Below are 129,597 nucleotides of genomic sequence, written 5' to 3' on the forward strand. Positions count from 1 at the left end.
GTTTTCCTTAACATGCTCGACGAAAACATATTTTTGGAAAGTTTTTTGCCAGTTATCTATTCTTTTTGCACCTAAAAGATTAGCCTCTTCAATTAAGTTAGCAATTGATAATATTTTGTTACCTACACATTTTGTTTAAGAACGCTCAGATGTTTTCTAGTGAGAAACCGCAATGACAGATCATTAGATTATGTTAACACGACACAGGAACAAGATCCATCATTGTATGAAGGAGTCGAACATGTTTAGATGTACACAACTATGAGCAATTCGCTAGGAGGGACCATTTGTACAATAATGCAATCTTAAACAATGATTAAACAAAATATGCTATGTCGTTTGTTTTATCAAATAGCAAATAATAATTAATTGGTTATGCTTATGAGAAATGTATTAAACTTCTCATAATGCATAATGGACATGAATCGTTCGGGAATTACTAAAAGTGCATGTTTTTCGTACCCATGTATGTATGTGTGTGTTCTAAGATGTTTTTAATTCATTATAAATAAATGGCTTTAGTCTACGTGTATAAGTTATTATCATACAATTGCACCAAAAACATCAATTTCGATTACCTGTTAGCATATGTATACAATAGAACTGAAATGCTATTCTTCTGTACATATCATCATTGTATAATTTCATTTTATACAAAATTAGAGTTTTGCTTGAATGAACAAGACAAGCTGTACAGTAGATAACATGTCAACATAGGACATATGTTGGACTTCCTTATAAAGACAATATACTTGTGTTTATCAGGAAGTCATGTAGATAAAAGGGAGTGATAAACATTAACAAAACAAAATGTGAATAGTTTTAAAAATTATTTCGTATACACTTAAAATTATATATAATAGTTGGTTCGAATAGCATGAAATAATCAGTATTGCAAGTTGTTTTGTCTCCAAAATTAATAGTTGTTTTCTTGATTTGTCTCAACTCATAAATGCACTTTAATATAAACAAAATTTGTCAATTTCTAGAGGGACGCAATTATCAATCCATTAGTCAGCACTTCTGTGTTGACATGAATTAACATTGATATGGCAATAATGATAGATTAACTGTTTGCTAATCTGTCTATTTTTCGAAATGCTAAGGATTTACTGCCCCAGGAATATAAAACGTAGCTGTATTTTACAAAATTTTAAAGCATTTTGGGTCCTCAATGTTCTACAACTTCGTACTTTATTTGGCTTTTGAAATTTTTTTTATCCTAGCATCACTGATGAGTATGTTGTAGGTGAAACATTCGTCTGGCGTACAAAAATTTATAATTAGTTTATTATCAAGGGGAACAACAAGGGAAAATGTTTGTTTTTATTTACTTATTTTTAATGGAGTAAATATGTATGTGTTCTGTAATATATAATTATGATATGGTAGTTGAATTCACTCAAATTGTTGGTACAAAGAACATGCTATGCAAATTGTTATTGAATTCGTTGTATTGTGTCTCTTGTTCAGCATGATTTGAATAAATTTCTCAAGGGTGCAAACTTTAAAGCAAAATACTAATAGAACACACATCAAATTTGATTACCCATTGCCTTCGTAGCAAAATAATTTGTTATCCTTGAACTAGTGTATCTCTATTGGTCTTGTGGTGAGGGTCTTGAAGGGGTTTACAGAATATAGAAAAATCGACAAAATGTGCAGAAATGAGGTTGAAAAAAAACAAATAACAGAGATAAATCGGTGAAAAAATACACTAGAGAAAATAGTCAAAATCAATAAAGGATAGAGAATAATAGGTAAAATAGATAAACAATAGTAAATAATGGCATGTAAGATAAGATATATTTTATTTCCAATAGTGGACCCTTTACAGGCATAATCAGTACATTGATTTTTTATCACACAATTGCAATAGACAATAATTAGAAATATTTAATAATAGAAAAACGTTTGACAAAAAACATGAAATATGAATTGAGTTAACAATACATGTAGTCACATATCAAAACCTGTATGTTTAGTGATTATTCACCATGCGCCAGAAGCAGCATCACATCCATTATAGAAAAAAAACTTAGAGTTAAGTCCTTCCTTGTGGTTGATGCATATGAGGAAATAGTAATGTTGTTTATATGCAGGAGTCACCATTGGCAGGTGCTTAAAGGACACTCAAGCCTGTTCACAGAAATCTGAAAAATTTAAACATGTTACAACACAGTCCTCCTTGTGGCTGAAGCACATAAATAAGATTAATATGTAGTTATCCAAATGCAGGTGTTTAAAGGACATAGTAATATATTGTGTAAAATTTCTTTGTAAAAATATTTGGATTTGGATGCAGCCTCTAGTGCAACCTGTCTCAATGCGCTAAGAGAAAAAAAGAGAAAACACAAAAAAACACAAAAAATGGTATGAATTATGAGTATTTTTCATTTTGTTTTATAAATGCACACATTTCATACAAGATATCCTTGTTCTCATTACTCATTAATCAAATAAACTTGTCTTTAATTGTCAACATATCAAAATTAGCACAATATTTTCTAGCACAAAGTATTAATTTACTTCTCTCATTATTTAATGAGGTACAATTAAGAAGAAAATGAATTTCATCTTCAACTTCAGAACTTGATCATCTGGGAAAAGTTCTATCGTGTCGAGGAATACCCTGATAACTTTCTTTTTCAATCTTTAGGGAGTTTGCTGAAACACGCAGCCTTGTCTAATTTTTCTAATATCAACATTGTGGATTACAGATAAATATTTTTCACAGACAAAATTATTTTTATAAAATACATAAGGGCATAGTTTACTATCAGCATGTACTTGTAATGTCTGCTCCCATTCTTGTAAAAAACAATTCTTTATAAACTTACTATTTACATTTAGTAAGTTTTGGTTGTTCATTTGGTTAGCAGACTAATAATTAATATCACATGATTCATGAAAAGCACTATCTAGCAGTGGAAATATAAACTGATTTGTTATTAACCTGTTATAGTATTTAATCATAGCTTTTACAATATTGAAATATAAAGGAAGTCTACCCAGTTCAGATAAAACAGCTACATTTGTTGCCTTTGAGTGGACACCAAGAATATATTTACAGAATTTGTAATGCAGTTTTTCTGCTTGACATTTATCATAAACTTGATGAAAGGTTGACAAGCCATTCCTAAATTTAGATGTGAATGGATAAACATTCCCCACTTCTCACAACCATATAATAGAATTGGTTTAATATACTAGTTTTAACAGAAGGATTCAGTGACAATAAATCTTTTGATAATTTGAAGCATGATTTTAAGGCTTTTTATACAGTTCTTCTTGCGCAAAGGAAAATGATCCTGATGCACAACAGTGAATACCAAGATATTTGTATCTATTTACACATTCAGGCAACACATTTTTAATCTTAAATATATGATGGATATGTTTGCCTGCCTTGTTGAATATTAATTCTTATATAGCTAACAAACTCTGAATTAATAATGAAAGTTCTGATTTTAACCTTCTAATCATGATTTGTAACATATGTTTTCAAAAAGCATCTATTAATGCGTTTGTTTCATTGTAAACCTGTTCGTATCTTGAAATTCATGGTTTGTCATCAGTCTGTTGTAAACAGTCTCTCTCTATCTATGGTTAATGTAAAGCCTCGGTCACACCTTACCGAATAGCTCAAACGGACGCCTAACGGATAACTTTTTTTCAATCCCTTCATGTCCGTCAGACGTCCGTTCTTATCCGTCAGACGTCCGTCCATATCCGTTGCATGTCCGTTAAGCGTACTTTTATCCGTCGACGTCCGTTCTGTCCGGTGGAAAATTTTGAGCATGCTCAAAACTTTGAACGGACGTCCCAACGGATAAAATGTCCGTTAAACGTCCGTTGGGCGTCCGTTTTGTACGGTTCTCGTTCGTTTCGTTTCCGTTTTCTTAACCTTACGTGTCCGTTATACATCCGTTGGAGGTCTGGAAGATAAATTCACCAACGGGCTTCTACCGGACGTTTAACGGATAAAACGGATGTTGAACGGATGAGAAACGGACTTCTACCGAACGTTTAACGGATAAAGCGGATGATGAACGGATCTGAAACGGATAAATGCCAATTGAACATTTCGCGTGAGAAATGCCAATTATTGGTATGTCAGATTTCTTAAGGTTCATGAATTCATAATCGATCTTAGAGTATAGGCACGTCTTCACAATCAAGCAGTTCTCATTCAGGCCAGACACTGCCCTTTGTCGGAATTTTTGAAGAACAAACCAAAACCAGTTACACAGAAACATTTTGAATATTTATATGATTTACATGTATTATTATTGTCGCCTTTGATTTTTCCGTAAATCTTGTTCATCCGTTTTATCCGGTACGCTTCCGTTAGGTGTCCGTTTTATGTGGTACTCGTCCGTTGGATGTACGTTCGACATCCGTTCTGTCCGGTACGTTTCCGTTTCTTGTACGTTGCATATCCGGTGTGTGGCCGTTATGCATCCGTTACATGTTCGTTTTATTCGTTCAGTACATCAACGGAATCCCAACGGATAATAATTTTGTCAACGGACAACTTTTATTTTCATCCGTTAGGCGTCCGTTCGTGCTATCCGGTAAGGTGTGACCGAGGCTTAACATATTTGTTTTGCTTTAGAGTAATTAATATAATAACACAATGTTGACTACAGATGTTTTCGAAACATAACTGCTTTAAATGGGTGAATTAAATTGATTGAATTACAATAACTCCTTTGAGAAATCGACTGGCGACTGATTGGCAGATCGTATCCTGTTGATAATTGTTTTGTTACGTTATAATTTCTCATGTTTATATATTATAGTCGAGTTGTGTAATAGTAATTTTTAGTCGTGCCTAATTGATAAAGGACTTTCCGGATAAAGAAGTCAGATCCATATCCCTTTTGCTAAAACACATCTTGTAGGCTATCAATGTTTATTTCGGGAATTACAAATGCACATGCTTTGAATAGATGCATAAATGAGCTTTGAGCTTTGCATAATCTGCAACATTGTTGGCACCTTTTTGGAATTTGGAAGTTTTGTATGTTACGACCTTTTTGTGTAATTAATAGAGCATGCGTATTCTGCACTATACTGTACAGTAGATTATTGTATGTATCTCCAAATATTAATGCAAATTGATTAGTTAGACTTCTTATTCGTAGATGTGGTGATTGTTTGTTTGGTCTGCATGGTGTTTTGTTCAAATCCCTCATCTTCTTACCCTCAAAAAATCAAGTGAAACTATTTATTTGAATTTTACGTTTGGTATAGTCCATTTCTTTTTCTTTATCAGAAAATAATTTATTTTCAGATTAAATTTGACATTAAAGAGATGACCAACATTCCCAACCTTAACAGACAAAGTTGCCTTTACCTGTTTTGTTGTTTTGGTTGTTTAAATGCATCCTTTAAGTACACTTAAATCGGCTTACATTAATATTTGCAATGTAAGTTAATATGAATCATAACAACTTCGTACTTACTTCTTAGGAGTTTAGGAAGAAAAAGACCTTTTTTTAATAAACGAAGCTCCATCTATAACTTTTAAAACAAGCGTTAGTAATAAAACATCGGTTATAAAACAGTCAAACAATGGACACACCAGTAGGTAACACAAATACGTATTAATTTTAAGAACAACAGACAATATATCGTTTGTTATGCACTTGTTCCGAAATTGCGGACATATAAAACATTCAAATCAAAATATAAATGTGAAACATATGTTGGACTAAACCTCACTCGTGCTGAACGTTCTATACTGGCACAATTAAGATGCGGCATACTTCCTTTGAGGATCGAAACAGGACGGTTCGTCGGAGAAGCAGAAGCTGACCGCATTTGCAAAATGTGTGTTGGACTAAACCTCACTCGTGCTGAACGTTCTATAATGGCACAATTTAGATGCGGCAAACTTCCTTTGAGGATCGAAACCGGACGGTTCGTCGGAGAAGCAGAAGCTGACTGCATTTGCAAAATGTGTGACTCATGTTATGTTGAAAATGAACGCCACTTCGTGATGGAAGATCTGAGAAATCAACTTATATTGAATATAGATCACTCTTTTGAAGACATGAAGAAAAGGTGCGCATAATAACATAGGAAATATATGTAAGGTTCGTCCGGTAGCTTCGCTGATTAATTTATAAGGTTTTTTGGTGTGTTCAATTGTCTCAATGTGTTCATTCTCCAACAAACATTTGAAATTTTAAAGATCTAACTTTACATCCATCATAATCTTTTTCGTAATCATTTAAACCTAATTTAATTATTTATTCATTTTTGTATTTCCTGTTATTTGTATTTAGATTATCAACCATGGAACCAAATTTCTGCATGTTTCTAGCAATGTGCAGTTTACTACCCATATCCTTATTCAGTAAAATAGACTTATTGTCTTCTCTATGGTCGGGTTGTTGCCTATTTGACACATTCCCCATTTCCATTCTCAATTTTATGTTAAAATCTGAACAAGTTTTAGTCAACCTCAGTTTGTGTCTGCAGCCAATCTAATACGTTTTTATTATGTGGTATAAGGAAGTTTTGGGTTTAAGCGAATTTGATGAATTTAAATCAGAAAAAACACGAAATCTATAAAATGTTCATTTAAATTTCTAGCACGGGGAAGATACGGTGGTTGGTGGACTGACGTGATTTATAGCATATACTTATCTAAAATTCTTGTTCCTTAATTAAGAAACTATCCACATCCCTTCGGCAAAATTGACCTTTGATGGATTTTATTATTTTTTGTAGTTCCTTTTAAGTCATAAAGCTCCAAGCGTTTCATCGTATACACGCAGTCATGGCTTTTTTATGTTTGGGTCTGAGCGTTACTTATTAAGGTAGATTAAATACAGAAAAAGTAAAATAACAAAAATTCCAAACTCCAACGAATATTGTTACATGTCTAGATGTTAGACGACATGTTAATTAATGTATATAATAACAATGATAATTGTAATGATTTTATGATTCTGATCCTGCCTGGAATTAAATGTATATATGATTTTATAGAATGAAGATAATAACATCTATCTGAACTTTTTTAATGTTTCATTAATGGTTTTCTGTTACAAATCATGATGTATTGTTTTATGTGTACATGTCATGCTGCCCATCAAGGGCCCTTGATTGGAATAATAAATATTCTTCTTCTTATTCTATTCTTATTCTTATTCAAAACTGAAAGCCCCTTATCAAATGTCAAAAAGTTATCAAAGGTACCAGGATTATAATTTAGTACGCCAGACGCGCGTTTCGTCTGCATAAGACTCGTCAGTGACGCTCATGTCAAAATAGTTATAAAGCCAAGCAAGTACAAAGTTGAAGAGCATTGAGGATCCGAAATTCCAAAATCAAAAGTGCAAACACTGCCATATTCCTGACTTGATACAGGCATTTCCGTGTGTAGGAAATGGTGGATTAACATTGTTTTATTGCTAACTAAACCTCTCACCACTTGTATGACAGTCGCAAAAAATCAAAGAAAAGCGTTTCGTGCGCAATAAATATATAATGTGTTTATTTCAATTTCAAAATTCATCATTGACATTGAAAAATTAGATAGATTACTATCATCAGTGAGTTTACCTAAGATTATGTTTATGTATTGTTTGTATTCAAGCTACAATAGTGATTGGTACACTGTGAAGATCAGTAATATTGGTTCTTTGTGTGATATCATTTGGAATTATACATAAAAAGTACAAGTAAGTATTGACTAAAAAAAATCTTGGATTTAAACGAAATGAATATAAAGATAAAAAGATAATTTGATACATGATGTAGTTTGCAATGATGTTCAAGTGTGGGAGCTATGTCTTTGGGCAAGGCCAAGTTGGCTTATACAGATATTTTTTTCAAAAGTATGTTAAATGGCCACTTTTCTCAAATAAGTAAATTTTGACTTGGTTATGACAGCAAAGCGGCATCACATGTGACATATATGCACAAACGTCTCTATTCTGTATAGACCTATGCATTTATCGATAAAATAAAGTTTTGAAAGGCTCGAATAATGTTACTAGTTTGAAAATTTAACCGCCCGATAATGTCTCTTGTCATTAATCTTCCTTTTAGTATATGATTTATTTAAACATATTGCATAAATTTTATAAATCATATTGAATACAACATGCATATGTATAAGTAGAACTTGATTTCCTCAAAATGGTTAAAGAAAAAATGTTTTTGGATAGAGTATAGTTCATTGTTATCCATTCGCTTTATAAAGGCTGCTGAAATGATTAGCTACTTCAATTGAATTAATCAATAGTATTTCATTAACCTTCAGATTTCTGTTTTAGTATATTTAGATGTCTTCTAAGGAGAAACCGCAATGACAGATCAGTAGATTATGTAAATACGATACATCAACAGGATCCATCGTCGTATGAAGGAGTCGGTCAGGCTTTAGATGAACATAACTATGAACAACTATCTTGGAGGGAACATGTGTACAATAATACCTTTAGTAATAATTAATGATGAAAATGTGTGATTGTTGCAAGGCACATTCAATAAAGATGTAATGTTGAAAAATGTAAAACATGTTTTTCACTCATACTTTTTTCGACAAATAATCATTATTTTGATAATCTCTGATAAACTTGCATTTTTTTTGTATTTAGTATTATCCTTTATAAACTATAAGACATTTAAAAAAAACCATCATTTTATGCCTGGAAATGGCGGTATAGAAATTTGAAAAACAAGTACAATTTTCGGTTAGTTGTTGTCTGTCTCTTTCAGGCAAGTTCAACTTACAAGTTGTTAAAACAACAAATATCGAACCCTGCACCTGCCAATTTTGAACTTTTCGGTCTTATCTGAAAATGCAAGATATCCGTCATATAGATCACAGTTTAACATAAACACATAGAAATAGCTCTAAAAAAATCTGGTCCGGGCTCAATCATCATAGACTCAGTGGAGGTACTGGCAAATATACTAACACATCATATAACTATTACTATCCACATTGATCTGTGTCCACACTTGTACATATAATCAAATATTTTTAAGTATTCGCAATCAACCGCGGTTGAAGAATGAATGAATGAGACCTATCATGATTGTCATGACTATGTATGTGTTACTACACATGTGCATATCAGTGTTCTTATTCGTGTTCGTGTGTACTTGTGGCTCCTGTGCATATGTTTGTTTTCATCAGACGTTCTAAATAACCAGTTGATTGAAATTTATTTGTAGAATATTTTTGTTATGAATTTTCACAGGAAACATGTATTGATTTACTGTTATCTATGATATGACCTGATTTGATTTGTTCAGAACTATAACTGTCAGTGGTTATAAAGAATTATTTAAACACGTTATCTCAATAGTTCATCAATTGTAGTATGAGGACTTTTTGCAAATTTACTATTCCAAGCACAATTTTTATCCACAAAATAGCAGTTGAAATGCATATTAAGCAATTCACATTTAATATTCTGTAATCATTGTGTGGTTTTATTTTTTAGCTCACCTGTCCCGAAGGGACAAGTGAGCTTATGCCATCACTTGGCGTCCGTCGTCGTCCGTCGTCTGTCGTCGTCTGTCGTCTGTCGTCGTAAACTATTTCAAGAATCTTCTCCTCTGAAACTACTGGGCCAAATACTTTCAAACTTTAACTGAATGTTTCTTAGGGTATCTAATTTATAAATTGTATCCGAAGTTTTGATCTATCAACAAACATGGTCGCCATTGCTAAAAATAGAACATAGGGGTCAAATGCAGTTTTTGGCTTATAACTCAAAAACCAAAGCATTTAGAGCAAATCTGACATGGGGTAATATTGTTTATCAGGTCAAGATATATCTGCCCTGAAATTTTCAGATGAATCAGACAACCCGTTGTTGGGTTGCTGCCCCTGAATTGGTAATTTTAAGGAAATTTTGCTGTTTTTGGTTATTATCTTGAATATTATTATAGATAGAGATAAACTGTAAACAGGAATAATGTTCAGCAAAGTAAGATTTACAAATAAGTCAACATGACGGAAATGGTCAGTTGACCCCTTTAGGAGTTATTGCCCTTTATAGTCAATTTTTAACCATTTTTCGTAAATCTTAGTAATCTTTTACAAAAATCTTCTCTGAAACAACTGGGCCAAATACTTCCAAACTTTAACTGAATGTTCCTTAGGGTATCTAGTTTGTAAATTGTATCCGAAGTTATGATCTATCAACAAACATGGTCGCCATTGCTAAAAATAGAACATAGGGGTCAAATGCAGTTTTTGGCTTATAACTCAAAAACCAAAGCATTTAGAGCAAATCTGACGTTGGGTAATATTGTTTATCAGGTCAAGATCTATCTGCCCTGAAATTTTCAGATGAATCAGACAACCTGTTGTTGGGTTGCTGCCCCTGAATTGAGAATTTTAAGGAAATTTTGCTGTTTTTGTTTATTATCTTGAATATAATTATAGATAGAAATAAACTTTAAACAGCAATAATGTTCAGCAAAGTAAGATCTTCAATTAAGTCAATTTGACCAAAATTGTCAATTGACCCCTTAAGGAGTTATTGCCTTTTAAAGACTTTTTTCACAATTAGTTCATCATGTTGACTTACTTTAAAAAATCTTCTTCTTTGAAACTGCTGTATCAATTTCAGCCAAACTTAGGCTAAATGAGTTTCAGAGTATCTAGTATAAATTTTATATTTTATTTCCTTGTATGTCAAGAAACATAGCTCCTATGGCTAAAATAGAACATAGGAAAAAATTATTATTTTTTTTGGCTTTTGAAGAAAATAGGACGATCCAAAAAACATTTAAATAAATTGAAAAGCCAAAATAATCATTGATGAGAGATTTAACCAAAAGAATTAAGGTGAGCGATTCAGGCTCTTGAGAGCCTCTTGTTAAAGAGTTGGAAGTATTATTTTGTTCACATTTGTCCGATGATAATTTTAAATAGTGTAGATTGAAAAGCCCCAACATCCCAAGATACAAATACATTGTTCTTCCTTACAAAGATAATGTACTGTTGTCGCAAAGTATATATAAAGATTTTTTTATCAGGAAGACAATCTGATTAAAGATTGGGATACACATTCCAAAATATGTCTTATTTTAAAAAAATCTTTTATTCATTTAGTAGTTGGTTAAGGTTGTATGTAAATAAATGATGCTTGTTTTTGTCCCAAAATTGATTTGTTTACCTTCCTGCTTCCTCTTAATATATATAAGAAACTTATTCAACGGGGACAACAAATACTTATATTAAATACAATACACATGTTTGTGATGGAAGTAGAATCAGGTTGATAAAACTACAAATATGTAATAGTAGTTGAAATTTACTTCAATTGTTTGTTCGAAAAAATTAATGCAAATCGTTACTGCTTCCATGTGTAAAGCAAGACTCTAATATTAAGTTAGAATGTGATGAATTTTTTAATGATGCAATTTTTAAAGCTAATATAGATCACATTTGATAATCAAATGCATACTGAACAAAAGAACACGATACACCTTTAACTAAAGCATCTCATTTGGTCCCTTAATGAGGGTCTGTATGGGGTTCACAGAATACAGTAAAATGAGCACAAAGTGCAGAATAAGGAAGGGGGGATAAAAGAAAATAGTAAAAACAAGTAAAACTGCGAACTACTGCGAACTAATGATACCCCCGCCGAAATATTTCGGTAAACAGGAAGTTAACGTTGTTGAGTGGTGAATCTGAAAATGCATCACATGGTATAGCTGACTTATATAAACCCTGAAACCAAATTTCAAAAATCCTTGTATTGTAGTTCCTGAGAAAAATGTGACGAAAATGTTCAACGTGGCTATCATGTGTAAAATGATGCAAGTGTTCGGTAAACGGAAGTTGTTGAGTGATGAATCTGAAAACGCATCAAACGGTTTAACTGACTTATATAAACTCTAGTTCCTGAGAAAAATGCGACGAAAATGTTCATGGAACTGTAGAACTGACGGATGGATGGATAGAAAGACGGGCGTTAAACAGTATACACCCACTTTTTAAAAGCGGGGTATCAAAATAAAGAATACAGAAAAATAGGCAAATAGGCAAAGAAATACAGAATACAGAATATAGTGGTGCTTAAATATATAGAATTAAGAATAATGGACAAAATAAATAAGAGAAAATGGTATAAAAAAAAATAAGAATTGAGGGACTCCCCTATCTAGACCCTCTTCAATTGCAAGTCCGTGTGGAATAAACCATCGAGAATTCCGTGTTTTATCAATGTTGAAAAATATATATACATTTATTTGGAGAATAAACCATGTCCTCATTTAACGAAAATTAAAAATACAAATTGTACCCTAGACCATTGGAATGTAATAGAATGTATATAGGGATACAACTGTTATCTAAAGTTTATTCTTTCAATTCCAAAGTTCACTAAACTGGATCAAAATGGACTGCTTGAACTTTATAGTGATCAAGTGCCTTGGCTACTTAAATTGACAATTTGTCTTGTTTAAGGGCTAGAGTATTTACAATATTTTATTTATTCATTAAATCTGTGATATTTGTTAGACGATAAGATCATGTCAATGCGTTTGACTAGAAGAACTGTTTATCTTTATAAAAATGATACTTGTCGATTCACTCTAGGCTTTTCATGATGTGGTCTGTCATGTTTATGCAAAGTTTTTGTGTATATTTTGTCGTTTTGTTCATTTCCTGGTGACACATTATGACGGCGCAGTCTCCCAGTTCTTCTTCGGATGAGGATTTGGTTCATAACACAGGTCTATTCTCAAATAGTTCAGCAAACGTTTGTTTGGGTAGATGAATATGTGTTCACTGGTCTTCTCTCGTACTGAATCTAATGTCTAGTTTGAGATGGGCGTCTGTTTGGCAATGCAGGTGCCTAAATATGCAGCCTAGTCCGGTCCGATTGAGAACGTTAAATCAAATATCCCATGTAGAAAGGGTATCGCGGTCACGGTACATTACAGATCGCATCATCTGTTTTTTAGAATCCCGTGTAAGTCGCCTTTTATAACTACTAGTACATAAAAAGGGTTGTCGCTGTCTAACATATCATACCCTTAATTTAAGGTGAAAGTCCTGATTTCATACATGTCCTTTATGATTATTTTTTTTTTTATATATTTCGACTTTTTAAAATTATTTAGATATGAAAGTTAGTATGCGGTCTATTTTTTCCATCACTGAATAAATTTATTTATTATTAAGTCTTTACATTTCTCAGTTATACACAAGGACATTATAGATATGAAAGCTGACTAGAAGGTTTAAATATTCAAATTATAATTTATAGTTATTGCTTTTGTGGAAACGACATTTAAAATATTATCAATAAATAACTTGTTCGAATAATGTACTTTAATTATAGAATGATATAGAAAGAGCTAAGTGTTGTTAACTTATATAATTTTTTAAAACATTTCTATAGGATGTCTATATAGGTCGCATACATAATTGAAATTTGTAGTGTGAGAGAATTTAAACATGTGCATTTCTTCCTGTTTACTCTGAATGGTGTTATGAATATCATTATATATTATAGTTTATCAACAGGTCAATGCGTACAAGGAAGCACTAAAAATTGAGAGTAAAAAGGAAATTATTATTTGTTTTTTATTTGTTTTTTTTAAATGCACGAAAAATACAATGGTCTGCAAAGTCCTATAAGTACAAAATAGTATTTTAATTTACTAATTTACTAATCTTTTATCATAGTTATCAAAAGTACCAGGATTATAATTTAGTACGCTAGACGCGCGTTTCGTCTACATAAGACTCATCAGTGACACTCAAATCGAAATATTTATAAAGCCAAACAAGTACAAGGTTGAAGAGCATTGAGGATCAAAAATTCCAAAAAGTTGTGCCAAATACGGCTAAGGTAATCTATGCCTGGAATAAGAAAATCCTTAGTTTTTCGAAAAATTCAAAGTTTTGTAAACAGGAAATTTATAAAAATGACCACATGATTGATATTCATGTCAACACCGAAATGTTGACTACTGGGCTGGTGATACCCTCGGGGACGAAACGTCCACCAGCAGTGGCATCGACCCAGTGGTTTATGTAAAAATATCGGAAATTGATGAGACTGTCATTACAAAAGTGAGAGGGTTAGCGCTATAGAACCAGGTTTAATCCACCATTTTCTACATTTGAAAATGCCTGTACCAAGTCAGGAATATGACAGTTCTTGTCCATTCGTTTTTGATGCGTTTTGTTATTTGATTTTGCCATGTGATTATGGACTTTCCCAATTGATCTTCCTCTAAGTTCAGTATTTTTGTGATTTTACTTTTTAAATAGTTATCAAAAGTACCAGGATTATCATTTAGTACGCCAGACGCGCGTTTCGTCTACATAAGACTCATCAGTGACGCTCAATTCGAAATATTTATAAAGCCAAACAAGTACTATCATAACTAATCATGACAAAAATGCAGATTTCTCTTTCTTAGATATACAGTATTGACCAATGAACTGTAAAACTTAGATAAAGTCAGAAAGGACCTTGCCAGACAGACATTTCAATCATTCCTTTCATGTTGTTTAATAACATTTTTATACGAACCTCACTAACCCATACCGTATATAAGTGAAAATAGATCATAATTTTCTTGATTCCAAACACAGGCACTCGTCTCAGAATGTTTCCCTCTATATACCTTTATATAACAAGTATATAGTAAGGTATATACGAAAAAAATTCTGAGAAAAGTGCCTGTGATTCCAAAACGTTTTCTTTGTTAACCATCATCATGATCAAACCAAAATATGTGAATTCCATGAAAGTATAATAAAAAAAACACAAACTTTATGAGCTATAGGATTCAAAAGGATCAAATCAATGGGGACACAGTAGCTTATTGCATATTGTAATGAAAGGAGAAAGTAGAAAAGTGTGTTGTCTATAATGCTAAACTACAGGGTTCTACTTATGGCCGCGATCCCATTAAACTGCTGAATTTTCGGCCTAGACAATTAGACCTTCTATCTTAATATTTGGTCGATTGCAAACACTCGGATTCTTGGTTTTTTAATGTAAGCATATTCTGGACGAAAAACTTAATTCATAAAGTCGTCCTGGGTTAAAGATGGAATATTTGAAAAGTCACAGTGAAATCAATTGTATAATGTTTTCTCGCCATTACGTCAATAGTTTATCAGAACTTACGCCTTAGAGAATGTAGATAACGGAACACTTGATTTTAATACGTGCAAAGATTAAGAAATTCTCAAGGGAAATGCATCTTAGTTAGAAAAAAAATATATGAATATATATGAATGAATCTTTATTGTATTAGCAGCAACATTGCTTTAGCATAAAACAAGGTATATACATATATGACAAATTGTTAAATACAAGAATTGTCAATCTAATTAAAATATAGATCTGTGATTTCGTTACACTACATAATTATACGTCATATGCATCATAACGTAATCAGAGATCTATATTTTAATTAGATTGAAGAATCGTAATAGATGCAACTCATGCAGCTTGAAAATTGATCAAATTCGTGGCTTTGAATGTGCATCAGTACGGGTACCTGGTGATGATAGTAAGTCATTGTGTCACTTAGAGCTTGAAACCACTGATAAGTTAATTATCAGAAAACGCATTTTATTTAAGGCGTAAAGTTTTCTTACGGTCTAAAATATTTTTGACTTGCTGATACTTTCACATTCATATTACAGGGAACAGTTTGTAAAGGTTAAAGCGACAAAAGACTTAATATCATAAAAAATATTAGCATGAATATGTTTCATAAAGAACAGGGTAATAAATTGCATAATAAATTGAACGACTTAGTGTTTATTTTCCCCATTGCATGATAAAAGTTAAGTTGATTCACTATCAAGGTGTGTTTTCGACATGCACTTATCTCTTACGTTTATATTTAACTTTATACCTTTGTGAATGTTTCCGATAGTCTGCCGGGGTATATATTATCGCTGTGAGATGAGGACTTGATTTTTATACCATTCGATTTATTGACTCTATAAAATTGCATGTTGACACGTTTTGTATGTGACTACACCTGCCATTTAATCGTTGACAATTATTTCGATTAATAATGCATCTCATAATGCCATCTATATGTTAAGAAATTAAGAATATAGACTGGTTCTACCTTTAAATTATTCAGAATAACTCTTTAATGGAAGAGAAAGCATACGATGCATTATACATGTAATAGATACCATATAATTGATTTGTGTACTTGTTAAACCAAAAGGCATCTGGTAGAGAAGATGCCGAAACCCCTTTTTATTGGAAAATATATAATTTTTCAACATAAAAATGTCAATTAAATATTTCGTCTCGCTACGCTCGGTAGTTTTTTTTTCTTCATTTTAATGGTATTCTGATCCTTTAAAAAATCATGGATCCGCCCTGGTTTTCTTTATCTCAAAGTCACAATAAAGTGTTCAACATCATGAAGCAAAGACTTACACTTCATTGAAAGTTCAATACAGTATCCAGCATAGGTTCGAGAGGGTAATTCTGGATGTTGTTAACCATGTTAACGGGGCTCCTTCGTGATTATACGAATCTCTGTACCACACCGCGGTTAATTGTTCTAATAGAGAAAACAACACAAGCGACATAAGTATCTACTTTATACATTAAATGTAACTTAACAATGGTATTTGTACGTATGAAGCGTCAACTTCATGTTATTTATACCTTTCAAGCGTCATTGTAACATACATTGTACGTATGAAAGTGAAAATTAATAATTTGGATTGTCTTTCCTTTCCCAAAATCATTTTTAGACCGTTAAAAAGGTGAAAACTTATGTATTACGAACTTAATCACTGACTGCATACGTAAGATGGCAAGTCGGTGATAGTTTTTACAGATATATATATTATTTTTTTGACAGTAAGCTAAAAAAAATACGATTTTTATAGATAAAATGAAATTTATCAGTATCTTTTAATTTAAGTTGACATATGTTATATATACATTTTTTTCCAAATTGATTATTTAAGTTTTCGGTGAAGACGACATTTGTATTTTTACAGTTGTTACGTTAATGTGCAATGTTATTTGTCAACTGATGAACATTTATTTAGATTACTAAAGGATCTTTGTAGAGTCCCCTGTCATCAATTCCAATCTTTTTAAATGCGTTGCAGCACATACTACATGAAATTGAACAAGCTTAGAAGTTTTTGCAAGGAAATAAATCAAGATTTTATAATTATAAGGAGTCAAAACAGATAAAAGAAAATGTAGCTGATGGTTGCAAAATTATTATTTTTTTTGGCTTTCTGAAAGTTTATTCTCTTTCATGCAGAAAGAGCAAGAGCCATTACAACATATGCAAAGTAAATTTGCAGAAATTTCAGTCAAACACTGGTACACGATTTCATATTACATTCATTTTTTTATAGTCTAAGAGTAAAGCCATTTTCAATTAATATTTTATAGTGCGTCTTTTAAATTGTAATGTTATACTGCTGTATCAGTTTTAGGGTGAAGGTTGACGCATGTTAAAACGTTCAAACCCGCAGCATATATTATATGCACCTGTCCTAAGTCAGGAACAGTGCTTGTCGTTTGTTGGTATGTTTGATAAATGTTTCTCGTTTAAAATAATAATAATAATAAAAACGATGAGGTGTGATTGCCAATGAGACAACTCTTCACAGGAGACCAAATGACACAGAAATTAATAAAAATGGTCACAGTAAAGCCTTCATCAATAAGCAAAGCCCATGCCGTATAGTCAGCTATATAAGGCCCCGAAATGACAAATGTAAAACGTTTTACAATTCAAACGAAAAACACTAACGTCCTAATTAATGTTCACAAAAAAGTTAACGAGAAACAAATATGTAACACGGCACCAAACGACAACCACTGAATTACAGGCTCTATACTTGGGACAGGCACATATGTACGTAATGTGGTGGAGTCCAAACCCTCCCCTAACCTGGAACAGTGGTTTTATAGTATAACAAAAGAACGAACTGTTAAAATCATTTAAAAAAGGCTTATCTGTAGATATTCGGTCTCAACAGTATTTCATGTACATTGTAGAAACCCGCAAATATATTTGCTCTTCTCTTTATTTCATAGCAACGTAATGTTACATATTTATATATGACTTTTAAAGCCAAGACGCAAAGATATGCTGATTTAGTTTAAGTTTGGTTAAGTTTAATCGGTAATTAAACTAAATTGATTTGTGTGGGACTAGTGCCTAATTAGCTATAAAACATTTTGTTGATTGATATAGATCGTTAATCATCTAGTGTTAACTAGATATATAAGTCCCTGACCTGTGAAGTGGAGCTGTAGGAGACTTTATTATATTTGTTTGTCTGTCTGTCTTGTAGTCTTTTTTGTCTGTCTGTCTGGTGGTCTTGTTTGTCTTGTGTGTCTGGTGGTCTTCTCTGTATATCTGTCTGGTGGTCTTGTGTGTCTGTCTGTTTGGTGGTCTAATCTAGTTGTCTTTTTATGTCTGTCTGTCTGTTTATCTGGTGTACTTGTCTGTCTGTCTGTCTGTTTATCTGGTATGTCTGTCTGTCTGGTAGTCTTGTCTGTCTGTCTGTCTGTATGGTGGTCTTTTCTGTCTATCTGGTGGTCTGGTCTGGCTGTCTGTCTGTCTGGTTGTCTTGTCTGGCTTGCTGTCTGTCTGATTGTCTTGTCTGTCTGTGCCTGTTTGGTAGCCTTGTTTGTGTGTCTGTCTGGTGGTCGTTTTTGCGTGTCTGTCTTGTGGTCTTGTTTGTGTAACTGTAGGGGGGTCATGCCTGTCGGTCCGTCTGTCTGATGGTCTTGTCGGTGTGGTGGTCCTATTTTTCTGTATATCTGTCTTTCTGGTGGTCTGATCTGTCTGTTTATCTGTCTTTCTGGTGGTCTATCTGGTGGTATCGTCTGGCTGGCAAATGTCCATGATAAAATCAAGATGAAGTTCGAATTTGTTTGGGTCTTATGAGTTTGACCGAGTAATTCTCTTATATGCTGGATACTGTCCACGCTAGTCTGTGTCCACACTTGTTTCATTCGATATTTCGTATAAAGAAATTCTTCCCAAGATATATTTTCGTTATTTATATGTTCAACCTTACTGTGGATACTTGTTTAAAGAGATGTTTGGTAGAATATGGCAAGGAGATAGCAACTCAGATGTTCCATTATTTTTCTTTCTAATGTTAACATCATAGAAGGAACGAACCATCTTTTTATGTGTTTAAATATTTGGTGCGGAGGGGCATTTTATTTCGTACAGACAATTTGATGAAGTATATATATGAAGCCAAAAAAAAAAATAAACTTAAAAAAAAATCCTTTGTTCAACCACAAAAGATGAATCGTCGATATCTAACAGTATTAAGAATCAGATGGCTAACTATCAGGGGAAATAATGTTAATTTTAAGCAACTATTGGTTACCGTATGGCCTTCATTTTTAGCTTTAGTCCAGACCAAGGGCTAAATTTCAGATTGCCTTAATTATGTACTGACGACAATAAACAAACAAGAACTATCTTGATACAAGATATACGACACATTTATATGTTGGCGTGAAGTTTTGTATGTGAACCATAAACATTTATCTTTTGATTTTTTTATAATTTCACACATATGTTGATTCTGACTGGACTATAAGGTATATCTGAAGGTTTTTTCCGGAGAAAAAAAACCCTTCAAAATACTAGTTATGATAACTTTACGTCAAACACAACTTTAAATTAGAGATACAACCTATTTTGGTTTGAAAATCGTGAATTGACGGTCAACAAAGTGAGATGATATTTGTATTTTGAGATTTTTTATTTCAATTATAATAGCTTAATGATAATATGCTTTGACTTAATAATTAACCCTTGGCATTTTAAACAAAGTACAACAGATGTATAGCAGTGTCTTCAGTTTTTGAATTCTAAACTGGATATCAGCTCTTTATACATTCCTTTGCTTCCATTAATTACGATTATTTTTCTTAAGATTTAATGGTCAATAATTTTAAGTTACCAGAATCACTATAAATACTAAAAAATCGAAACTGCTTTTTCAAGTTGAAGACGTGCATATACGCTTAAAGATCGATTAATTATGCACTGACAAAATCGCTATTTTGGAAAGGGAAAAGCAAGGGAATTAAAACGAGAAAGCAAACATGTGCGAACCAAACACAAATATTATAAACAGCAACAAAGTCAAGCACTGAGTAGCATATGACCGAGCATAAATTATGGCGGTGGACAAAGAAGTTTACCGACTCAAAATGCTCTCCTAAGTTTAGAAAGTGATGCAACAGCAGTCGGTAAAAATCAATTTAAAAAGACAGTTGCAACAATTCACACTAAATAACTCGTAAGAAATAGTCTAAGCTAGGACATAGATTAACGATCTGAGATATTTAAGCCCGGGATGACGAAGTATGAAAAACAAATGAAAGACGAAAACATTCCAAAAAGACCACACCAGACCATAAAGCATAAAAAAGTCCATTAATGGCATTAGGCTGTATCTGGTTTTTGATCGGTTTGTTTCTTATAAACAAAAAGACTTACACGTACAGTATTAAGATTGTTTTAATTGTCCAATGTATTCATGATTCCCTAACTGAAATTAAACGTTTTCCCTATGTACAACAATGTTGTCTTAATTCAAATATCCTAATTAGATTAAGAAAAATATGAAGATAATGGCGAAATTATAGCTGAATGCATTTTTTTTTTGGAAAAAGGGAGACAATTCAATCTCAAATACAGTCTTAATTGTGATTTCTTACGTATACTTTATGTATGACGTTAGTAAAGTTAGATATCGAGAATTCTCTAATAAACCTTCTTATATTAGTGTGATAGCATAAATAAGACTAGCTACACAACTGATTATTTTCCTTTGTGACTTGTGGGTATTAAATCCGAAAGTTTCTAACGTATACTTTTGCTTTTCGACAAAATAAAATCTGCATCTCCTGATTTATATAGTATTTTTTGTAAGAGTCTGACTATTGATCGTGATAAAAAGGGGGGATTTGTGGTTTTAAGGTAATAAAATGTATCTTAATGTCAAACCCAGTTGTTGAGAACACATTGTGGATTATCAACATGATGAATGACGACGAGAGCAGCAATTCTAATCTCACTGACCAAAAAAACAATTCGAAGTACAATGTCTGAATGAAACTCTCTACCAGACAACTGTAAAACAGTAAAAGGATCGATATAAAGAGGCACTAAAAATCGCTCGACTTACAAAAGAGGTTTATCAACAGATGATCAGAGGGCCTGAATATGAGTTAAGTATTCATCAGACATCTCTCCGCCTGTTACAAAAGGACTTAATGTATGAGTAGACTTGGGGGCCAAATTGAAAGTGACAAGCCACAAAATGTTTATGCAGATTTATCTTGGATGTCCCCTTTAAGACAGAATTTTAAGTCATCATAGGGTTGCTGTCTCATTTAAGTATACATCACAATTTTATTTTACTCACTATTATTTTCTTTTCAAAATATCTCGTCAACATGTTCAATATGACAGCTAATCCGTATTAAAAAAATCATGTAATATTAACTTTACAAAGGTCTGATCTATATAATATGTATATATAAATAGCAAGTAAATGCAATGATTATAAACAATTCTTTTAGACTGGATGCGGTGATCTATATATATATATATATATACGTCTGAGTCAGTGACAACCCTACAACAGATGTATCCATCGGATCGCCATCAATGATGGTGATACATGGCTGTGTACATAATGTATATACAACTCGTCTAAACATCAACCCAACAATGTTAGATCTGTAAATTTGCTTTCGCAAATTTTTGGTTCTTCCCTCGCCGGGATTCGAACCCATGCTACTGTGATATCGTGACACCAAATCGCCTGCACTGCAGCCGTCCCGCTAGACCACACGACCACCTGGGCTCTCAAAAAAAATGCTTTCGGTGGGCATGTGTTACCTTTCCACGTCAGTTTTAATCTAGCGGCGTACTACAGTACATGATATATAAGGCATGAAGATGTTATTGTTACAGATCAGCTAAATTATCTATAGTAAAGGATCCTACAAATCAATGTAAGATACAGTCACAGAAAATAATTATATTCATAAGTACGTCTGAGTCAGTGACAACCCTACAACAGATGTATCCATCGGATCGCCATCAATGATGGTGATACATGGCTGTGTACATAATGTATATACAACTCGTCTAAACATCAACCCAACAATGTTAGATCTGTAAATTTGCTTTCGCAAATTTTTGGTTCTTCCCTCGCCGGGATTCGAACCCATGCTACTGTGATATCGTGACACCAAATCGCCTGCACTGCAGCCGTCCCGCTAGACCACACGACCACCTGGGCTCTCAAAAAAAGAGCTTTCGGTGGGCATGTGTTACCTTTCCACGTCAGTTTTAATCTAGCGGCGTACTACAGTACATGATATATAAGGCATGAAGATGTTAATGTTACAGATCAGCTAAATTATCTATAGTAAAGGATCCTACAAATTAATGTAAGATACAGTCACAGAAAATAATTATATTCATAAGTACGTCTGAGTCAGTGACAACCCTACAACAGATGTATCCATCGGATCGCCATCAATGATGGTGATACATGGCTGTGTACATAATGTATATACAACTCGTCTAAACATCAACCCAACAATGTTAGATCTGTAAATTTGCTTTCGCAAATTTTTGGTTCTTCCCTCGCCGGGATTCGAACCCATGCTACTGTGATATCGTGACACCAAATCGCCTGCACTGCAGCCGTCCCGCTAGACCACACGACCACCTGGGCTCTCAAAAAAAGAGCTTTCGTTGGGCATGTGTTACCTTTCCACGTCAGTTTTAATCTAGCGGCGTACTACAGTACATGATATATAAGGCATGAAGATGTTATTGTTAAGATTTTTGAGAGCCCAGGTGGTCGTGTGGTCTAGCGGGACGGCTGCAGTGCAGGCGATTTGGTGTCACGATATCACAGTAGCATGGGTTCGAATCCCGGCGAGGGAAGAACCAAAAATTTGCGAAAGCAAATTTACAGATCTAACATTGTTGGGTTGATGTTTAGACGAGTTGTATATACATTATGTACACAGCCATGTATCACCATCATTGATGGCGATCCGATGGATACATCTGTTGAAGGGTTGTCACTGACTCAGACGTACTTATGAATATAATTATTTTCTGTGACTGTATCTTACATTAATTTGTAGGATCCTTTACTATAGATAATTTAGCTGATCTGTAACAATAACATCTTTATGCCTTTTATATCATGTACTGTAGTACGCCGCTAGATTAAAACTGACGTGGAAAGGTAACACATGCCCACCGAAAGCTCTTTTTTTGAGAGCCCAGGTGGTCGTGTGGTCTAGCGGGACGGCTGCAGTGCAGGCGATTTGGTGTCACGATATCACAGTAGCATGGGTTCGAATCCCGGCGAGGGAAGAACCAAAAATTTGCGAAAGCAAATTTACAGATCTAACATTGTTGGGTTGATGTTTAGACGAGTTGTATATATATATATATATATATACTAGTGTTGACAAATCGTACACTTTTGCCTAACCGGTTACACGGATAATCGTTCGACCGATTAACCGGTTAACCGGTAGTTTGAGTTGGTGCTTGTAGTACCCTACACTTAGATATAAGATGTGGTATGATAGTCAATTTTACAACCTTTCATCCAAGTCATACATTTACGCTTTTAGAATTGAAGTTTGTCCTCTGGCAATATAAGGCTTGTCTGTGAGGATTTCTGGCGAAGTTTGACTTTTAATAACCAACCACACCGTATCAACAAAAGCGTTTGTACCAACTTTAGATTGAAAAATAAAAAAAAAAGACTTCTTGATCTCTTAGAATTGAATATGTCTGAAACTGATTATTCTTTCCTTTTCACTTGTTGTCTCCGAAAATGATGTGGAGTGTTTCAGTTTGAATGATTAATTATAAAAAAAAAGATGTGGTATGATTGCCAATGAGACAATTCTCCACAAGAGATTAAAATGACACAGAAATTAACAACTATAGGTCACCGCACGGCCTGTTTCTTTACTTTGTTTGCATGTTACTCGTACTATCATGGATACATTGAGCACATTCACATTGGTTTGCATTTCACAATTTTTGAGTTAGCATTTCGTTTAAATTAAGACTAAGCCTTGCACGACGGAGGTTGCACATTAGATGTAGGTTTACACAATATAAGATCAGAAACGAAATAATGAAGTAAATCGTAAAATTTAATCGCATTACTGATTTAGAGTTACTGTTAAAAAAACATGTATACTAATTATGTTTCTTTAAGATCCTGCCCCGAGCTAAGAAACAAGTTCTAATTAATTTTATGTTTATATGATTAACAATAGCAATCAATTTACAGAACAATTGATCTGTCAAATTAATTACCACGACGACAATTTTTAAATAAAACCTAACTATTTAATGATTTCAATACAAATTTATATCAAATTTGTCAAAATTGAAAAAAGTCCGGTTAACCGGTTAGCGTTTTTGGTATTCGGTCGTTCGACCGGTTAACCGGTTAACGGTTAACCGTTGACAACACTAATATATACCGCATAAAGAAAACGTAACAAGCAACTGATCTAAGGAAGCACAAAGAGAGCCAAAAATGATACAAAAGACATTGCGTAACTCAAACTGAAACTACGTAAATAACATTATAGAAGTGGGAGATAAGCACCAGGACCAACCCAGCAAATAGAAACGTTTTTGGGGTTACATGAAATCATTAAAATATGAAAACACAGGGATCGCCCCTCTTAAAGACAATGGACGTTTTTAAACACCACAATAGGCAAAGCCAATATATTGAACAGACAGTACCAATCAGTCCGTTACTAAGGAAAATAACAGCGACATACCAAAGCCATCAGGTAAACAATATCCACCGAAGCCAGAGTTATATTACAGTCACAACAGAAGGCGTTAAAAAGCTTTTGATCAAATGCAATCCGAGTAAAGCATGCGGCCATGATAAAATACCAGCCAGAATTTTAAGGGAATGTGCTGACGACCTAGCACCATTTTTATGCATTGAATTTAATGGCAGTCTTCGATCTGGTTTTAGATAAACATAACTATGAACAAATATCTAGGGTGGAACATTTGTACAATAATACCAACTTTAGTAGTAAGTAATAAGTACTAATAACTAATGAAGAGACAATTTGATTGTCGCATGGTACATATAATAAAGATTTAAAGTTGAAAAATACACAATAAATCATTCACTTATTCTCCTTGCAACAAATAAATTAGTATTTTCAGACAAGTAATACATGATGGTCACTTGCAAGTTGTTTCAGAAAAAAATGAATGTTGAACCGTGCACAAAGCCAATCTCGAGATTGTGTTTCTTATATGAAAATGCAAGATGTCCGTCACCGTGGAACGCAGTTTAACATATAAAAAAAACATATGTAAAAACATAAAAATAGCTCAAAAAACATCTGGTGATGGTCAATCAAAACATAAACTCAGTGGAGATAACACTGTCGAATATACTTACACATATTTAACATTTACTATCCACACTGATCTGTGTCCACACTACATATAATAAAATGAGTATTAATGGCTTGGAAGAATTACACTGGGTCGATGCTACTGCTGGTGGAAGTTTCGTTCCCGAGGGTATCACCAGCCCAGTAGTCACATTTCGGTGTTGACATGAATATCATGTGGTCTTTTTTTTATAAATTTCCTGTTTACAAAATTTTGAATTTTTTGAAAACTAAGGATTTTTTTATTCCAGGCATAGATGACCTTAGGCGTATTTGGCACAACTTTTTGGAATTTTGGATCCTCAATGCTCTTCAACTTTGTACTTGTTTGGCTTTATAAATATTTTTATTTGAGCGTCACTGATGAGTCTTATGTAGACGAAACGCGCGTCTAGCGTACTTAATTATACTCCTGGTACTTTTGATAACTATTTAATGATAATACGGTTTCCTATAGTTAGGAGTACGACCCGATCGTACGTGTTTCTTGATAAGTACATTTAAGTGTTCTTGTTGGGATTATGTACGCGTGACTCCTGTTCATGTGTGTGTGTGTTCTTAGATGTTACTTAAGTTGGTTGAAATTTAAGTGTGGAATATTTTGTAATGCATTTTCACAGGAAAGATGTATTGATTAACTGTAATCTATGAAATGACCTAAAAATTGATTTTTTGAAGACTATAACTGTTAGTGGTAATAAAGAAAAATTTTACACGTTATCTTTTAAGTTCATAAATTGTAGTATGAGGACTTTTTGTTTACTATTCACATTTAATATTCTGCGACCTATACATCTGTCATCATTGTATCATTTTATTTTTCTAAATAATTTGAAGTATAATTCAATGATAATTTCAAATAGTGTAAATTGGATGAACAAGAAAAGCCCCAACATCCCATGATACGACAAACATTGTACTTCTTTATAATTCTATAGTCGCAAAGTATATATATAAAGATCTTTTTTATCAGGAAGACAGATAAAAGATTATGATAAACATCTTCTTGTCATGTTTTTAAAATCTTTTCTTTACATTTCCTTACAATAGTTGGTCAAGGTTGTATGTAAATAAATAATGTTTGTTTTGTCCCAAAGTTGATATGTTTACCTTCCTGCTTCCCCTGAATATATATATAATAAACTTATTATTATAAAAGAAACTTTTGTCATTATATACATAGATACATTATGCAACGGGGACAACAAATACCTATATTAAATAGAATACACACGTGTCTGTTGAAATATAATCTGTTTGATAATATGCATAACATAAATTAGGCCGTTAGTTTTCAATGGCTTAACATTTTTCATTTCGGGGTCTTTTATAGCTTGCAATTTTAAAAAGAGTGTCTAGATAGGGGAGTCCCTCAATTCTGAATTCTATATTTTTTTTATATCATTTTCTCTTATTTTGCCCATTATTCTATATACATTCAAGCACCCCTATATTTTGTATTTTTCTATTTTTTTGCTTATTTTTCTCTATTCTTTTTTTTTACCTATTTTTCTGTATTCTTTATTTTTTGGGCTATTTTTCTGAATTCTTTATATTTTTGCATATTTTCATTTTTTCTTTATTTTTCTCTTATTTGTCACATTTTGCACATTTTCACTTAAATTACAAGTCCGTGTGGAGTAACCCATCCAGACTTCCGTGTTTTATCAGTTTTGAAATAATATGTAAACATTTATTTGGAGAATAAACAAGTATGGACACAGACGCAAATTGTCAGTGGGGTTAAAGGTCGTTACATATGTATTGAAAGCTAGACTGGAAATGTGTATTAACAAATTGAGTTGATGTGTACATGTCTTCATTCAAATGCATTGACTGATAAAAAAAAGGAGGCTTCAACTTCCACCCCTCTCTATGAATTAGTTGTTTGAGTGTTTGAATATGGAGTTTGTTAATAAATAGCTGCTCTGTAAGCGCATGATATGTCTTGATTCCTTTTAAGCTTGCTTAAAGGTTGAACTATTTTGTTTTGTACAATTATTAGTCTATTTGTTTTCTCATTTCATTTGTTTTATATTTGTCATTTTAAGGTCTTTTATAGCTGACTGTGCTGTATGAGCTTTTGTCATTGTTGAAGGCTATTTGGGGACCTGTAGTTGTTAATCTTGTTTTAAATTTTGGGATGCAGCTGAAGTCAACAAACAGACATAGACAATTCACCCAAGTTTTATAAAATGATGTGGAAGTGTTTATGTGAATAATTGAGATGGGAAATGAGGAAAGTGTCAAAGTGACAACAACCCAACCATAGAGTAGACAACAGCTGAAGGCCTCCAATGGGTTTTCAATGTAGCCAGAAACTCCTGCAATTATAGGTGTCCAAAAACTATAAAATCCCTTCTTTTTTTTAGCATATATAAAAATTCATAACACAGAAATGTATAATCTGAAATTTATTACAATCAAAAGGGACCTTAGGTCAATAGTGTAAACAATTCACCAAAGTTTAATTAAAGGTGATGGATGCATTTTTGTGTTATTGTTCAAAATTGGAAAATTCTCTCTTTTTTAAGGATAAAATCTCTCTTCATAACATGGAAATGAAAATTCTAAAATTTATAAAATCGATGTGGAGCTAATGTCAATAGATATAAACATTTCAACAAAGTTTCTTGAAAGTAGGGGGAAGTGTTTTCTAGTTATTGTCTGAAGTGTGGATGATGGACTGATAGACAACAGTATACTATAATATGTTGTGTGTGAGACATTGGTATACTAAAATGGTTTTGAATGAATAATGATTAGAAACTGTTTAATGCAGTTATTGAGGGAACGACAGTGAAGAAATTGCTGAGATCAATGCGTTTGAATCCTAAGAATTCAATTTTTGTTTGGAGAATAAACTATGTCCTCATTTCACGATAATTAAAAATGTAAATTGTACCCTAGCCCATTGGAATGTAGAGATACAACTGTTATCTTTATTCTTTCAATTACAAAGTTCACTAAACTGGATCAAAATGGACTGCTTGAACTTTAGATTGATCAAGTGCCTTGGCTACTTAAATTGACAATTTGTCGTGTTTAAGGGCTAGAGTATTTACAATCTTTTATTTATTCATTAAATCTGTGATATTTGTTAGACGATAAGATAATGTCAATGCGTTTGGCTAGAGGAGTATGAACTGATTATTTAATATACTGATGGATTCACTCTGGGCTTTCCATGATGTGGTTTGTCATCATGTTTGTGCACAGTTTTTGTGTATAGAATAATTTTGTCGTTTCATTAATTTCCTGTTATCCTATTATGACGATGCAGTCTCACAGTTCTTCTGCGAATGAGGATTTGGTTCATAAGTTAACACATGTCTATTCTTGATTGTTTGGGTACATATTAAATATGTTTTCACTGGTCTTCTCCTGTACTGCATTTAAACCCTAGTTTAAGATGGGCGTCAGTTTGGCAATGCAGGACACCTAAATTTATAGCCTAGTTCGGTCCGAGAAAGTTAAAACAAATGTCCCGTGTAGTGAAGGTGTCGCAGTCTCGGCAATTAAAGAAAGATTGCAGCATCTGTTTTTAGAATCCCGTGTAAGTCGCCTTTTACTACGTAAAATTGTTGTCTCAGTTTGACATATCCTTAATTTAAGGTGACGTCCTTCGTGATATATTTTGTTTTACATATTTTGACTTTTTAAAGTAATTTAGATATAAAATTTATTGTGTGGCCTATTTTTTCACCACTAAATAATTTTCTTTAATATCAAGTCTGTACACTTCTGAGTTATATACAAGGACATTATATATATGAATACTTACTATAGGTTTAAATATTCAAATTATGATTTATAGTTATTGCTTTTGTGAAAACGACATTCAAGCTATTATCAATAAATAACTTGTTCGAATAATGTACTTTAATTATAGAATGATATAGAAAGATATAGAAAGAGCTAAGTGTTGTTACCTATATAATATAATTTCTTTAAATATTTCTATAGAATGTCTGGGTCGCATAATTCAATTTTGTATTGAGGCAGAATTCAAACATGTGCATTTTCTTCCTGTTTACTCTGAATGATGTTCTGAATATTATAATATATCATAGTTTATCAACAGGCCAACGCGAACAAGGAAGCACTAAAAAATTGAAAGGAAAAAGGAAATAGTTATTTGTTTTTTTCGAGTTTTTTTTTTTTTAAATGCACGGAACATATACAATGGTCTACAAATTCAAATGATCAGCAACCTACGAATACAAAATGATATTTTATTTTACTTATCTTTCATCATAACTAATCATTTATCCTTCTTATATATGTATTATTGACCAATGAACTATAAAAATGAGATCTTGCTAGAGTGAACCTTGCCAAATAGACATTTCAATCATCGCATACACCATATACTATGACATGTTGTTTATAGTGTTTATTATACGGACCTCACTAACCCGTACCGAATATAAGCGAAAATAGGTCACAATTTTCTTGATTCCAAAGCGTTTTCTTTGTTAACCACCATCATGCTCAAACCAAAATATGTGAATTCCATGGAAGTATAAGAAAAACCAAACACTTTATGAGCTTTATGATTCAAAAGGAAAACAATCAATGGAGACACAGTAGCTTATTGCATATTGTAATGACAGGAGATAGTAGAAAACTTTGTTGTCTATAGTGCTAAACTACAGGGTTCTACTTATGGCCGCGATCACATTAGACTGCTAAATTTTCGGCCTAAACAATTAGACCTTCTATCTTGATATCAAGTTGGTCTGTTGCAAACACACGAATTCTTTGTTTTTTAATGTAAGCATATCGGTATTCTGTACGAAAAACTAGATTCATAAGGTCGTCCTGGGTTAAAGATAAAATATTTGAAAAGTCACAGCGAAATCAATCGTTATAATGTTTGTCTCGCCATTACGTCAATAGTTTATCTGTGATTTCGTTACAATACATATACGTCATATGTAGTATAACGAAATGAGAGATCTATATTTTAATTAGATTGAAGAATCGTAATAGATACAACTCATGCAGCATCAAAAGCTCCCCTCCCCCTATCCTGAATAATGTCAGTCGTTATATTCCGCCGATTTCCGTCTAATCTCCGATTGCTACATTGCCTCATAGGCTATAGGCAGCTAGAGGGCGCAGAATTATTCGAGTTACCCTTCCCCCAATTGATCATTGAGTGATCAGATTCGTGGCTTTGAATGAGCATCAGAACGGATATCTGGTGATGATAGTAAGTCAATGTGTCACTTAGAGCTTTAAAGTTAATCTTTTTATTTAAGGCGTAAAGTTTTCTTACGGTCTAAAAGATTTTTACTCGCTGATACTAAAGGGAAAAGATGTGTAAATGCTAAAGCGACAAAAGACTATATATCATAAAAAAAAATATGGTTATAAATATGTTTATAAAGAACAGGGTTATAAATTGCATAATACATGTTTATTTTTCCCATGGCATGATAAAAATTAAGTTGATTCACTATCAAGTTAGTTTTCGATATGCACTTATTAGTATCTCGTTTGTTTATATTTACCTTTATACCTTTGCGTATTTTTCACACAGTCTTGGGTTAACATTATCTTTGTGAGATGAGGATTTGATTTATACAATTCGGTTTATCGACCATAATATTGCATGTTGGCACGTTTTGTATGTGGCTACACTATAGAGATCTAACCGTTGACGATGAAAATATACTTTGAGCAATTATTTCGATTAATGCTACATCTCATAGTTCCATCTATGTGTTCGTCTTTGCCAAAAAAGAAATAACGGATAGGGATAGATTGACTGTTACTTGCTCAGCGTTCAGTTGCAAATATTTCAGGATAGAACGGATAAGAAATGAAGAATGTAGACTGGTTCTACCTTTAAATTATTCAGAATAACTCTATAATGGAAGAGAAAGCATACGATGCATTATACATGTAACATAACACATAATCGCGCTTTAGGTACTTGTCAAAACCAAGAGGCAGTAGGGGGTAGAGGCCGAACCCCGTTTTTTATTGGAAAATATATAATTTTTCAACATAAAAACGTCAATAAAAAATATATCGTCTCGCTATGATCGGCAGTTTTCTTCGGTTTGTGAAAGTATGCCTCCCTTAAAAAAATCATGGGTCCGCCCTGGTGTTCTTCATCTCAAAGTCACAATAAAGATTTCAACATCATGAAGCAAATGCTAGCGGCTCATTGCAAGTTCAAGACATCAGCTAGCATATGTTCGAGCAGGTAATTCTGGATGCTGTTAACCATGTTAAAGTAATATTTGTGCATTTAAGAAAACAAATGAGGTGTTATATTGATCAAGTACGACATCAGAATTATATTAATTTTCGTTAAATCTGGTATAGTTAAGTTGTGTACTAGTTTCCGAATTAGATCACCATCTGACATGTAACAAAGATTTAGATATTTTTAAAGAAACACTTGAGAATTCCTGTGCTGGAAGGGCCCTATACAGTTTCAGCTTCCGATTCGTTGCGGAAGTAAACAAACTTGAAATTAAAATTTTGACACTGACGCCCACCAACAGCGACTAAAAACTGGACTGGGTCAGATGTTATTGTATTTGAGCTGTAACTATAAGGTTACGCCTCTTTCGGACAAACCTGATTTAAACTCTCAAGTTTTCTTTTTGTGTTATGTTTAAGTTGGCGCTTCCCATATCTTCTGTTCTTATAAAGATGGTAGTGGTTCATACTTCTCTTGCCCTTTTTGGTTTTGGTGTTCATTTTAACATTGTACATGTTTCCCTGTGTGTGTGTGTGTGTGTCCAGTGAAGATTATAAACACAGAAGAGTGTCTTATATTTTTAATTCGAGCGAGCGGATACACACTTCTCGTTATCATGTAGTTTATATCACAGTACATGGTGACAAAAAAATAAAACTCGAGTTACTTCTGGCGTATTCGGCTAAAAGGACGACAGTTTTATTTTCGTTCGGAGAGGGTAGAAATGAATATGCTGGCTTAGTATAGGAACTACAATAAATAATCTTATCCAAGAATATAAATATTCTGTCACACAAAATGCAGGCTAAAATGGTGTACAAAGTTTATGGATAAGCCATTCTAACAACAGTAAATTACAGGTGGACCCGAATTTGCATTCTAAAATAAACTTCTAATGTCCCTTCCTTGAAATCAAATGATCGTCCCCTATAACTAGCAAGACATGTCATTATTGTGAAACTTCTATTAGCTGCAATATAGAGAATAATACATGGCAAAATCGGTATCATATGTCGTATCATCCCGAGACATCAATATCAGCCCAAGGGCCTTTAGGCCCGAGGGATGATATTGGTCGAGGGTGATACGGTATGTGATAAGGATTTTGCCATGTATTATACACTTTATCATATATTTCAACAGAAGAGTATTATATTATATGAACTGTTCTGATCCATAGCACTGGGTTACCTTCAGTTCTACTTTTGTCTTGTTTCAAAGGCCTTAAAAGAACTGCTCAATTATTTATCCGAAGCACCTGGGTTACCTTAGGGAGCTACCATTTGATTTTTATGGGGGGGGGGGGGGGGGGGGGGTAGGATGAAAAATTTTGTCCTGCATTTTTTTTTAGCTGTAATCTCTGTCCTGCATTTTTATTTTTTACTCTGTTCGGTCCTGCCTCTTTTTTTTAGTTTATCCTTTCTAGTTTATTCTTTCAAATTTCATCCTAGCCCCCCCCCCCCCCCCCTTAAAAATCAAATAGTAGCTCCCTTACAATTTGCGTGCTGTTGTTTTATTATTGTATTAATTTGTGTGTTTTGTATTTTTCATAGTTGCATTTAGTGTGCCAAAAAATATGAAAACTTGACGTTCGTGACGTCACATACAATATGAAAACTCGACGTTCGTGACGTCACATACCAAACAATGACGTCATTCAAAAAATTTACCTATTTTGAGCAAAATTTTTCTTAAGGATGTACTTAGGTGAGGTTAGTTGAAAATTAATAAATTAAGAAGTTAAAATTGAAACTATAAGCTGGTAGAACATCAATTAAGGATAGAAATAAGGTAAAAATATTGATAGGTCATGGACCTCCTTTTCGAGATTATTGAGTTTTAAAATATGGCGGGAAAAGGCTGACTCGGACTTTTACCTTATATTTGCATTGGTATTATTGGGTCTCAAAACAAAAGAAAGAAAATTAAGAATCTTCTAAGATTTTGGTAAATGACCTTTCATGAGCTATTGAGTCTTATATGAAAAAATAAATGGGTGTCATGAGGCAAAATATTTTACATTGTATTGTATGGGAAAACACCAAGGAGTCCGAACATTTGACACCAACTCAAAAACCTCACCTAAGTACATCCTTAAGCAAAAAAAAAAACCAAAACTGACTTTACTGATGTAAAAAAAAAAAAAAAAAAAAAAAAAAAAAGTAGGGGTGTAATAAAGGGTATGCGATAAAGGGTAGGGGTGTGATAAAGGGTATGCGATAAAGGGTGCGCATCAAAGTTGCGCGATATGGATTAAACAGAAGGCTATTTATCACATATGCAAAACTACTGTATTTACTACTAAACATATGATAAATGGAAATAATGTAGGATAAAACATGTGGTTCTTTTGATATACATGACAGTATACATGTTATATAACTTAAAGAAATAACAAACTTTTAAAAGTATATATAAATGTGAGTTTAAATTGTGTTAATCGTTTCGAATATCGTCTTGTCGCTTTGTGCTGGCTTTAGATAAACACAAATGTATGTACTTCTGAACTTATTGTGGTCTTTTATACTATATGATAAAGCAAAATGCATTACATCAAGGTTTTCTTTATCCAAATATAGTCTTATTCTATAATCATCTTTCTGAAGAACTGAAAAATAAAACAGTAATATCAAAACAAGGATTTGTATAACTGACATATAGGTTATTCGTACAAAAAAAAAGTAATTGTTATTTAGCAAGAAAACTATTAAGTTTAAATAGATCCGGAATTCATTTCAAATTATGTCTTTGAACCAATTGAAATGGTTTTTTAAAAAGGTGTTTTCCCATCACCTCCTTCACTGGCTTATATGTTTAAATATCTTATAATATCAATCATGCAAATTAGTGAAAATTATATTATGATAATGAAAGGCGTCTCTTACACTTTATAAGAAGGTTAATTTAAGTTTTGTTATTCATTCACATGTGGCTCATGCGAGATTACATACGAATCTCTGTACCACACCGCGGTTAATTGGTATAATAACCTTCTTATATGTCGTGTGATAGCATAAATAAAACTGGCTACACAACTGATTATTTTCCTTCGTGACTTGTGGGTATTAAATCCGAAAGTTTCTAACGTATACTTTTGCTGTTCGACAAAATAAAATCTTCTTCTCCTGATTTATATTGTAATTTTTGTAAGTAAGAGTCTGACCATTGATCGTGATTAAAAAGGGGAGGATTTGTGGTTTCAATGTAATAAAAGGGTATCTTAATTTCAACCCCAGTTGAGAACACATTGTCATGATTGTGGACTATAAACATGAGGAATGACGATGAGAGCAGCAATTTTAATAGTATCTTTTTTTTTATAGTATCTTTATTGCAAAATTACACCCATAAGGGTCAAGCAATACAAACAAACATTTATACATTTTAAACACAATGCAATACAATGAAACACAATACAATATAATATAATAGAACATATTTTTAAAAGAGTTCAAATTATAAATTGATGTATAAAATCACACTAACCAAAACACAATTCGAAGTACAATCTCTGAATGAAACTCTCTACAAGAAAACATAGTTATAGGAACTGTTAGTAAAACAGTAGAAGGATCGAAATAAAGAGGCACGAAAAATCGCTTGACTTACAAAAAAGTTTTACCAACAGATGCTCAAAGGGGCTGAATATGAGTTAAGTAGATATGGTACGATTATCAATCAGACACCTCTGCGCCTGTGGCAAAAGCAGTAACGTATTAGTAGACTGGAAAGTTTGGGGCCAAATTGAAAGTGACAAGCCACAAAAACTTCTATTTAAATTTATCTTGGATGTCCCCTTTAAGACATCATTTAAGTCATCGTAGGGTTGCTGTCTCATTTAAGTATACCTCACAATCTCATTTTACTCACTATTATTTCCAAAATCTCTCGTCAACATGTTCAATATTACAGCTAATCCGTATAAAAAAAAAACTCATTTAGTATTAACTTTACAAAGGTCTGATCTAGCAAGTAAATGTAATGATTACTAGTATATACTGGATGCGGTGATCTATATATATACCGCATGAAGAAACTGGAACTATATAAATAACATCATCGAAGTAGGAGATGAACACCAGGACCAACCCAGCAAACAAACACGCTTTTGGAGTTACATCAAATTATTAAAAAAATGAAAACACAGGGGTCGCCCTTCTTAAAGACAATGGACGATTGTTAACACCGCAATAGACATGTACAAAGCCAATATATTTAACAAACAATACCAATCAGTCCGTTACTTAGGAAAATAACAGCGACATACCAAAGCCATCAGGTAAATAATATCCACCGACGCCAGAGCTAGATTACAGTCACATTAGAAGGCGTTAGAAAGCTTTTAAACAAATGCAATCCTAGTAAAGCATGCGGCTCTGATAAAATACCAGCCAGAATTTAAGGGAATGTGCTGACGACCTAACACCCTTTTTATGCATTGAATTTAATGCCAGTCTTCGATCTGGTACAGTGTCAGAAGACATGAAACAAGCAAACATAACTGCAATATTTAAGAAAGGTAGCAGATATGATGCTAATAACTATAGACCCTTTTCGATCACCTGTCTTTGCTGTAATTTCCTGGAACACGTCATTCTCAGTAACACCTTAAAACATCTAGACGATCACAAAACACTTACCAACTGTCAGTATGGTTTCAGAGCAAGACGGAGCTGATCCATGAGCTGTGAAACGCAACTCATCACGCTTTGTCATGAGCTTGCATCAGCTCAAGACAGGGAAGAGCAGATTGGTATTGTTATTCTTGAATTTTCTAAGGCCTCTAAGTTACAGGACAAACACACAAATGGATTCAATCGTTCCTAGCTAAACGTACCCAACAAGTCATCGTTGAGGGAGAATCTTCAGAGAAAGTTCCTGTGGTTAGTGGAGTCCCCAAAGGGACTGTAATTGGACCGTTACCATTCCTTTTATTTATCAATGACTTACCTGACAACATAACATCCAACACACGACTATTTGCAGACGATTGTATAGCATACAGAACAATAGCATCTCCTCGCTTCTGATACTAATATACTTCAAAAAGATCTCTACAAACTTGCCGAATGGGAAAAAAAGTGGGGCATGGAATTTCACCCACAGAAGTGCAGTGTACAAATATATACACTGGACGAAAATATAAACATCGCAATGTTCAAGGATTTTTATATATACAGTTCTTGATCGCAAGAGTAAAAAAAAAATTTTCAGCTGGAGCATGACAGACATTGAAAATTTCTTTAACTTCAAAAAAAGTATAGTATATAATGGAATTGTACAGTATGAAATGCAGACGTGCAGAATGCTGCATCACTCGTTTGTAAATGGGCTGCTTGGTTTCACCGAGATTCGTCGGATTACATCATGCTCCAAATAACAACATATTGGATTTGTAGAAACTGTAATATTGCAAATAAAAATTTTAAAAATTGTTTGCAATTAATAAAAGTTTTCAAGTTTTATTTTGATACATATTACTAGTCCCAGCGGACATTGAAGTAGATTAATGTAACAATAACCCAATGTAACCGTAGACTCAATAATTATTGTTACATTCTTAATTAATCGGTTCCTTACCCAACCTTGCATTCCGGCAATTAGTCTCCTATGTAACAATAATATTTGTATTATTGTTACATTTCCATGTTACCGTAGCCAGTGCCTAAAAGTGTAGACAAGGATTTGTCTTTATTATAATTGTTATTGAAAGGTAGCCCTTTTTTTAAAACTTTTCTCAATTAATTTTTGCCTCTACTAAAAGGTGGAGTGGAGTGGAGTGGAGTGGAGTTCAGTGGTGGAGTGATGAAGTGGAGTCATGGGGTGAAATACTTAACATATCCAACAATCAATATCAATCTAAAATCATTTATTATAATTGGTTTTTATGATTTATTTAAATTGCAGCACACAATGATTTAATGTTATTTCATTTGTCATATAAGTTGGAGAATGTTTTGGTAGCAATTTATGACAGCTTAGTTGGGGGTGGGATTATATTTTCTATCGTGTAGTTTTCTATACTGTCCTGAATTGAGGTGTATGTTTAATAGAATGGGGGAACCAATGGCCCAGTAACCTATGCAGTTAAAATTATTTTGAACGAGCTCACAAAACTTCTATTAAAGTACACATAGTGCTTATGTTAATTTCCAAATTGTGGTAGGTTTAGTCCCTAGTTAAAAAAAATATGTCTTATTCCCGACAAAATATGTTAGAACCAAACAGAGGCTAAAAAATCATCTTGTGATAAAATTATTAATATTTTTGTTAACAATGGCTTATGATATCATTATAAAATTAAATTGTCAATCAACATTTTCACTTAGATTTTATCTTGCATGTTAATTTAATGGCTGTACTATTTAAAATAGTTTGTTTCTTCCAATTAAAAATAGATAAGGAAAATGTATCTAGCCACCATCGCCTGCCCATAGAACCGATAAAACTGTCATTACTATAACCTCAGATACTAAATAACTTAAATCACATTTTAAAGATTTATTGTGACACATTTAACCTCTGCCTTGTTTCAAAATATTTTTAATTGTTTTCTAGCATTGCTTGTGATAAATAATTTACTGATAAAATACAATGTCATGACCTTTTCTATCTATATTCAATGTCTGTCAACAAATTGTCAGTACAGTTCTAATTTTTGGAGGTGACCTAAAAGTTTAAAAGATTTTCCCATGAAGCTGATGTGAAGACCAAAATTTCATTGGACAGGTTAAATATTGAAATCCAGAAAAAGTCATTAATTGATCATTGAATAAAACTATATATTTATGTCAAACAGACAAATTTTTTATTCTTGATTTAATTAAAGACCAGAGTTCCAATGTCACCTGTGTTGCATATATTTTATATTTCCAAAGAGCATAAATCTTTTAAAAAGTAGATCGTCCACATTACAGAACTTGCCCAAGATGTTACAGATATATTAACCTATAGTATATTTAAGTTTAATAGTAATCTGACAAGAATTACACCCGTGAGAGCGCTAACAAGACTGGACTGACACACAGATGAACAGACACTTGGATCATCGGTATTTACATGCCCCTCGCAATGTGTTATGCGGGGGTGGGGGGCAAATAACTTAAATGAATGATACATGTATATTGACATGCCATAGATACATAGATCTTTTACCAAATAAGCAAATTCATATCTTTTTCAGTTGAAACATACAGAAGCCAAGTGTCGTTTTTCTTGCAAAAGACTGTTCTGTTGATGCTGGGTTTTTTTTTTTTTAATACTAGTAGTTTATAATTTTAACTTTGCTTTGCAAGTAAAATTAATTACACCAGAATGTTGTTAACTAAAGTAAAATTGCTGAAAGACCCCCTCCTAAATTATAGAAATCTATTATTTAACATTAATCATGGGGTTTTTTAATATTGTTTGGCCGAAATATAACCTTAAAAAATGCCCATGACTCATCCAAGGTGAATTATATTGGTATAATTTTGAACACACAACTCCACTACACTCTATTTCCTAACTCCATGTTTTCACTCCGTATCTCCACTCCACTCCACCTTTTAGTTCATGTCGTTAATTTTTGTACGTTATTGTCTCTTTTCAGTTGGTGTCTATTTTGGTTCTTGGACGTCGCTATCACAGAAACGTTTGCATTACTTTGATTACGCCATTTTGTTACACGACATTGTTTTGTTTGCCGGACCAAAAATGTTTCAGTCAACCAAAAGATCGTATGATTACGGAAATAGTGAGCATATTTCAAAGCTAAACATTCCATATTTTTATCAGTTTAAAAGTTTCATAGCCTATATGTCCAATTTATCTAACCTTGACTCGAACTACTCGTTTCCAAATTTTCACATTTTCCCAGAAAACAGACCTTAAGTACATGAGTGAACATTACATATGTGAAGAAACTACAAAAGAGGAAACGTACACAAGTGTTTACAGTGTCATTTGGGACACTTACTAAAGACTAAAGACTTGCCTTTGGAAATTTTAAATTAGAAAGTTACAAGATCTATGCCCCAATAAAACAAATTTTAAATCAGCTTCTATAGTCGCCGTCAGCTGAAATTCGTAGCGGTTATCGGTAAAAATAATCTAAACTATCAATCGCGTTCACTCGAGATATAGTTTTTCACATTCCATTCATAAATCGCATAAAGAAAAACCACTACTGACCTACCTTTTAAGTGATCACACTGTAATAATCCTGACCTTCACTTTTTCATAGACGATTTTGAATGGTGGAATCAGCCATTGTTTTTACCGGAAGTGTTTCCGTGGAGTTCAATTTCATAAAATTTGCATAAAGCGCGGGAAACCTTATCACATCAATGAAAGGAACATTTCAGGAATCTGCGTACAGTGACGAATGTCATATGTAAACAAATGATCCTCATAGAAACGAAGATGGCGGAATTACAATGGAAAATATTCTGGAAAATGTGAAGGTCAGGATTATTACAGTGTGATCACTTAAAAGGTAGGTCAGTAGTGGTTTTTCTTTATGCGATTTATGAATGGAATATGAAAAACTATATCTTGAGTGAACGCGATTGATAGTTTAGATTATTTTTACCGATAACCGCTACGAATTTCAGCTGACGGCGACTATAATTAAACATGGCCTTTCAAGGTGTCATAATTATTTTGACTAGCTGTGCACATGAAATGGGCTGGGGTATTAATTGCTAAATCACACATTCCCTGTAAAAATTTACTACATGTACATGTGAAGTTATGGCATATAGAGTGGAGTTCCTAGCAGCCAGTCTTCATGCTAAACCACAAGTCCTACGTCATTGGCTTGTAAAATTGCTCTTGTGCTTGTAAAATTCTTCTTTACAAACCAACAGAATCAGTGTTCTCCCCAGGCCGTTTGTACAACTCTCCAAAAATTACTTTTTTTCTCTTCCGGTAATACAAGAGCGAGAATTTTGGTTTAGAGCTAAAATAAGTTTAATACTTCTTTAACAAGTTATCATAATTGGCTTAAGTTAATGTTTAATCCATTCAATGCATTAAAAGCGTCTTATTCATTCACAATCTCTTGTCAAACAATGTTTATTCTCGGACTCATTTTCGTAAATTTTTCTACGGCCGCCATTGCACATTTTTGTGTAAACTACGGATAGGAACCGGACCAGATATGACAAAAATCAGCATTTTGACGATAATGACAACAGATGGACAGTAGACAGAAAAAATATACCAAGAGAGAAAACTACGCATTAACAGACTATTTGTTAGATAACTTTGTTAAAAATACATATCATTTTGATGTAAAGATAATAAACAACTGGGACTAATTCATTGAGTGCCATGAAACAATGAATTTCATAAACATGATAAAAAAGTTTTTAAATTGATTTTTTTTGCTACTTTTGCTACTTTATCTTTACTTAAAATAATAAAAAAAATAGTTAATTTTGTGTACTAGATATTGAGTTTTGTATATATACAGGTTGCACTATAATGAACCATTCATTCATTTGACTTATTGTTGAGTAACTGAAACCACATATTTATTTTTGTTTGGCACAAAAGGAAAAAAATAATTCTGTAACTATAAATGAATAAAGAAAACATAAATTGAAACAACTGTTTTAGTGGTTATAGTTTAAACGATTTGGTCAATTTTTTTAAATTTGACTTCTGTTGGGTTTGAGGGTAGTTTTGGGGGTGTAAAACTGACCAAAACAGTCTTTAGAGGTTGAAAATCGGGAAAAAAAATAATTTTAGTTTAACTCATTCACCCCTAAGAGATTTCTGGAAAATCAGGCATTTCCGAAAATTTGCAATCATATGCAAATTAGCAGACTCTTGATGCTGTAACTGCTGCTCATCTATTAAACTATGTATTGCAATTTGGGGGCGGATGGCATGGGTCGGTGGTGGGGTGGGAGGTGGAAGATTTTCTCGTGGGTTTGAACCCACCCCCACTGAAAAATGGTCATTTTCCGTCTATTTTCCGATTTTAAAACGAGCTTGAGAGGTGAACATTAACCAGACTGTGTCACTTTGTCAATCAAGTATTACCCTATAGTTACAGCAGTCCATGCATGCTAACTGGGAGAACATGGGACTTAAGTGTCTTGCTGGCGAATTATTATCGTCAAGTCAGGTCTGCCTAAATGTCCGTTTTTACGGATTTTTGACAAAACGGTGACCTAGATTTTACAGACTAGATTCCTATTGGCCATATTATACCTCTTTGTGTTCCTATACCACCTATGCATGCATTTACGATAATAGTTTATACCTACAATGACTACCAGTTAAGTAGTGGCCATCAAAAGATGCCCACCCCCACCTGATTTTGTCTACTTTTCACGTTTTCCCGATTTTGAACTCTTAAACGGCTTTCAACGTGCCATATTTTCATAAACAGACGTCTGAGAAGAGTTTATGGACCATGAACTGCTTGGTTGAAGTCCCTGCTATCATGACAGTTCAGCAGTCAGGGGACTTACTGAAATAGGTGATTTTTAAATCACTTATTTGAGTAGCAAAATCTGGGTTTTGTCACAAATTGGAATTTTGTATTTTTTTCCAAATTTTAAACACATAGGTTTAAATAATATCTTTTAATTAGTAAAATTTAAAAAAACAAAACTTTTTGCTTCTTTTAAGTAGAAAGGTTTCTGCCTTTGATGCTATCATTTAGCTGAAAATTCTATTTTAGTTGAAAAAATGCTATAATAATGGCTTTACATAATGAACTGATACTTTCTTAAAAGATTTTTCCCAGCAGTGGGAGTATTTTTCCTGTGAAGTTCAAGGTTTCATCTTTCAGATTATGTAATAAAATTCTACTGTTCGCGATAAAAATCTCACTGTTCGGGGGTGTTGAAATTAGTAGGGATTATTAAAAGAATGATACTTAAAGAAGTGATTTTTGGGAAGGAAATTGAGGTCTGATACTTAAACAAGTGATTTTTATGTAATTATCCTAGATTCAGTACAAGGTCATCACCTGAAATGACCTGGTCATCCTAGACAACACAGATGTTGGTTCTGATAAGTTTAGAAACATAATTAGTCCCTGGATCATTATTATTCTATATTTAAAGCTACAATAAAATTAAATCACTTCTTCTAGTGATTAATTTGTACTACTTAAATAGGTGATTATTAAAGAAAGACAACTCTAACTTCCAACCTTTATTGAAATAATGTTACTTAAATCAGTGATTTAGAAAATCACTTATTTAAGTAAGTCCCCTGACTGTTCAGGTGGGGCAGTTCAAAAAAGGTATGGAGGGTCATATGGGCCATCAAAGAATGGCATATAGGCGTCATTGGGGGTTAATGGGTTTATTGTATTCTCAGTTATGAATTGAACAATATAAGCTAAAACATATAAAGGAAATAGAGCATCAACGCGACGCAACAAATGACATTAAAATAAATAGAGTTATTTATTTTTACGCAAAATGTGATGCAATCCAAAATTTCTGGGGAGAACACTGAGAATCCAACTAAAATTTTTCAAAAAAAATTAAGTCTGGCTTATGGACTATTAAAAAAGTTAAGCGTGAGTCTCTTGCATTACCTCATTTCGTCATATCCGCAATGTAATACAAAAGAATCTTTCTTGAAATTGTTTCAGTCTTCTGAAGGGATAGAAAAGATTAAAATAAATAAGTTCTAGAGTAAATATATATTACTGAAATTAAACTGCAATGCAGTGGTTAACCATATCTAGCCAATTTCCATTAAAAAAGTTATATCATCAGATAAAATTTGTTCTATTGAAGTCAAATTTATATCAGATTTAAATAGATTCTACAATCCATCCATGGCCATGATAGCAGTCTGTTGAGTGCGAATCCAGCTATATTTTGTGGTACAAAATCTTATCTTGATGTAAAACGAGCTATTTTTATAAGATATGCACTAAATCACCGGACATTTGAAGAACTCTCAAAACAAGAGTTTCCCTAAGTTTGGACACATATTACACAAAATCTTAAGGGTGAAACATACATGCAGTTGTTTTTTAATGAAATTAAAGTATGTTATGAATTTGTTCACACAATATCATGTGATATTTGGTTTTATAAGTTAAATAAAGAAAAATCATAATTTTAGGTGTACGAATACAGTGGACTACACCATACCTTAATATTGATCAAGGTACCAAACGTGCATTGACTTCTAGAAATTAACCTTAGTTCTCAATTATGTTATGTTTTGATTCCATGGTTTTCTATAAAGTTGAAACTTGTTATATATCACTGTATATATTACATAGTTAGAATTAGCAGTATAAATATTTGTCAAAAAATGTTTTCTTGATCCAAAGTCATGAAAGTAACTTTTACATTAATTTGATTGCAGATTTTACATCAGCTGGACAACAGTCATGGGGGTCAGGGTCCTCTGGTTCACCTGGTCCAGGACAAACAGAAGGAAGTGATAAAAAGAAGAAAAGAAAGAGTCGTTGGGCACAAGATTCAGAGATGGAGAAGACAGTTATACCAGGGTTACCGACAGTCATTCCAACAGGGCTTTCAGCAGATCAAGAAAATCAGTACTTGAGTAAGTGTACAATCTTTCCCCCCAAAAAAATTCCTATTCTATAAACATGATAAATACAATGTTTATTATATATGTCTTTACATGCTTAATTCTTAAATTTTCAGCTTATTCTTTTGCAGAATTATAAGAACCAAAAAGAAGAATTTTGATACTTTTCCTTTTGAAATTTATATAGATACAGGAGATTTGTATGTACATGTTTATTTTCAGCCTGCTATCCAGACATTTACAGTGCTAGCTTTGAAGATAACTTTTTAATAGAAGTTTGTTTCAGGTACTACTGATGTGAGTTGGTAATTAAATACAGTAAAAAAATTACTATAGTTAAATGTTTTTTGGTTCCAATAATCCTAGTTTGTGATTTATTTGCTTTGATATTATTAATTAACCAATGTTAGACTAGTTTGATATCACATCAAGATATCACAACTAATACATATCTATACATGTATGTATGTTTATTATGAATGTGAGATGTACACAATGATGAAGTGTTGATAACAATTATTCATCAGTCCTTGTGTGGATATATCATGATCAGGGAGTTTTAAAGATTTATATTTTGTTGATGTAATAATGTATTATTTTTTTCTTTTAAATTTTAGAGAAAATGGATCACATCTGGCTGACAAGGAAAGCACTAATGCTGAGACTGTACTCTTTCTTTCTTTTTGTCCTTCATTTTTTAAATTTTGACAATTTTAGGTTGTGCATTTTTCTGGATTTATTAAAAATAGTAATCATGGTTATACATGGTAAACAGTATTTATTTGAAAATCTTGTAAAAATGTCTCAGAAATTTAGATGGAAGATATATAGAGATACATCGTTATTTCAAGTACATGAAAAGTTTTAACATAATAGAATTGTATGAAAATAAACCAAGGGAACAACTGCGAAACCTGAAAACTTTAGATAAATTTGTTTAAGTATGACAGACAAACTCTTGAGAAAAAGAATGTTCTTGCTACTCTCTGTCCTGACTTGTTACATGCACAAACCTCTCTTTACCTACATGTATCAAGACCATGTAATTTTGTAAAACTAAGAAACACAATTAAAAAACTGACGACTAGGAACATGGAAACATAAGACTGCATTTCTTTGAAAACTTTGTAAAGAAGCTTAAATGTGCTTTCTTCTGCAGGAAGGTTTCAAAGGTGGACAAAGCTCTTGGTTGAATACTTGCAATCAAACAACACTTTAATAAACAAGTTTCATGATATCTATCAATAACTTAATTGAAATTTCCAGTACAAAAAAAAATGCTTGTAAAAGTTCATAGAATGAACTTGAATGACAAACATCCAATGAGATAAAAAAAAAACGGTTATTGTTTATTTGTCTAATGATGTAAATTTGTTTTTGTGATTTAGTCTAATTATCCTGATCAGGACAGACGACTTATGTCGAGGAAACTTCAACCATCAAAGCACTGAACCATCTGCCAGCATTTAGCAAAAAGAACTTCAATCATGCCTTTCATTTAAAATTTGATATAGCAACCTTTAAAAATGGTACTTTGAAGAAATATTTTCTGAGAAAAGTTAAAGCTTCAAAAACATTTTTCTTGGACGCTATAAAATGATTTTGCTTTCAAACTCACTTTCTGTTTGAGTAGGCATATGGTGGCTAAAACTGCTACTTAGTAACTCAGTCCAAAATGCCCCACCTCCTACGGAATTTACATGCTGTTTCTTTTGTTGTTATTTTATATCAATAAAATATCAGCATTTGTCGGTATGGGAAATCACTAACAATCAGATAAGTATCTAATGGAAAAGAACAGTGTTTGATTAACTGAACTTTTTCATTTTAAAACAATTTCTGCTTTTTGTTGGATGAATCATTCTTATTTACAAAAGTGCAAATTTCTTAGTGCCTTTATTGTTAAAAAGATCATTAAAACTGAATTTCTGTACTTCTGTTGCTAGAATGATTTATCTTCTCAAAGTTTGGGTATTTTATTTATAATGACCTGAATGTTAATATTACTGTATAATAATGACTACTGTTACTTTACAGTGCAACTACAAATTGAGGAGATTAGTCGTAGACTGAGAACGGGAGATCTTGGCATACCACCCAACCCAGAATCCAGGTTTGATTTCTGTAATATTGATGATTTTGACACAGGATTTTCCCACTGGTAGCCTCAAGCTTGGTGCTGTTATGCCTTTATAAAGAACTGCCAGTAGTAGAAAGCTAATTTGCATGTGGGGTCACCTTGTCAATTTTACAATTACAGTAGCAAAGAATCTCTTAAGGATGTACTCAGGTGAAGTTTTGGAATAAGTGTCAAATGTTTGTACTCCTTGGTGTTTTTCCATGTTTTCCATACGATACAAGGTAAAATATTTTGCCCCATAACACCTGTAAAAAATTTATCTTTTAACATAAGAACTCATAAAAGGCCATTTGACAAAATTTAAGCAGATTCTTGATTTTCTTTCTTTTGATTTGAGACCCAAATAATACCAATGCAAATATAAGGTTAAAGTCTGATTCAGCCTTTTCCTGCCATATTTTATAGATAAAATATCTCGAAAAAGGAGCTCCATGACCTATCAAAATTTTTAGCTTAGTTTGATCCTGAACTAATACTCTTCAAATTTAAAGTAACATTTTTTTAAATTCTTAATTTGTTTAATTTTACCTTAGATCACCTAAGTACATCCTTAAGTTTTTATTCATTCTCTTCAAAATTTAATTGTCAAAAAGTACTGTGTTGTTTGTTTTGTTAAATGTTTTGTCTACAGATAAAAAATCTTTTGATATACATGTATAACAAATTATAAACAAATTTTGAGATATTGGCTGTTCTATTAAAAAAGTACAGAAAGGCACTTTGAAAATTTATAGAAGCAATTTTATAGACCTACTTACATTTTAAACATGTTCAACATATTAATTCACACCAACACATAATTATAAATTCAAGTTTCCTTCTCTTGGTCCCATCAATGTTTTTTTATAGAACTGCCCATAGCAATTTGTTACAGGTAAAAAAGGGGTCTCCTATGTGTTCCCATGTACTATGTAGCTCTAAAATGACTATTGTATAAATTTTCACAGAAAAATAGTTTAAGTGTTAGCTTTATTGGCAATTAAAATAAGAATTTGGGGAACAAATTATTTGAAATATGTTGAGTTTCTGTGACATTATTAAACATTCAGCTACTTTTTATCATTTTTGTTCAGTATTTCACTGTTTGTTTGAAGATATGAAAATTCTTTTGTAAAAAATTGCAAAAAAATTAAAATTTAAAGTCATTTTGGAGCTTCAATATGAAAACTGGCAGTTCTTTAAAACTTGAAGTATACAGGTAATGTACAAGCTATTTTTGCTCATATATGATAATTTATTTTATTTGGTTTTTTCTAATCAAAGTTTCTTTGTTAATCATTTTTTATTGACAAATAATAAATTTCGCCCTTTCAGTTGAGCTGCTGAGAAGCACATCTTGTCCCCATTGGTTTAAAGAGACCCTTAATTTCAGACCTCAGTAATATACAAATTTATAATAAGAAACATTAATTTCAGAAGTATTGTTGTGTATTTATGTCAACTAATTCATTTATAATACAATTATATTAAAAGTTATTTGTAGTGCTAATCCATTCCTCAAAATTTCAGCATTAATACTCTTATCTTTTTCCATAATATATTGAAATTCGTTTCAGAAGTTGGTATAATCCATTTTAATTCTCTATTTACCAGTATTTTAAATTTTGTGATCTTTTTGTCTAATGAGTTCATAATGAATTTGATTAGGTTGACTCCAGTAATGTGAGTTCTCTTTCAGAAAAGATTCAGTAATAATTGTGATGTGTATTAGACAACATGTTTATTTTAAAGTATTGGTTGAAATATACAGAATGATGGTTGTTTTAAAGTCAAGGGCAGAAAGTATCGTTTTGAGTCTGACAGGACTAGCTGAGATACTTAATTTCTGTCAACTTCAAAACTGCTGTTATTCTGTTATTTTTTGTTTACACCATAATTAATCTTGGGTCAGGTTACTCTTGGTACTATCTAAGAAATTACTTATAACTATGTATATCCAAGTAATAAGGGGATACAGGCAGAAAAAAACACAAGACAATTGTCAAGATACTGAACTAGTGTTGTATCTTTTGGTGTTTATTTTAAACCAACACAATATGTTAGGTAGTAAATTAGTTTACTTTCTGGTTACAAAAAATTGAGTCTGTTTGTTAATTCAGAATATAATGGGAAATATTCATCTAGTTACAAAATTATAGGAAACTATAGAACAGTTTGCAAATTGTCATAGAAAAAGTCTTATTTACTTCTATCTTACATAGGGCAGTTGGCCCAGCTGTACATAACCTTAAAAGGGCTGAAGTCTTATCAAGTCCTGGTCAACATGGTCAAGTGGTTTATATTCTTTAGAGGGTTGAGTCATTTGAGATATACTGTGGAAAAGGTGGAAGTTTCTTAAGACATATATATATAACAAATGCTGATAACAATTTACATAATTTAATCAATTTTGATATGAAACCAAGTTATCACACCAACCATTTAGTGACACACATATTTTTGTCTTTTTAAGCCTACATGATACATGAAGCAAAAGATATGAAAATAATAGTGTATCATGAACTGCCACTGGCCACTTAAATGTATGCAAGTTTAAACATACTATCTTTCTTAGACGTCCTGGGTGTGTTTTAGGTCATTATATGTAGGGAAAATATTCATCTAGTTTTATTATTTAATTTAAATGTTAATGTACATGTAAGATATTAACATCAGATAACAAAAATACATTTGAAACATCTGGCTTGCAGCCTTTTCAATGTATAGTATGAATGTCAAACTTGTGTTTTTTATTTACAAATACACGAAGAAATATTTCTCTTAAACATTCACATTTAAAATTCCATATTAAGGTAAATTCTTTCAATTGATAAATTCTATAATCCTATTCTTTAGTAACTGGCTTTTTGTTGAAATTCAGGATATTTGACAATGTTTGATGACATTTATAAATAAATGAAACTTTTTTTTAAACCTTCCATGCCAGGTCTACGAACAGTTAAATTGAATAAAAAATATATTTAAGTTTAATATCTTTCCAGATCTTTGAGAAATGTTCTGTTTGATATGTACAAACTTTTTCTAAGTTTGAAACCTTTCTTGATCTTTGATAAATGTAGCACACACAAGTCCAAATGGTGGTGGTATAACATGGTTTCACATTGTTTCATGATATCACAATGGTGTTTTATTTGATATTCTACAGATCTCCCTCACCAGAACCTATTTACAACAATGAAGGCAAGCGTCTCAATACAAGAGAATACAGAACTAGGAAGAAGTTGGAGGAAGAAAGACACAAACTGGTTCAAGACGCCATGAATAGTAACCCTGATTATAAACCTCCCGCAGATTACAAGTAAGAATTAAGGATAAGCATGTTAGGTAGAGGGAGAGCAGTACCAGCTGGTTACAAGTAAGAATTAGGGACAAGATTATTAGGTAGAGGGAGGACAGGGAACAGCACATTACAAGTAAGAACTAGTGATTTTCATATTAGGTAGAAAGAGGACAGGGGAACAGTTGTGAGCAAATTTCAGCAATTTACTGAAAAAGATATACAAAAGTCTTGTATATTTGATGAATTGAAAACAGATTTTATTATACTATCTAAAAAGGCTATAAAAGTTATAGCAATACTAATACAGTAAGAAGTTATATCAAACACATATGACTATGTCCAAACCATTTATTTATCTTAGTATACAAGTATGAACAATACTAACTTTGAACAGAGAAATATGGTTATGGATATATTTTACTATTTATAAAGTTTCAATTAGAAGAAAAATTGTATTGAACAAAGTAGACTGTCAGAGACAGGGAGATCTTGAAAATAATAAATATTCCATACTTTACATGAATATGATAATTTTATGATGTATACCAGTATTTTTTTTACCTATTTGTTTCTTGTAAGTTGTAACCTGAAAAGGTTTACTGTGATTGTTCAATAAAGAATGAAATTCAACAACAAAAATATTTTGAAAAAAATTGAGTGAAAATGTATTCATAAATTTGTATTTATATAAAGATTGTAGAATATAATCCTGTCTTTATTTATTTCAGACCTCCCATTATACGAGTGAGTGACAAAGTAATGATCCCACAGGATGAACACCCAGAAATTAATTTTGTAGGACTTCTTATTGGTCCAAGGGGAAATACTCTTAAAAATTTAGAAAAAGATGTAAGTTTATATATTTTATGATATCACCCTATTGAAAATGAACATAAAAAAAAACAAGAGAAAGGAGTAAATTTGTACCTTTGTTTATTTGACCAAGTAAAAAATTTCTGAAAAACTTAGTTTGTAGGAATATTGTATAGACTTCAATTACTCTTGTACTTGGGAAATAATCATCTGACACTAAATTACACATTAAAGTTTTTGATTATCCTGGCATAATTCTGCACATGCTCAGCTTCATATCTGTTTATCACAATAATAAATTTGTTTTCTTTAAAGTTTCATTTATAAGACAGTACTGTGGATTCATTTGAACAATGATTAAAGAAAATTATACATTCATTTAAATTTATGATTCATGTGTTTCCATAAAGTCCATGAAAACTGGTATTGTATACATAACGAATCCACAGTAATTGATATTCAATAAAAAAAAATCACAAGCAAGAGCAATATTTTATTCAATCAGCATGTAATGTAAACAAACACTTTTAATTCTCCTTCTCCTCAGACTGGTGCCAAGATAATTATCCGAGGGAAAGGATCAGTGAAGGAAGGTAAGATAGGAAGGAAGGATGGACAACCATTACCAGGAGAAGATGAACCACTCCATGCCTATGTCACAGCTAATAATCCAGAAAATGTCAACAAAGCAGTAGAAAAGGTAGAAGATATTTGTCTCATTGGAAATCTTACTACATCTCTGTATTCTTAAAAAGCAACTCATGCAGTAAAACAATTATGGTTAAACTTGGAAAAATTTATTTTATGTGATTTTTTTTTTTTAAATCTTGAAGATTAGGACCTGTCATATACATGTAAATTTTGCTAAAAAGTGATAATATATTGCTGTAAATTGTTGAATGAGTACATTTTTACTAACAAAAGTTATTTTTATTCAATCATTAAAAACAATTATTGAGCATAATTTGTTTTTATATTCTTTCATCTAGTCTTGCATTCAAAATACTAAATTTTACAGATAAAAGAAATAATAAGCCAGGGCATTGAAGTTCCTGAAGGACAGAATGATTTAAGACGACAACAGCTGAGAGAACTGGCTTTACTGAATGGTACACTGAGAGAAAACGATGGATTAGCGTATGTATTTAACTAACATTTGTTAAAATAAGCAGTCATGTGAAATTTAGGAGAGAGTGAAATCATAACAATTAAAACAGCAACCAAACAACATAAATCTGAACATTCTGATGTTTATTACTGAAACTAAAAATGTTTACGCCAAATGTTTCAAATAATCAAATTTATACATCTTGAATTTACAGAAAACATTATAATATTCAAGGCATGGTAATAATGAAATAAAAGTCTTGTATTTGAAGATTTTTTTAGCATTAATTGGTTATTTGATGATTGTAAATTGATTTTCTTCTTAATATGTTATAGACCCAACTATCCATAGATGTGTATTTGCCATTCACAAGTTCTCAGAACATGCTATTAGTCTGGTCTAAGGGAAATAACTCCACATAAAATAACAAGTTTAGACTGTTTGTCTGATTTCAAGTTGCCAATGAATTTAAGAAGTCTCCTTACTCACAAAAGTTTTGAATTGTTCACTGAGAATGTTGCATTTAGATATCCTGTTATGTGTCTTTGGTCTTTCCATTTTCTCTGGCATCTTCCACCAATGAAAAATGGCTGCAATGATATATCAGTGATTGCTGAAAGTGACATTACATATCAACAATCAATTACCGGTTATTATAATATTTAGAGGTATGTGGAATTTTTTTTAAGCCTATGGAGTTATTATGTTTCAACATAGAATTTAATTTATTTTTTAGTAAACTGAAACAGCTACAGGAAGCCTCCACTATCATCACGAACAATATCCTGTGTACTGTGTGTGGTGGAGCTGGACATTTGTCACAGGATTGTAAATCTAAAAGGTAAGCGTTAAAAGCTTAACATGGCTATTAGGTTGATAATAGTGTGTTGTTGAGAAGTGTTCAAATTATACTTCCTTATTCTATGAAATAATTTGATATGGAACACTAGTTTTGATTGGTTGATATCATCTGTTAATTGCATGCTGAACAGTATTAGTGGTTTGGCAATAGCAATCGATACCTCCAGTATAACCCAATGTTTTATTTTCAACATTAAACTAGTATTGCATTAGATAAGGAATGACAGAGCTGTGATTAAAAATTTATATCAGGCAAGTTTGGATTTAGTGGTATCAATTATTCGTTTTATTAAGTCTGCAAAACAAAGTTTGGAGACTTATTGTTTTTGCTCAGTTCTTATTATTTTTATTATTCTTCTTCTTCTTTTTCTTCTTTTTCTTCTGCCACTTTTAAAAATGAACTTGTCCGCAGCGTTTCTCTACGACCGCTTGTCAGATTTACTTAGGGTTTCATAGAATGGTAGGTGAGCCATCAATCTTTCGTTTGTGCATTGGGGTCTATTAAGGAGTATTTTGGGAGGTAGAAAGGAAGGAGGGGTTTACTATAGAACTCTATGGGATTTTATTTTCTAAAATTTTCAAATGAATATAACTTGAAAACTGTATGTGATAGACACATGCAGTCTTCAGAAATGATTATAGGACAATAAAACAAATCACATGAAATATAGGGGGAGTCCATAGGGGGTCATCCCCACCCCCTTCAATTTGAGAATATGCTTTTATCTTGTAAACGGTCCAGATCCCCACCCCTAAACCATATATATTCTTGAATGGGACGATAAAACAAATCAAATGAAATTAAAGGAAAGTCCCCGGGGGTCATCCCCACCCCGTTCAATTTGAGAATGTGCTATTATCTTGTAAACGGTCCAGATCCCCACCCCTAAACCATATATATTTTTGTAGGGGACAATAAAACAAATGAAATGATATAAAAAGGAAATTCCGAGGGGGGTCACCCCACCCCCTCTTGTTTGAAAACTTGTAAACGGTCAACATCCCCAACCCATAACCATATATATTCTTGAAAGGGACGATAAAACTAATCAAATGAAATTAAAGGGAAGTCCCCGGGGGTCATTCCCAACCCGTTCAATTTGAGAATGTGCTATTATCTTGTAAAAGGTCCAGATCCCCACCCCTAAACCATATATATTCTTGTAGGGGACAAAAAAACAAATGAAATGATATAAATGGAAAGTTCTTAGGGGGTCAGCCCACCCCCTCTTGTTTGAAAACTTGTAAACGGTCAACATCCCTACCCCTCAACCATATATATTCTTGTATGGAACAATAAAACTAATCAAATGAAATTAAAAGGGAGTTCCTGGGGGTCACCCTTACCCCGTTCAATTTGAGAATGTGCTATTATCTTGTAAACAGTCCAGATCCCCACCCCTAAACCATATATATTCTTGTAGGGGACAATAAAACAAATAAAATAAAATAAAACGGAAGTCTCGAGGGGGTCACCCCACCCCCTCTTGTTTGAAAACTTGTAAACGGTCAACATCCCCACCCCTAAACCATATATTTGTTGGTAGGGGACAATAAAACAAATGAAATGAAATAAAAGGGAAGTCCTGAGGGGGTCACCCCACCCCCTCTTGTTTGAAAACTTGTAAACGGTTAACATCATCAACCCTAAACCATATATATTCTTGTATGGGACAATAAAACAAATCAAATGAAATGTACGTAAAGTACCTGGGGGTCACCACCACCCCTTCCTGTTTAAATACTTATAAATGGTGGAGATCCCCACCCCTAAGCCATATATATTCTTGTATGGGACAAAAAATCAAATCAAATGAATATGGGACCATATGAATGGCGAGTTATGAGAGCTTTGTTTGGGAGACTTCGTAACAGCATCCTGTTACAATTACTTCTTGTTTTATTTGCGAGAGTCAAATCCTCTATTGACAATTGGATTTTTGGCAATATCGTAACTGACATATTCAGGTCAAATTCATAGAAAAGAAGTATTCAACTCTTGAGCACATGTTTTGTTATTATATTCTTTAATAATAATATAGATCTGCTTTGTGTAAAAAAAAATTATATAAATGAAATGTCTTTCAAACGGACAACTATCATTATGATTTTGATGTGTGAAATTGGGCATGGATGCAGATCAATGGGCGTTGGTAATTAGAAAAAAATCTTTGTACTGCTCATCTTTTTTCAACACACTGAAAATCCAACAAAAGAGGTGTAGATTTTCTGCCATGTGTTTAAGTATTAAACTTTGAGGCATATTTCTGTTTCAGACCAGGAGATACCCTGAAGAATTTCAGTATGCCCGCTCACCAGAATTCAATGGCTGATAGAGCTAAAATGGACAGTGAGGTAGGAACAAATTTGATAGAATACACAATGTCTGTTTTATGTAATTTTTTGCTGTCTTAGGCTTCAGCTTACATGTGCTTTGCTTTGATTGATATAAAGGACTCTTTCACAAAAAATAGGCCTAAGATATGCTTCTTATAAAATATGATACATTTAAACAGCTACTTTTGATGGTGTCTTTCATCAATTCTACTGTTGACCATCTGAGAGTTAGTTTATGATCAATTATTTTGTTAATAATTTATGTTGAATATATGCCACTATCAATTATTTAATGCTCACACATTTCTAACAGGCTCTGGTTCACATCCCATGTATTTGTGACCATTAATCACCAATTGACAAAAAGAAAAGTTTTCAGTTCTAGTAAAAGGAGACATTTTTTTATAATAAAAAATATAGTCGCAAAAGTAGAGATAGCAACATGTAAACATGTTCAGATATACCAGCACCATCTGGAATATATAGGAGTCTAAGGCTTCAAAATATTTATGGTAAAACACCAGAAACAGTTCAAAAGAAACAAATCTTCCAAAATTGTTGTTTTGAAAAGATTGCATAGCTAAAGGACATGTTTTGAATTATGAATTATATCAATATTTGTTGTTTTCAGTACATGTCGTTGATGGCAGAGTTAGGAGAAGGACCAACGTCATCACCTAAACCACTGTTACCTTCAAATCAGCACAATCGTCCTCCATCACAACAGTTTAGGTTACCAATAACACAACCTCCTCCTAACCCAATGGTAAGTTTATCTGTTGGGTAGACATACATGTACTATGTTTTGTCTTATCAAGCATGCAGGCTGCAATAATGATAATTATTTCCCACAATTTGACATTGGGAAATTCCTATTATAATACTGTATAGCGAGTTATTTTCACAGGTGTAAAATTTCGCAATTTTCATTGAATAAGGTGTATGAAATATTTTGGCAGTTATTATTTTGGTGGACTCAACACTTTTATCGATATCTTTCCATTAGCTTTTTTAAATTGGCGGAATTTATTGTGGCGATTTCGTTTTATCCGCAAAAATAAGCTAAAATTTACACTCCGCGAAAATGACCCGCTATACAGAAGAACAAGTAGTTATTTGACTGCAGGGCCATTGTTGAAGAGCAAAATATTTCTTTCTCGCATATGAATTTGAACAAGTTTTATTTGTTATTTGTAACACTTTAATACAGTGAGAAAAGCTGGTTTTAATCATCATGCACTTTCAATCCTTCAATTTATTGAGTGGCTATGATTTAAAGCTGTGTCAGACAACATGCACCTTGAACAAAATTAGCTTTCTACAATGCATCACATTTTGTTTTTGAAATCAGTGATTTTACAATATACAATCAGCTTGATGTCTTTTCTTTTATTTTTAGTCTTTGAATCCACCATGGCAGCCTCATCAACAAAGAAACATTCCTCCCCCACAAGTGGTCAATATAACCAACCTTGGTGGTCAGCAGCCAAATCAGCCCCCTAACAGCTACAACGTACAGCCTGTACCACCCCCATCTTCTGTACCCTCATCAATGGTACCGGCTCCAGTACCACCACCAAGCTCAGTGATGTCATCACAAGCTGGTCCAATGATGAGACACTGGCAACAGCCGGTATCTTCAGCACCACAGAGTAAGTGGCAACAGCCACTATTGTCAGCACCACAAAGTAAGTGGAATCAGAGGACATGGTCAGAGCCACAAAGTATGTTTGTTGTATATGTAACCACCCCATACAATCAGGGGAAAATGATTTAATGGTATTTAAAGTGGATAAAAATTTTGGGTGGCATCAAATAGTAATCAAAATAAACTTGTCTTGGACGAATTACTGAGTAAGCCAGATGCATGTTTTGTTTAAAGACTCATTGCTTGAATAAAATAAGCTCAAAATGTTATTTATTCCAGGAACAAACATCAAACATAAGGGAAAGGAAAGATACATTGAATACACATATGAAAATAGGTTATGCAAGACACAATATAAATTTGGTACATTTGTTGAATGTTAGAATGTCAAAAAGTAGGATGTTCTTGTTCAAAGGGAGATAACTACTAGAATCTTGAAATTTCCTTCAAATGTTCAGATGTAGGAACATGGTTGAAAGGAAAATAGCAAAATATACTTGGTATTAAAAGATGCATATGTCTCAGGATGGTTATTGAATTGAAGATTTTATTCTAGTGAATTGGTTATTTAAATGTACATGCTTTACTAATGAGGGTTTTGATTTCAGATATGCAGCCTCGACCTGCATTGATGTCAGCTCCTCCCCCTCCTCCTCCAAGTGGGCATCCTCAGCAATCACAGCCATGGATGCAACAGCCACCAGGTACATATAATTTTCTGCAAATACTGGAACTTCAAAAGTGAATTGGATTCACAATGGACTGTATTCATTTACTGTGAAAAAGAGGCCAACAATATCAAAGAGATATTCAAACCAATGTCCAAAAAAAAAAGACAATGACATGACAAGAAAAGACAAATAATAGTTTACAAAGCACAACATAGAAAACTAAAGATTAGAACTCCACCAAAAAATAAGGGATGGTCTTGAGTGCTCTGTGAGGGTAAGCAGATCCTGCTCCACATGTGGCAGATACTTGTAATATGAAAATTCATTAATTTTGATTAAAATTCTGCTTTGAATACTGTTTGAGTGACTATGTAAGGTTTATTTGGGGTACAAGGCAAACAATATAATCATAGAAACTAGAATGACAAATATTTAAATCATTTCTTATATTTTTTCAGTACAAGGAGTTCCTCCTCCGCCTCCAGTGACATCAACAACGGGCCAAATGCCATGGCAACCACCTCCGCCACCATCTAACATGTCTCCATGGCAACAGCATCCCCCACACCATGGACATCAACAACAAATGCAGAATCAGTTGCCTCCTCCTCCACCCCCTCCCAGTAGTCAGCAAGGATACAATCACATGGCCCCACCCCCACCACCACCCGGAGGATATAATATGTTAGCCCAGCCACCACCACCGCCACCAAACTGACAGATAAATATTGTAATGGACTGATTTGTTTTAAGACATTTGTACATGAAATTCATGCTGATTTTACTGCATTCAGTGGCTTCAGAGATAAATCTGGAATTGACTGTCATTTTATTGGAACAAGATATTCTTTTACGATATATTATATATGTAGAATTGACTAGTATCTCATTTTAACAAGATACTAATTAATGATTTTTAGTAGAAAATTAATCAAGTCACTTATTTTCTATAAAGAAAAGAATAAATGGAGGATTTGTAACAGGTAATATTAGTAGTTGACAGATTGTAGGCGCCTATATAATAATGGTTCTAGTGATGGATAGACATTATATGTTCCTGTGGCACTGGTGGATGGACCATAGATCTAGTTTTGCTATAAGCAGAAGGATCGTGGGTAATTTCTGAATTCCAGATTTATTTCTTCTGATTTGAAATTTGACATTTGTTTATATCATGCCAGTCAGATCTGTGTAAAATTTCTATGATGGATATATGTCAATTTCAATTAAATCATTAATTTTGTCATAATTTTAGTTGTTGTCTAAGTTTTATATAGATATAACAAGATGTGGCATAAGTGCCAAGGAGGCAACTCTCCATCCAATCACAATTTGTAAAAGTAAACCATTATAGGTCAAAGTCTTCAACACAAAGCCTTGGGTCACATCGAACGGCATGCTATAAAGGACCCCAAAAAATGACGTGTGAAACTATTCAAACAGGAAAACCAACGGTTTAATCTATTATATATAAAACGAGAAACGACAAATACCTATGGACCACATCAACAAACGACAACTACTGAACATCAGATTATGAATGGAAGTAAACTTCAACCACACATATATAATACAGTATAACAGAGCATTCAAAACTAAAAAATGAGTTTTGAAAATTCTGTGAAATATTTTATGGAATTATTACACAATGCTAACAAAATAGGGTTTTAATACTGCCCTTTTAAATGTTACAATGCTATTTTTAGCTCACCTGGCCCGAAGGGCCAAGTGAGCTTTTCCCATCACTTTGCGTCCGTCGCGGCCTCCATCGTCGTTAACTTTTACAAAAATCTTCTCCTCTGAAACTACTGGGCCAAATTAAACCAAACCTGGCCACAATCATTATTGGGGTATCTAGTTTAAAAAATGTGTCCGGTGACCCAGCCAACCAACCAAGATGGCCACCATGGCTAAAAATAGAACATAGGTGTAAAATGCAGTTTTTGGCTTATAACTCAAAAACCAAAGCATTTAGAGCAAATCTGACAGGAAGTAAAATTGTTGATCAGGTCACGATCTATCTGCCCTGGAATTTTCAGATGAATCGTATAATCGGTTGTTAGGTTGCTGCCCCTGAATTGGTAATTTTGAGGAAATTTTGCTGTTTTTTTGTTATTATCTTGAATATTTTTATAGATAGAGATAAACTGTACACAGCAATAATGTACAGCAAAGTAAGAACTAAAAATAAGTCAGTATGACCAAAATAGTCAATTGACCCCCTAAGGAGTTATTGCCCTTCATAGTCAATTTTTAACAATTTTCTTAAAATTTGAAGATTTTCAATAACATTTTCCACAGAAAGTACTGTTATAGATAGAGATAATTGTAAGCAGTAAGAATGTTTAGTATAGTAAGATCTACAAACACATCACCATCACCGAAACACAATTTTGTCATGAATCCATCTGTGTCCATTGTTTAATATTCACATAGACCAAAGTGAGCGACACAGGCTCTTTAGAGCCTCTAGTTATTATTTCCAGTACAAAAAGTTCCTGCTATTGTTGAAGTGCAATGATGTGAATTTTACTATCTGTGATTATGATACTGTAAATTCAGAAATTATTGCCTGCATTTATAATTGCATTTTTTTTCATTTTAGACTAAATGTGATTTGAATTTTTGCGATATTGAGAAAAATCCTGTTCAATTTATAAAAAAAAAATCAAAATGCGAGATTAAATTATTGCGATTATAACCCTGTGCATTTTTTGCAATAATAAAAACTTAATTTTTGAATTTATAGTAGTATGAGTGAATAGATGTGGGTTTAATTGCAAGGTGACAGAAACCAGAAATCACAATAAAACTAATTAAATGTGTAGAGACATGTACGGACCAACAACATCTGTCAAGATCTAAATCGACCTAAGTCTTGAAAAATTGGCAATATATTAAAAGAGAACTAATTAAAATCTGCCATCAACACCAGACTCAATGTAAAATTAACAAATAACAATAGCCATTTTTAACCGGATTTTTGTGACAAAAATGTCGGTTATTGATTTGGGGATGTACGGCGGTCGGGCTGTCGGGCGGGCGGCAATCAAATGTTGTCCGTGCATTAACTCATGAACCGTTCAACCAAAGCTTTTAAAATTTTAATATGTTATTACTGACAACTATACAAAGGTCAAGTTCAATAATGGCGATTTTGACTTTTACCGTTCAGGAGTTATGGTTCTTGAAAGATTGAAAAATGGAGTTGTCCGTGCATTTACGCATGAACTGTTCTACCAAAGCTTCCCAAATTTTAATATGTTGTTACTAATGAAAGAATGGAGGTCAAGTTCAATAATGACGAATTTGACTTTTACCGTTCAGGAGTTATGGTTCTTGAAAGATTGAAAAAAGTAGTTTCCAGTCGTGTCCGTGCATTTATGCATGAACTGTTCTACCAAAGCTTCCGAAATTTTAATATGCTGTTACTGATGACAAAATGGAGGTCAAGTTCAATAATGACGATTTTGACTTTTACCGTTCAGGAGTTATGGTTCTTGAAAGATTGAAAAATGGTTTTTCCCGCCGTGTCCGTGCATTTACTCATGAACCATTCAACCAAAGCTTTTGAAATTTTAATATGTTGTTACTGATGACAAAATAGAGGTCAAGTTCAATAATGACAATTTTGACTTTTACCGTTCAGGAGTTATGGTTCTTGAAAGATCGTAAAATGGCGTTTCCATTCAGGTTGTTGCATTTACTCATGAACCATTCAATCTAAGCTTTTCAAATTTTAATATGTTGATACTGATGACAAAATGGAGGTCAAATTTGATATTGACGATTTTCACTTTCACCATTCATCAGTAATGGTTCTTGTGATATAGCCAGGACACAAATAAATGTTAATAAATCCGGTTTGCTGTCGTTGTGACAGCCTCTTGTTAAAGTTAGTATATGGATAAATGAAGATGTGGTATGAGTGCCAATGAGAACTCTCCATCCAAGTCACAATTTGTAAAAGTAAACCATTATAGGTCAGAAGTAACATCTCAAAAATACTGAACTCTGAGGAACATTAGATTCCTGACATAGAACAAGTGTGAACAATTGGGTTTAAACGTGTTACCAAACCTTCACCCTTATCTGAAACAATAGTGTAACATCACAACATAGAAAGACACTATAAAATATCTAAATGAATTGCTTAACTCAATCAAAAGACCTATTAACACAAGTCAACATACACTGAATGAAAAAGTTTGATCTGATACAATGTAAATACAAAGCTGGTTTTATCTGAGGCATGGACGACAATCTGACCGTGTGAATTATTTTTGTAAAGCTTTATATTTCAGCAGGTAGGAGGACGTGAATGCTTCTTATCTAGCCTATGCCTTATTCTATGAAGGTTCGTTTGTCATATGACCATTGTCCTACTCATTTTCATATTTCGGTGATTATAGATTTTCTCATTTATTGTGTCAGAGTAAAAGGTTACTACTATTTGGTCAATGAAATCATTGAAAGGTCTGCATGTCTGTCAGACAGGGTTGACCTCAACCTCATTTCATAGATCGGTGATCAAGGTTGAAATAAATGAGAAATTCAAGTTCTCAGATACTATACGATAATGGTTTACTTTATGTGGTGTATGGAATGATTGCTTGGGTTCTCTTACCTTCATCTCATTTGCATGGTTTATTAGGTAATTAATGAATGTCCATAGTTTTATTCCTATCTGAAATTCAACTATATTTGGTGTAAGGTGTGAGTGTTAGATGTACATTTCTAAATAGCTGGGTTCATATGACCATGACCTCATTTTCATGGTCATATGTCAAAGTTTAGTTTTTCTGGTTAAGTCTTGTTTTTTTAAATATCTATAGGCATACAATGTATAGATTGACAGTAAGTTGTACATGTCCATCTAGCAGTTATCAAATGACCATGACCCCAATGATCAGTGGCCAGTGAAGAGTCAGTGAAGTGTCGAGCTTTCGTTGTTTAGTCAGTGTCTATAAATAATAGGAATAATATTTTTGGTGCATGGAATTATTGAAAGGATTAATGTTGTCCTGGTAGGGTTAATCTGAACTTGACCAGCATGATTTATGTCGATCATTGATAATAATGAGTTAATGTGATATAGAAAAAAAATCACGTATCCATAGGTAAGAAAACATATGCTCGGTATATATAACTTGCTAGATAACGAGCAACATTTGAAAAAAGAAGCAATATAACCATGCAAACACACCCTGAATTTAACTGATGTCCCGTTTAGTTAACCCCATATCGTCCTTATACGAAAGGCCCCATTGGTTGAACGGAGTTCATAAATTTCAACATACACTATTTTCCATTGACAGTCCAAATGTTCAACTTCCATGGACTTATAAAATATTGTATGATGGTATGATACTAAACTTGATTTTCATATGATGAAGACATAATCTTTCAATCAGTTTAATTGAGGTCTGGCGCTGGCATGCCAGTTATTGCTAGTAGTCGTTCGTTTATTTATGTATCATTGTCATTTATAAACGGCAATCTCAAAATACTCCTTTCTTATATGTCAAATATTGGCCGCTGAACTAGAACATATATACATGTATACATTATTTTAACGACTTTATTGTTAGTATTTGTTGTTTTTCTTTTTGGACATGTTTGTTTTTCACTCGAAATATGACATGTGATGTGTCCTTGGTCTCCTTCCCTCATACAGCCTGTGATGAACTGTATACATATGGAATTACTGTTTCATTTTTGGATGACTTTTTTTTAACATTTCACGGGAGAGCGACTTTGATTTCAAAACGACACCTACACATCTGCTTGAAATATATATATGTGGTGGTGTTTAACGACCTTGACTGGCCTTTCAGCCCTCGCACGGTCGGCTCGGTGCCCGAAGGCGTTTGGTGAGCTTTAAATATTCTGGTGCCATGGGTCAGGAACAAGTAGTGGAGGTCGCAATATGGAGGCCGCCATCTTGGTTTTGGTGAGTTGTTTTTGGTTTTTGACTATTTTGATGTTTATTTTCACTAACGGCTGCTTTCAGGGCCAGTTTGGTCAGCTTGGCAGCCCGCTAGCCTCGATGATGGAGAACTGGTAGATGATCTCGGACGTAGTTCGAAAGATGACAGGAAGCATTATCAGGACCAAAGCCGTGAGGCAGTGAAATGAAGGTCGTATCACCCAACAGCCTAGGATACAGCCCTCGGACGTTAATCGGCATAACACTCCCCATAATACAATGGTTTTGGAGTGCATGTTAACGCGGGTACGCCAAATACTACGTCTATCTGTACGGCATGGATCGGTTTCTGTCATCTTAAGTAGTAAGTCGTTGATATCTAACTGTAAACCCTCATCGAAGATAGCGGGTAAAGGAGAGCTGGCCCAGCACGTCCGTTCAGCTGTAATGACTGAGACGTGACTGATGATGGATTTGAATGCTTGAAATCGTTCTATTTGGATCTTATATATGTTACCAAATTGACAATTATGTAAATAACAGGTACTTTAACTTAGACAGATGTACTTTTGCCAAAAAGATTCTGGGCGAACTTTGCTGTAAAGCTAATATTTTACATTACAATAAAACAGCTCTGGAAGGTTAAGTAAGCACTGCGGTATGTGTTTTTTTCCTCATTATTCAAGGTCGTATGATGACCTGCAAGTGCTAACTTTTTCGTCTTTTTTTTCTTGAATGAATATCCATCTTTTAAAGAATGGCTCATTCTCAATCGAAGATAAATGAATAAATAAAAACAACAAAATTTGGGTGAGGTTATATTTTTAATTGTCCACGACAATCTGTTTAATTTTTAGTGTCCCAATAGGTTTGAAGACCCATCGTCATTTCTGTTTGGTTATGCCTCTCAGTAATTAATAATTAAATGTATTTGTTGCCATATACAGTCGATAATTCAATACAAAAATATTTAATAAACAACTTATAGATAAATCCTTTTATATGTAAAGAACAATTAATAAATACATGCTTTTGAGCTATAATAATCTATAACAACAAAGGTGTAATTCCGTCATATGACAAGATCTTTCTGGTATTATTATATATTAAAGCACAATGTGGTATAGATCACAGACTGTTAGATGTAATTGGATTATAATTGTATACTCAATTTTTGTAAACAATTATATTCCAACGATGATTAAGCGATTATAACAAAACCGCTCATCTGAAATAATCTGTTAATCTTAATGCAATAATTAGCACTAAGTTTAGTTTATACTTCGAATATTAAAGACGTTTCGTTTCAAGAAGGAGACTCCGTTGTTGGTATTGATGGGGGTTTGCTAGCCATTATCTTGGCGAGTTCGTTCATGTTTCTTTTTACCTTATATCGGAACACCCACGGAAGTTCTCGTTTAGGTAGAATTTTTTTAGGCGGTGGTAACATACTTAGATCGTCGTATTCGCCATCCTGTTCAGAAATAACACTGGGATAGACTATATTGTTTTCTGGGAATGTGTGCATTGTCCGGAAGGAGTCTGGAGTTCTCCGTATGAATGGAGAATGAGCCATAAATCCTCTCTCAGATTTTGATCTAATGTCTGAATACGCTGTCGGCGCAAGTTCCATTTTTGTTGCCATTTGAGTCTACAATAGATAAGATTTATGATTTCAGAAATAAAACGTGCAAACAATAAAAAAAACCCACCTTAAATTCAAATATGATTTATACTATAAACATATTGTTTTTTTTTTACTAATGTTTTACTTTATTATATATATTACTTTTAGTATGTCACAAATCTTTTATGATTTATTTGAAATTGTTTCTTCTTCTACTAAATGAAATTCACAGACCGATCTTTACTGAATTTGCCCATAAACTGTGATGAAGCGCTAGCATACCTATTAACTAAATATATATACAGTAAAAAGTCTGACAACTTAGGGACTCGATTGGTTTTCATAAATACAAACAGCAATTACTGCAATAGGACAAAATGACATGACATGTTTGGTTATCAAAATAAGATATTTAGCGCACTTCGGATAATATCAATAAGAGGGAACACACTATTTGGGGGGGGGGGGGGGGGGCGCTCTAATAATAAGCCAAAAAAATAGAGTGAATTAAGAACGATATTTTACTCTCATTCGTATTATGCAATCTACAATGAAATAATATTTCACAATTTGCATTATAAGTTAAGTGGCGGATCCAGAAAATTTCATAATAGGGCAGCCCACTGACTGACTCAGAAAGGGGGCCTGCTCCAGTGATGTTTCAGTTATTCCCTATATAATCAACAAAAACTTGAATTCCCCACAAAACAGCCCCTAATCCCTAAACCCACCTCTGCAGTATAGATATATTGTCTGTAGTCGTTTATTCAAGACGTGGAACATCAAATTTATAGGAGGAATCTTCCTTCATTCATAATGTCTATATGTAATTGACCTGGTTGTTTCTATGCGGTCTCGAGTGCATGTTAACGTTGTGTTTGAAAGTTCAATTGAAAATTCAATATTTTTCTATATTTTAAAAAGCGAGTGTTTTTTCGTCACTTTTTCACCAAATGTAAATATATGAGCCTCTATCCGTTTTTGAATGATATATAGGAAACATATAAGAAGCATCATGCAGTTATTAACCGCTGTTAAAAACTCTTTAATCCATTCTGAAAATTCAAACGGCAGAAGGAAAAAAAATCTGAGGGAATGACATCCACTCCAAACTGAGTAAACTTGGTGTTTCGACAGGGTAAAAATCTCTGGTTATTCATTCGGTGAATATAAAGGACAGACACTATTGGTAATTTCAGTGTTCGTACACCAAAATGAAAATAATTTTCATTGTAACAGTTTAGTGCGTCAGTAAAGTTGGAAAAATCACAATGTTTTTGGAGTATGCTTTTGAAAATATATTCTGGGGTCCAAATATAGTTTACCTGTAAATCACAAATCGATCTGAACGTGAGAATGAGTCCATCAGTACTAAATTTTGATTTATTAAGTATTACAAAATTAACTTTCAATCGTATTTTTAAACGCAAAGTGTTTTGATTGAATCCAAACGTTTCAAGTTTCTATCCCATGACCCTGTATAATATAGACTCGACACGACTTTTGTTCAAGTACAATATCACAGCAGAACTTATTGTAAGCTGATAATACTTAAACGCATTTATGTCAAAGCTATTAAATTAGAATGTTTAAACATCGAGCGAAAGCATCTTCCATGTTTGTGTCAATACAAACATTGATAAACACCCCTTACTATTTAAACTTTTATTATACAAAGTTTAAAACCTAATGGTTTTATATAAATACTTGAAAACTGAGATTATATATTATGAAGTAGAAGTCAAAGGCCCTGTATAATTTTTACATAATTTGTTCTATACATAAAGTAGAATGTCATATGACCTTGGATTGTTTGTGATTTATGAAAAAAAAATCTCCTTTGAAATTGCGCAGATTCACAAGCTTAGTACAATGCCGAATTTTATGACATGCAGCGGTAATGCATATCTGAAAACAATAAATTGGAAAACATTTTTTTTAGGTAATAAAACTCATATTAGGAATTTATATAACTTTATGTTATATAAATTCCTAACATGATTTTTATTACGTTCAAAAAAATATTTTGAATATAGGAAATGTATTTTTAACTAGCTATCTGACTAATAAGGATACATGATAAACACTCAAAATGAAATAAAAGTAAAAAGGAACACCAACGATGGAAATAATGATATTTAAAAAAATAAAAAATAAGACAAAACTTGATATGATTTAGGCGCAACATATAAAATTGAGAATGGAAATGGGGAATGAGTCAAAGAGACAACAACTCAACTCGACCAAATAAAAAACAACCAAAAAAAAAAAAAAAAAAAAAAAATAAGTCTTTTGATGTGGTAAATATGTATCCGGCGCTGTGTTTAAATATATACTTTTGGAAATGAATCCTTTGGTTGAATTAAGACCTATATTTTATATATAAGCTGCATGTTAGTTTCTGTTTTATTTGGTCTCTTGTGGGGAGTTGTCTCATTGGCAATCATATCATATCTTCTTTTTTATATATACACTGCTATGTGATATGTGTAAGAAAATGACTTTTCCTTTTCTTTACATTCACAAGAGTGTAGGCAGCACACTTTATTGATAGTTGTTTACAAAGTCAGTGCTATAGAATTTATTTACAATAATGTCAATAGGTACACAGCTACTTTTGCATAGGTACTATTTCTGTACTAAAAATCTGTAGTACTGGAAAACTACTTTTAATATTCAGTACTATTTTGTTACTTTAAAATTATTGTAATATTAAGGTACCTGTAATTTACAGTACTTAATTTGTACTTGACATTTAGGTACTACCGTTACATTTCCAGCATTTTGAAAGTTTTTCTATTTCAAATCTCTTAAAATTATGATTTTCAAACATGGAATATTGTTTTATTTCTGTACCAAAATATTTAATACAAATCAACTACTGTAAAATACAAGTACATAAATATTACAATAATTTTAAAGTAAAGAAGTAGTACTAAATATTAAAAGTAAATTTCCAGTACTACAAATTTTTAGTACAGAAATAGTACCTATGCAAAAGTAGTTGTGTATAATTCTTGTAATATGAATCATCATCACGGTCAACAAAGAATAAAAATACTTGCAACGTAAATATTACCGTCCTTAATAATTTTGCATAAAATGTTTGATCCGTTAAACAAACATACATGTAAGTCAATTAATCTATAGTTGCGATATGGAAATTTCTCACTGACCTTGTTATATTGCATGGTGTTACTGTCTAAAAGAAAATCTCATTAGTAGACAACTACACTTGAATGACAAACCAACTGTGATATAGATAAACCATACGCAGAAATGCAGATTCATATGTATCAGGACAGGAAAGAAAAATTCACTATTTGAAAGCAAAAATCATTACAATTGTATCAAAATTATGTAGACCGCCCTTAATATCTGTTATTCACAGGCTGGATATTAAAGTTGTAAATAAGCTTACATTTTTAATGATAGAACAATGCGAAAACTTAAGTTAGAGTATTTTCGCTTTTCTATAACAGCCCTGAATCAATTTGGTTGAATTTGAATAAAGAAAAAAAAAAGATGGACACAAAGTTCCAATCGTAATGCTTGCAAATTGTCTGTTGCAAAATCTGTTAACCAAATTAAATTAAAAGCCACCCATTAAAACCTTTGTAAAGTGCTGACTTTTTAAAATTACAATAAACTTAATAAAAGGAATAATCAAACCTTTATGTTATGAACCATCTTCTGATTAAGCCACATGGGGAGTATACTTTTTCACAACACTTTACAGTAAAACCCTTCTAAAATGTTTTATTGTTAAGGTTTATGACCTCCTCTGTAGCCATTTTTGTACGAATTGTTCAACCATCAATTGTATCAAAACTACAGATATTATGAATAATAGAGACAAGTCATTTTGTACATATAATAGGGGAAAACTTGATGCAAAGCATTATATATTTACTGTTTCACTGCATTTAATAGAAAAAGAGTACTTTGTGGCAAATAAACCAAGATTTTTATAGAAAATTCACAGCCTTTAATACAGAGATTTTTGTTATAACATTTGAAACATAGATTACTCACTTGCTTTTCTATGATGAGCTAGTGTTTATTCTTTACAAAAAGTTCTAACCAACCTGTAAATTCCAATATACCTAGTGCGGAGCTACTAAAGTCGAGCTCACCCTAAAAGGTGTACTTGATTTGGTCCATATTTTTATTTGTTTTAACCAATAACTATATTGATAAACTTGTTTTAGGGAAATCAATGCTAGCATTGCATGCAATAATCCTATATCTATCAGTCATCAACTTGCCAAATATGATAGTTTAAGGATAAAGGCTGTGGATTTTCTATAAAATTTCCACATGTTTAGCATTGAATCAACACAAGGGTACATAATCCTTAAGAGTGTTGAAAGAGATTAAGAGGGAAAATAGGCCATTGTTTGTATTGAGCCAAATATGCCATTGTTTCTCATGAGTCTACAGTACAGTATTAATATCCAATTAATGGATTTGAAATAATCCTTATTTTCATCGACAGAAAAGTTAAAGAAAAACACAACAAACATGATGTTCACAAATGCTGAGGAATCATCTATCAGGGAAAACAGGGTAAATGCAAGATTTCGTTGTTTACTTTCAATATCAAGCAGTTAATATACGACCAGATTGTATGACAAAAATTTGTTATCTATTTGATTTGGAATTAAAAAAAAAACGCCAGAAATGATCTAGTATAATTTTGATATTGTTCAATACAGCATGTACGGTTTAATTTACAATAAGCAAGGACAATGACTGCTGGTTTATATGAATGTTTGTTTGGTATTTATGTAAAATTTTGTTATTTTAAGCTTACAAATACTTCTTGCTTAGAATAATTGGTATGTAAGTGCCGACATGGGGAGGGGTAGCAGTGTACCTCGTTAGGTCACAAGTTCACCACGTTTAAAATTTCTTCATGTCAGCATGAAGGTAATTTTTAAGCAAACTATACAGCTCTATCTCAGTTTTGAATATTTTAAAGATCACAAGGTCGTCCGCCAAACCTCCAAGGTCGCCAGTCGTATTTGACCCCGTTTGGAGCCATGCGATGGAAAGGGACATTTGTGAATTTGTGCCTTATTTAAATCGTGCTAACTTTCAGAATATACGGTTTTGCCACGTCAAGTTCTATATATTTATGTCCTCGATCATTATATGTTATTATCTATTATATATGGTGACCAAAAAGAATTTTAATAACACAGTTATCAAGATCTAAGGTTTCAGAATGGATTGATATATAAAACTCATGGTGTGAACCGAATCGTCATTTTAACTTTATTTGGTGTATTTACCTATATATGTTTAACTTTTAAATATACATTTACTAAAGATTAACAACCCCTGTGTGACAACTTAACTTAAAAGATAAATAAAAGATAAAATATTGATCATAAAATACCAACAGAATTACAGCTTATAGATAGGAATTTTGTCTGTCTTATTTGGATAAGAATTTACACTAGTAAAGTGAATTATTGCACGAAACTTCCTTAAAATTAATAAAGAAAAGGATATTGTGACTAAAGAAGCGTCGTCGCACTTATACTTTTTATTGAAACCTATATTATTTTCATTTATTGATTTTATTTTTGCATTCACAAAGGATAATATGAAACGAACGTGCTTTATACCATTTCACTTCAGCAGTTTATTTTCAATAGCTGTTTATGTGTTATATTTGCCACTGGACATTAAGGAAACTTGATAACAATCAACCAATCTATTTAGTATACAACACCACGAAAACACCAACTCAGAATATAACTGGGGAACCAAAACTGTCAATCTCGATGGACTATTTTCGTTCGACACCAATCAATCCTTCAATAAAAAATTAACTATTTCACCAAGCAATCTTCCCTTTCAATTTTTTTTATAAATAACGTTTTCTGGAGATCGTCCTTGGGTCAATATTACAAATACGAAATTAAACCATGCATAAAACATTACTTTTAAGAGTGGCATAAACCCAAAAAGTACAAGGTTTACTGAATTGTCTTGTTTCACTCTTACTTTGGACTTAGAAAATAATAATTCTAAATACTTACATCCATCATATCAGGTGTGAGCGGTTTTCCATTCTTTCGTAATTTCATGGGTGGAAAGAATCCTTCAATCTGTCTCCTCGACGTCCTCATCGATTTAGAACTTCGTTTCACTTTGTCAAGTTCCTTTGTAGCAAATTCGACTAGTGTAGGTTTTGTCATAGGTCGAGCTTTAAAACGTTCGGCGTATTCCATTGGAGAATTAGATGAAACTAAATGTTGTCTTCCGTATTTCCCCATAGATGAACTACTTAACAAATCAGAGAAAGATTCGCCCGAGTTCTTAGCTGGTACACTACGGTAGAGTAATTGTTGTGCATTAGATCTATTTGTGAATACACCATTCATAAGACCGGGGCTGGTCCCGCCATTATTACGGACTGAATTGATTGGCGGTAACGTAACAGATCCCAGTTTTTGTGTCGACATTTGGAGTATTTAAGACGAAAAATATAATAAATTAAATTAATCCTCTTTTGAGACTTAGACGACTTTAACAGACATCTTTTGTCTCCTTATTAATACCATTATAAGGTATACTTCACAATAGAATAATGTTTTTTTGTCTGTATAATTGACGTTGTTACGTTATACCATGTAAGACACATACATGTTAGATTTAAAACTTATCAATATGACCACAAAACCATGAACTAGCTATAAACCTGTGAATCTTTTCAACTACTGGTCTAGTTGATCGAAGTCACGGATCCGAAACTCTGATGAAAGATCTTTAAATGTCCATTAATATGCTGTGAATTTGTTCCCGTCATCCCCGACGTTGTATTCTTCTTATTTTGTTGTCATACAATGTCAGATTCGGCAATCTTTCAATAAACATGTCCCTTAACAACTGTGAAAATAATATATCCAAATCTTTTTTATTGATAAGTTGTTGACAATATAAATGCAAATAGTAATATTTAATCAATTGTGCATTGATTACGTAAGCAACACTTTATCTACAATTTAGCACCGGTCAAGTTTGTTACTGCACAGCGAACTGCATTGAAAAAATATTTACCACATGAAAAACAAATTGATAATCTGATTTAATCCTTGGTTGTACTATTGATCGCAGCTAGCTTTTGTTAAAAGATTTTTTAGCTCAATAATAAACCGTGTTCAATAAGGATTGATTAAAATTAAAATGGCATTAAATGTCTAGCCGAGGCAAACATCCAACACTTATCAATTTTGACGTTTACATCTACGTTTACATACACTAGTTGAAAGGTAAATACACCGAAGATATACCAGTGATGGTCCCCTGCAGAAGTTTGAGGAATTTGTGTTGGGTTTAAGAGACCTTTACGTCGTGCTTAATCACAATAAAATGATAAATTGGACCATAAAACAATCATTAGTTTAAAAGAATGTTTGAATTTTAACACCGTACATTATATATTCGTCACTCACGAGTCAAATAAAGGTGCAACAACTAAAAATAGGTTATATTTTTAAAAATATAAAAGACGTTTGACAAACTTTCTCCTTATTTAATGATTTTCAATTTGGATTTTCAGTTTCAACAGGAGCTGTAAAGAATAGGATTGACCGGAAGCTAATCAGAAACCGGTATACAGTTGCTTAGCGCGCAAAATTTATCTTTGCAAAGGACTATGTTTAGTGAGATGTATTGTAAAAAACGTTGATTTCGTGCTTTTTTCGAATCTAAAAGCTTAAGGAAACCTTTGGCCGAAACCCGCTTTATGGTCCAAAATATTGTGTAGCCAAAAGTTGCGTCGCCAGGTAAACTAAATTTGCGACAGTAAAACTACCGATGGATGTCCGCAAAGCTTCAAATACAATACAGTTATCTCTAAAGTAAAATCATCAAATACAACATATATCTAAATATTAAAAAGGCATCAGCAGTATACCGCTGTTCGAAATTCATAAATCCATTGAGAAAAAGAACAAATCCGGGTTACAAACTAAAACCGAGGGAAAACAGCAAATATAAGAAGAGAACTACGACACAACAGAAACTGACAACATTAAAATGTAACACACACAGAAACGAACTATAATATAACAATGGCCATTTTCCTGACTTGGTACAGGACATTTTAAAAAAAATATGGTGGGTTGAACCTGGTTAAGACTAAACACAAATGCAGCCACGTCCATTTTAGACAAAACACGTCTTAAAATTAGCACAAATGCTAAACTTGTGAAGCTTCAGTATTATCGCTATTTTACGAATGTTTCCTTTGATCTTGCTGACTGATAATTTCCTATTTTCAGGAATGTCGAGTGATATGAAAATTTTCGCTTAGAGACTAAGGGAACACGTGCCGTTGTGAAGGAAATTTACAGCGTCTGCATAGGTAAAACAACCGGCAGTGTCAGTATTACTGGATGAGAAGGATTCTGCGAATCTTTTGGCCACAAAATATTTCAAACGAGACCTTTTTCCTCAGATGCCAACAACAATATATAGCCACAACTATTCGACGCTGGAGGTTGATTGGGCATGTCCTACGGAAAGACGAGGAGGATATCACAATGTCAACACTCCACTGGACCCCAGAAGGTAGAAAAAAGAGAGGAAGACCCAAAATGACACGGAGAAGAACTGTAGAGGCAGAGGCATGAGACATGGGGCACACTATACAGAAAACTGCCAACGACCGACAAAAGTGGAAAATCTTCGTTACTGCCCTACACGCCAATGGCGCACAAGTGCAGAAAGTAAGTAAGTAAGTCACAGGTAAAATAGCGATAAAACAGATTATCATTGGTCATCTCAACTCAATTGTTATTCTCACGTTCGCCGTACCGGATCAAGCGAGAAAATCAATATCTTACCCCTCCGTGAACTTACTCCTTAATCGTCACATATCGTCGTCTTTTTCTTCGCCAAATCTGTGGCCATTTCAATAAATCATGAATTTTCTTTGAGGGTATGGATTGGCTTACAGAATAGAGAAACGTGAGCAAAAAAGCAGAATATTAGACAGAGCAGAATAGAGAAAACAGGCTAAACAAATAAAGAACAGAGAATTAAGGAGAGCTAAAATTAAAAGAATGGAAAATAATGGCAAGTTGTATAAAAAAAAAAGAAGAGAAGAATACCTCACAAAAATAAAGAACACCGCCCCCTCAAATACAGACCCTCTCCTATATGTTAATGTGAGAATGATCAAAACGTCAGCGAGTACTTTTGTTACATGTCAAAGATATATTTAATGCAATTTTTCATATTCGAAGTAAATTATATTGGCCATTGTAAACTTTATGTCTGATAAATTATAGGGGAGTTTTTCGACAGGGATAAATTAACCTTGGAATAAGGGACAGAAGGTGGGAGATGGCCTGATTGGAACCAAGAACCAAGATGTTGTTTATTTATAAGAGTTGTTATGATATATGAACAGAATGGGTTCACCTTCTTGTATTGGGTATATGAGGGCTCCGCTTTTTGTATGCTGCTTATTGTTGCTTCTAAGTTTTGCCTAATCCTCACCACTTCTCACCAACTAACATCATCCGATATCGCCTCTGTACGATAAAACGTGAATATAAAAAATGCTGGACAGACCCATTTTGAAGTCAGTTAAAAATTGAATTTTATAGACATGGCAATATACAAAGAGCAATAACTCGGAATATTTTGCCGACTACTTGTAGTTTATAATTACAACATAGCGAGTAACATTTCCGTATAGCAAATAAACGGAATTCATGATTTGAAATTGTTTCCTCAATTCCATGTTATTTCCCTAGGATTCGAATCGGGAGGGGGAATCCCTTTTTTTGCCATAAAAATATAACGGTTCCTACATCCTCATTTAAACTCCTCCCGGTGCAACCTCAGTTTTTAAAGAAGTAAAGATTAAATACCGATTGGTGCCTAGTTTTATTTCAAATCTTTGATCATCTTTGGTTCACCGTTGTTGCACCAGCCCTAACAATTGTCCTGAGTTACATTCAGACCTGTCTTAACTCGCTTGGTCGTATGAGATAACGAAATCAGAAACTTATATGTTTACTTTAGATTTACCATTGTCAATTCAACAGTCAAAAGCGGTACCACGATTTCCCGAGAAATACAAGAACCTTTATAATATCCCAAAAACAAACTGATATATCCCGATAAAAAGATTTTTATGGTGTTACTAATATACCACAAAAAGATAAATTAAATATGTTACTCGTTTGCCTCATTTTAGTGATCTTGATACCAAGATGATTTTCATTGGTTTGTTCATGTGCATTTTGAAGCAAGAGAATTTTATCCAATACAAGAGAAAGTTTTTGTATAATATCATAGTAAAATGGGAAACACCAAGTTCTGTTATTTCAGCTCAGTCTTTGTGCGCACCTTTAATAAATCTACAAAACTTTACATGTAGTTTTCACTAAACTTCAGATGTGAATATCTTAAATTTCGTCTGAAAATATGCAGTTTCTACATCCTTTCCGTATTTCAAGCGGCCTAGTTTTCACTACCATCAAGCTGAGAGACTACTACAACACTATATACTATAACACTGTATTATAGTAGTCTCAGCATCAAGTTAAATGATTGTGTTATCATATACATGTATTCCCAGTGCTGTACACACTCAAGTCATGTACTTTGTGTGTCTGCCTACCGTGTTGAAGAGTTGATGATACCACAGCTTGCATATCACAGTGGCGGATCCAGAAATTTTCATAAGTGGGGGCCCACTGACTGACCCAAGAGGGGGCCCGCTCCAGTCAAGCTTCAATGATACCAAATATAAGCAACCGTTTTTTTTTTACAAAAAGGGGGGGGGGCGGGCCCCTCACCATTAAATCCGCCTCTGTATCATATAGATAGAAGGGGATACAACTGAAGAACGGTAAAAATGACGCTAACCTAATCTGAACTTGATCTGAGTTTTGTGGTAATAAGCATCGTGTAAAAGTTCCACGAGATTTGGTTGAGGCAAACTAAAATTAGAGAACGGATTCGTAAAATTCAGCAATTTTTTCCATTTGTACAGGGGCATAACTCTTAGGGTGTTATAGTGATGCCACCCAATTTCGAACTTGATTCATGTTTTGTGGTAAAAAAAAAAACACGGTGTATTAGTTCCATAACATTTGGTTGGGGCAAACTAAAGTTGGAAACGAAAACTTCAGCAATTTTTATGTTTAACTAGAGGCTCTAAAGAGCCTGTGTCGCTCACCTTGATCTATGTGAATATTAAACAATGGACACAGATGGATTCATGACAAAATTGTGTTTTGGTGATGGTGATGTGTTTGTAGATCTTACTTTACTAAACATTCTTGCTGCTTACAATTATCTCTATCTATAACAGTACTTTCTGTGGAAAATGTTATTGAAAATCTTCAAATTTTAAGAAAATTGTTAAAAATTGACTATGAAAGGCAATAACTCCTAAGGGGGTCAATTAACTATTTTGGTCATACTGACTTATTTTTAGTTCTTACTTTGCTGTACATTATTGCTGTTTACAGTTATCTCTATCTATAATAATATTCAAGATAATAACAAAAAAACAGCAAAATTTCCTCAAAATTACCAATTCAGGGGCAGCAACCTAACAACCGATTATCCGATTCATCTGAAAATTCCAGGGCAGATAGATCGTGACCTGATCAACAATTTTACTCCCTGTCAGATTTGCTCTTAATGCTTTGGTTTTTGAGTTATAAGCCAAAAACTGCATTTTACCCCCATGTTCTATTTTTAGCCATCTTGGTTTGTTGGCCGAGTTACCGGACACATTTTTTTAACTAGATACCCCAATGATGATTATGGCTAAGTTTGGTTAAATTTGGCTCAGTAGTTTCAGAGGAGAATATTTTTCTAAAAGATTACCAAGATTTACAGAATGGTTAAAAATTGACTATAAAGGGCAATAACTCCTAAAGTGGTCAACTGACCATGTTGGTCATGTGACTTATTTGTAGATCTTACGTTACTGAACATTATTGCTGTTTACAGTTTACCTCTATCTATAATAATATTCAAGATAATAACCAAAAACAGCAAAATTTCCGTAAAATTACCATTTCAGGGGCAGCAACCCAACAACGGAATGTCCGATTCATCTGAAAATTTCAGGGCAGATAGATCTTTACCTGATGAACAAATTTACCGCATGTCAGATTTGCTCTAAATGCTTTGGTTTTTGAGTTATAAGCCAAAAACTGCATTTTATCCGTATGTTCTATTTTTAGCCATGGCGGCCATCTTGGTTGGTTGGGCGGGGCACCGGACACATTTTTTGAACTAGATACCCCAATGATGATTATGGCTAAGTTTGGTTAAATTTGGCCCAGTAGTTTCAGAGAAGATTTTTCTAAAAGATTACTGATCATTACTAAGATTTACGAAAAATGGTTAAAAATTGACTATAAAGGGCAATAACTCCTAAAGTGGTCAACTGACCATGTTGGTCATGTTGACTTATTTGTAGATCTTACTTTACTGAACATTATTGCTGTTTACAGTTTATCTCTATCTATAAGAATATTCAAGATAATAACCAAAAACAGCAAAATTTCCTTAAAATTACCATTTCAGGGGCAGCAACCCAACAACGGAATGTCCGATTCATCTGAAAATTTCAGGGCAGATAGATCTTGACCTGATGAACAGTATAACACCATGTCAGATTTGCTCTAAATGCTTTGGTTTTTGAGTTATAAGCCAAAAACTGCATTTTACCCCCATGTTCTTTTTTTAGACATGGCGGCCATCTTGGTTGGTTGGGCGGGGCACTGGACACATTTTTTAAACTAGATACCCCAATGATGATTGTGGCCTAGTTTGATTAAATTTGGCCAAGTAGTTTCAGAGAAGATTTTTGTAAAAGTTAACGCAGGACGTCGAAGGACGATGATGCTGGACGCCAAGTGATGAGAAAAGCTCACTTGGCCTTTCGGCCAGGTGAGCTAAAAATGTGCCTTACTAAAGAACGTTAAAAGTGACACAACCCAATTTCAAACTAGATCTGCATCATGTGGTTATAAGCATTTTGTAAGTTTAATAATATTTGATTGAGGCAAACTAAAGTTAGAGAACAGATAAATAATTCAGAAATGTTTCCACTTGTAAAGGGGCATACATGCAACTCTATAGGGTTATAGTAATGCCACCCAATGTCGAACTTGCTTTGTGTTGTGTTTTAAAAGGCAGAGGCAGTGAATTAGTTTCATAACATTTGGTAGAGGCAAACAAAAGTAAGAGAAAAGAAACGAACTTTGGGACTTACGGATGGACTGAAGACAGACAAGGGTAACCTTTTATCCCCACCCCCATGCTGAGGCGGGGCATAAAATTGGCATGAATGTTCCAAACATGGTATGTTTCCATTCAGATGCTGACCAATTGTTACTTTGTAGCTGATTTGTCATCCAAGATCACTGTCGACAGGGGTTGTAAGTTTATCACAGAACAGTCCCCAAGGAAAATACCATTTTTTTTTCTTCAGAAAACCACTCGATAGAATGAAACCAAATATGGCATGAATGTTCTTAACGAGGTGCTGACAAAGTGTTGTAACCTGGTATATTTTTTCTAATGATGTGCTGATGAAGTGTAGCACTTTGTTGAGGATTCACCATTTTAAGATGGCCACCAGTTTTTTTATTTTTTTATTAAATGACAGGGCCAATATTTAACCAAATTTGGACTCGATCTTTATTAGGGTATCTGTTATGTTTTAACATGATTTTCAAAACCAAAATAGTATCAGGTGAGCACCTTTAAAACAGATTTCTGGAGTTATACGTCAAGCCCTTTTTTTTTACTATTGAAGTAATAGTTTGTAACGTTCTTGTGTTGTTACACTACAAACAACATTCTTTTGTGTGCCATAGCTAAGCCAGAAGTAATTGTTGGTTCCTGTCTACATTAATAACAATTTTTCTTTTCAAAGGCCTATTAAACATGTAGCTTACTACATAGTATGAATTTAGACCAGTTTTGGAGGTTGTACATTGACTTACTGTGAAAGTACTTTTATTCGTGGGGTACCAATTTTCGTAGATGACTTTATCCACGAATTTAAGTGTCCAACGAAATAAAACAACCATTGTCCAAATCAAGACCTGGAAAGATCCCCATGAAGTTTTGACTATTGCTAGAGAATTACCTCGAATCTAAGAATACTTTAATCATGTTAATAGCAGTTACAGAACTACAACTGCATGCAGGATTATACCCATTTAATCTTTAATAACCTAAACTACAACTTTTAATTCTCATAAATATATTTTTTTTCAATGAAAGTCAGATTTCTGGTATTGATATGGTAGTATGATAAAGTGTTTATTTTATATCCTCATAGTTCTCATTCATATGGGAAATAATAATTTCATGCTGGGCTTGATTTTGATAAGAATTATTTGACAATTCAAGATACGTTTATAGCATTTGTTTATGATACTGATTTCTTTAGGTGACATGTTTATGGCCTAATTAACACATTTGATGGTCCTTAATCTGTTGATCACTTTATCTTGGGTTAATTAGGGTTGTCGTTACGATTTACACGGGACAATGTTTACTTTGCATTTCCTTCAATCCAGACTATTTGTAACCTTCGTTTCTAAAGACTTTATTTTTTTTCTAGACTTTTTTTTTTTTAGACAACTAAAATCCACGAATTTAAAAACCCATGAACATGTTAATATTGCTCAAACCATGAAAATTGATACCCACAAATTAAAGTACTTTCACAGTATACTGGTTTACAAATTGCATTGGTAATCATACTACATCTCCTTTATATCTCTGATAATAGTCATCACATTTTCCATAAACCAAAATATATGGATTACAAAAATTCATGCAGAAATTTTTGTGAAGTTACATAGCCAATTGTATTTTCACAAAATTTTATTGGACAGAAAACGTGATATATCTTTCAGAGTTCTCAAAATATTTTGTACCTCTTGTTGTCTTTGAAAAAAATATGTTGGTCCTCATCATCATTTCTACCGGTATTGCAAAATACCAAAATTTTGCCAGTCCATCTTGAATACTTAATGGTAAAATCTCATGGACCACCACTTCTCTACAATTCTGATCTTTGAAGGAGTAAAATAAAACAGGTGTTGTTTTTCAATTTTATTTCTGAACTTAGTAGTTTTTGTACCACTTAGTTACTTAATTAGAATGTTCATACTGATATCCTACTACCAGTTTTCAGCACTGCTGCCACCCCAGTCTGTGGTGGGTGCTGGTGGAGCAGGAGTAGCAGACCAGTCATCGGCACTAGCGGACCAGTCTTCAGTGGGGGCAGGTGCTTTGAGGTCAAATGGAGCAGCAGTTCCTGCTGCAGGTGGTGGTACTGCAACAGCCTCTGTGGCCCAATCACTGGATTCCAGGGCAGGAGCCAGATTGACAGGCTCTGTATTCCATTGGTCGGGAATGGTGGCATCATCTTTCTGTGGTGCTTTCTCAGCAATAGCCTCAGCCTCCTTCTCAGCCTGTAAATTTATAAATTAATGATTATTTTCGTTAATTAATTGGAAATAGTCATTATAGAAGAAGACAGCTATGATTAATAAAGAAGATATCTAGATATTTAGTATGAATAAAAGACATTACTGTGGATTCATTTATTTTCAAGGATTCAGAAAAACTTAGTTACATTTTCATGGAAACTTGATTTCTTGGTTGTACAGTGTCTTTATTCAATACTATAGAACATTGGTAATTTGATGAACATTTATTTAAATTTGTGGTTCATTTGTACAAACAAAACCCATGAAAACTTGTATCCTATGGAGTCAGAAACCTGCAATTCAGGGGTAGGTTCATGAAGGTCATTTTTTTTCTCATGAATTTTATTTCTTGTTTGCATTGTGTAATATCGGGTCTTCTGTTATAGCCAAATATACAGTGACCTATATTTGTTTTTTCTTCCTCATCTGTTGAAATCTGTGCAATACTTGTTTCATTAGCAATTATATCCCTTCTTATTTTTACATCAAAAACAAAACTTGGAACCATATTCCTACCTCTTCTGGGTCTCTGTAGAAATAGAGATCGACCATGACATCCCAAGGATGGTCACGACTGATGGTTCCTCTAAGTCTCAGAACTTCTCGTGCCAACAACCACCACATCAGACCAATAGAGTGGGTACCCTAAAATATATTACAATCAATTAATTCTGCACTCTTATAATTTAGCTTTATTAATTTCAAATTCAAATGTTAAAATTTACAATCCCCAACTATTAAGAGAAGTTTATGCTGCTCAATCATTTGTTTAACATGCCAATTAATAGAGGATTTCACTATTTAAAAATTTGATAAGAGTCAAGCATAATGCCTAAAAGTGAACTTGATACAAAAGTAGACACAAATTTTATTATATGGTGTATAAACAAACCTTGTTGTTGCATGGGATACCAACATCAACATATCTCAGTGGTGAATCAGTATTGCACAGGGCAATAACTGGGATGTTGACGTAGGATGCTTCAGTTACTGGCTGGTGGTCAGTTCTTGGGTCAGTGACGACCAATAAACGTGGTTCTCTGAAGGCAGCCTGAAATTACCAAATTAACGCATTAGACTTCATTGCAATCGATCATCTAAGGTCAAAATGCATTTTTCTCTGAACTAAAAGCTAAATGTACAGTTGTATGTTTTTGTAAGTATTATTGACATTTTGTCTGGAGCTATGACTCTATGAGAATAATTTGTCACAATTGTCAAGTCTTAAAACAACATTCTCGTTATCAAAACAAACCTCAAGAGAAATTCCTTCAATTCATAATCTTACTGTTATGAAGTCTTTGAAACTTGATAATTTGAAAAATTCTTTTGATAACATGGGCAATGTCCAAAACTGACACAAACATAACAAAACAGTGATTTTTAATACTATTCACAAAATTAAATAAATGAAAAACAAACTTTGTTGATAATTCTATTTCAACTACACTTGATATTCACAGCTTTTTCTGTAATTGCAAATTATGTACTATACCAGTTCATTCTTTAGGTCAAGAAAATAAAAGCATCTGTTATGTAATACAAAAATTACAAACAAGAATGTGTCCCCAGTACACGGATGCCCCTTCTGCACTATCATTTTCTATGAACGAACACATAGATGCACAGACCAGTAAATGTAATGGCTATAAATGGGGAATAAAAATTAATGTAGGTAATGCAAAAGTCGCTTAAAAAGTTAACTGAAAATTATCTAGAAACCAGACAATCTTTCGATGTTCTATTTCTTAAAAATATTTTAATATGTGGTTATGAACTTTTAGAATAATATAGCAACATAGCTGTACCTGGATCTGATTGGTGAATGTACCAGGAGTAAATCTACCAGCAATGGGTGTGGCTCCAGTGGCAGAGGCGAACTTCAGGACAGCTCTCTGTCCATAGGGTCTGGCTGAGATAACACATACATCAGCTGGGTTCTCAATAGCAGCAATAGCTCTGGCAGCCATGAGGAGCTTCTCCCATGTTCTCCTCAAGTTAATTATGTATGTACCTATAAAATGAAAATAGTTTTATTAATGTTTGCAAGCTCGGTCTAGATTTAATTATTTTGTTTGAATTGAAAATAACACACACTTTGAATGGGTTTAACGCAAGATCAAGCTACAATAATATTTTTCTCAGTAATTTCTATCTCTTGATCATGAAAAAAATAATTCTGTCCAAATTTTTATAAATTCCTTGTAGATTACTCAATCTATCGATATAATTAACACTTTTCTCTAGGGAGATTTCTTCATGCGTTTATTTTGATGTCAGACCACTAGCAGCTTACCATCAGGTTTTCGTTTGTAAACATACTGTTCCATCTGACAATCCACATTACCAGATCCCAAGTGGGTGGAACATGCTAAAAACTTTGTTATATCTTCCTCTTTCAGGGCGAGTACGTCTAATCCTCCGGACATCGTGGCGTTGATTTATGAGTTACGGCAACCAACGCTGAAATAATAGTCAATAAATTGCTTACTCATTTTGTTCAGTATCTCGGGACTAATACTATTATTTAGCATAAGTAGTCATCACATTTGTATCATGTAATAATCATTATGACATCCAGCACAATATCAATATTTATGTCTCGCACCAAAAAATTACCTACTCCTTGTCTTAAGACCAATATCCTGACATTTTCTTGTGTCTAAACAAGTTTTGAAAGTACCTTCTAGTCCAAATAAAATTTTACTAATCTTGGGCATCAGACTAGTGGCTTACGGTGCAGACTGGAACCCCGTAACTAAATAACCTATGTTCACATTTGGTTTTGTCAATTTTTATTTTTTTTGGCTGTGTTATTGGCATGTTTTCTATTTTCAAACATGCATTCCAATTTCCAATTAATAGAAAATTGTGTGTAATTCCTATTCTAATGGGTGGTTGAAACATATTTAACATCTTAACAGTGGCTTAATAGATAACCATGATTGAAAAATGTCCAATGTTGAAAAAAAGGAAACTAAATATTATTGTTATATACATATACACATTCATAGATCTAAAATCTGTCGATACCTGGCATATTTTTCTCTCGACTGTTTATGACGTCTTTACACTAAATCCATTGGATGTTGGATGTGTGCTGAATGATAACTTAGTCTTAGAGGCATGATTTTTTTTATGAAGTTTTGTTAGTGGCTTTGAACTAGCTTTCAGTAACTGCAATTATTCTCAGTTCTGTACAGGTGTCTTTTTGTTGTTGGGATGTACAAGTACCAGGCCACGTCCACTTGTAATTGTAGTATATGAATTTTTATCCATCTGATGAGTTGAACCTTTTTCAACTGATTTTACATTTGTAAGTTCGTACTTATGTTGTACTGTAACACCACTGTCCATGGTAAGGGGAGGGTAGGGATGTTTAACCCTGCCACATTCTGTTTGTATGTGCCTGTCCCATTAGGAGCCTGTAATTCAGTGGTTGTCCTTTGTTTATGTGTTACATATTTTGTTTTAGTTCATTTTTTGTACATAAATTAGGTTGTTAGTTTTCTCGTTTGAATTGTTTCATCGTCATTTTGGACCTTTTATAGCGGACTATGCAATATGGGCTTTGCTCATTGTTGAAGACCGTACGGTGACCTATAATTGTTATTTTTTTTAGTCATTTGGAGTTGTCTCATCGGCCATCATACCACATCTTCTTTTTCCTATTGAACAGGTGTAGAAAGATTTGATATACTTAATTTTCATAATCAATTTCAAATGATAAAAAAAAAATCAAGATTTTCATTTCATTATTATGCCTAGCTGCGGAACCGTAGCTCTTAGGTCCTTATGTTATTTTTTGACTATTTGCGGACCATCTCTTAGGTCCTTATGTTATTTTTTTACTATTTGCGGATATGGTCCGCAAATAGTCAAAAAATAACATAAGGACCTATAGTCGCCGTCAGCTGAAATTCGTAGCGGTTATCGGTAAAAATAATCTAAACTATCAATCGCGTTCACTCGAGATATAGTTTTTCACATTCCATTCATAAATCGCAAAAAGAAAAACCACTGCTGACCTACCTTTTAAGTGATCACACTGTAATAATCCTGACCTTCACATTTTCCAGAATATTTTCCATTGTAATTCCGCCATCTTCGTTTCTATGAGGATCATTTGTTTACATATGACATTCGTCACTGTACGCAGTTTCCTGAAATGTTCCTTTCATTGATGTGATAAGGTTTCCCGCGCTTTATGCAAATTTTATGAAATTGAACTCCACGGAAACACTTCCGGTAAAAACAATGGCTGATTCCACCATTCAAAATCGTCTATGAAAAGTGAAGGTCAGGATTATTACAGTGCGATCACTTAAAAGGTAGGTCAGTAGTGGTTTTTCTTTTTGCGATTTATGAATGGAATGTGAAAAACTATATCTCGAGTCAACGCGATTGATAGTTTAGATTATTTTTACCGATAACCGCTACGAATTTCAGCTGACGGCGACTATAAGAGCTACGGTTCCACAGCTATATTATGCCAGGCTGTGGTCTATAACACGGTTTTATATTCATAATCATGTTTTTTTTATAGCAAGTTAAAAGTATGGCTGAAACTACTTTTATTAATTGTGATGGCCGAAACGACCAAGGACGAACCAGCTCCATGGCCGAAACGTCTTGAATTTCCTTTCGTACGAACCACGTGTTGGCTATAATTGTTGGGTTTAACTCTTTGATATTGTCGCCATTTATTTAATTATGGCTGATATATATAGAATATTTTCTGGATTATCTTTATTGCAATAAAAATTTTATTTTTGACATGTAATAAAGATGATTCAAAGGAACTGCTTACTATGCGTCTGAAGCCAAATGGAGTTGGACGTAAAAAGGAAGTACAACGTGCTTTGATGCATTGACATGCGCAAACGTAAGTTTTGTTATCCGGTTTTGCTAAAATAACTATACCGATAACTGTTAAATTAACTTTATTACTAAATCTAAATCTCAACTAGTCAACTGATTTTCCCTATATATTTATCTTAAAAATCAGAAATCATTTAATATATTTCAATTGATTATTTCTATCAAAAATAATTCTATCTTAGTGTTATGTTATTCAGTAATTTCTGTTTTACGGGATTGAAATCTTTTTATTTTATGATAAACAAACCGGAACATGCAGTCTGCAGATTCCCATAGGAAACTGAAAACTGATTGGAAAAATGTAAATCTTATGGTATTTTACAGCTTTACTCCTAGAGTGGGGTGCTCATTTTCGCCACAAGTTTCCATGTTTTCAGCACTTTATGTTTAGGTCTTTATGTTTTTAAAGTATTCCGATATTTCTATATGAACATAACATCAAAAGCAAAATATTCTAAGCTTGAAAACGTCCTTCTTTAAAAAAAAAATCATCTGAAAAGTTAGATGAAAGGCTATTTGAAATTTCCTGATGTTTTGTCAAAGGGGGACTCATATTTGCCGTTTTTACACATTTATTTAAAACTAAATAAATGCAGTTTTAAACAATATTTATCAAATCAATTCATTATAGATGGATAGCAGACATTTCAAATGTGTAAAGAATTGTAATTTTAAGGGCAATCAGTCAAAGAATTACTAAGAAATACTTCTTTGAAATTCAGAAGCAGATTTAGAAGGGGGCCCAGGGGACCCCCTTTTCTGGGAAAAATTTGGTTGGGTATATAGGGAATCACTGAAGCATGACGGAAGCGGCCCCCTCTTATGCAACCAGTGGGCCCCACTTATGAAAATTTCTGGATCCGCCACTGATCCTTTGAAGTTTTTACAATTCAAAATCATAAAACAGCAAAATTGTGTTCCTGGCGAATATGAGCACCCCACTCTATATTTGCTTAAATTATAGCATTTATGTCTCGGTGTGGATACATTTAAATCAAAGCTCTCTTTAAAACATTGTCATTAACCAGCTTTCAACTTCAAGCACCTGCTTATATATACAAATGTGTGCTGCAAATGGAAATGCTATGGGATTTTTCAATTTTAATTTATCATGTTTATCATGTTTATAGACATGATAGATTTAAAGCAAAAAAAAAAATCTTTTTTGGCTAGATACTTAATTCTATTATATACACTAGAACACCCTGGGAAACGCGGGCATATACAGCTTGTGAACGTAGGATGATTTTTTGTGAAAGATATTATGTATGGAGAATTTCATAAATAGTATCAACATGATCAAAAGCCCTCTCCTTTTTTCCAAAGTCCGATATTTGTTTCCTTTCTGTTAAATTCAATTATTTTCTTGTGTCTGGCCTCAGACCACAATTATTCTTCTCCTTTGCTACAATGCATCTTTTGGTAAAAGTCAAATTGAATTAAAACACACTTCTAACATGAAATAAATGTAACTGCTTATATTTAGATCATAATTAGTCTAATAAAATATGCTTCTAGGACAATCCATCAGTGCTTTTTCTTTTGAGAGCATTAACATGCCAATGATAGGATATGAATCTTGTCAGACTAAGACCAACTAAGGCTAATTTGAGGGGTGGTTGGAGGGGTCCTAATCCTGAAATCCCTGGCTTAAAAACATGAAATCCCGAGATGCAGAATTTACATCTCGAAATCCTGAATATATTCCCAGATCCCGTAAGGATCAATCCCAAATTTCGAGCTTAAAAACACCTGATCCCGACACCCCGAAAAAGGTTCTGTCTCACTCTAATCTCTACCCTACTTTCATTTTATATCCAAATCACTACTTTCCCTTTCAACAATATTTTTTGATGCCCCATTTATGACCATTATGTTTTCTAGTCTGTGCACCTGTGCGTGTGGTCGTTCGTTCGTCTGTCCGTCTGACCCGCTTCAGGTTAAAGTTTTTGGTGGAGGTAGTGTTTGGTGAAGTTGAAGTCCAATCTGACAACTCGAAACTTAGTAAATGTAGTGCCGATGTGGCATCCGTGTACTATGCCGGGACACATTCTTGTTTCCACATGTTTTCTTTATTTTAATATATATGCAACTGGTCTGACCCCTTAAATAGTAAACATTTCAAAGAAAACAGTGACAGAATACAGAGAGTCTCTATATATTAAAGTAGTATAATCTTAGTTTACATGTAGATAAAATTGAAAAATATTTGTCCCCTCTAAGGGAGGTACAATAGTTGTGGTTCTTGCGATCTAAACACCATGATATGGAGAACACTCTGATTGGCTTTTTTATTTTTTTCAGTTTTGTTATCTTTCATACGATTGGTTGTACTTGTACATGTTCCAAACCGGAAGTCTGATCTGACTAAAAGTCAGTCTGATGACGGAATCAATATCCGGACTCCTTTTTTGTTGTTTTTCTCCAAAAATAACTCAATCTGAATAATTATAAGAATAGATGACAAATGCGACTTTGCATGTTACATAAAGAACACAGAGGCATGAGGATCGTGGAAGGAAGAGAAGCGACACACAAAATGAGGTCTTCTCGTTTAATAGTATAGATACTACAATTTTGTGTAAGGATATATATATATATACAACATATATAATTAATGATACTTTCATAAAAAGATATGGTTTAACCAAAACACATTAAAAAAACCTTCCTGTTGTCAGAGATGCTTCCTTTACAAAGTACCTAGTAAGCAATTGAGCATGGGAAGTACATCTTTAGCTCAGTGGGTTAAAGCACTAACTTTTAACACAGGTCTCAAGAAGAATCATGCTCTTTGGTTACACTTTTATATCCAGCATTGGCAACTTAATTGCTATAGTATAAAAGAGCTTCATACATTACTTGTGTGCTCAGGATTTTCAATAAACATGTATTGTTTAATGTTAACAACCAATATATAGTGTGTCCAGAAACAACAAAATAATAAAAGTTTAATTTTACATTGAAATAGATCACATTCATGTTATATTTTATGTTGTATATCAGTATGTATGGTCGGATTATATTAATTTCTCAGATTTGATTAAAAAGTGGACCAAATGCATGATCTCCAAGAAAGGCTGAGTAATAACTTTTGCTACTTTTTTATACGACCGCAAATTTTGAAAAAATTTTCGTCGTATATTGCTATCACGTTGGCGTCGGCGTCGTCGTCGTCGTCGTCGTCGTCCGGCGTCCGAATACTTTTAGTTTTCGCACTCTAACTTTAGTAAAAGTGAATGGAAATCTATGAAATTTTAACACAAGGTTTATGACCACAAAAGGAAGGTTGGTATTGATTTTGGGAGTTTTGGTCCCAACATTTTAGGAATTAGGGGCCAAAAAGGGCCAAAATAAGCATTTTCTTGGTTTTCGCACTATAACTTTAGTTTAAGTTAATAGAAATCTATGAAATTTTGACACAAGGTTTATGACCACAACAGAACGGTTGGGATTGATTTTGGGAGTTTTGGTCTCAACAGTTTAGGAATTAGGGGCCAAAAAAGGGCCCAAATAAGCATTATTCTTGGTTTTCGCACAATAACATTAGTTTAAGTAAATAGAAATCAATGAAATTTAAACACAATGTTAATGACTACAAAAGGAAGGTTGGTATTGATTTTGGGAGTTTAGGTCCCAACAGTTTAGGAATTAGGGGCCAAAAAGGGACCCAAATAAGCATTTTTCTTGGTTTTCGCACCATAACGTTAGTATAAGTAAATAGAAATCTATGAAATTTAAACACAAGGTTTATGACCATAAAAGAAAGGTTGGGTTTGATTTTGGGAGTTTTGGTCCCAACATAATAAGGGGCCCAAAGGGTCCAAAATTAAACTTTTGTTTGATTTCATCAAAATTGAATAATTGGGGTTCTTTGATATGCTGAATCTAACTGTCATGACTGTGTATGTAGATTCTTAACTTTTGGTCCTGTTTTCAAATTGGTCTACATTAAGGTCCAAAGGGTCCAAAATTAAACTTAGTTTGATTTTGACAAAAAATGAATCAGTTAGGTTCTTTGATATGCTGAATCTAAAAATGTACTTAGATTCTTGATTATTGGCCCAGTTTTCAAGTTGGTCCAAATCGGGGTCCAAAATTAAACTTTGTTTGATTTCATCAAAAATTGAATAAATGGGGTTCTTTGATATACCAAATCTAACTGTGTATGTAGATTCTTCATTTTTGGTCCTGTTTTCAAATTGGTCTACACTAAAGTCCAAAGGGTCCAAAATTAAACTTAGTCTGATTTTAACAAAAATTGAAATCTTGAAGTTCTTTGATATGCTGAATTCAAAAATGTACTTAGATTTTTTATTATGGGCCCAGTTTTCAAGTTGGTCCAAATCAGGATCTAAAATTATTATATTAAGTATTGTGCAATAGCAAGTCTTTTCAATTGCACAGTATTGCGCAATGGCAAGAAATATCTAATTGCACAATATTGTGAAATATCAAAATTTTTTTTAATTAGAGTTATCTTTCTTTGTCCAGAATAGTAAGCAAGAAATATCTAATTGCAAAATATTGTGCAATAGCAAGATTTTTTTTTAATTGGAGTTATCTTTCTTTGTCCAGAATCAACTTAAATCTTTGTTATATACAATATACAATGTATATTCACTTTTTACTACCAACTGATAAATTAAAATAATCTTTACCATTCAGTGATAACAAGCAGTTTTTTTACATCTTAATATTTTATGATGTATTTAAATGAGTAGTTATTGTTGCAAACTCCATTAGAAATTTTAATTGAGATTAGTTTTGGAATAAGGGAAAGGGGGATGTGATTAAAAAAATTGGGTTCAATTTTTCTCATTTGAAATTTCATAAATAAAAAAGAAAATTTCTTCAAACATTTTTTTGAGAGGATTAATATTCAACAGCATAGTGAATTGCTCTAAGAGAAACAAAAATTTTAAGTTCATTAGAACACATTCATTCTGTGTCAGAAACCTATGCTGTGTCAACTATTTAATCACAATCCAAATTTAGAGCTGAATCCAGCTTGAATGTTGTGTCCATACTTGTCCTAACCGTTCAGGGTTCAACCTCTGCGGTCGTATAAAGCTACGCCCTGCGGAGCATCTGGTTCCTTATTATTAACAATTTCTTTTCTCTTGCTTTGTTTTTCCCTATTTTGATTTTCCGTGTTCAGACCTCCCCCCCTTTACAATACTCTATAATTAAAAGGTTTTATTTATAAAAATAACCTTTTTGTGATATGTCAGAATGATTGTCATTTAGTCATTTGGCCCTCCAATCAACAAATCAATGACTTCTGATATGCATGTAAAATATAATATAACCAGATGCTCCGCAGGGTGCAGCTTTACATGTATATGACTGCAGAGGTCGAACCCTGAACGGTTGGGGCTAGTATGGACACAACATTCAAGCTGGATACAGCTCTGAATTTGGATTTTGATTAAATAGTTGATACAGCATAGGTTTCTGACACAGAATGAATGTGGTCTAATGATCTTAAATTATTTTTTTGCTTTTGAGCAATTCACTATGCTGTTGAATATTAAACCTCTCAACAACAAAAAATATTTTGAGAAATTCAGATTTAATTTCTGAAATCTGAAATGAGAAAAATTGACACCCACCCCCCAAATTTTTTTTTTCACCTCCCCTTTCCCCTATATATAGCTATTCCAACAATGATCTCACTTCAAATTTCTATTGGATTTTGCAACAATTACTATATACTTATTTAAATACATCATAAAATATTAAAATATAAAATGTGATACAGTCATGGTTAAAATTAATATTAATTAATAGTAACTTCTAAAAAAATAAATCGGGAATGTGTCCAAAGGGACACAGATGATGCCCCCGCTAGCATATAACATTATAAAAGGACATAACTCAAGAACTGTAAAAGTGCAGCTGCCAAAAATTGAACTTAAAGTGAGTTTAGAGGTAATAAGCATTATATACACATTTCATTTAATTTAGTTGAGACAAACTTAAGTTACGAGAACAGACACTAAAAAAATCTTCAATTTTCCCATTTGTAAAGGGGCATAACCCTAGAATGGTAATCAAAGTGCTTGTAATCACTGAATGGTAAAGACTGCTTTAATTTATCAGTTGGTAGTGAATATTGCATTTCTGAGTGTAATATTTTTTCAGTAATACCGGTACATAAATTTTTCTCACTAAAATCTAATCTGTGTTACATACACAAGCTAATCGTACAAGTTAAGATATATAAACACCATAAGATGGTGACAAGGGAAAGTCACCATCTAAAAATGGATAATTAACAATTGGAAATGAAAAATCATCTCTTTTATTATAAATTTTTGTATTAAGCTTCCTATTAATGATATAGATATTAAGATCGAGGAAAGGGCAGTGGTCATTGTTAGTATTAGCTTTATTTAAAGTTAGTTCAACAGGATAAATTGCTTTAGTGTACATACTTTCAAAGTCATCATTATTGAGAGCCAATTTATCATCCAAATATCAAAAAGTATTGTTAAATTTTTGTATCAGATGTTGTTCCGATTGGTCTTTGCTGATTTTAGTCATAAATTGTAACTCATAACAATACAAAAACAGGTAATAAGTGGTGCACAGTTAGTCCCCATTTGAATTTGGATAACTTGAGGATATACAGAATCTCCAAAGCGAATAAAAATGTTATCTAGTAAAAATTCAAGGGCAGATATAATATCAAAGCATGTCCAATTGACATAGTTCTTTTATTTGTTGCTTTGAACTAAAAAATGACCTAAAAGAGTTTGAACATATGTATTCGCATTCTGATTTTTTTCAAAATCACCAATATATGCATGCAACTTATCAAGTATTTCCAACAAGTTTTTGACACTCCAAAAGTAATTTATTCCACTATTTTCAAAGGGCTTTATTTAGTTTTCAGAAAATGGTTGGTGAAACCTTTTTTTTTATAACTATTCATGTCTGTTGGAATGGCCTTACATTTTTGCTAGGTACCCTTTCTAATTTCATATATATATCTAAGGTTTTAAAACTCTTATCAAACTAAATATATTAGTTCAGGTGTTCAAAATCAGAATTAGGGATCTATTTTGGGAGAAGAAGAATTCATTCTTCAAATAATCTTTGTGCATGGTGCATATAGGTTAATTCATGTTCATTCACTGAACACAATTGAATTTTAAAAAAAAATTCTGAACTTCAAATATTTTGTTGAGAAAAAGGAAACACGATAAGCATTCTACTTATTTGTATTTGGATTTATTCACTGTTCAATTCTATCTATTGACTAATGCATTTAAATTTAAACCATTTGATATATAGATTAACGATCAATATTTAGTATACCCAATAAATCGTAAAGAATTTAAACGTTCAAATAAGGTAAATTTGAATGGTGGTTTCTGAATGAGTTTTAATTTGTATGGGATGCTATTTATGTGGAAAACAACATTGTTTGTAAGTTAAAGATGATCATGTTTTGATTTTTTATGGTATGTAATTAAATAACGGGTAGCATTCATTAATTGTTCATGGATTGTCGACTTGTTACGGTTGACTGACTTGTAATCGATGTGATATATACATTGCCATTGGGAGTTTTTTCCTTATTCGTGAGTACTATGTTTTTATCAATGTAAATTCTTGTTAAGATGAAGTCTTGTATTTATTTCATCTGGAAAAAATATGCATTTAAATTTGCTGAGCTATGTCCAATTGAATTCATCCAAAGACTTTGAAATAAGTACAGTGCTGTGACTAGAAAGGGGGGGGGGGGTCTGATTTTTTTGGTGATGCATCCATATTCTGTACAAATCTAATACATTGAATATTTTTGGAATGAACCAAATGTTTACAAAGCCATCTTTTTTTACAATTTGGCTATGTAAATCATAATCTGAAGCTAAATAATTAAAATGATTTCTGCAAACCTTTAAAAATTATGATAAAACACATAATTAACGGGTCAACATGGGTACCAAAAAATGTAAAATATATGGGTGGATATTTAATAAAGAGAATTGTGCAGTTGAAATGTTAAGTTTTGTTAGAATGTAAAACTTTGCAGTTAAACTTTCCCTTCTAAATCACTCTGATTTTTCAGTAGCGACAACAAAATTAACAAACTTGTCTTCCAGTTACTGAACTTACTCGCTTTGCAGAATTTACTTAATTATTTTCTTGTATATTAATTGCCTCTTGACCTGATTATGCATGAACTATTTTTATGCCCCATTTATGGGCATTATGTTTTCTGGTCTGTGTGTCCGTTTGTTCGTTCGTCTGTCCGTTCATTCGTCCATTCGTTCGTCCGTTTGTTCGTTCGTTCGTTCGTCCGTCCGTTCTTCCCTCTTCAGGTTAAAGTTTTTGGTCTAGGTAGTTTTTGATTAAGTTGAAGTCTAATCAACTTGAAACTAAGTAAACATGTTCCCTATGATATGATCTTTCTAATTTTAATGCCAAATTAGAGACTTTATCCCATTTTCACGGTCCACTGAACATAGAAAATGATAGTGCGGATGGAACATCCGTGTACTGGGGACACATTCTTGTTCATTGTATAGTAAGTATGTGAGGTTACAGAATCAATCAATCAATTGATTTGTTGATGATGATTAAAGGCTGCTTAACGTCCAGGGGCAAATTGATATGTATATTCAGGACTAGAACATATTGTAATATGAAAAGTTACCCTGCTTTGTACAAGACAGACACACAGAGCCAGATTTTTATGCCCCATTTATGGGCATTATGTTTTCTTGTCTGTGTGTCCGTCTGTTCTTTGGTTCGTCTGTCCATCTGTCAGTTCGTCCCACTTCAGGTAAAAGGTTTTTGGTCGAGGTCAGGTAAAAGCTTTTGGTCGAGGCAGTTTTTGATGAAGTTGAAGTCCAATCAATTTGAAACAAACATGTTCCTTATGATATGATCTTTCTAATTTGCCCCATTTATGGGCATTATGTTTTCTGGTCTGTTCGTCCTACTTCAGGTTAAAGTTTTTGGTTGGGGTAGATTTTGATGAAGTTGAAGTCCAATCAATTTGAAACTTGGTAAACATGTTCCCAATGATATGATCTTTCTACTCTTAATGGCAAATTAGAGATTTTATCCCGATTTCACGGTCCCCTGAACATAGAACATGAAAGTGCGGATGGGGCACCCATATACTTTGGACACATTCTTGTTAATGTGCTAGTTCACAAGGTAACAGTTCGATGGAAGATATGTCACCTTATCTGGACACATTATTCTGATTCCTAACCAATTAGTTTTTGCTGTTACTCCTTAGTTCAATCAATTTGAAGAGAATATTATTTCTTTGAGGAGATAGTGGTTGATATACATGATATAGTCTAATGTTTTATATAAATACAAAATCATTAATATTTTCATGTGTATACAGTGAATAGTAAAATAAATGAATAAACTGTAATATCATCATGGATATTGGCTTCTGGGTGTTGATGTTGTCTATTCAATTTGTTTTGAGTCCTACTTTTAATTATTTAGCATTTGCGTGGCAACAAAGCTTAATATCAGGTCTACCTTAGATGGCAGAAAGATGCTTATTTAAACATATGTAGTTAATCTTCATGGGAACAGATCAATTTGATCAACAATTTCAAGCCTATTTAACCTATACTTGTAAGATAGATCTTGTAGATCAAAAAATATAGGTTGGCTTTGGCCAAGTCAGTACTGTTAAACAGGGTGACACTATACTATCATGATAGCTTTAAATAAGTTACTTCTACAAGATCAGTGGTCTTGATTTTGTCCGGCAACAAATATGATAAAATTGTTGACAAGTTTAGATTTTTGATCAAGTATTTATTTAAGTGTTATCAGTATTTTGTTATTCTATAGTATATCAAGGTATGTTTGTATATATGTTGACATTGTATATTTTAGTAATTGATTTGTTTTGATCAATAATCAATAAATCTTATATTGTAAACTTCAAAGAACTTTTGTAATACAGTATACTTAAGATAAATGGTTAATATTTGACAATTTGCTTTTGACATGTAATATATACTGTTGGGAAAAGCTCTGTTTGGCTTTGATTGCTACAAAAATATTGAGAAACAGTATTGTAAAAAAAAAGCACTACCGGTGAGGCTTGAGCCTTTGCTATACATTTGTTGAAAGCCTGACACTAATGACTGAAATAAGAACAGCCAAAAAGGACTTTTCTTTGTTTTCAGTTTTATCGATTTGATTTTGGAATTTTGTGTCATGGATGAATATATACTTATACATTTATCTAGTAAACATAAAAAGTTTGAATTAATTCTTAGATGAGACAATGTAAGAATTTGTCAAGATTGAAAAGTTAATGCCAGATAAAGTACTTTGTGTTAAATGGATAGTTCTTTCCTTATGTAAAGATAAATTAAGTTAGAGGTTGATATTAATTGCTTTTAAGGAATTTATTGATATCTAGTTATAGGTTACTCGGAAAAAGAAGTCAAGTGTTAGTTCCATATAAGGCATATAATGTAAAATCATAATTGAAAGTTTTTGTCAACCTAAAAATAATCAATAAGTTAATTATTTCTTGTAACTTGAGCTAGCCAAATGGTATTCTGTTTATGAGGACAAGTATCTGTATATTTTTGAAGATTTGATTTTAAAAGAGTTTTTCAGAGACTTTTGTGAAGTTCTGTGTGTTTATTTTGCAAGGGTTACAAAAACAATTGAAAATGAATAAGGTTGCAGTCTCTTTGACCAAAAATAGCCAATAGTTCCATTTTTGTAGGAAAGGCAATATTCCTTGTAGATCATAAACCAAAAATTAGAATGCGTTATTTCCCAGTCTTTTTCTATTGCAATATCACATGCAAAACATGGTTTTCTTTCATGTATTTTAACAAGGTTTTCCAAGTGTCATGTTTAAAGTAATGCCATACCATAGTAGTGTTATTGCACACAGATTCTATGCAAGTTAGTACAAGTGAGTAGTCTAATCAGAAAATTGTTAACAAGTATAATTGCAAATAAGCTTTTGCTTTTATATCATGGCGGTATTACACTCAGTTATTTCTTTTCTGTCAACTGCGTTATTCGTTTGACATTACGTTAAAGGAATGGATTTACCTGACAAAACGACACGGAAATCACTGGCCAGCATCTGTATTTGAAAAAAAGCAGATACATCATACATTGATATATTAAATGCACTTTTAATAAATATGATTTTATTTTTCAGATAAATGAGTAATATAACTTAAGAATACATTACAAGATGCCGTTGATGATTGAAGGTAAACCCATTGGGGGTGTACCAAAGACAGTACAAGAATTCCTAGATAAATATGACTTTAAGGTAACTATAAACTTACTAAAGCAATTGTAAACTAATATATACTACAGTAACATTGTTTCAATACTCGAATCACAGACATATTATAATTAGCAGACAGTACACCTGACATTTGATCAGATTGTATCAGAAAATTTGAATACTAGAAAAAATATTTAATTTGACCTACAAAAAAAACTTCCCTTATAGATTTGTCAGTTATGAACTGCCAAAAATCTTCTTGACCTTACATCAGATCAGAAATTGCATGATTGTCTTTTTGGTCATATTTGGTTTGAGTCACATTGACTGTGTAAGTAAGCCATAAAAGTGGTATCTTACCAACAGAGTTAAAAATATGAGCAAAAAATTTATTTTCAATCACATGTAATTACAAATTGAACAAATATTGGAATCATTTTGCTTTTGCTACATGTGCTAATGTGATACTCTTCATATACTGTAAATTAACTTATTTTCGCAAACAATTAATTTTAGTGACTTTTTCAAGTAGAAAAAGAACAGTAATATCAATCGTTGCAAATATGTCTAACTTTCATCTTCTCTTATATTGATACATCGATACAACTAAAAGAATTTTAGCAAAAATCAGCTGGTTTACAGTATATCTTGCATTGTAGATTTGGTTCAAGTATACTTTAAGTAATTTAATGTTATTTTTTATGCCTACGTCAGTAAAATTAATTGTATTAATTTGAAGCTGTCAATCTGCCAGATCCAGTCCAATGGCCCCTGACCACATTTTACAAAAGACCCTAGACAGCTTGACACTTATAAAATTGTAATAAATTTTGGCAAGCATGGGGCAATGGTTTTCTTATATTGTAAAACTGCACTATGAGTATTTGTGTATTATTGAACTTGTCATCACCTAAGATTATAAAACGTGATAACCCATAATTTAAATTACACAAAAGTCTTTTATAGTACAATTAACTTTATGATGAAGCATAAAAACTATTATATTTAAATCTTGTTTTGGATTTATGATAAGTTTGTTGCTAATTTTTGTTTATGAAACTGTTGGCCTGATACAATGTTTTCTCAAGAGAAAGTTTATTATACTATGTATACAGGGAGTAGATATTTGTGTTGTATATTGTACTACATACTTTTATGATATAATTATTTTTATGAAATTAAAATATATAGTTAACATTATGTTTGTCTTTTTGTAAGCGAATGGGCTTGTTGTCTTCTCAAGTATATATTTGATATTATGACAAAAAGTATTTATTGTTTTAGCAAAAATCAAGTTGTTAACCCATAGGAACATTTTTAATAATTTTTTATAATAGAAAATGTTGAACTTTGCCATAACAAATGAAAAGAAGAATATGTTATGTTAAGTGGAAAAATTACCTCTTTTTTTTTTATCTAATCTTGCCTTCAGCTTCTATATATGTGTCAAAATTCACATTAAAGAGTTTCACAAATTGTCCTGCAGATTCCCATGAAAGTTTCATTATAGTTCAATTTACAGTGGGGATCAAAAAGGGGGGATTGCAAAGAGGGCATATACTCACCTTTTGATTGCCCAAAAAATTAGTATCTCATGTTTTTAGCTCACCTGGCCCGATGGGCCAAGTGAGCTTTTCCCATCACTTTGCGTCCGTCGTCCGTCGTCTGGCATCGGTCGTTGTTAACTTTTACAAAAATCTTCTCCTCTGAAACTGCTGGGCCAAATCAATCCAAACTTGGCCACAATCATCATTGGGGTATCTAGTTTAAAAAATGTGTCCGGTGACCCAGCAATCAAATCAAGATGGCTGCCACGGCTAAAAATAGAACATAGGGTTCAAATGCAGTTTTTGGCTTATAACTCAAAAACCAAAGCATTTAGAGCAAATCTGACATGGGGGGTAAAATTGTTTATCAGGTCAAGATCTATCTGCCTTAAAATTTTCAGATGAATTGGAGAATCCGTTGTTGGGTTGCTGCCCCTGAATCGGTAATTTTAAGGAAATTTTACTGTTTTTGGTTATTATCTTAAATTTTATTATAGATAGAGATAAACTATAACAGCAATAATGTTCAGCAAAGTAAGATTTACAAATAAGTCAACATGACCGAAATGGTCAATTGACCCCCTAAGGAGTTATTGTCCTTTATAGTCTATTTTTAACAATTTTCATAAAATTTGTAAATTTTTATTAACATTTTCCACTGAAACTACTGGGCCAAGTTCATTATAGATAGAGATAATTGAAAGCAGCCAGACTGTTTATTTAAGTAAGATGTACAAACACATCACCATCACCAAAACACAATTTTGTCATGAATCCATCTGCTTCCTTTGTTTAATAATCACATAGACCAAGGTGAGCGACACAGGCTCTTTAGAGCCTCTAGTTTTAGCATATTTACAACTTTTTAACATAAAATTTTCCCAAATATCTTTCTGTTACATTATGAAACATATGCCATCTTTTAAAAATCCTGGATCTCACTCTGATTTGATTTATAACTGAAATACAGGAAATGTACTTTTATGTTGTTATTTTTTAGTAGTTTATGCAGAGCAAATTGCTACTTGTTCATATGTGTACAATTTGGAAATTAGTATGACGTTCATTATCACTGGACTGGTATATATTTGTTTAGGGGCCAGCTGAGGGACGCCTCCGGGCGCGGGAATTTCTCGCTACATTGAAGACCTGTTGGTGACCCTCTGCTGTTGTTTTTTATTTGGTCGGGTTGTTGTCTCTTTGACATATTCCCCATTTCCATTCTCAATTTTATTTACTGTTTTTGGTTATTATTTTAAATATTATTATAGATAGAGATAAACTGTAACAGCAATAATGTTCAGCAAAGTAAGATTTACAAATAAGTCAACATGACCGAAATGGTCAATTGACCCCCTAAGGAGTTATTGTCCTTTATAGTCTATTTTTAACAATTTTCATAAAATTTGTAAATTTTTATTAACATTTTCCACTGAAACTACTGGGCCAAGTTCATTATAGATAGAGATAATTGAAAGCAGCCAGACTGTTTATTTAAGTAAGATGTACAAACACATCACCATCACCAAAACACAATTTTGTCATGAATCCATCTGCTTCCTTTGTTTAATAATCACATAGACCAAGGTGAGCGACACAGGCTCTTTAGAGCCTCTAGTTTTAGCATATTTACAACTTTTTAACATAAAATTTTCCCAAATATCTTTCTGTTACATTATGAAACATATGCCATCTTTTAAAAATCCTGGATCTCACTCTGATTTGATTTATAACTGAAATTCAGGAAATGTACTTTTATGTTGTTATTTTTTAGTAGTTTATGCAGAGCAAATTGCTACTTGTTCATATGTGTACAATTTGGAAATTAGTATGACGTTCATTATCACTGGACTGGTATATATTTGTTTAGGGGCCAGCTGAGGGACGCCTCCGGGCGCGGGAATTTCTCGCTACATTGAAGACCTGTTGGTGACCCTCTGCTGTTGTTTTTTATTTGGTTGGGTTGTTGTCTCTTTGACATATTCCCCATTTCCATTCTCAATTTTATTTAAGAAAAGGGGGGGCGGGTTTACTGTTTTACCTCTATCTGTCCGTCAGTCCATCTGTCAGTCAGAGTGATTCGTTTTCAGACTCATCATCAAACAACTTCCTGTTTACGTAACTTTTACATCATTTTACACATGAATAGCGAAGTTGAAAATTTTCGTCACATTTTAACTCAGGAACTACAGAACAAGAATTTCTGAAATTTGGTTTCATGGTTTATATAAGTCAGCTATACCGTGTGATGCGTTTTCAGATTCAGCACTAACTACTTCCTGTTAACCAAAATATTTGGACGGGGGTATCATCAGTGACCAGTAGATCACAGTTTCTCTTCTTTTTGGGGGTGAACTGAAATATTTATTGTTTGTGTTGTTTCACCACATATAACTTTTTTGTTGTGTTGTAGGAATCGTCTAACAAGTTGAAATCAGGTCCACTTAAAAAGGTAGCACCTATAGGTTTGTTGTATGTGGGACAAAGAGAATTTGCAGCCACATCACCTGAAGATGGTAAGTTTTAATCAGAAGGAAAAAAAAGAAGATGTGGTATGATTGCCAAAGAGGCAACTCTCCACAAGAGACCAAAATGAAACAGAAATTAACAATTATAGGTCACTGTATGGCCTTCAACAATGAGCAAAGCCCATACCACTGTCACATAGTCACCTATAATAGGCCCAAAAATGACAATGTAAAACATTTCAAACAAGAAACTAACAGCCTAATTTATGTACAAAAAATAACGAAAAACAAATATGTAACACATAAACAAACAACAACCACTGAATTACAGGCTCCTGACTTGGGACAGGCACATACCTAAATAATGTGGCAGGGTTAAACATGTTAGCAGGATCCCAACCCTCCCCTAACCGGGGGACAGTGCTGTAACAGTACAAAATAAGATTAGAATGAACTATAAAAATCAGTTGAAAAAGGCTAAACTCATCGATGGATAAAAATACCAATACCAGTACTACAAATACAAGTGGACTATTTTGGTAATAATCTTCATCAAGTATGTTGTACTAAAATCAAGGATTTGGAATGCCAAGTTCAAATTTTTTGGACATCCAAATCAATAGGGAATAAACTGAAATACTTTCTAGTAGAATAAAGTAGAATAAATATAATTAAAATGAACAGTAGAGTGCAAAGAGAGATGGTTTGGTGTTTTTAATCCTGTACAGATATAACAGTGCAATTTATCTATAATTGAGTGCCTTTGATTAAATTTTACATTTAGGTCCTTTTCTGTTCAAACCTATCTATTTGTCTCTTTGTTTATGCAGTGTCTTTATTATAGAACAATGGTGGTGTGCACTGGTGTGCAGTACATTTTGTTATAAGAAAACATTTCTAATAAACATTTTTTATGATGTATAAGATACATGATATCATTTCATTCATTCATTTTACTGAAATTTTTAAACTACTGTTTGCATCAAATGAAAGTAAACTGATATACTTAAAGTTATTTGAGAAACATGTTTACTGTCATTTGTCATGCAAGATTCTCTATTTCATGTTTTAAAATCGTTAACTGGATTTTTGTGACAAAAATGTCGGTTATTGATTTAGGGATGTACGGCGGGCGGTCAGACAGTCGGGTGGTTGGGTAGTCGGGCGGGCTTTTAAAATTTTAATATGTTTTTACTGACAACAAAATGAAGGTCAAGCTCAAGAATGACGATTTTGACTTTTACCATTCAGGAGTTATGGTTCTTGAAAGATTGAAAAATGGTGTTTCCAGTCGTGTCCGTGCATTTACACATGAACTGTTCAAACTAAATCTTTCCAAATTTTAATATGTTGTTACTGATGAAAAAATGGAGGTCAAGTTCAAGAATGACGATTTTGACTTTTACCGTTCAGGAGTTATGGTTCTTGAAAGATTGAAAAATGGCGTATCCAGTCGTGTCCGTGCATTTACGCATAAAATGTTCAATCAAAGCTTCCCAAATTTTAATATGTTGTTACTGATGACAAAATGGAGGTCAAGTTCAAGAATGACGATTTTGACTTTTACCGTTCAGGAGTTATGGTTCTAGAAAGATTGAAAAATGGTGTTTCCAGTCGTGTCCGTGCATTTACTCATGAACTGTTCCACCAAAGCTTCCCAAATTTTAATATGTTGTTACTGATGACAAAATGGAGGTCAAGTTCAAGGATGACGATTTTGACTTTTACCGTTCAGGAGTTATGGTTCTAGAAAGATTGAAAAATGGTGTTTCCAGTCGTGTCCGTGCATTTACTCATGAACTGTTTAACCAAAGCTTTTCAAATTTTAATATGCTGTTACTGATGACAAAATGCAGGTCAAATTTGATATTGATGATTTTCACTTTCACCGTTCATCAGTTATGGTTCTTGTGCTATTGCCAGGACACAAATAAATGTTAATAAATCTGGTTTGCTGTCGTTGTGACAGCCTGTTGTTTTCATAGGTAAATTATAAAGTGATTTGTTTATTTTTTTTTAGAGAAAATACTTGTAATGGGATCAGAAGATGCTACAACTTGCCACATAGTTATAATCCGACATACAGGTATGGTATATTGTTAATTTATGTGTCATTTTGTCTCAAGTGAAGAGTTGTCTCTTTGGCAATCATACCACATCCTCTTTTTTTATATGGTATATTAAAAAGTTTTCTCCTAAAAAAAAAATATGCACACACAGAATATGTTTAAGTATATAGTTCTCCCTCTCTCAGTTCACCTGACAGTGTAAACACAACTTCTCTTTAATAGTCAAAAGGATTTCAATAAAACATCACCAAAAAAAAAAATGCAGTTTATATTATATTTATTTGTTTTGCATGAACCAAATAGTTCTGATCAGTAATTTTAAAAGGGAGATAGTTGAATTTACATTTGAATTTCAATAGAGCTTTCTCACAGTATTAAAAGATTGTCATGAACAAACTTTAAAAAAAACCTTCAATTTGAGATAATATTAAAAAAAACCTGCAATTTGAGATAACATTATCATAGTATGGGAGAGTAAAAAGTTTAAAGGGATGCCCACTTTATTTTTGTATGTCCATTTAATGTATGCAGAATAACATAGGGTATGTTGTTTATGGGATGATTTTAGAAGTCCCTTCCTACCTACCACATTCATTTTAATGAAATAACCCTTGTATTACATGTGATATTTTAGGTTGTGGAGCAGTATGCATAGCTCATTTTGATGGATATGGTTCGGACAAAGCTGTCAAAGATATCATGAGAGTTATGAATGACTTGTGTAAAAATAAACCATTTGGCAGGTAGGTTACACATGTCATATAGAAATAAGAAGATGTGGTATAATTGCCAATGAAACAACTCTCCACCAGAGAACAAATGATCTAAAAGTTAGCAGCTATAGGTCAGTCACCTTGCGGCCTTCGAAAAAGTCTCATAAACAATGTTTTGAGCACCAAACCCTCCCCTAACTTTTGACTGTGTTGTAAGTTGTAACAGCACAACACAAGAACAAACTGTAAAATCAGTTGAAAAGGGCCTAACTCACCAGATAATTTCAAAGCATACAAACACTTACAGCTAACAAAAACCCAAGAGGGATAGTTTATAAGTTCTAAGTAATAAACTACTACTTAGTATAAAACTTGAAATGATTGCTTGCTTATAAATAAGGTGTACAGCACTTTTGATTTTTTATGACCCACCTAGGGGCATTATGTTTTTTGGTCTGTGTGACTGTTCATTTGTCCATCTGTTCCTTCCTATGTCTGTCCATTTGTCTGTCTGGCTGTCTGTCCTGCTTCAGGTTAAAGTTTTTGGTCAAGTTAGTTTTTGATGAAGTTGAAGTCCAATCAATTTGAAATTTAGTACACATTTTACCTATGATATGATTTTTCTAATTTTGATGCCAAATTAGAGTTTTTACACCAATTTCATGGTCAACTGAACATAGAAAATGATAGTGAGAGTAGGGCATCCAAGTACTATGGACACATTCTTGTAACTTGCTGGATCAATATATGTGTTTAATATTTGACTTTTACAGGTATGAACTGCATATTGCTGGTGGATTTAAAGATGATGATGAGTCATCGGAAAAAGTTTCTATTAAGACATTAAGTAAGTTCTAATTGACTTTGTATAAATGCAAAAATGATTGGATTATTTTTCTTTTAGAAATGCAAATATAGCAGTAGATATTAAACAATGCCAAAGTAGTTTGTTTGGCATTGCAGTTCTGTTGAAATTCAAAATTAAGAAGATTTTACTTATGTAAAGGGTTTTAGAATTACCAGCAACTGGCACCATTTTTGTCATTCAGCTTAATTGACAGAGAGAAAAAAAAGAAATATTTTCCAGCAATTAATTTGAACATAATAAGGCTATATAATATTATCCTCCTATTGAACTAGTTTAAAATTTCCAATCTGAGAAGCTTGAATAGCAAGAAGAAAGAACATTACAAGGGAGATAATTTACTTTCATTGAAAGGGAACATAATTTATTACATTTGCTGATTATTGGAAAAAGCTGGTTAATTTAAAAAAAACTTTTTTATTTATAAAATATTTTCCAGTTTACTTTAAAGAAACTTCCTGGTATAAATGCTTAGAAATTGATTTCTTGCTTTTCCAAGTGAAAGAGAAAACAGTTTCTTGGAGAATTCAAGAGGAAAATATACCACTTTTACTCTTATAAAATTAAGCTTGAAATTATTGCATCCATAGATTTCTAACTTAAATGTCCTTTTGAGAGATTTGTTTTTGTATTTTCAGATGCATTTAACAGTACATCAGAGGAAATTCATTTAATTTCTGCATGTATTTGTGGTAGGTATTAAACATATAACATTCTGTAAATCCACAAATTATTGCAAGGTTTTTATTAAGTGCCAGTCTGCCTAAGAATCAGGCAGTGGTGAAAACATGACAAAAAAAACCCACCCTATTTGACAATGATTTCAGTTCATAATATGTAGTTATGCTCAAAAATAACATTCATTTCCATTTTCTGTTCTGGTAATAAAAGATACAATTTGGTTGAAATGCACTAGAAATTAAGTAATAAGGGGAGATAACTCTGTAATTTGCTATCATTCTAACTAATTTTCTAACCAAGTTATTTGATATTACCAGACACACACAAACAAAAGACTAATACTTTTTAACTCAGGATAATGGTTAGTATTAAATAGCATGATTAACTCGGTGGGTTTTTTCTAATCATGTTTTAGTTTTTACCTAAATTACCTGATTCTTACAAAGACTGGCACTTAATGTGAATAATACGACTGATTGAGTATAGCAATTATAAGAAATCACATTCTGATATCTGATATATATATCTGTATAAAGATTTTCTTGAAATTGCAATATTTAATCTTAAAGTTTTGTCCATTTTAAAAAAATCTGAATTTACAGTAAATATCTATCTCATTCATCACTTAATTTTTGTAAAAATTTACACCTAAAAGAGAAGATTTTGGTGCAGATTGTGAACAATAGATTTCGAGTTCTAAGAAGTAGTTGCTGTGTTTTCTCAATTTTTGATAGTTACCAATCAGTTTATTTTTTCCTTTTTTTCTTTATTTTAAAAATGATTACTGATTTGTTACGGTGTAACATAAATCTGAACACTTTTTTACATCCTTTTTACAGATTTAAACAATGAGGTAAAGAAAGGTGTGAATTTCCCTGTGATATATGGATTAGGTAGGTCTATTGGTGTCTTTAATTTGTAAAGAATAGTTTGATGTACAAACAATTTATTTGAATTTTGAAATGTTTTTATTTTTTAAAGGTTTTAAAAGTGAAATAGCATTTTTTTGAATATTATACAAACAGTGAAATACCAAGTTTGAATATTTTATAAACAGTGATGGTCCATTCATTTTTATAGATTCATTAATTCTCCTGGTATAAACCACCCATCAATGTAGACATAAAACCAATACTTGCACCAAATAACCAAGTATAATCAATACTTGTACCAAATATCCAAGTATAACCAATACTTGTACCAAATATCCAAGTATACATAAATACTCTGAATATGTACGCCATAAAAGGCTATAATAAATACCAAAGACTTTGTAAAGTGGATAGTCGCACACAACGCCGATGCTCTATATTTGATAAGAAATCAACACAATTCATACATATATATCTACACATATCATATATAATTCAAACATCAGTATCAAACAAAAAACTCTCCAAATAAAAAGCTTAATAAACTTTTACCAGAATAAAATTTACCTAGAAAATTCGACTGCTCAGATTGACAATGTGGTGCTGAATGATTACATAGGCAATAAAATACCGCGAAATAATTTTGAAGCTGGAAAACATTACGCCCTCTATGCTACATATGATGAAACACCCAGGAGAAATTAATTTCACTCTAATGCACTGCCCGTTTAAACGAATGAAATTATAATTATCTAAAACAGTCTTAGGGTGGTACATAACACTACAGGGAGATAACTCTGTAAATATCAGCTGCACATTTAATTACATTGTATTGTTTAGAAAATATTAAGCTTCTCAATGATCAAAATTGGTGTTAGTCAAACTGCTATTTGTCCAATGAAAATTTTCCGATGTGTGTGGTTCAAGTTTTTCCAAAATTTTTTATATTTTTGTCATATGGTCAAAGTTAACATTTTGTCAAAATTTTACGGAAATTAAACGAGCCAAATTTTTTTTAGTGAAGGCGTTTGGTACCACCTTAAATTAATTTCATTGAGAATTTCATGAGATCAGCTCTTCTTTCTTTAATAATACAACAAGCGATCTTTAATTATACAACAACTTATTTAAGACTTTGAATGTCAAAAGAAAAACAGCACATTGTCTCTACTCCAAAAGATATACATGTATGTGAAAATCTGTATTAATGTGAACATTGTGTACTTAATTTTCCAATGTATCCATGAAAAATCAAGAAAAGTAAACTTTATATAAAAAGAAATATCCAAATAATTATTTATAACTCTATGGTGACCATTTAAAAGAATGGTTGAAACAAATATCCCCTATGTCCACCCTGTGAAGAAGTTTTGTCCATTCTGTACATACTATTACAAAACATGTTGATTTAAATAAAATTGAAAAACTTGTACACTGATTTTAATTTGGCAATTGTTTAGCTGTAAATGTAAAGACAGGAGATGTATACAGAGGCACATTCCTAGATCATGGACCAGATATGCCATTAAGATCTGCTAGACACTTTACCGGGACTGAAGAAGTAAGACACAACTTATAAAGATTTTAATATAAGTAAAAAACCCAGAAAAAATGGATTCATTTTTAGTGACAAAACATTTATTCATTTAGAAGATATCTTTTGAAGGGTTTAATAAATAATTACCACTAAGATATTTTGTCAAAAATTGTTCAGTAAGTAAGTTGCTGTTTCAGTTGTCATCCATCAGATATATAGAAAAACACAAAGAATTTAAGGAAATGAAGTCAACTTAAAAGTTAAGGGCCTCATTGAGCATTGAAATGTTAGGAATTCGTTATCAAAATGATTGATCCATATAGTATTAATGTATAAACCAATTGATGGGCAATATAGGAAAGGTGTACTGACATTAACTCAACCGCCGGTTACCATATCTATATAAATAGGGTGCAAACATTAATCCACCATTCTGCCTCTGATGAAGGTCCTTTATGGACCGAAACCGGTCAGGCTATCAAACATCACCAGGCACTGTTAATTATGTGTATTGGTATATACTATATTTTTATAAACCAATTGATGCTTTATCACAAGTTGATTTCCAATTAAGATCAGACAATAGTGTCAACCTCAATATATGGGTGGTTGCATGGAGAGTAAAATAAAAATACTAGTAAATTATAGATAAATTGCAGAAGGGTAGGGAGAAAAATGGGAAACTGGGTTGACTTTTTTTTTTTTAAATATCTAGCAGTTATGAGAAAAAATGGGTACTGTGGATTCATTAAATTTTCGTTGGTACCAATTTTCGTGGATTAAGGAAAACTTGCATATACATGGATATTTAACTTCGTGATTTTGCTGAAGTCTGCATACAAACCTATAGAAAATTCATCATTCTTTGAACAGTTAATTTCGTGGTTTAACTGTACCCACAAAATCCACAAAAATTTGATTTCAACGAATAATAATAAATCCAAAGTACCTGCTTTGTTTAACCTAGGACTTGAAAATGCACAGAATAATTTAATGTATATTTAAAGTTTGCAACTGCAGTATGAAGTTGTTTTGGAATTGATTTTCACTTTTTCTTTTTTGCACATAGATTGAATAAAAAGATTGATCCATTTAAATTCTTATAAAGTAGTTTGAATTGTCTCCCTTTGTGGTAATAAATTATTCTTTTTTGCCAGGTGATAAATGTTTATGATCACAGAAAGAGTCAGATCCGATTAGATCCTATTACATACAGTACTATGGATGAGATAGAATTACTGTGTAGAATGCCTGACTTATTTATAAGACAGGTTTGTCATGATAAAAATTTGTCTACATTTCAAAACATGCTATAGGGGAAAAATGTGTGGATTGAACACTAGATATATGAACTTTATAGTAGCTTTTTTTTATGTTTTGCAATGCTTGTTTTTTAGTTGTAGTTTATATAGCATTGTGTCAAAAAGAAAAATTCATCAATGATACCAGGCAGTTGCTATTTGTCCGACTAGCCGGACAAATAGTACCAGGACTATTTGTCCGGCCAATACAATGCGCATGTCACTATAATATTTGTGTGTGCGTGTAATATTATCTTCAGCATCACCAGGGAGTAGCACATGTTTGAAATCTTTAGTGTTAGGGCCTAATCTTGTTACTAGTAATTGAAATTGTTGTTTTCGTCATATGAGAATATAGTCCAATGTGGAAAACGAATAATTAGAATAAAATCATATATACATGTATCCCATATTTTTTATATAAGAGAGAAAAATTTACTTGTAAACCAAACTTGGGTAGTGTTTGACTCGTGCATTTTAAGTTAACGTATAGGATTTTGTCTAGCTGAAAAAGGTACAAAATTATTGTGTCTGTAGCTGTCAAAGAGAATTATAGACCCCTTGACATAAAGTTATCCATATTTTGAGTGAAAGGTGAGAGATTTCCCCCCCCCCCCCCCCCCCAAAGAGTACACTGTTTTTTTATTTTATTTACGTGAGGGGATCGGGTGTCACAGTGTGCTCCTTTTCCCAAATTACTCTTTTCTTTTCTTGTCTTGCAAGACTCATTTTTGGATTATACCTAAGCTAAATTTCATTCAGTTAATAGACCTGCAATTGTAAAGGCCTTTTTCAACTTCACTTGCTTTGAACATCTTTTCCATCTGTACACAGCTGAAGCGATTCGAATAATTTTGTAAAACTAATTCTCCAATCAATTATATATAATTATCTTTTATTTCCCATTTTCCTTGTGATTTCAATTTTTTAGAGTCCCTTTCATAAGATTATATCATTCTTGGATGTTCATAATATCGTGTTCCATTGTCAAATTCCGAAAACTGCAAAATTTATCACAAGTATTTCAGCCATGCTCTTAACATTGAAAATCAGTGATCAGATTACACGCACCCCCTTGGTGCTACTGAAGATAATGATACACACAATTTCGAACGCACATTATATGACATGCCCATTACAATGACTGGACAAATAGCCACTCCGATGATACCAGACTTAGGATTTTTACTCTACCACATGTTTCTCTACGAAAGACTCAATTGTGGTGCTCAAATAAAAAAGTATTAAACGGATAAATTAAGAACAAAGTTGAAGAGCACAAATACGAAAAATCCACATAAACTTATGTAGGTTGATTCACAAGTGATGATTGTTCACTGTGTTCAGACAACAACGTTTTTATTTTTATCAATTTTCATCCTCTGATTTACACTGCATATACAACTATATCATGTATATAGTGCCTAAATTCATGGAAATTACAATTCCAAATTGTGTGAAATTTAATTCAAAAGGTGAATAACTGCCAAAAAAAAAGAAGTCCAGTGCAAACATTGACCAGTTTACGATCCCCAAATTAACTTATTTATTATTTTAAAATGTAAGGAATTACATTTATTATTATTAGATTTTGAAAAAATAGCGGCACACCTGTTATTTGGTAAAATAAGTATTTATTATGTGTCTTTCAAAATGAATTTTAAGTCGGATGATGTTGTCAGTGTGGAATTTTTTAAAAGTTTATATGATAGATAATTGATACATTCTTTATTTCATACAAGTACCGTTTTTCTGAAGTTACAGAATAAATCCATTCTGCAATATTTGATATTAAAACTCTGTAATATAGTTACATGCAATATTGATCCATCACCATATAACTAGATTTTCTTATTTCTTTCCAGCATTTATCTACATCACCTGACCAGGAGCCTCCACACTTTGAGGCCTCAGTAAGAGCTGCTCTAGTGCAAATTAGAGATTATCCAGATCCTAAAAAGTCCATGTTTGCTGATGGTAAACCCCGATGTTATAATCTGGAATCAAATGGTTCATGGACAAAAGTATGATGAAAAGTGCTGTGATCAAATTTATATGTGATATGACAGAATTTTTATTTCTATTAGATAATAACAATTATCATGATTATATGAGTTAGAGTATTGTTTTATACCAGAAATTGTTAATTTTTTATACAATTTTCTGTTGTAGTTCAGCAAATGCATTTAAGCTTTAAACGCATTCAAACTTCATAACTTTATTGCTATTTTTTACCTTACATGATTTGATCTGTAATGACGCAGCTGAATGAAAAGTTATGTATACATAGTTTATAAGGTAGGTTAAAGATAGTTGTTTTTATTCCCAAAAGTAAGCTGTTAGCTCTGATAAGAAATTGATTACTTTTAATGTACGTCATTATTTATACTCCATTAAAATCATGCCTGCCAGTTAATTAATATATCTTTTTGAAAACTGACAAAATATGTTTGTTTTCAATCTAAGTACAATCATTCTATAACATCTATTTTCCCAAGACCGTGATTGAAAAAAAATTCTAAAATGTTTGGAACAGAAAAGAGGGAGGAGAAAGTTAAGACCAATCAAAGTTATTTATTGATGATTAAGAAATCAACCTCTACCTTAAGCAAACCAGAAACCTGAGGTCAAATGAATTCATATGGGTTACTGTGGATTCATTTATTTTCGTGGGTATCAATTTTCGTGGATTGCTGAAAACGTGCATATTCGTGGATATTTGATTTCGTGGTTTTACTAATATCTGTATGCACAGCCTATTGAAAATATGTTATTCGTTGAACATTTGAATTCGTGGTTCACCTATACCCACGAAACCCACGAAAATTGGTATCCAACGATTAATAATGATGAATCCACAGTATACGAAAATATTTTTTTTTTTTTTGTAATAAGTGGTTGTCATTGGAAATGTTACCACTACACCAATGTTGCTTCACCTGAATGAATACTTTATATAAGTTTTATAGTCAACATCTCATATCCAACTTTAAGGTAATCGGTAACAATTTTCAGATTCAGCAGTCAATCTCAAAACTTATTTAGACATGTGAAAAAAAACACAGATTAGTGCATTTAATTGTATTGTTCATATGAGCCTGACACACATTTAAATGTCTATGGTCAGAGTTCAAAATTAGATAGTTCATTGATCTACATTTAAGGAATAAACTGGTTGAAGAGATGTTTTTTGATCCTTCAGCCATCATTTTTTTAAATTTATTTATTTATGTTTACATGCAGAATCAAAAGTTAATTAATAATCATGCAGTATTAGATATGCTTATTTTTATTTTTTTATTATGTATATGTAGTTTTGTTTATTTTGAAAAAAAATTAGTTTTGACATGTATTAAAATGGTAGGTCTTTTGAAAAATGTCTTTATATTGTCATATACAGGTCACTTGTTTTATATCTGAGCCAGTTATGACCAAATGTAGAACATTTAAAATAAGAAAACTAGAATCATTTTGTACATGTCCATTCTTCATGTAATAACTCTTTTTTGTAAAAAGACAAGCTTCTAGCAAATTTGAAGTAAATCATGTTGTACACATTTTTAGTAATTTAATGAAACAAAAGATATGTAAAAACTCAATTGGTTTCCCTTTTTATTTTAATTTGTAAATATATTGGGGTATGGTATAAGTTTGTTAGTAAGCCAAGTCACCACTTTGTTAACTCAGCTTATATGTTGTCTGTGTGTCAACATTTAGTTAAACAGACCAAAGTTTTTGTTGTTTGGGTGTCCGCATTTAGGTTTACTGACAGTATATTTGCTTTTTCAAGGTGAGACTATTGTCCCAGGTTTGTAAGTTGTCATTTGTTTTTTGTTTGTTTGTTTGGATGACAATAAAAAACACATAAAAACCGGATCCCCACCATTAATGGATTTGTCTTGGGTGGAGGGTTTTCACTTGAACCATTGTAATTGTGTTTGGAACCAGTTGTTAAAAGAAAAAAATGGTTATCAAAGGTACCAGGATTTAATTTGCCAGATGCACTTTTGGCTACATCAGTGACACTCAGATCAAAATATTTATAAAGCCAAACAAGTTCAAAGTTGAAGAGCATTGAGGACCCAAAATTCCAATAAGTTGTGCCAAATACAGCTAAGGTAAGCTATTCCTGGGATAAGAAAATCCGTAGTTTTTTGAAAAATTCAAAGTTTATAAACTGGCAATTTATAAAAATGACCATATAATTGATATTTATGTTAATTGATCATTACATATTTATTTTCTTGATTGTTTTTTGTAAAGCTGCTGATGGACCATGCTGTAAAATTAAAAGTTACCTTTCCTTGGAAATATATTGATCTTAACCAAATTGTCAATTCATACAAGTTGCTCTTTTGTCCTTTTTGTCATATTTTTAACTCACTTCAAATGCAGCGTATATATCTGGTCAGCTCAAAGCTGACAAAATCTGGACTTTTTACTGACGAATGATAAAAGTTATCAAAGGTACCAGGATTATAATTTAGTACGCCAGACGCGCGTGTCGTCTACATCAGACTCATCAGTGACGCTCATATTAAAATATTTATAAAGCCAAACAAGAACAAAGTTGAAGAGCATTGAGGATTCCAAATTCCAAAAAGTGGTGCCAAATACGGCTAAGGTAATCTATGCCTGGGATAAGAAAATCCTTAGTTTTTCGTAAAATTCAAAGTTTTGTAAACAGGAAATTTATAAAAATGACCACATTATTGATATTCATTTCAACACCGAAATGTTGACTACTGGGCTGGTGATAACAATTGTTCTATCTTAATACAATTATATTTACGCCAAAATGGAACATAATGGTACAAATCATTGAAGTGTATTACTAGTGATGTCTTCTTTGACTAGTTTCTCTTCAGAACATATAATATTGATATTAATTAATCATAATTTTTCTGTGTTTTCAAATAGATATATGTACCTGTTAGTTTTATTTTGAGGATAGATTATTGAATGCATCAAGTGTTAATGATAGAACGTGGGATGATATGTATTTACTCAATATCAGAAACTTTTGAAAACAGATTTTCCTGTGATTAGGTCAGAACAAGGAAAAGGTATTACTAAGGAAACATAATTTTGTTGTTGCTATATACACATAAAATAATAGCTCTTTTTATTATGGAACAGTTAAAACATTTGTCTTTCCCTACCAACAATTCGATGTATTATCGTTTATAGAAATGAAAAAAATAATACATTTAACGAACACAAACTTCTGTTTAATTGACACTAGATTAGCTTGTCTATTTGTTTTATTTGTTTTTTTGTTGACAACCTAATTTGTCCCTTGTTTGGTGTGTTTTGCTACGATAACCAACTGTGGTCCGTTTCTCACTTTTTGTTTACTCTACTGTCTTGTTTGTAAGAGGCAGAGCCTTCATATAAGGGCTAATTACTAATTACGCATAGTATAAGGACGCTAGCATTTTCTCTTCCGACTTGACCTTTAATTTTAGCTGTTTAAATAAAGGCAACAGTAGTATACCGGTGCTCGAAAGTCATAAATCGATTGAGAGAAAACAAATCCGGGCTACAAACTAAAACTGAAGAAAACACATTAAATATATACGTGATGGCCTTTTACTAAAATTTATTCACTCTCTTGTGAAAATGTTAATGTTGATTAGTTCTACTGATCCAATTGAACTTCAAAGAAAGAATATCATAGATGTGGCTATAGTATAGGTCTGTTTATCACGAGGTTTATCTCTTACACTTAAAGAAATTGAAATGGATAGTCGGTTCATATTTGAAGTTTACGACGAACGGGATGATATCATTTTTCAGAACCCATTTTTTTTTATGTAGCAACATAACAGCAATACCCGCACATGGACATGGAGTGTACATCTAACAGTCGAAATAATATCCAAGAGATTGAGTTTCCTACCATGATTGTCATGACAGAGGTTAACTGCTTACATGAAAAAAGTATTATCACAACAATACTGAACTCCGAGGTTCAAAACGGAAAGTCCCTTATAAAATAGCAAAATCAAAAGCTCAAACACATCAAACCAATGGATAACAACTGAAAGCTATTGACTCGACGAGGTCATACTCATGATTGAACGATACTGAATACTTTTAATACAGTTTATATGCATCTACACAACAAATATGCAGTTTATATACGTCTGAACAAATGAGAAGTTGATATGCAAGTTATCAGATGTACGTCAAGATTGCTTGTGCGAAAGTAGCTGTGTATAATTCAAACTACATATATAGCATTTTCATGAGTGCACATTGAATTTCTTATAATAGTTATCAAAGGTACCAGGATTATAATTTAGTACGCCAGACGCGCGTTTCGTCTACATAAGACTCATCAGTGACGCTCATATCAAAATATTTATAAAGCCAAACAATTACAAAGTTGAAGAGCATTGAGGATCCAAAATTCCAAAAAGTTGTGCCAAATACGGCTAAGGAAATATATGCCTGGAATAAGAAAATCTTTAGTTTTTCGAAAAATTTAAACTTTTGTTAACAGGAAATTTATAAAAAAAAAAATGACCACATTATTGATATTCATGTCAACACCGAAGTGTTGACTACTGGGCTGGTGATACCCTCGGGGACGAAACGTCTACCAGCAGTGGCATCGATCCAGTGGTGTAAATAGTTATCAAAGGTACCACGATTATAATTTAGTACGCCAGACGCGCGTTTCGTCTACATAAGACTCATCAGTGACGCTCATATCAAAATATTTATAAAGCCAAACAATTACAAAGTTGAAGAGCATTGAGGATCTAAAATTCAAAAAAGTTGTGCCAAATACGGCTAAGGAAATCTATGCCTGGAATAAGAAAATCCTTAGTTTTTCGAAAAATTTAAAGTTTTGAAAACAGGAAATTTATATAAAAAAAAATGACCACATTATTGATATTCATGTCAACACCGAAGTGTTGACTACTGGGCTGGTGATACCCTCGGGGACGAAACGTCCACCAGCAGTGGCATCGACCCAGTGGTGTAAATAGTTATCAAAGGTACCAGGATTATAATTTAATACGCCAGACGCGAGTTTCGTCTACATAAGACTCATCAGTGACGCTCATATCAAAATATTTATAAAGCCAAACAATTACAAAGTTGAAGAGCATTGAGGATCCAAAATAACATTTGGTTCATTTATTAGTGGCCAATTTAAGCTTGTAGGAATACAAGCTTCTTCCTTTTTAAGCATTTTGTTTCCACTTATATCTATCTTGATATCAACTTTAATTACTGAATGCGGAAACATAGCTTGTTACATGTTATGCTAAATAAAACATGAATGTTGTACTTTTAAAATCTAATTTATTCTAGAAAAAGAAAATAACAATTAAAAATCCATTAACAAACCCACGCAGACTACTACATATGTTTCCTTTACTACGTGTTACAAAACCAAATTTAAGCAACTTAAGAATAGCATTTAGTTGTAAACAAAACTTCACAGAAAAAAAAGTATTGCTCAAAATAATTTGCAATGTTTCGAACAGTATTGCTTCTTATTGGACTGTTGGTTATTAATGGCTTAGGTAAGAAGAACGTATCTATGTTTTTAAGTGTCACCAACAATACGCAAAGTATCAGAAATATACTTGAAACAACCTTTATAGCTTACTGTTCGGTGTGAGCCATGGCTCCGTGTTGAAGACCGTATTTTGACCTAGAATGGTTTTTCTTTTACAAATTATGACTTTGATGGAGAATTGTCTCATTGGCACTCATACGACAGCATCTTATATCTATTCAAAAGTACTTAAGTTACAAAGCATGGTGTGTGTGTGTATAAACCGCGTATCATTACGGCATCACATCTTAATGCATGAAGATCTCTTCAACACAGCAAAAAATGAAGAGCATGTAAACGTATGTTTACCATGATTTTACCACATGTTTCTAACGCATGTTTGGAGCACCGTTCTTTCAACACATCTTTGGGGAATGTATAGTTTACCTGCGTTTATGGGAAACATGCGTTTGAAAACACATGGTAAACGCATGTTCATGGTAACCATATGTCTGAAAACATATGGTAAACATATGCTCTGAAACAGTATGGTAAACATATGTTTGGATGATATTGCTTTACTGCCAGTGGCAGGTCAGATGTATATTCAGGACGAGAGTATGATAATGAGAAATAAGTATTTACCCTGCTTTGCACAAGACCGCAAGTTGAGCCGGGATGCTAGCTCACTAGGTATCGACAATCCAAACGAAGTTTTAAAAACACGTCGATTATTGTTTCTCCTCGTTTTCTAGTAAGTGTTCTACATAAACAAACCTTTACTTGCCTTTTAGCTGGTTCACTGACTACAATTAATGAACAATTAGCAAATTTTGAAATAAAGCGTATTTAAATAGTGTTAGTGTAAAGACGTCCTTCAGAACATTTATATATGTTTCGACAATAAAGTTCATGGATAGTATTGGATATTTTTATGGACACCAATTCTGCCCTTTTAGCGTCTGGCGTAAATATAAAATTTTAATCCTGGTATCTTTGATGAGTTTATTAGTATAGTCGACTTATTCCCAATTTTTTATGAATGTTGCATGACCAAACTCGGTGTAGATCCATTAGAATGTTATTTAATAGACTACTAAGTACATATCTTTGTGATGATTTTTTGCGTGATTTAGTCCTCTGATATAATAAGGAAAATTTCTCAAATTTTTTTTTAATGAATCTCAAATAATCAGATTTAATTGATAAGCACTTGTTTGTATGTCGTTATAATAAAACTGTTGAAAAATCTTGACCATGTTTTCATTTTTTTTAAGTCAAATATTTGTTGCACATTTTAATAACAATATCACGTTCATGAAATTTATTAGACGAAAATCATTTCAATCCGACCTGCTAAAATGATATATTGTTTTCTAGTGGTAGAAGCTGGCTTTGGTTGTCCATTTAATCAATTTTGCCATAACCACTGTCTGACAATTCCCGGACACTGTGGAGGATTCTGTGGTAGTTGGCATAGATTAACATGCAAGTGTTACGGATGCGGTAAGATTATCAAATTTTGTTAAAACGTGTATCCTTCTTTTTTTAATAATCGTTGGTAAGAAATCAATGCGTTTTAACTGTTGCAGGGCATGCTGGTATAGTATGTTCAGTAAACCATATTCACACCGTGACATTGAATTTATAAGTCATAACGTCCTCAACAAAACTTATTTCTTTCCCATTGAAGCTAAATTTTTTTCAATATTTAGACTGGTGTTGTACCAGCAGCTAGGGGTTTAAAAGAATTGATCTTAGAAAATGAGAGGTTCAGACTATTATATAAAAAAGATGTAGCAGGATTGCCAAGGAGACAACTCTCCACAAGAAGCCAAATGACACAGAAAGTAACAACTATAGGTCACCGTATGGCCTTCAACAAAGGGCAAAGCCCATATGGCATACTCAGCTATAAAAGGTCCCGAAATGACAATGTAAAACAATTCAATCGAGAAAATTTATGTACAAAAAATGAACGAAAAACAAATAAGTAACACATAAACAAACGACAACCACTGAATTACATGCTCCTGACTTGGGACAGGCCTATGCATACAGAATATTAGTTTGCTGAATTGATTTAGGTAAAAAAAATATTTAAAAATTAAATCACAAAAATACCAAACTTCAAGGAAGGAAAGTTCAAAACGAAAAGTTTTTTTTTTTTTTTATAAAATGGCAAAATCAAAAGCTCAAACATATCAAACACATCAAATACATTAACCAATGAAATCCTAATAGTGTTAAAGTTGATGTCATCCCTCTTTAAGTTTTAGAGACGGCGCCATTATTTTCTTGACTTTGATAAATGATCTACGTGATAAATGAACATGGATATGATCGAAGCCATAATCCCTTCGTTCATCATATTTTGACATCATCTTTCACGTCATTAATTAAACGTATAACAGAATTCGTACTTACCATAAGCAACACGACGCGTACTAGATTTGTGGAGCAGGCCCCTTCTTACTTTGGTCCTTCATGTGTTTTTGTGGGAATTGTATTGTTTGTCATTATATTTATAAGACCTACATAATTTGAAACAGTCTATTGTTATAGTCTTAATGCTTTTGACAATGCATTTAATTTCATGGTATATTCATTGCACAAAAAATGCCCGCCTTCACCGTTTATCTTTATGTGCATACAGACATTGATTTTTTTTCTATTTCAGGGTGACAGAAAAAGAAGATGATTTCTGAATAAAACACTCACAAACTATATGAAATATATGACTTATTCATTTAATCATACAACTAAAATATGATATTTTAAGAAACAGAAAAATATATACGTATACTGTATTTTATTATTCTGAAATGGTGCCTATTTCATTGAGACACTTGCCACTATTAAAAACATATATTATATTAAACTATTGTCTTATTTAGTTAGTGTAAGGTAAGAGATAAAGTCTAAACAACATGTCTACTACTCATGCAAATGGATTTTAAAAGTGTAACTTTTAACACGTATTCATCATTTGAAACTTAATATTATATTATATATATATAATGAAAGATGTGGTATGAGTGCCAACGAGACATATCTAAGTTCAAAAGTATCAATTTATAAAAGTAAACCATTATAGGTCAAGGTACGGCTTTCAACAAAATAGATAAAAAGAATTATTTCGGGTTTGTGTATAAAAAAGATTTGCCAAACATGTACTCTAAATTGACAATGAGGGTTGGCTGAAAGCAAAACTTTACGACAAAAGAGATGATTCCAGCTTCCCAATTGTGAAGTCTCAATTTCTATGTAGCAAAATTTCAGTATAAATCATCCAGTTGAAACGATATTCCAGGGCCTGTATTTTCTATAATGATTTCCTTGATAGAGTGTTGGTGTTCACAAGGAAGCTATTAAAACAAGTAAAGACTTTGATTTATTTCTTCATAAATTTAACGGACGCCATCACGAATTGGTTCACCATAATGGTATTATTGGATATCCGTTTCACAGATGATAGCAGATATGTTCCAAATGTCGTAACTACAACCCTGTCCATTTTCACCGAATATGACCTACTTAATTAGACTTATGACAGGGTGTGTACTAACATGAACTACATTAAGAGCGCCACATATGTTTCGATTCTTATACATCCTTGGCTTTCAAATATTTGGCTTTAAGCGTTCCTGCGGTCAAAGGTAAATCTAGAAAACGCTTCGGACGCATGCAATTTATATAACGCGTTGTTTTCATTTTTAATAAGCACTCGGTCGATAACACTGCTAGTGGATTATCTGTCCCTGAGGGTTTCGTTAGTTCAGTAGTCATTACTTCGGTATTGGCATGATTTTAAAAAAAATCTTTTTTTTTAAATTGTCCGTTAATGAATTTTATAATTATACAGAAATTAAGGTTTCATCTTCATCATTCATAATCGATCTTAGAGTAAGGGCACGTCTTCACAATCTAGCAGCTCTTATTCAGGCCATACACTGCCCTTTGGCGGCATTTTGAAGAACAAACCAAAACCATTTACACAGAAACATTTTGAATATTTTTGCGATGTAAATGTATTATTATTGTCGCCTTTAATTTTTCCGTATATCTTGTTCATCTGTTTTATCCGGTACACTTCCGTTAGAAGTCCGTTTTATGCGGTACTCGTCCGTTGGATGTACGTTCGACATCCGTTCTGTCCGGTACGTTTCCGTTTCTCGTACGTTGCATATCCGGTGTGTGTCCGTTATGCATTCGTTACGTCCGTTTTATTCGGTGAGTACATTAACGGACTTCCAACGGATAACAACTTTTATTTTCATCCGTTAGGCGTCCGTTCGTGCTATCCGGTAAGGTGTGACCGAGGCTTTAGATTGATTTGGTTATTTTGTAAGTTCTTTGCCGTCATAAAGCTCTCATTTGTTTCGATTCTTGTAAATTTTCGGCTTTTTGTGTGTCTGATGAAGATCAATATATATTGACTTTTTACAAAACTTTGAATTTTGAAAGTTCATCGATTTTTCTACCTCATAAACAGATTACCTTAGTTGTATTTGGCAAAACTTTAAGGAATGTGTGTCCTCAATGCTCTTCAAATTCGTACTTTATGAAAAATTACGACTGCTGTAATAAGACATGGATTTTCAAATATATTGGCCTCAATCATAATGCAGAAAATTTGGTACCGGTTATGTTAATATGATTTAGTTTATTCTTGTAACTGATTCCTCGTTTATAAATGTTTGCAATTAACAACGCCAGCTTAAATTGTATGATTGGCAGTGGAAAAAAATCTTGTACAGTACATTTTATGACGTCAAAATTTCCAGCTTCTCATAAATGATAACACTAGTTCGTGTGAATTGATTTCCACGCCAAATTTAAACTTAATGGTACATGTAATTGATGTGATGTTTCTTTTGAGTTGTTCCTCTTTCAACATTTGATTATAGATTGTTTCTTTAAAGTGCTTAACTATTTTTAAATAAAAACATCACTTTATAGATGTAACAAGAGCATGTAAATCGAATGATGTAGCAATGATTTAAACGGAGGATTTCTTATCACAAATATCTATTTTCACAATTTCTGTTCTATTTGTGTATGTTCTTGATACTTTACTGTTAGTGTAAGGTCGTCTTTCAAAAACGCAATCAAAGGTCAATTGCAAATCAAGATAGCCAAAATGAGCATTATGATTTATGACTTTTAAACACCGGTATACTACTGTTGCCTTAATTATGTCCACATAAAGTCGTTGAATGAATTTAGCCGCTTGGCTAAGTTGGAACCACATTCAAATTGCTGATAAACTTGGAGTTCAATCTGTATTTTTGTCGTCATGAAAGTAACAATACGGATACCTATAGATTCAAAATATTCAATCAACAATACCGTTATATTCGATATTTTTTTGTTATATTTTGCATAAAGAGGTTATCATTATCATTAAATCAAACATAAAAAGTACCCGTTGCCTTTGTAGACCTTGATAGAATGAAATTCAAAACAGTGTGGCTGTGGCCATTGATTGACACATTAAATTCATTCATTGACTGGGACAATTTAGGTGAACGTTTGTATGTAACGACCACTTCTCACTATGTACTTTTTAAAGACACTTAAACTATGGGGTCACCAAAGGTTCTCAACACCTTAATAAAGTAATTCGAAAAATTAATCAGAAATAACACGATGTTTTGATTTATATCAATTATATAAATCAAAACATAAAGGTTATTCCTGATTAATTTTTCGAATTATTTTATAATTAAAGGCGTTAAGAAACCTTTGGTGACCCCACAGTTTAAATGTCTATCGTAGGTACGTCGTGAACAGTGGTCGTTACAGACAAACGTTCACGTAAATTGTCCCAGTCAATGGATGAATTTAATGTGTCAATCAATGGCCACAGCCACACTGTTTTGAATTTCATTCTATAAGAATGGTATTGTTAATTTTCCTTTCCTTGTTGGTTGTTTCCCATTGGCATCTACTGGTATATAGAGAATGCATTTCTAAATTGTTCTATATGCACGTGTTTTAATTTGCAGTGAGATCATAGAGTTCAACGAACGTAATTAATATATGATATTTTGAGTACTAGTATTAAAAAACTATTGCATCTAAAATAAATTTATATCATATATAGTCATAGATATTGCTGGGTTTTATCATAAATGAAACTATTTATTAGTGAAAGTATGATTCAACCTGCAGGAATTTTATAAACGTTGGTATTTTGCATTTAGCTTTTAATTGTGAAATTATTACTAATACCAAGTTTTGTTTTTCGAGACTATCTGTTTGAATATCCTGACCTCTTAGTAGATGTTATGGTAATTGTTCTGCAGTCCTATGGGTGGTCGACAGATCCTTCCGCCCGATACGATTGCCTTTTCAGAATCAACTTCATACCTTTATTTACTGCATGGTCAGTATCTGCTGGATATCAATAATGAAAACAACACTTTACAAATTTCACGGGTCCGACGTGATCTTCTGTGAGCTATTAGTTGGTACGCCCAAGTATAAGTTGCTAATTGGAGCCTTTGAGTAACTCTTCTTGTTTTCGTATGATGGTAGATTGAGCCGATTGTTTATGTTGCTATCATTCGCTGATACAATACGAACACCATGTTGAAAGTCTGTAATGGTGGCGATTCACTATAACGTTTGATCCATTTGTATGTTAGAATCCCACGTGGTATAGACCATTTCTTGATACCGTCGTAGCCTTTCTTGACGCGAAGTCCTGTTTTCACTAAAGTTGCGCAGTCAGTCCGAAAACGTCTTGGTTCTGAAAAGTAGCTGCATGTGTGATTTTTTTTTTGTATTAACTTGACATTTTATCTTCATGTCGTGGATCTTCTATTCATCTGTTTTAAAAAGTGGAACTATATTGATGAGGAATACGGAGTACGACTGATGCCAAATAAGGGTATGCCTGATGCCGAATAGAAGGTACAACGGATGACGTACGACTAAAACAAACTAAAGGGGTTGATGAATATGTTGTTGATGAGATGATTTGCTTTAAGGAATTGATGGTGCTGACTGTACAGCCTACCTACCTTGTATTTGGAGGAGGTGGTGTTTCAAGTCCATGGAATAACAGCGTTATTCATTGAGGATGACCCGGATGTTTCGCAATCGACAGCAATTGAATTGTGATTGTTAAATATTGTTTCTTGAAAATCGAGTCACAAACATTTCATGTCCAGTTCAAAAATAAATTGACAATGCATAGAGATTATAGGTTTGTACCGACATGATTCCACAAGGACGAAGAAGGATCTACCACTGGGATTAAAAATATGTTGGATAGAGACATACATTTTAAATGGAACTGGTCACATAAGCACCATTTAGACAGCATTTTTTAAAGGATCTATCTCAACAGGATGTATCGAATATCCTCGCTTAGAAAATCTTCGCGACATTCAACTTATGTAATTAATAATCAGATATTTAATAACAAATTCTCCAAAGCAAGCATTGTTACTTTGACAATTATTCACCAATACTAGAAAGGTCAATATCTGTTCATTTATTGAGGGTATTGACCTAAAACGAATTAGTCTTCAATAAACACTTTATCTCTCAGCAGTATGTTTCAATTTAACAAAAATCCACAGAATGTCCAAATCTACCTAGGTATCCTCCAATTTCTCGTTTATGCTTTCAGAACCTTCATTGGATTTTTCTTGCATAAAAATGATATGTTCTTGCCAATGCTTTGTATTCATACTTTTCATTTCCGACTCATCTTTCTTCTTTTCGAAGGGCACTCGAATGGTTGCGCATATCTAGTTCTGCTATCATCTTGACAATTTCGGTAGAGACACTTTCAGACTTATTCACATTGATCTGCATTGTTTTTGTATGTTCATTTTTAGTAGTGGAACTGTGTCTTGTACGTCTTCAATTGATTGCTCTGACATGACTCATACACCGACGACAAAATATGACTGTGGCATGATCATTGCAATCGTAAGTCGTAAATCGTTCAAAGTTGATGTCATCTTTCAATGTCTCAAATCTATTGTTTGCATTGAGTTGGATTGGAAATCCAAAGTTACCTATTGTTATCTCGTTCATCCACTGCTTGTACTGGTTCACTAGGTTCGAATTCTTCTAATCCACTTTTTCGTGCTATAGATCAGGTAGAATTACTTAGCACAACATTCCTTGGCGTTGTTTTGGACGTCAACAATATCATTTATGTGTGCGAACTGTTGTAGTAGGCAGTGACTCTCTGCCAGTGGCTTGTACTTATTTCAATTACTATCTAAAATTTTTTATGCGTCTAAATGTCCACCAAGCACTAACTTTAATTTGCAATGATAAATAGCCGTGCTTCATTTTGCCCTTTTTACCATCAAAACAGATTTGAGGAGATTAAAGGTACTCAGAGACTTACCAACTATTTTGGTTGCAGAAAGTCCCATCACTGGACTGGAAAAAATATATATTGGAAGTTTCGGCGCGTTAACCATTCGATTTTTGAAGAATATCGTTGTGGGTTCGTTCTTGATGTACTAGCACCATTCAGTGAAAAAATACTGCATATTTCTCTCAATACTTCTGTGAACAGATTTAGAAACCATTTTACTGAATCGACAAACCTGAAGTTGAAATACAAAAATGATAAATGATAAAAAAAAAAAAGAAAAACAAAGTATACAACAACTAACAATAACTGTTGAATTGTCGGCACGTGACGTGGAAAATACAGAGAGTGATTAAACATGTTTGAGGGCGGCAAACTCTCTCCTAATCTTGAACAGTAGTGTGTTTAGCTCTTCAACATAAGAACAAACTATAAAAATCAGTTAAAAAGAGCTCACAAATCGACACAAAGCACACAAATAGCTAACAACGAAACCGAAGACGCGAAGTGAATATCTGAAAGACCTACTCACAGTTACTAAAGCTATTTAAAAGCCAATTACAACTCATAAAATCATGCCGTCTTCTGGTGCGTTTGCTCTGATGTGTCCAATTATGTTGCTATGTATCCTTTAAAGACATTTTCAATTTTTCTTTTTATCGTTTTTTCCTTTCAAAATGTATAAGCCTTTCTGTTCCCGATTCAAGATGCGTTTAATTATTATTATTCCTACCCGCTTATTAAGTACTCAAATGAAACACTGATCGTTTGCATCTCTTTTTTAATTTTGACGTTCCGTTTCAAATATAATTCATATAAACAGCACAATCATGTCTGTGTAATCCGTGTTATCGAAATAGTGTTTGAGGGGGGGGGGGGATTTTATTATCTAAGGTTCCCTTATTTGTCTCTTCTGAAGGTTTTATAAATTTTAAAATCTCATTCTGTAGGAATATCCTTCTCGTTTTTACCTGAAACAAAACTCCATCACCAAGTTAAAAAAAACAAAGTTAAAAAACACGACATCATCCATGTACATTTTGCTTACTCAAGAGATAAAGAGAAAATAGATGACTGGTTTGATATTTTGACTAAGTATATTTTTCAGTACTTCTCTAAATTCTAAGATCTTCAAAGTTAAGGTCACATTTTTTGTTTTACCGGATGAACCTGATAATTGCTCTAACTAAAATACTAACAGGTGACGACGGCCTGATGTCCTTTTAGTTTTATCGATATCATAGTTAAATTTGATAAAAATAAACTAGAGATAAAATAGTTGTTTTCTGTTCAAGTAAATAGAGAATATCGTACGTTTTTGTTTCAAGATCAAATCCGTATCAACCTGAGACACAATAATATAGTCACAAGAGCTCTGCTCGATATCATCGCGGATGGCGGATACAGCACGATTGCCAGTGTTTGTATGGCAAATACAATTTACTTACATGTACTTTATGTATCATGTTTTAAGCCATTGGCCCATACGGGCGTAAAGTGCTTTTTCAATAAAGATTAACAACTAAGTATTCATTATAATAAATGATAATAATCATCCGAGTATAGCATATAACTTGACTAGTCTTCAAGAACGTATTTCGACCATTCAAAACAAAATACTTCCTAAAATTAACAGCTGTAGATAATTGATCATAATTAATAGTTATCCCACTCGGACTTGGTGTGTCAGTGTAAGATCACCCCGATGAGTGGGATAACTATTTTACATCCCAGCTGTTTTAGATTAGACGAAAAACCATTCACAATTCATAAAATCTAGTTTAGAACGCCACACAACCATTATAATATACTTTATATATTACTATATGATGTATACCCTTTTTGACCCCCGAACACGATGAGTAGATATCAAATAATGTCAACTCGCCCCACTTGCCAATTGGCCCAAACTATATCGCCACTTTATAAAAAAAAAATCGCCCAACTCTTGTTTACCGACTCGCCCCACTTTTGAAAAAGTGTAAAATCAAACTGAACAATCACTGACAACTCACTTATTGACGAAAAGGGTTTAAAGCCCACTGAAGATAGGTGTGCCAACTCGCTCCACTTTTGAAAAAGTGTAAAATCGAACTGAACAATCACTGACAACTCACTTATTAACGAAAAGGGTTTAAAGCCCACTGAAGATAGGTGTGCCAACTCGCCCCACTTATAAAATATCTTGCTTCCTTTAAGTATTTTAAATTACTGTTAGTTAGTATCTAGTCGTCCTGGTGTAGTGGTATGTGTCGTGGCTTGATATGCTAAAGGTCTCGAGTTAGAATCCCGGTATTCACTGGATTTTTTCTACGTGAATTTTGATAGATAGTCTTTTCTGTATAATTGTGTATTTAATTATAAGTTTTATAGTGGATTTGACATTCCCGCCAAAATGTTACAGAACAAAGGAAAGCATGCTTAACAACGAAACTCAAACTGGGGTGATCCGGCTCAGATCACCTCTGTTAGAACAAAGGAGCTGGGATGTAAATTAATGAAAACCACCATAATTTCTTTCCGGGCCAATATTATTTGATCTTTTAATATACAGAACTGAGACCATATAAAGAAATCATCAATGACACAATTCAATTCAAATTCAAATTCAAATATGTATTGTCATTTAAACTCTGAACAATAAGTTTGTGACAAATAATATAAACATACACAAAATACATTTAACAAACAAAACCATGAAAATAAATAAAGCAAAAAAGCAAAATAATCTATCTAATATATGATATATAAATATATTTTATAAATAAATTAAGAGTCCCCTGTCCTCAGTTCTAATGCCTGTTTAAAATAGGACCCTAAGCTTTCTACTTATTTGAGGTTGATGGACAAAGAAGATATTTATTTTTTTCATTTTCTTGCCAGGACATAAAATCGGGCATATGTTTAATTACATTTTCTATAAAGTTATCTCTTAGTTTAGCATATTGTTTGCAGTATTAGACAACAATTCAACAACAAAATTAAAGCGAAATAACGGTTTTTACGGTCTTTAGTGAAATAAAATTTTCTCGTTGCTTGTGCATTGCTCGCTGTATGTCGATTATAACTAGTACTATTCTCTCTTTGAAATAGCTTTATATTTTCTTTATGATTTTGACATAACCCAGTGGATAATAAGTCGCACTTGTTCAGGAAAGTTACCCAAAGTTTAAAGCTGCCCTTATCCAAATTATGAATTTTATTTCCTTTATTGAATGCAACAATTGAAAGCAAAAGAGCAATGCATAACCTTTATTGTTTAATTTATACATCATATTTTCTTATTCTATTATCTATATACGCATTTATTTGTTACTAGAATCCGATGCCCTTTTTAAAAACTAAACATTTAAATAGGAAATTAATAATCAGCCAAAAATGTCAATGTAACTGAAAAAAGTATAACAAAGGGAATTTTTAAAAGGGAAAGTTCATAAAAAAACTGACAAAATCTTAATACTATCAATCAACGGAACAAGTGAAATATATATACTGCCATATTTCTGACTATATATATATCTTTATTCTCACAAACCAAATTACAAAAGTATTATGGCGTATACTAAATTTAGTCCTGGTATCTATGATGAGTTTATTTATATACATATTTCAATAAAATTGCATTAATTGAGATAGCCATGATTCTTCGAAGAAAACGGTGGATTAAACTTGATTTTATATCTAGCTAAACCTTCCACTTTAAGCCATGCATCGATTCCTTATAGGAGTTATTGCCCTATAACGTACATTTTAAACCTGATACCTTTTGTTAGCTATTATTCGTGTGTTTCTCTGTCCTACATTTTCTCTAATTTATTTGTATTGTAGTCCTTTCATGTAATGTTGTCATTTTAATGTTAATATATATTTACATTAAAGCGGGAGGTTTGGCATGCCACAAAACCAGGTTCAGCCCACCATTTTTTCTTAAAATGTCCTGTACCAAGTCAGGAAAATGGCTATAACAATGTAGTTCGTTTCTGTGTGTGTTACATTTTAATGTTGTGTTTCTGTTGTGTCGTAGTTCTCTAATATTTGATGAGTTTCCCTCAGTTTTAGTTTGTGACACGAATTTTCTCAATCGATTTATGAATTTCGAACAGCGGTATACTACTGTTGCCTTTATTTAACAAATTGTACATATTATTTTGATAACAAATTGTACATATTATTTTGATAACAAATTGTACAATTTATTTTGATAACAAATTGTACAATTTATTTTGATAACAAATTGTACAATTTATTTTGATAACAAATTGTACATATTATTTTGATAACTATAATCACTTTGTCACAAACATGTTCAACTTGTTTATATGACAATAAAGATTGTTATAATAGATAGACAGCAGTGGCGGGTCCAGGGGGTTAGAACACCCTTTTTGGACAGAGAGAGAGCCATATCTCTTGCACGTAAAACTAGAGGCTCTAAAGAGCCTGTGTCGCTCTCCTTGGTCTTTGTGAATTTTAAACAAAGGAAGCAGATGGATTCATGACAAAATTGTGTTTTGGTGATGGTGATGTGTTTGTACATCTTACTTTACTGAACAGTCTTGCTGCTTACAATTATCTCTATCTATAATGAACTTGGCCCAGTAGTTTCAGTGGAAAATATATTCTAAAAATTTACAAAAATTTATGAAAATTGTTTAAAAATGACTATAAAGGGCAATAACTCCTTAAGGGGTAAACTGACAATTTTGGTCATGTTGACTTATTTGTAAATCTTACTTTGCTGAACATTATTACTGTTTACAGTTTATCTCTATCTATAATAATATTCAAGATAATAACCCAAAACAGCAAAATTTCCTTAAAATTACCGATTCAGGGGCAGCAACCCAACAACAGGTTGTCCGATTCATCTGAAAATTTTATGGCAGATAGATCTTGACCTGATCAACAATTTTACCCAGTCAGATTTGCTCTAAATGCTTTGGTTTTTGAGTTATAAGCCAAAAACTGCATTTTACCCCTATGTTCTATGTTTAGCCATGGCGGCCATCTTGATTTGATGGCCAGGTCACCGGACACATTTTTTTAACTAGATACTCCAAAAATGATTGTGGCCAAGATTGGATTAATTTGGCCCAGTAGTTTCAGAGGAGAAGATTTTTGTAAAAGATAACTAAGATTTACGAAAAATGGTTAAAAATTGACTATAAAGGGCAATAACTCCTAAAGGGGTCAACTGACCATTTCGGTCATGTTGACGTATTTGTTAATCTTACTTAGCTAAACATTATTGCTGTTTACAGTTTATCTCTATCTATAATAATATTCAAGATAATAACCAAAAACAGCAAAATTTCATTAAAATTACCAATTCAGGGGCAGCAACCCAACAAC

At 32.8% G+C, this 129,597-nt stretch overlaps 4 protein-coding genes and 1 long non-coding RNA gene across 16 annotated transcripts; 3 read left to right on the plus strand and 2 right to left on the minus strand.

Annotated features, from left to right (window-relative positions):
• Positions 1-39,272: 39,272 nt before the first annotated feature.
• On the plus strand, positions 39,273-58,360 carry LOC139489027 (splicing factor 1-like). 5 transcript variants are annotated; one of them, XM_071275075.1, is made up of 13 exons: positions 39,273-39,463; positions 44,065-44,265; positions 46,291-46,366; positions 49,539-49,691; positions 50,402-50,522; positions 51,034-51,186; positions 51,505-51,623; positions 52,331-52,435; positions 54,732-54,810; positions 55,424-55,558; positions 56,192-56,480; positions 57,049-57,144; positions 57,570-58,360. In XM_071275075.1, the coding sequence occupies exons 1-13, from the start codon at positions 39,283-39,285 to the stop codon at positions 57,827-57,829; spliced, it is 1,968 nt and encodes a 655-aa protein (XP_071131176.1). In that variant the 5' UTR covers positions 39,273-39,282; the 3' UTR covers positions 57,830-58,360. The 5 variants fall into 5 exon arrangements, with proteins under 5 accessions (XP_071131176.1, XP_071131174.1, XP_071131177.1 ...); XM_071275073.1 differs by having other exon boundaries at positions 39,315-39,463; positions 56,192-56,516; XM_071275076.1 differs by having other exon boundaries at positions 39,366-39,463; positions 46,291-46,535; positions 46,937-49,691; positions 56,192-56,516.
• A 5,634-nt stretch (positions 58,361-63,994) lies between these two features.
• LOC139489024 (uncharacterized) lies at positions 63,995-71,812 on the minus strand. Its single transcript, XM_071275064.1, has 2 exons — positions 70,721-71,812; positions 63,995-64,691 (listed from the first exon to the last, which is right to left on the minus strand). Exons 1-2 carry the CDS (start codon positions 71,144-71,146, stop codon positions 64,347-64,349), a joined length of 771 nt encoding a protein of 256 aa, XP_071131165.1. The 5' UTR covers positions 71,147-71,812; the 3' UTR covers positions 63,995-64,346.
• Positions 71,813-79,786: 7,974 nt separating this feature from the next.
• On the minus strand, positions 79,787-85,080 carry LOC139489025 (small ribosomal subunit protein uS2-like). Its single transcript, XM_071275066.1, has 6 exons — positions 84,990-85,080; positions 82,476-82,642; positions 81,988-82,193; positions 81,072-81,230; positions 80,696-80,824; positions 79,787-80,161 (listed from the first exon to the last, which is right to left on the minus strand). The coding sequence occupies exons 2-6, from the start codon at positions 82,606-82,608 to the stop codon at positions 79,868-79,870; spliced, it is 921 nt and encodes a 306-aa protein (XP_071131167.1). The 5' UTR covers positions 82,609-82,642; positions 84,990-85,080; the 3' UTR covers positions 79,787-79,867.
• A 171-nt stretch (positions 85,081-85,251) lies between these two features.
• LOC139489026 (protein N-terminal asparagine amidohydrolase-like) lies at positions 85,252-111,975 on the plus strand. 8 transcript variants are annotated; one of them, XR_011656137.1, is made up of 12 exons: positions 85,252-85,361; positions 96,249-96,365; positions 100,284-100,386; positions 102,359-102,424; positions 103,042-103,150; positions 103,894-103,967; positions 104,624-104,677; positions 105,506-105,559; positions 106,999-107,099; positions 108,233-108,346; positions 110,242-111,027; positions 111,238-111,975. XR_011656137.1 is itself a non-coding variant. In XM_071275067.1 (11 exons), the coding sequence occupies exons 2-11, from the start codon at positions 96,285-96,287 to the stop codon at positions 110,404-110,406; spliced, it is 921 nt and encodes a 306-aa protein (XP_071131168.1). In that variant the 5' UTR covers positions 85,252-85,361; positions 96,249-96,284; the 3' UTR covers positions 110,407-111,975. The 8 variants fall into 8 exon arrangements, 6 of the variants coding, with proteins under 6 accessions (XP_071131168.1, XP_071131171.1, XP_071131173.1 ...); XR_011656138.1 differs by lacking the exon at positions 85,252-85,361 and adding an exon at positions 92,394-92,422; XM_071275067.1 differs by having other exon boundaries at positions 110,242-111,975.
• Positions 111,976-115,765: 3,790 nt separating this feature from the next.
• LOC139490437 (uncharacterized) lies at positions 115,766-118,629 on the plus strand. The gene is made up of 3 exons (XR_011656329.1): positions 115,766-115,920; positions 117,276-117,401; positions 118,576-118,629. It is a non-coding gene; the product is annotated as an uncharacterized lncRNA (long non-coding RNA).
• Positions 118,630-129,597: the final 10,968 nt, after the last annotated feature.

Source organism: Mytilus edulis, chromosome 9, assembly GCF_963676685.1.
Source record: "Mytilus edulis chromosome 9, xbMytEdul2.2, whole genome shotgun sequence".
Taxonomy (NCBI): domain Eukaryota; kingdom Metazoa; phylum Mollusca; class Bivalvia; order Mytilida; family Mytilidae; genus Mytilus; species Mytilus edulis.

Coding starts and splice junctions, on each gene's coding strand:
- LOC139489026 (XM_071275067.1), top strand. CDS start 96,285: ATGCCGTTGATGATTGAAGGTAAACCCATTGGGGGTGTACCAAAGACA. Junction 100,387..102,358: donor AGCCACATCACCTGAAGATG/GTAAGTTTTAAT, acceptor ATTTTTTTTTAG/AGAAAATACTTGTAATGGGA. Junction 103,151..103,893: donor AAAAATAAACCATTTGGCAG/GTAGGTTACACA, acceptor TGACTTTTACAG/GTATGAACTGCATATTGCTG.
- LOC139489025 (XM_071275066.1), bottom strand. CDS start 82,608: ATGTCCGGAGGATTAGACGTACTCGCCCTGAAAGAGGAAGATATAACA. Junction 81,231..81,987: donor CATTCACCAATCAGATCCAG/GTACAGCTATGT, acceptor TGGTAATTTCAG/GCTGCCTTCAGAGAACCACG. Junction 80,825..81,071: donor GTATCCCATGCAACAACAAG/GTTTGTTTATAC, acceptor AATATATTTTAG/GGTACCCACTCTATTGGTCT.
- LOC139489024 (XM_071275064.1), bottom strand. CDS start 71,146: ATGTCGACACAAAAACTGGGATCTGTTACGTTACCGCCAATCAATTCA. Junction 64,692..70,720: donor TCACACCTGATATGATGGAT/GTAAGTATTTAG, acceptor TATCTATTGTAG/ACTCAAATGGCAACAAAAAT.
- LOC139489027 (XM_071275075.1), top strand. CDS start 39,283: ATGTCGTTAATTTTTGTACGTTATTGTCTCTTTTCAGTTGGTGTCTAT. Junction 52,436..54,731: donor CAGGATTGTAAATCTAAAAG/GTAAGCGTTAAA, acceptor TTTCTGTTTCAG/ACCAGGAGATACCCTGAAGA. Junction 56,481..57,048: donor ACTATTGTCAGCACCACAAA/GTAAGTGGAATC, acceptor TTTTGATTTCAG/ATATGCAGCCTCGACCTGCA.